The sequence below is a fragment of the Corvus cornix genome, chromosome 2 (genome assembly GCF_000738735.6).
Source record: "Corvus cornix cornix isolate S_Up_H32 chromosome 2, ASM73873v5, whole genome shotgun sequence".
In the NCBI taxonomy this organism is placed as follows: domain Eukaryota; kingdom Metazoa; phylum Chordata; class Aves; order Passeriformes; family Corvidae; genus Corvus; species Corvus cornix.
In genome coordinates this window covers 109819454-109963632 of record NC_046333.1, presented here as the reverse complement: position 1 = coordinate 109963632, position 144179 = coordinate 109819454, and the positions used below count along the sequence as shown (strand labels likewise).

Sequence of the window (144179 nt, the reverse complement as noted above, 5' to 3'; positions counted from 1 at the left end):
TCCTGACTGAGGAGAAAAAAGTCAATGTCTTCATTTCAAAATGCTGCTTTTACAAGTTAATAGTACAAAACCAACTGTTTGACAGACTACTGTTGTTTGACATTGGAAACCACTGATTATAATAGAGTGTCTGTGGCTATGAAATGAATTGAAGTTTGCCAAGTTTCTTTAGGAGCAAAGACAAAAATCTCCAAGCCCATATTCTCATTCTAAATCCAAAACACAGCTACTAAAAAAAAAATGAACTCTATCCCAGATGAAAGCACTGAAAGCTGAAAGGACAGTCACTAGGCAACTAAAAAGGGTCAGAGGGGGGAAAAAATCCAAATAAATACTTAATCCAAATTAAATTTATTCTGTCCTGATACTGGAGCTAAGACAAAGTGATAGGGTTAATGAGAACTCTGAGCAGTTGTTGCACCTGTGGTCAAGAGAAGAGAAGGAAGAGGGTGGAAAATGGTATCTGAAAAGTTATGTAGGTTTGCTGTTTGAAATTGCCTGTTCTCAGTTCATTATGGATGATGGAACGGAAGAAGGAAAGATATAACCATCATTCCTCAGCTCAGGTGGGAAAAGGAGATAAGCATAAAAGCCTTAGCCTCCTTCTCCCTCAGGTTCCTGTAGAAGTTATCAGGAAAGACCAGCAGGGGCAGACATCTGGTGGCTGTTTCGGGCAAACCCAAGGAATATGCTGGTAGAGCTTTTCAGAAGCTAATCCACTTGTATACATCTGACTTGTGTCCTGTAATAGAAAGCTTTTCTAAAGGTTTTTTTGTTTTGTTTTGTTTTGTTTTGCTTTTTTCTTTTCTGAGATTAAACCTCTATTATCCTTTATGCAGCTTTAAAGAAAATTAGGCTGGAGGTCAGAAGGCTTTGACAAATAATCATAGACCTCTCTGAAATTGCTGCTTATGACAACTGGCTTCTGCAAAAGCAAAATGAAACTGGCAAAACACACCTAAAAATTACAGAAGGAGTATCTGTATTGTGTCCCAGACAGAAATCTGAGGCAGGAAGATTTGGGGCAGAACTTCAAAATGGGAAGGGGCAGCTTAAGAACAGGGGAGGTAGTGACTTTTAGGAATCCTGGTATTCTCTCTTTGCATTCCATCGAAGTATTGCTTCACTTTAATCATCAGTGCAAATCAATCCAAATTCCCTGACTACTAATTTTTCAGGTCAAAAATGACAATAAGGTTATACTGCTTCCTAAGAAACCCAGTTTCTTTAAAAGTGTTGCTTTTTGGGAGGGAGAGAATGTTTCAGTACATATTGTTACTTCACCTCATATTCCATGAATTCAGAGACTGGTGATATCTTGGAGGCTTGTTGTCAAAGTCAGAACAGTTTCCAGATGGGTACTAGCTTTGAAAACAAGATTTAAATTTTCTAGGAGATGTGCTTGTATTGGGAATTGTATAATATGCCATAATTTTGCTTGTAACTTCAACAGTCTATGTGGCTTCTTGCTTTGCTGAACTGGAATAAATCAAAGGCATATCTCAGTGGAGGGAAAATAAAAAATGGCAAGAAGGTTTTGGTTTGTATTCTCCTCTGTTTCGTTATCATACTTTGATGGGAATAAAATGTGAACTTTAAGGAAAATAATTACTTTTTTTTTTGGTTACAAAAATCACTATAGGAATGGTTTTAAGTAGAGGTGCTTTTTTTTTTATTGGAGTTTTTTCTTTTTAATTTTTTGGAACATGATAAAATATGACTATTTAAAAGCAAGAATTTCAACTCAGTGCTGGTGAGTCATGGTTTAGAGGACACTCTGAAATGATGCTGTGTGGTTGGTAGTGTTGCTGACATGCCACCCTCCACCCTCTGCCTCAGCACCATGTACTGCTCTTTTGGGGCCAGTTTCTATTTTCAGAGACATTTTGGGTTCAGCTTCTGATGAATGTGTGACAAACCCATCTGTGTTTCTTGCCAGATGTTGGTGTCAATGTGTGTGTACTACTCTTATTTCTTTCTTGTATTTGACCCAGTGGCCTCCAATGGCCCCAGGGAAGGATAGAAGAGGTTGGCTCCAGTAGCCCCATGATGCTTGTGGAGTCCTGGGTCCCTGCAGACACCGTGGAGCAGCCCTGGTTCCTCTGCACTGGCCTCGATGTGACATGAGCCCCAGAGCCCAGTGTGGCAACAGGGAGAGCCTAAGTCTGAATCAAGTTTGATTTAGAGCTGCCTTGGTCAAGCAGATAGGGTGCCCCTTCACCACTCTGTATGCAGAAGTAGATTTTGAGGGATGGGCTTTTAACTGGTGAGAACACACCAGATTTTATGGCGGAGATAAAGGGTTTGGGTTGGGTTTTGGGTTTGGGGTTTTTTAGTCTCGGTGCTGTGGACTTCAGGGTGAAGATTTCTCCCAGCTGACAGGAACAGCTACAGCTCTGTGTGTGTCACATCGTGTGTCACAGCTAGGGGACCCGGCGGCGGGGTTCGGCGTGCCGGGATGCTCCGGTGCCGCGCTGGGGCTGCCCGGCTCCCCAGCCCGCAGAGGCGGCCGGGGGGAACCTCGCGTCGGGCGGCGGCGCTCGCAGGGTTCGGGCGCTTGCGAGGAGCTGCAGGGCGCAGGGACCGGCTTCCCCGTGAGGCTCCATCCCTTCCTCATTCCGCCCGTGAACGCCTCGCAAACCTGCACATGGATGACAGCTGCACAGCCCAAGCAGCGCATCCTTTCCCCGGCGCTTTGGAGGGATGGGACGTTCAATACGGACGGCGCCAGAGCCAGAAGGACTCTGGATGTCGGAGCACTCCTTGGGAGTGTACAAGTAAGGGGCGGAAAGGAGAGGAGCCCTGAGCTGGCCTGGAGTGCTCATACTCACCCCTCCTTGTCCTCTGTCACCTGCCTGGGGCAGCTCTGACAGGTGCTCCTGCTGCAGAGGTGTCCTGGGACATTTGCTGATGCATCATGAGAGGTGTTCTGTCTGTGATGTAGTTATGGAAGTTACGGAGCTTTTGAACAGATGTTCATCTTACTGATCTTCTCCATTCGTGACTTGTTTGTTCCGTGTTGCCTCATTGCCATGGCTGGAATGTCAGTTCTGGGATTCGGGGAATTACAGGAAAACTGTAGATTCACTAGTAGGCTAGTATCCATTGAGCTAAAAGCTTGAATGCTTCCTAAACATTAGGCAAATAATGGAAGTTTGGAATTTACCCTCATAAAAACTCATGATCAAAAAAAAAAATTAAATTATTCTCAGGGTGGCCACACTGCATGAGTTTAGTGCTCCTGAGATTAGTAGAAGGGTCAATATAATTTATTATTCTTAGAGTGGTTTTGCATAGAGGTATTTTTAATGTATCGTTGCCTGTGACAGCTCAGAAAATTATTTCTCTGAGTCTTTGAATATTTGTTAGAGAAGATGAGATGTGATTAGTGAAGGTACAGGAGATGGATTTGTTCTTAATTTTTTTAGCACCTCATAAACTGGTTGTACTTTGACCTGAAACAAAAAATAGTTCTTAGCTATTAAACATCTCAGCTGTGAGTTTCCAACTTGCTTTTTGTCAATGGTAAATATAAATTCAATTCAGACAAGTTCATATGAAGAGAAATTTAAACACCAGGAAGTGTGGTTTTATTCCCACGTGATAATAGAAAACTGGACTTGACATTTCTCTGCCTTTCATTTTTTCACTAATAGTCAGTCTTGTGGTGAAAGGGTAACATCACTTTTTAGAGCAATGTGTACTAACCTTTTCCTACACAGGGAGGCAAGATCTGTTGTGTGAGAGCAGGAAATGTCAGCAGTGGTGTCCAACTGCTCACACATTTGGGCAGGTTTTCTCAGAGCTCCAAACCAAGTTATAGACGGGGGTCAACTCAAAATGTCCAACCACCACCAGAGGGTTTCAAAGCCTTTCACTGCCACATGTAGGCTGTTCATGGCCTCAGACAGGTTCAGGATGCTGCAAGGATGTTCTGTGAGCAGTATTTTCCCCTTAGGTTAGGGAATTGCAAATTATTAATTATAGGAGAGAAACCAGCCTGCAAGGCAGAGCATGAAAGCAAACCACTATATAAATTTAGCTGAAGTGGTTAAGATGTCTGTTGAGGAGACAAAACTCAAAGTTAAGGTATTCCACTCTTTTCCTCACCATCGTCCTCTTCCCTCAAAGCTGAGAAAGTAATTCTTCAGGGAATAGATACCACAGAGAATTTTGAGTTAAAAAGGACCCACAAGGATCATCAAAGTGCAACTCCTGTCCCTGCACAGGACAGCCCCAAGAATCACACCATGTGCCTGAGAGCATCGTGTGGAAATACCTGGGAGGAGATATAATCCAGGTGACATTAATTTTGCTGCAAATGTATTACATGGATTAATGTAGGTCTGTGTCAGGTTCCTTTAGTGACCCATAATGTTTCTGCACCTGCATATTTATGGCACCACACCTGGAATCACTGAAGTTTCAAAAGCCTCTCAGAACTCCAAAAACTCTCACTTATGAGAAAAACCTTGAAGCAGCTTCCCAAGCATCCTGCAAGGCCTCAGGGCTTACAGAAATATCATATGAGACATAAGAAATGTTCCTTTGAGTCACAGAGAATTAGACTCCATACAGAAAGAATTCTTCAGGCAGTGAATGACTAAGCCTGATGCCATGAAGATGATCTGGGGGCTCTGTTGCAGCCGTCCTGGTGGAAGGTCATGGAAGGAGAGTTCTTTATAATTTTTTCCTGTGACGTGATGTAAGTTCTATAATGTCAAGACACTACAGCCAATAAAAATGTTTACAAAGGAATATGAGAAAAAAGGCTGAAGAGATGTGTCATCTTCAAATCTGACTTTAAAATACAAAAGGGTGCCAATTGGAAAAAAAATGCAAAATATATTTGGTGGGCAAGAAGATAGAGTAAGGGCCAGCTAAGCGAAACAGTTGAGGACAATGACAAATGCAAAAATGATGCAGTTGGGTGAAAGGATTGTACCTGTCCTTTTAAGAAGTTGGACAAAGTAAATGAGACGAGAGAAATCCCTGAATACTTAAGTAAAGAGCTTGAGGGAGAAAACGGAATGTCTTATGTATTTGATGCAGAGCAAAGTCGTTTAAAGGGCTGATGGATTTTGTGTGAGAGCAGTTGTTACTCAGCTAGAGGCGGGGAGTTCCACAATATATTGGTATTATCTGTGGCTGTAGTCTCTGTATCCCCTAAACTAAGTAGCAGGATGAGAAAAGGCACAGTGAATATCAAAGGCATATAAAAGAATTTCTACAAGAAGAAGGAATTTGCTGGTAACTGCACTCCACTATTTTATGTCTACCATTACTTTCTGTGGGCAAAATGCCAGCAAAATGAAGCGTCTAGAGAGAACCATAATTTATGATCTGCTGTTTTGAGTTTGTGGACCACTGAGCTGGGCCTGCTTCATAATTAATTTGTTCCTTCTGCAGGTGTTTTCAAGTGATGCCTCTCATGATTGCACAGAGACTGTACCAGATCCCTGGTGAGAGAGGTGGGGTTTTCTTGTGGCGCGTCCCATCTCCAACACTTCAGGAACTTCCCCTGAGGCAGAACAGCAGTGTTCAGAGGTAGCTAGGCTACTACCTCTGTAGTGTGTGCACTGCTAGTAAAAGGGGTAATTTGGATGTTAGCATACCTCCTTTTATTTCCAATTTGTCTAAAGAACAGAAAACTGCGAAGTTGAGTTTTGCCTCACTGGTACTGTTGCCACAGAGTAACTCTTGATGGCTATGGAAGGAAAAACCAGCCCAACAGGGCCAGTGAGTTAATTTTCATTTAGACAGGGATTTAAACCAAACCAAACCAAGCCCAAACCCCAAACCCTTGCTGTTCAGAGAAAAAGGACTTGTTTGATGGGGCCATAGGCACTTGTTCTGTCTGTTCCCTGAGCTCTCTGGAGTGTTTATCTGTCAGCAGAGTAACTGCTGGGAGGGATGGCAATGGGATCAGGCCATGAGGTACTAACATTTATAACCCACTGTGTTTTTAATGATCTCTGTTAAACACAGGGGAAAAAACTTCTGATGCTAGAGTGGAAAATCTAAAAAACTACCCATTTCCAAAGCCACCAGTGACTGCAGAGGGATTCCAGTTTCTATAAACAGAATAAAAAAGTGAGCAGAACTTCTTCCAAATTTGTGCCTGGTTAAGGAGCCACAGATACCTGCCTATGGGTTGTGGAGGTCATGGTAACAACTGTAGACTGAAGGAAATCTGGAGTGCAGAAAAGCTATGGGTTGGGAGCCTAAAGAAAATGCTACCTAAAAGGAAAGCATGAAAAATATTGAAAAAGGAGTTTAGCTCAGAGGAGGAAGAAGAGGGATGGGACTATAACAGCATTTTATCTATTATTCAAGGCTGTTGCAAAGAGGAAGGGGATAATTTATTTTGTGTAGCCATCCTGGATAGATCAGGAAGACATTAGGACAAACTTTATAACAGTAACATATTTCTGAGCCTAGTAGAACACCAACACTGCCATAAGGGGACCATATAGGCTCCTTCATGTGACACTCTTAAAAATGCTCCATAAAAGTATCTATCAGGAAGAGCAAACTAGAGCTGGCCATGTTTTGTCACTCTGCAGGTGAGATCCACATTGAACAACCAGAAATTAGGACTGTTTCTACAAAACCAAGCAATGCCAAACCTTAAGGTTTCGTGTGTAATGGAATGGGGCAGGTGGTGACCTTCCAACTAAAAGAAGTGTTCACTGCATTGCCCACAGGTTTTAGTTGAGAGTGCAGAAAGATCTTAGTTGCCTGAGCACATGCTGGTCTTTTCTGTTTATCTGTTTTCTGTAAAGTGAAAGCTCTTTACCTTTGTTTCTGATCAGTGCCAACACTTCATGGAGTGCTCTTAGGGCTCAACGCCCTTCTGGCTCTTTTGAAAAGCTTTCTTACACAGAAGTGAGGGAAGAGCAGAACAGATGCTTAAAAATGGCTGTCAGGTGAAGATATCCTCTTTGGGAGATACAAGCACATGATATTTATATGTGTGTATGTCTATATAAATAGGAACACACGGTAAAGCTGTATTCTCTATTGTGAAAGAGTAGCTTTATTTTAGCTTCACTTTAGAACACCTTAAAAAGAAATGAAGAAGGAAGTGGGAAACCAGTGTGAGTTTCTTCCAGTCCTTGGGAACTGACCCTGATCACCATGACATTTCAAAAATAGAGTGTGACCTGTCTCTAACATCTGCCAGGTCACTTGGCACTCACAGTTGTGTCAGAGCAGAGGCCACAGGCTTGTGTGTGTTCAGTTTGTGTAAATGTTCCTTAACCTGGTCCTCCTCCATGGAGGGCAAGTTTTCCTGTATTCAGACTTTTCCTGCAGGACAGAGCCTCAGAAGAGGAGTCAGTTGCAGGCTGATGATTCGCTGCATGCGAGCTGGAAGCTAATTTGAGTTGATGAGCTTTGGCTCTTTATGTCAGTTCTTTGAAAGAAACATGGGATGTGCTGGATCACCTCTCCTGTGGGATGGCGATAAACAGAGACAGCCCAGCTGCCCTGGCAACTGGGCTGGGGGGCACATGGTCTGCCTCTAATCAGACACAGAAGAACAGCAAGTGAGACCTGAGAATCTGCAACATTCAACATTATCTGAAAGGACTGAGCTGTGGAAAGCAAACTTTGGGTTTTTTCCTCTCTCTTATATCTCAACTGCCAAGTTATTGATCTGGGGATATGTTCAAAGACACAAGGTCTCAGGTGCAGCACAGCACTGGAGCACAGCTTCCCCTGCAGAGAAGCCAAGGGGCTGTGAATGTGTGAGATCCTGAGACGGGGTATAAGAGACTGGGGGAGCAGGCACTGGTCTGAGAGAATTTCATGCCAAGAGCTTTTGTCTTTTTGCTTGAGACGCTTCTTCTCCAGCTGAGAGGTATGTCTGGCTTGCGTAAGAACTGCTGTCAGAGCTGACCAAAGCTTTTTAACTAAACAAGGAACACTTCTTTTAAACAGATTTTTTTTCCATTAAAAGATGATGTTCTGGCCAGCTATTATGCAGTTATACTAAGGGTTTCTGTGTCAGAATGAATTGAAGCTTAAAAGAGGGTATTACGTGACTGGACTTGTAAATCTTCTGGGTTACATGCAGGGGCTATTACAACATTGGGAAGCATTTGGTCAGACTTTAATTTCTATCTTCCCAAACCAAAAAGTTTTGCTGTTTACAGAGGAATGTAGGAATGAATGGGGGGGATCATCAACACAGGTCATGATATTGTAGGTGTGACGTCTCTTGGAAATGGGTAACAACTGAAACAAGTCTGGCAGTATTTGTGTTTCAGAGGATTGCTCATAGCTGAACGATGCTGGCATTTTCTATGTCATGTAATGTTGAAGACTGAGGTTTTTGCCTTTTGCCTATCAGATTTAAATATGGGAATGTTGTAAATAAGTATTAGGGCTGTCAGGAACAGTTGTTGTCGGTAGCGATCAGGATTCATGCATGGCACATATGCTTTCTGGCATCCTTCAAACCCCAATATCAAATTCTCACTGATAGCCAAGATATTTCATGACTGAAATATGCTATTTTTCTTCAAAAATCCAGCCTTCTCTCAGAGATAGAACCTTTATACAACTGGGATTTTCTAAGCAGCTACAGGTTGTGATCCTGACTGTCATAGGAAGAAAAATCATTTTGTGCTGTTTTCCCTTGGCCAAATGGGAGATAGAGGCTCTGAACTTCATGGTGTCAGTGTCCCATGGCAGTGGGACCAAGATTTTTTGCCTACATATTCAGCCTGGAAGATGCTTCTGAGATTTGAAGATTGCTTCTGAGCAAGAGGATTCCCTGGTAAAACAGATGCTTGATGTTGATCCTGTAGGCCTTTTACTTTCTTATTTCTTGGCACAAGGTTCTAGGAAAGAACAGTGCTGTGGAGGGGAATAGGCATTATGCTGTCCTGTCTCCTGGACCAAGTGGGGGGACTGAAGGGTTTTTCCTTCTCGTTCTCTTCCATTTGAACTACTCGGGTCTGAAGAAATCTGCTTTTTATCATCTGCCTAGCTGGAGGAAGCCACAGACCAGGCAATTGTAAGTTACAGTGTGTTTTCTCTTGCTTCCAAAGAGGAGCGATACAGCTCCTTGGTTGGCAGTATAGGTGAGCTGGAAGATCATGCCCAGTCCTCCAGGAGAAGGCAATTTTAGCTCTCTTTCAGAGAAACAATTTCAGAGTTATGGTCTCCTATCCTTCAGGAATGAGGACTCCATTTCACTTGAAGACCTCCCTCTGTACATTGCTGGGTATCCTCTTTTCCTGGTTAATGGTTGTTTACTCCCCTTTTCTGTTTGGGCTCTTTCCTCCAAGGAGTTATCCCAAACACTTGCAAGAATTTGGAGCCGTAAAAAATTCCTGGAAAATATTTTAGTTTTTGTCCTTTGTTGTGTGGCAAAACCCAACAACTGTGCAAATTTCTTGAGCAGAACTGTAGTATTAAAATAATTTTAGCATCCCTTTGGCGTGAGTCAAAAAATCATGTCTAGTCTCACCACGTAGCTCTGCAAGTCTTGGTATTTATTTGCTTTCTGTTGATGCGCTGAAGAAATGTATTTTTGATGAGTCATATTCCCAGAAAAACTTTCCCCTTTCCTTCAAGCTTGACCAGTAGGTCAGTTTAGAACAGTAATATTTCCTGAAGGTTGTTCATAAACATTGGCTTTAAACTCTTCCTTTGACCCAGACTCAGGGTCCCAGTCTGAGAAACATGCAGCTTTTTCTAGCTGCTAGAAAAATTCTCTCACAATTTCTAATGTAAGATAATTCAAAGTGTTTTGAGATATGGAAATCTTACCTCTTCCAACTTAGAAAAACAACAGCTACAAGTCTTCCCTGTTCCACTTTAATTTTTCAAGGAAGAAGTTGAAACAATAGTGAGGAGATATCTCCCATTCATTATCCATTGTCAGTTTATCACTGGCAACTGGGATGATTATGGAAATAAGCAACATTTCTGGAGAAATAATTTGGATCTGTTCAGAGCTAATTCTAATCTGAAAGGACTAAAATCCTTCTATATGTCTGTCAAAAGTTCATCTGTATCAGAGAGCGGGGAGCGAGGAGCAGTGTCAGTCTGTAAAGCACCAGGCAGCACGAGTGGCTGATCTTTGTGGTGTCAGTGTCAAATCACATGCTTACAGAAAGGGCCTTTTTGGTTCAGAGTTGGCAAACATGGCTTGTTCTGGAGCCCATCATTCCAGTATCACATTTGCTCCTTGTTAGTGTTTTTCCCCTTCAGTCATCACCCCCTCCTTGTTCATTTTCTAGCTGGTCTGGTGTACTTGATCACATCGCTTTGGCAGTCTAGGACGTAAATTTGAAGGGAATTGAATTCTTCCTCACAAGAGGGGGACTGACAGTATGACACCAGAGAAGAGATTCCCTCATCTGTTGCAGACCGTAATTTCTAAGGAGTGCTTTTTCACCTTCTGTGAGGATGTACATGGTTGTGTGCATATCGCAGTGAGGTGAAGCTGGGCGTTGTAAGCTCTGAAGCACAAGAGATACGACATTTTCATGAGGAAAGCAGCAGTTGTGTTATTAACTGGTGGCTTGAAGGAAATTTTCAGGCCAGGTACCTTCTTTCATTTGGCAATTAACATCCAATGCCAGCTGTATTTGTACAGAAATCCTAGTTGAGAGTGTTCCATTAGTAGTAGACTGACAGGTTTCTTAAAGTGCCATCTGTGATTCTTAGAGGGTGCTGTGACAGCACCAAAATAACTTCAGAAGAGCCTGCAGCACAGAGAGAGAATGAGAAATTCCTGGTGTATTTATCCTACTCACAACAAAAAAGGGAATTGAAGCAATAGATTCCTGCAGGGATAACAAGGCATCTTATTTCCACCTCTTTCTTATCCTTACCTCCCTTTGCTCAGAACTAACTTCTTCTCACTGAACTTCCTGGCTTCAAGGAGGTTCCTGTGGCAGCACCTGATCCTGACACTGAACTTTATTGCTAAATTCTTGTTGAGGGGGAAAACTGCCTTCTCTTGGCTTTTCCTACAGGCCACAAACTCTATTCTTACTTTGATGTAGGGTTCCATTAAATCTACAGTGTGAAAGAAAATTGAATTTCGAGTCACTCATTTTCAGGTTTTGTTTTGGCAAGGATTCTCAAAACCAAATAAGGGGTCTTAAATAGGACTTTTTAAAAAAAAGTCAAAATGAGGAAAATAGCTGCTTCCCAAAGGCATTGTAGCAAACAATGGAAAAGTAGAAAGTAGATGGAAAGTAGAAAATCTGTCTGTCCTTTTCCACCTTACAAATGAGATGGAAAATAGAGTACTTGAGAACCTTCAGAGATTTATATAAAATATAGAGTCCCATTACTGTTTCAGTTATTGAAACAAGTAGAATAAAAGTACAAATACTCTGCCAATTACACTGGATAAATTGGAAGCCTTGGTAAGAATATTCAGCTAACTAAAGAAACCAGAACTACATGATGAAAATGTTTTCTCATTTGCTGGAAGTCTACTTTCCCCTCTCCTCCTGGCCAAAACTACAGTATGAATCCAGTGAATAGGACCAGCAGTGATAACCAGCCAAAACAGGGGAATTTTGGCTGTTCTGAGGAGTATCTGCCATGCTCAGCTCTGCACCTTTGGGCCTGCCTTAGTCTCTGTTCTTTCATTTTTCTTTTATTTTCAGAATTCCTGAGAGAATTGCTACTGAAAACAAAGTAATGTGACATGTGATACAGAAATAGGGGAAATAAACCTGAAGAATGCCTTTTTGAGGAGATATTAGAAGTTAAGGGGATTGCTGTAATGAGGTGTTCTCAAGGTACTCAAATCCCCTTCCAGTCCTTCACTTCCCTTGCTGTCAGCACTGCTGGCAGAGTGAGCGTGGTACTCTCTTGGAATGTCTGAAAGCACCAGCTTGAAATTTAATTCAGCACATTTTTTAGAACCTTTCCACATTTCATACCTTTTTAAAAGCAGATACAGAATTCTTATGTGACAACAATTTTTACATTAAATTTCCTTTGTTTGATTTTAAACCTTTTTTATGTAATCCACTCAGAGATGTTGACTTCTAATGTGCAAAATTAATCACTGTACTCAGCCCTAAAGCTATCGCAAATATCTACAAAAGGGGAAGTTCTTGGAAACTGCTTAGGTGGCAGGTTTCTGAAGATTTAGCAGCTTGGGAATTCAAGATTAAAATGGCTTTACTGGTCCTGAGAAAGTGAAATTTTAGATAAAAATTTACTGTAAAAGAATCAGAAGAAATATTTGGAGTGTTCAGAAAAATGAGGATTTCCAAACACTGCAAGTAAGAACAATTGGAAATGACTGCTCATGGGATTCTCAAAATGTTGTTTAATTGAGGTTTTCTGAGTTTATTTTTATCAACAAGGATGTGGTTTTATTTACTTGATCTTTAAAATTCCTATATCTGGTTTTATTTTCTTATTTTGATATCACACAGAAGGCTGACACTGTAATTCTTACACTGTTTTTGCACAAGCTCTGGTGCTAGAAATATGACAGAGAGAAGCTGAGTAGAGTAGCCTCCAGGGACTAGAGTTTCCATAACAGAAAGAATTAAATAAGCTACAACAACCTCGAAGTGATTTTCATTTAGAGCGGCAAGTGAAAACTGTGGTACAACACACACACTGTCAGAGGCACAAACACCCATCACCTCAGCATGTCTGGGTGAGAGCTTTTTAGCTATTCAGAAAAGAGAGGGCCACACTTATCACAGACAAATTAAGAATAGGGTTGGATGCTTTTTGGATGTGGGACACTGCATATATGGGGAATACCAGTGCTGTTTTGTCATGTCTGGAGGACTCTTTTAAAGCATGGAATGTGTGGCTTGAGTGCTCCTCTGTGAGTCCATCCAGCACTGGGAAAACTCTTCTTTTCTCAGCATGGGATTTCATTCTCCAAAATTCATTCCAAAGACAACAAGGATAAAACCCAAGAAAGTCTATCTCTGACAAGTGAGCAGACTACTTTGGAAAACCAGGAGCACAAGTGGTTTTCCAGTTACCCATGACGAGCTGAAGAACTGCATATTCTAGGGTAGAATGTCTTTTCTTTAACAAATAGGAAATTTTATTCTGCTAGGAGAGAGAGAACACTGGAAACAGAGTACTAACATCTGAAGTGAGCTCAGCCTTTCCTCATGAATAGCTTGCCTTGGGACAGAAGCAGATGAATGTCCTGTCACTGTCTTTGTTACTGTCTCTAGAGGGCAGTCCCATGCCGCAGCACTGGCCACCAGGAAAGCGCTGGAGCTGAGGCTTTTGATGTGAAGCATTGCTGCTGCATTTGCTTCATGAAAGGAGCAAACATTGGTAAAATTAAAATGTAATGAATGTTATTAGTCTTATGCACGAGGCTTAAATTCTCCCTGAGTGAACACCTGGTGAATGAACATGCAGCTTCTTTGGTTTCATTGGAGGTGTCCTGGATTACAGAAGCTGAGGAGAGAAGATTTTGTGTAGAAACAAGTGATGGGCTACAGTGACAATAAGCAGCTTATAGGAACCTGTAGGGAAGATGGCAAGCTGAGTTTAGATACTCTCTCTTATTACACTGAAAGAAAGAAATGCAGCTACAAGGTCACTATTTAATGTTGGTACACAGCAGTGAGTTAAAATGCAGTGGATTTAAGTGCTGTGTGAACTGGGCTGTTTGCTGAGATGACTTAAATTCTCCAGGTGCCTTTTTTTCACATACCCCATGTTTCCCTCAAGTCAAACATGTAAAGCTGTCCTGCCACTTCATTGGGAGCTGCTGTCAGTGGAGCAAGAGCCAGCTGCAGTACACAGTGATCAAGCAGGAAACAAGAGATTCCCCTTTGCAAAAAAAACTCAATGGAAGTAAAGAGAAAGTGAGAAATTATCAACAATGGAAATGTATTATCTCAAACAAGGGCCTGAGAATATATCTGGAGGATTTTGCTGAGCTTTCATCATCATATTTTTGTGGTAATTTCCATTTGCCAAGAACAGCTTCAGATAATCTCTCTAATACTGGTTAAGACAATACATCTGTGAGAGGAGAAAAAAACCAAACAAATAAAAGGATTGGCCTTTTCTAGACTTTTTCCTTTTTTTCTGATTGTGGTAGAAGAAAGTTTCACCTGAGGTCTTTGCCCTTAAATTGTGTGATGTGACAAACCTTGTATGTGGGAGATTTTACTTATCTGGGTATGGCACTAGCAGATATATTGACATTTTTTCACATGTCTGTGTCCTCACTTTGCTCCTGCTCTCACATGCATGGGCAGTGAGGTCTCAGGGGGGTGTCACAGGTCTGGCCCCAGAGCAGGAAAGCAAGTGGTAACACTGGCATTTTTCGGAGTTGTGCCATTGTGTATTTCAGACCAACATGAAGACAGCTGACAGAAGCTCTTTCTCATTATTGTAACTCTATTCATAACAGATTTTTCTAGGAAAAGCTGAGCAATATCCCTCTTGTCTTGACTTCATAGTAGCACCTGTATTTATGTTCAAAGCTGACACTCAGGATACCTGAAATACAGACTCTCTTAAATTTAATAATCCCCTTCCTGAAATTTGAGAGAGTTCAATCTGTTGTAGTTTAAGGGGACATTAAGTAATGTCCAAGCTTTATATTCTTAGCTAAAGTCAGAATATTACTTGAGCACTTAAAATGGGACTTAAACTTTTAGAAGTCTGACTAAGCCCAGAAATATGACTATGGAAGCTCTTGCTTGGAGGCTGCCTGTGCTTTGAGGCTCCATGAAAATGCCTCTGGAAGCATAAAGGTTTCCCAAGTTCTTACAGTTTTCTTTAATCTGTCTTGCCCTGCACATTAAGTGGCTGTCACTTTCCTAAAACTTATTAACATAACTACACCGTAGCTCAATTTAAGCCCACTTTAATCTGTTTATTAGCAATTTAATATTTCTACTAAAAATTAACAATGAAACACAGTTAACATTATGATTAATCTACTTCCCATGTTAAAAGGTCTGTCTGCAGTGGTTTTTTCTGTGCTGTTTTAGAATGACAATTGCAAGACCTTTAAAAAAATGTAATGGGAGCTGTGTAGTGCTATTGGTGCTTGTGAATTTGCAAGGTTGGATAACTGATATTGCTTTTATTATTATATAGTTCCATAAAAATCAATTAAAATACATACAGAGGGCATGATTGTTCTCATGTGACCTCTTCACTGATGCATGGGTTTGACAGCTTCTGGAGAAAACATGCTCTGAGCATAATAGAGAAGACAGATAAATATTATGAATGTGAGCAGACATGTAGAAAATTGCCTCTTTTCCAGGAGTTCCTTGGGATTAAGCTGTTTCAGAAACAGAGCTTAGTTCTCCCTAGACATTTCAAGATATCTCATCAAATATTTGTCCAAGTACCATCTCTGAATTGTCTGCAGTACATTCAATACAAATCATGAGGGCTTTGGTCTGGGGGATTGTGTTCAGTTTTTGCTCTGATTCAGACTTTGAGTATGACCTTGGACAAAACTTCTGGTATTCAACTTGTATTTCTTTGTGCCTGTAATCTGAGATACCTCAGAAGTACATGACTTAAAACACCGAAGAATCATTTGGCTGAAAAGGAAAAGAATAATTCACATCTCTCTTCTAATATTGTTTATTGGACAAACTGATTTTGTTAATTTTTGGAATGCAATGATTTCCAGAGAAAAAATGCTGACCTGCACCATGGAGGTTAACTGGTCTTAAATTGTTTTTTTACAATGCATGGACATAGTGATTGTGACTTTTTAATCCTCATTACATATTTTTCTTAAATTAGTAGAAATTTTACCACAAACATTAATTGAGGGTGTCACACTGCTCTGAAACTGGAAGCATTATATATGTCCTGGTACAGGCAGTCTTGAAAGCTGTGGCTAATTACAGGTGGGAAGATCTATGAGCATAAAAGGAAATATAATGTAAATCAAATTGGATAAAGGTTCCTCTTCACAGAAGACCCTCAACTTAGGATACAAGACGCTAAATCACAGTAATTCATTACAATGTGTAAATCTACTCTTGATGTAAAAGAAGAATTACACCTGTTTAATGCCTTTTAAAAATGCTGTCCCCTTTAAACAGATGCTTTATTTGTAAAGCAAAGCAGTGCTGTGATTTGCTGCAGGCATTTCAAAGCCGTTTCGGGATTAGTGGTCAGTGTGCTGTTTCTAAGGGCATGTGAAGGGCAAGAATCTGCATGAAGACACAAATAGTCTTAATGCCAAACTTGCACTATTGACTTTATAATATTTATTGGTTCAGGGTGGAGTCAATAAGGTTTTTGGCATGGGTACGAGAGGACTGATAAAGAACATGTTGAATGTGTGTTACAGTCAAGGCTTGCTAGGGAAGAACACATTTCATCTGGGCAGAATATGAAATTGAGATTCCCTTATTTTAACACAGATGATCACACTTATGATTGACTTCTATTTTTGAGTAGCAGAAACATTTATAACAGAGAATCTTGAAAGAAGTGCTTCCAGATCCCTATTTCAGCATTGTTTAGATGAAAAAAACCTCTTCCATTATGCTTCAGACCTTTCAGGAAGGCTGCCTTCATTTTTATGTGTTCTTATTTGACTAGTTCATTTATGATGATCACTGCTGCATATATAAAACCCTAGGCTTTCCAGGTGTGCAGGTCCTACAAAGTTGCCAGGCATCTTGGGCAGAAGTACACTTTCATATTTTTTAAATCTGGAAAAGGTTTACAGAGGTAAAGGAGGACAGATCAAGAGTGTGAGACAGCGTCTAGTCATCCCAAGTTCATCAGACTTCTGTTAACAGCCTGATGGATACCATTTTAATCCCTTTCATCCTAGTGCAGGAATAATAGTATCAGTTTTTCTCATCTGTTGCTTTTCAGACTTTTCCATAATTGAATATTATGCAAGACACAATTGCAATATGACTTAGCTTTACAGGCCAGCAAACTACCAGTCTGTGGAATGTTTAGCTGCCTAGTTTCATGATTTCTCTGCACAGTGAAACTCTTCAAGATGGGAAATTATGGCAAATATTTCCCTTACTGATGAGAACTTGAGCAATGTCGAACTACCAAGCCCAGACTACCAGTTGTAGTCACAATCAAATTTGGGAACCATTCTTGCTTTGCCTGGTGCTTAGCCTGTTGGCTTCTCCCTCTTGCATATTTCAGTCCCCAGGCCTTGGTATGGTGCTTATGGTGAGGTTATTCTCAGCAAACTTTGCACAGAGTTTCTGGCAGAGCCTGCAGTTTTCTGGTAGAGGCTTCTTGCCGGGTTTTGAAGAAAGAGCTAGATGAGCTTGCCGGAGATTGGTCCATTGGATTTGTGAGCCTTGCAGACTTCAAGGACACAGAGCTTGAGTTTGGGGTCCATTCTACCCAATTCCAAGAGAAATTCAGTAAGCAGAAGGAACAGATGACTTATATGAGCCGGTCTTCAAGTTGTGAGCCACTGTAGGGGACAGGCATTGTTTTGGTAAGAGGGTGGTGGATGAGCTGAATGATTTGAGATGATACAGAGCTGGATCAGGGGACAAGAGCCTCCATCATGCCCCATGCCAGCTGAAATAGTTGGCAGAGAGGAGGAGAATCCTCTGCCTGGCACAGACTTTACTGAAGTGATTGCACTTCTCAGGAACTCTGGAGAAGTAGTGTTTCTCTAGAGCACTCTGTTTATTGGACCTTGCTCTGGGGTCTAGAAGGACACCAAATAAAAGAAATGGTGGCCTATTAGCATTGCTTTCTATGTTTTGATGAAAAAGGGGCTTCAAAAAGGAAACTGAAACCCCCAGTATTAAAGTATCAAGCTATGGAATAGTGCTATGTTTATGCTCTCCTGCTGTCATCGGTGATCTGTATCAGTGAGAAGGCTTCGTTCCTGGCTTTCATAATTGCACTGGGTGCTCCTTGATTTCTGAAAGTACAAAGACCAGAAAAAACAGCTTCAGACACACTCCATAGGTGCAGACCCCCATGAGGAAATTTGGCCCTAAAACTACCACTAGAATTCCTCTCCTGAGGGAACTTAGATCTTCCTCACTCATGCACTTTAGGTGGCCCTAGGGAAGGACAAGTGGAGTTGAAGTATTTAATCCCCTGGGATGCATATAATGATCCCATCCACATGACAACCAAGGCAGTCAGTGATGCAGGGCGGGTGGATTGCACTGAAGATACGTAGTTGATACAAACATTTTCAATGAAAGGCTTATGCTGCACTAGGGCATTGTTTTTGCGTAGGTCTACAGGCAGTCTTTTTGGGTTCCTGACCACATGAGAAGGAACACGCCCATTTATGTGCACTTTTTGTAAGATATGCATTATCATACATATATCACTGCAAAAACAATAGGCAGCTACCAAAATATTTGGGGCAGTAGCAATTAGATAGCATTAAAAATATTTTGCCATATTTTAGCAAGACAGTTCAAGAGGAATTGTCTTCACTTTGTACAAATCAGCACCACTAAACTGAGCAGATACAGTGAGCTCTAAATATGTACACAAGAATATATGAACAAAATAATGCCACGTTGTTTAAAAAAAATGCTGCCAAAGGTCTGTTCCAAGGTTTTAAGGGAAGAGAAATGACTGGAAAGTGGCTCATTGAATTGCTTTGGAGTAGACACCAATATGATTCAAGGAGGTTTTTTTCTGAACCATAGCATTGTGATGGTATTTTACCGTTTTCACTCTTCTCACTATATTGTGCTTTCTTGAACGAAGGGAGGAGTAAAATCCATGACATGAACTCTCAAAGCTTAGCCTGTGATTTTCTAATTTATTTTACTTCTTCCTCTATTTTTCAAAGCATTGATTCATTGGCTTGTTGTTCTGCAGAAGAAAACAAAGTAGAGTTTGTAATAGTCCCTTGAGGCATAAAAAATCAGTGGAATTAATTTGCTGCTTATAAACATTCATTTGGACTAAGTCTTTACAGAATTTGAAAATAGATGCACTTAGCCTGTCAGAAACAATTTGTAGGCAAAACTTTCTATTCTCAGCAGAAAAGTCTCACCCTTAGCAATTCCTTTAGAAATGGAAGGAAAGACAAAAATATAGTTTTATTGGCTTTGTCATACCCTTATCTAATTACTTTTTGAGAGCATATTTCTTCCTTGTAGCCTCCAGGAACTCGGAATCCTTTAAGGCTCTGCTGCAATAAGCATATCACATAAATAAATTGAGAATAGTTAAGCATCCCCTGCAAATATCCTTTCTGTTTTACAGACAAGAATTAATTTGGCTGCCGAGATAAGCAAAAGGTTCTACAGAAGAGACAATATATGATTTACAGGAAGGACAGCATGCAGTCCTCTTGATTTAGATTAAACAATTGCAGGAAGGCATGATTCTTATAACTCATTTATGCTCCAGGCTTCTTATTCAACAACTCTTAGCAATATATTTCTTAAGAAGCAGAAAATTTACTTATAACTTTCTATTGCAAACTTTCTTTATTACTATAGTGAATTACCCCTTACTGATTTTTTTTTTTTAGCAAACGCCTCTGTGTGCTGACAAGGTTCTCTGTTGTATGTAGGGATACTCTGAGCCAAGACATGAAAGATGCTGAATACATCTAAGTTCTACTTCCCTGCCTGTTCCTGGTGTTGGCCTTAGGTGTGTGAGATGGACTGTCTCTGATAGCATGCAGTTTTACCTCATCTGTGCCTACAGACTACAATCATTCTGCACTTCCCCAAAAAACCATAGGAGCACAGGGTTTTACAAGTCCATGACCTAATTTAAAAGTATCTTTCTTGATCTTGACCAAAACCTCTCCTTTCTTTGTCTTCTGTACATTGCCCATTCTTCTGATATTCCTGATAATCCTGCCAATCTTAAGCAATAATGTTAGAGTCTCCATAAAGGTATTTAACAATCAGTTGAAAGTGAAGGTTTTTAAAAGGGTCCATGATTTAGATGATTCACGTATCTTCTCTAATATACTGAATACACTGATACACCAAACAGTTATCCAAGTCCTAAGAGAGTTCGTTATTTTAAGGGCGGAAAGTAGTGAAAATATGTTACACAGCCCTCACAATATAGTCTCAAAATTTTTGCTTATTTCTGGACAACATAACTCTTCTGCAGATGAAATTTTTGAACACAGAAGTCGGCTGTTACATTGAAGCTGCTGCATTTGCAGACCTAATGTTCTTCAGGCTGACTGACGATCTGCAGCTCGTACTAATTTAGTGGAATTTGCAGCTAATTGACATACTTGTAGCTGTCAAGACTGAAATGGTAAGCAGGTGCTAAAACAGTGACATATGTGCTGAGATGTAGGTACCAAGGACAGAGTGATCTCAAGCATCTACATGGTTTCCATTAAGACTTCCAGAAATTAAATGCTACATGACAGATACATAGATAATTCAGTATTTATAGATTTTATAATTAAAAAGCAAGTCTGCTATGTACTTATTGTACTTATAGCTAAACATGACATCTAATAGAAGCTTGCAGTTATAGCACCATGCTGGGCTGTGACAAGGTAAGAAAGTGACGTCTAGTATTTCAACATTCATAACTGAATCTCCATTTGCTATTTGAAATGCTGGCGATATAAACCAGTCTTGAATCCTTGGGGCAGCCTAGCATCACAGGTATAAGATACAGATCTGTTGCCTTGCATTTTAAAGTAAATGAAATGTATTTTGTTGAGGAAATAAATGTCACTGGAATGCAAAGAAGCTTGGACTCTTAGTTGCTTTAGGGGTACAGACACAGAAAACTGGGAATGCAAATATCTAGGAAACTAATGGCAGCAGATAAAAGACTACAAATCTGAGGACCTGTAGCTGGAAATGCTGCTAATTTCTGCTCCAGCCCCTTTTCTAATATGGCTGGAGTGCTGGGAGTGTTCTGGGGGATAATTTTTATTTGTCAACTGCTCCTGGCTAAGTAGCACATTCAGGAGAAAGATTTATGTCTGTGTAATTTAAGCAGGAAAATGAGTGGTAACGCCACAGTTTTTCTAGCAAGAGAACTGCTGGTGCCAGGCAGCCTATTTATCTGTTGCCACCTCTATCATGACAGTGCCCTGTCCTGTCTTCAGGCCTGCAGTGCTCTTCTGGTGTGGGCTGGTACTAAAAGAATGGTGATGAAAGATTAATTGACTTTTCACATGCTGATGCTTTTATACTACACTTAACAGAATCTTAGTGTGCTCTCGTGATCATCCGCCTTAATTCCTCTGCTCAGTCTCTGAGATGCCAAATCTGTTTGCTTTACTTGGACAATAAAAAGAAAAAATATTGCACAATATTTTGCCCAATCAGACTTCTGGCTTCTGATTAAATCTGGAGTGGTGGGCTGCAATTACTGTTTTGAAAGCTCCTATGATTTGCTTGTGGTGCAGGAGGCCAACCACATCCAGGGCTGCATCAGAAGCAGTGTGGCCAACAGGTCAAGGGAGGTAATTCTCCCCCTCTACTCCACTCTCATGAGGCCGTACCTTGAGTACTGCATCCAACAGTTCTGGATTTCATGTTTTCCAATGCAAACAGTCCATCCTGCCAAGATAACTCCTTAGGACACCAAAATGCATGAGGCTAGGGGTGACACTCACTGATGTCACTTCTGCAGTAAGCATGCTTTGCAGGTGTTCATAATGGCCAGAACAAACTGGACCCAATCTGTGGGGTCTGTTCTGAGAAAAAAGAGGGCATGGATGACTAGTTCATAGGAGGACTACCTAGAAGGCTTTAAAAATCCTTTCAGCCAAAATGAGTGGCTAAAACCTGCCTGCAACATAACTTTGAAATAACGTTTTGCACCAGTTATTAAATATATAGACAAATAGATTTTTTGTAATGCATGTGCTTTCTTTCTTCATGTAATTTCTCTTAATTATAGTGCGTAATGCTTTACAATGGGTAGTTTAATGCAAATTACTTTGTTGAATGTATTAAGGGAGAGATGAGAGCTGAAAATGAGGAGAATGGCTGGTGCATCTTGTGCTAATTCCTGTATAGCAGAAGTGAGAATCTGGAAATATGTTTGTAGGTGCTGGTAGTTCTCCTTAGGACAGGAGATTTTACTTGGAAACAGATTGGAAGTGAAGAATACTTTACCTGGTGGGTCATGGAAAAACATGGGTAGTTTCAGAATTAGAATTGTTGAATGCATCAAGCATGGTTGATGTGATGTGCTTCTAGTTCTAATTTTTATAAGCTTGATGGACAGATTGAAAAATCTGGACTGGACAAGCAAAAATAAACATATGCATGATGAGAGAAGTGTGAGAAAAAGGCATTTTTTTCATTTTTTTTTAACATGTTGAAAGAGAAGCCCAGAAGATAAGGAGCTACTGTGTATGTCACAAACATCTATAGCTCGATAATCATGGAGCCAACTAAAGTTTGTTGGTAAGAACACACTGTGAAAAAAACAGGATGTGGCTGGAGAAGAGGGCCACATGGAGGTCAGGCAGCACTTTTCTGGGATGAATGGCCTTGTTCTGTCTCCTGGAGATAAGCACAACACAGTACAGCACAAGTGCAGGAATGAGGTTGAGAAGTGGGCATGGGATGTCAATCAAAGGCCAATCCAGTAGGAGAGGTTCAAGACTGCCAAAAATCCCCCAAAGCCCTCTGAGCCATTTCCAGAAAGGTCTACAAGAATGGATTGTGCATGACACCTAAGTGGCATAAGAAAGTAAGAAACCTAGCTCCAGGGTGGGAGAAACCTGTCTATAAAAAAGTAACCCCACGACGTCTGGGCATGCATGCACCCCTGGACACCCCATCAGCTGGATCGGTGCTGGAGCCAGGACTGGTCATTCATTCATTCATTCATTCTCTCTCAAATAAAATTTGTCAGTTTTTGCAGACCCTCTGACTTCTGCTGTTCCTTTTCAATGATGGGCATCTATGAATCTTGGGTGTTCTTTTCCTCTTAAGGATGGGATGACACAATACTCCAGAGGATGTTGCATGTACAATTACAGGATATATATGGATAATTTGAGAATACATGTACACAATGGCATATATGCTTTTGTGTGGGGAAACGAGTAATCTTCTGCTGAAAACATGTGAAGTTCCACAAATGAGACATTTAAAAGTTAGAAATAAAAGTAATATAACGATATTCCTAATATTTTCTTTAGTAAACAATGTAATAATCATTCCATGATTTTCAATTAGTTTTCAAAATGTATAGTTTGAGAAAATCTGTCTTTCACTATCAGTCAGTATCTTTTCCAAGCATTGTGTGTTCTTACTAAAGAAACTTACTGTAATCCTAAGAGGGAAGCTGTGAAAGATTTTAACATGCACATAGTTTTCACTTCTTTCATGGAAACAGGTAACATGACTTTGTTTCTGGTAGGCTTGACAGCAGGGTACTGCTGCCTCTTTGTGCCTGGGTGACTGGCTGAGTGTCACTGCATCAGCATGTTCTTACCAGTAGTTCAGTCCTGTAAAGCATCATTTACTTAAATGTGACAACAAGTTGAATTCACCCTATCTTACTCAATACACATGCCAATAAATGTCTGTTTTGAAGCAGCTGAGTCAGCTTGTGCCCAACAGCCAGGGTTTGTTCCAGTCTGCATGAGAGAACTGACATAAACCAGCTGATGATCCAACTATAAAGATGACTTAATGCTGCAAGTGTAGAACATGTGTTTTCTTTTTCTATTTACCTGTAATGTAAAAATATCCTCTGTAGCGTGTGTTTTTTGTTGTGAAGTTTTCTTATAAACCACAAGGTTTTCCCCAAATTCCAGCTCAATCATAATTCCCCAAGAGAGATTTTCGCCTGTAAATTTCTGAGCAGGGTCATCTACCATTATATTTGGTATGTGAACTGTATCTTGATCTTGGTTTACAAACACAAAGAATTTTTTTTCACTTGTAATTGTGTTTGCTTCTCCATGAGATATTTTTAATAAGGTTTTTGTATAGCAGATTTGCCTATATGCAAAGGAAAAGTTTAAAAGTTTTTTGAAAACTCCTCTCAGCCAAATAATATTGTTCACAAGCTATGATAGAGTCCTGCCTAGGCTAAGAGGCAAGGCAAGGGTGACTCACTTCTTGCCTCACCTTGAGAAATTGTTATATGGCTATATGCCTACATTTATATGACTTTCTAGATTTTATGCAATGATTTTTTCTTGGAAAACTCTGTAAGTCATGTCAAACTTCCCAGACCAAACAGGTACGGGGTGCATAGGGTCTGCTATGTGTACTGCGATAGAATTTCTTATATCCCTGTATGACAAACAGCATAGCAGGGATTCTGCTGATCAGTGAGATCTATGAGTGGAAATACAAATCATTAAAATAAAAACCTGGCTGGCTTGCAAGATATGGGAAGAAGGTATTGCTTTTTATTCATACTGCAGAACCACCGCAGAATGCTGGATGGCCCCTTTGTTAAGAAATGATGTTAGAAATTTCCACAGTTATGTCTAATTATGAAAAGATAACTCACAGATCTGAAGATGTTTTTCTCTCTATGATAAAGGCATTACAGAGAGTCCAGTACAGTTCACCTAAAACATCTTATTACTAACACTAAGGGATTTTGGGTTCTAAACTGTTGTAGTGCTAGGTTTAGCTTAGCAAGCTGCAGCTTTCCCTGAGAGCTCAGCGGGGCTGCTTAGGGCAGTGTGATCATTGTCACCCTCCCGTAGTCCTTTTTGGATGGCTCTGTGGTTTTGCTCTGGTGGCTGTCAGCTTTACAACACAGTGATGGTGAAGGAGGTGAGAAGGGTCTCTCCATAATGGCTTCAGAGGGCCTTTAATGGTTACATCCTGTCCTGGCGATCCCCAGAGGCAGAGGGACCTCATCATCCGGGCGCAGGGGGGTTTTGTCAGGGGCTCAGGGGCGGTACATGGGTGGAGTTGGGGTACAGGAACCAATAGGGAGAGCCTGAGGGAACGGCCAGGACTAAGGGGAACGTGGGGGAGGAGCAGATGGGATCAGAAAAGCAGTGGGTAAACAGATTGCCACACTAAACCTTTGTTTGTACCTGCTACAAACTGTACTGTGTTAGTGTCTTTTCTAATAGTTGCCATAAAAACTAAATTCTTTAATACCTTTATATGAGTCCTACACATATTTTTCTAAGTCAGATCCTCACATTGTCCCTTTACCAGCCACCCAATCTTACGCCAGATTTCCTTGTGTTCTGTAAAGTCTCAGTTTACTGTTTCTGAAGTCGTAGCACCTGTGTATTATAGGTTGAGCCTAAAATTAGGCAATATGTCTCTTCTTTGCTGCAATGAGAGGCTAAGCCTAGGGCAAAATTATGAGAAGACTTGGATGTAGTCCAGCATGCCTGTTGTCCTCCCCATATCTCACTGTGTAGTGATGCACAGGGAAGTGCTGCCTCAGGTGGTATCACCTCCACAGAAGAAAATCAAAGACTAGAACTGACACCTGTCCATCAGGTGTAGCATAAATTTTGCACCACTTTTTTAAGTGGACAGATAGTGATAGGACAATGCTTGTAAACAGAAAGAGGAAAGATTTAGATTAGGTGTTAGGAAGAAACTATTTACTCAGAATGTAGTAAGGCACTACAAGTGTGGAAGTGGTGGATGTCCTGTCCCTGGAAGAACTCAAGACCAGGTTGGATGGGGATCTAGGTAATCTGACCTAGTGGATGCCATGGTGGGAAGTTGAAACTAGATGATCTTTTGGGTCCATTCCACCCCCAGCCATTCTCTGATTCAATGGTTCTCTGATAATTGAACCAATCACACGCTGATGATGCAATGAAATGGGGTAGTTGACCTATCTCACAGTGATAGGTCACATTCACTCACTCATAAGTCACATTCACTTATGAACAGTTCTCCTTGTTGTACATAGTTGATATGTGACTTTCATGAGTTGAAATGAAATAAAAAGACAAATGTACAAAAGACAAAAAGACAAAAGATCAGCTGTTCTCAACAATGGCTTCTGGGGTAAAATGAACTCAGCATTGGAAACAACCTACCTGAGACAGAAGTAGTTTTTTTCCTGATATATTCACAGAATTCTAGTTGGTTATTGGGGCTCAAATTACAGAATTTTTGAATAGTTCAAATTATGCAAGATTAATCCCCTCCTTGCTCTAGAAACTGCATTGATGCCGTTCAAGAAGTTGACTGACAGCTCCTTGAAAATATGTGGGCCAAGTGTCTTTTCATGGGAAGAATATAAAGGCTGTGTCAATCCCAAGGACTAATTGCAAACATGAATAAGCCATCTGCGAAATGCAACAATTTATTCCAATGTCCATTTCTTCTTAATGTGCTTGTAAGGGGCCACAGTCTGGTTTAAATTTCACTCTTGAACACTGGCCACAGACACTGGAGGATTACAAAAGCCATGCATATGCATATCCAGAGATGGAGCCAGATCTTTGGCTGTCACAAAGAAATTGAACACTATGTAAATGAAGACAAATATTAAGTTCACTCCATCTTTTGGATTTGACTCCTCATAATTTCTTAACTAGTCTCATTCTGTAAAAATCCCCCATTTCTCAATTCCACGTCAAATGAGTTTAACTTTGGATTTCATGTGAGATCTAACAAGTTAGAGCTCTGAATTGTTATCACCTGTAAATAGGAAATTTCTCCTCTGACACAATTATTATAGTGGATGGTTTCCTAGACACATCCACAAATTCATAAACAGATTCTAGCCTCATAAAAAATCAGTTAAAAGCCACAAACAATTCTCTTAGAACTTGCGGCATATATTACTTGGCAATCAACATACATTTCTTCTTGCAAAATAAAATTTGTGAGACTATTAAACTAAGGGAGAAAATAATATCATTTGGAGGAGCTCTCTATGCCTTACAAGAGTGCAATGCAAGTTTCTCTGTTGCTAGTGGCCAGGGCCTCTTTCATCTCGCTGAACACAGCAATGACATCTCCCTTAATTAAAGGCCACGATTTTTGCAACTTTGAATCTATAGCCAGAGCCTCACTAAGAAAAGTGGTGGATTTGCAGTTACCTGAGATAGTACCTCAGCTCAGGCAGGTGGCACAATTAGCAACCGAAAAGTTCCTTCCTTGGGTTTTTTCTCCTGGCCTGGAACTGACTACTACTCTAAATGGAATGGATTCTCTACTGTCTCCCTTAGTTGAATATCATGCTTCTGTCAAGAATAAACTTGTGAAGCTTCTTCAAGAGCATGACTATTCTTGCTTCTGTCTTTAAAATATAGGTGCACTTCATAAACAGTGTTTATAATTGTGTTTTAATGTTTGTTGTAATAACTGTGTTTAAAAACACTTATAAACAATGCTTGAAATTATGCCCAGCAGGTTAGTCTTCCTAAACGTACTGATTCTTGCAATTTACTTTAGATTTTGCAAGGTTTATGCTTATTGCATATCTGATATTTATTCTTGCATTTTACATATCTCAGTGATAATTTATAACAAAAAAAAGAAGTTGTTTGTTTGGTTTGGGTTTTTTTTCTTCTTTTTATAAAGGCCTATTGAAACTTTCTTCATAGAGTTTATTAGGACAAAAATTTGTGCATTATGAATGTGCTTAAATTCATTAATTTGATTCCTCCTCAGAACTAATCCAATTTGCAGCTGTCTGATGAATGTGTGTGGCTACATTCGATCACCAACAGGAAAATTATGGAAGACAGTCTGTACCCAGGAAAAGCAGTATTAGTCACAAATAACCCTTTGTCCGTGGTGATGTTTGGTAGCTGAGAGTGCCTGGGAGGGTGGCAGGGGGTGCCATGTGGCTGCCCCACCATCCAGAGGCCAACAGCATGTACCACATCTGGGGCCAGGGTGTGGGGTGAGGCTGGAAGGCTTAAAACTGCACTATCTGCTGCACAACTCCTCCTCCACAGGGCACCTCAGAGACCCTGAGAGCAGAGTTAGCCATAACCCTCACCAGTGAGCTGAGGAATACCCCGGTAAAGTCGTTTGGTAAGACCCATGGAGATCACTGGACCTCTGGAGATGCAGAGGAGATGCCTCTCTGCTGAGGAACTGCTACTCTGCCCACATGGCAGCCTTGAGGAGAAGCAGGCAGCTGCCCAAGCCAGCAAAGCCGAAGAGCTAGCTGGTGATCTGGACTTCTCCCTGTCCATGGTCTCAGTGCAAGCGATGTATTTTGTTACAGGTGTAAAATATCTGGGCCCGATCCCATCCTTCTTGCTCTGTGGTGATTGCATCATTATTGCCAATTACACTTTGCAGTTACTCATGGATTTTCATCTTATTGTTTTATGAACTGCAACTAATTAATCCTCTCATTCCTCTCAGCTTAACAGACACTATTGAGAATCATCTGCATTTTTGTTTCAGTTGAAGAACCACAGCAGAGTTTTCAGGAGGCTTGTCAGTGTAATTAGAGGAGTCAAGGTGGTGGAAATTGGTCTCCCATCACTTGGAATCTGAGCACAGCTCTGGCTATGCATCTGTTATTTGGAGGAGTCACACCGTAAAATTAATAGCTGTGAGATGAAATGAGGATGAGTCTTGTTGTCTTTTGTTTGATGTGTCTCAGTTTCTGAAGACGGTCAGGGCCAACCTATTCCATTGACAGAGAGACACTGGCAGATACTGTCTGGCAGTCAGTTGTTGAGATTTAGTTCAGAGAGACTGGCAGAAGTCGTCCTGAGTGCTGAAACATTTTCCTTTTCAATTATCTTATTTCTCTGCTTCCTATCAGGCTTCATGCTGAGACAAAGCTGTTGCTGAATGCTAAATACCTGCTGCTAGAGGAAAACGGTATTTTTTTCTGCAAGTAATTTTTCCAGTTCTACATGCATGAACACAGACAGCTATGGACTGTGGTCACAGTCAGTGTACTCTCTGATGTACAGAGGTGTACAACAGAAATGACGATGCTATTTAAAAATACTGCATAAATCCACAGCTTAAAAATACTTTGCTTTACATTCACTGTCCAATACATGGTTCCCCCATTGCAAATAACCACATTTGTCTTCAAAACATCTTTCTGTGTCAGGCCAACCCTAAACAGTCTCAATACCTGGGGACAAGGTTCCTGAAGTGTGTCCTGGCTGCACCTCCAAAGAGAGGCAGGGGCAAAGAGCTGAAGGAGCAGAGTGCTGCCTGCTCAGCAGATCAAATAAATGGCACTCCCAAATTTGACCACGCCAAGGAAACCAACCTGTTAAACAAACCTTAAGGCAGAGTGATTTCCCAGAAGGTACACTTTTAGGGCCTTCTTATTTTTCACTCTGGTCCCTGCCCAGTTGAGCTGAAAGGGAGCTGGTTTTGTTTTGCTTCTCTTAACTGTCAGCTTCTTACTTAGACCATGTCTAGAGAAGGTCAGCAAAGCTGATGAAGGGTCTGGAGCAGAAGTCTTATGAGGATAAGCTGAGGGAGCTGGGGTTGTTTAGCCTGGGAAAAAGAAAGCTTAGGGGAGACCTTATCACTCTCTCTATAATTACCTGAAAGGAGGCTGTAGTGAGGTGGGGGTCGATCTATTCGCTCAGATAACAAGTTACAGGATGAGAGAAAATGGCCTCAAGTTGCACAGGAGAGGTTTAGATTGGGTATTAGGAAAAATTTCTTCTCTGAAAGGGTGATCAAGCACTGGAACAGGCTGCCCGAAGGAGTGGTGGAGTCACCATCCCTGGAGGCATTGAAAAGACGTGCAGATGTAGCACTTGGGGACATGGTTCAGTGGTGGACTTGGCAGTGCTGAGTTAACAGTTGGACTCAGTGATCTCAAAGCTCTTTTCTAACCTGATTCCATGATTGTCTCCACGGTCTTGCTTTTGCAACACATGTTGCGCTGGCGGATTGGTCCAAATGCATTCACTGGTGCCAGCTTTCTGGTGTCAGTATTCATTGGATTCAGCTGAAAAAGTTAAAACCAGAACTGAAATAAAGGAAAGATGTTCTTACTGTACAGACTGTACTGTCTGACACAGGATAGACTCATTATGGCGTATGTTATGAAACTGCTGTTTCCTTTTGTTGTAACATTGTGTATCTTTTAAATGTTTCCATAGTGAACAAAATTACCACCTCATTTTAAAAAGATGTGTAGGCTACGACCTATGAGTATGACAGCTGTCTGGAAAGGTGATGCAAAATGCAGACCTGCTGAGTGATCTGAACTGCACCGACCCAAAAAACTTCAAGACTAAAAAAAAGAAAACCATTTTCGTTGTGGACTCACAATTTACCTAGTCTTAAAAGGAAGAAAAACATGCTTTCCCCCAGGGTATCCTTTTGGAAATACAACTCACTTTTCAGGGTTAGATATGTGAAGACAATGTCTTTTTTTCAGCATGGATAGAGGATTTAAAACCTCCATTCTGTTAGGTGGGCTGTCGTGTAAAAAGAAGGAATACATGACAGCTGCAAGGAGATCCACGGGAATTCTGTCTTGGCAAGGACAGCAGACTCTGCCCTAGCTGAGAGCAAAACCCCTCTGCCCTCATGATCTGCTGCAAAAGCTAGATTCAACCCTTCTCTTTGTTACATGACCATTGTAAGAAGAAATACTAACAGTGTGGAAAAGGAAAAAGAAATCAGTAATCAAATCCTTAAGTATTTTCTTAAAATACAATTTCATAAAAAGCTGTGTATATATCGTTGTCAAAAGAAGAAAACTTAATTTTTAAAATTTTAAGGTTTTTCAGAAGTCAGAAAATTTTTCCTGTGATGTTTTTTGCAGTTTTACAAAGGAATGTTGCATAAATAAACTCTGGAGATGTTTTCTTCTGTGTTCAGTGAGCACAACCCATGAGCCTGATGCCAGAGAGGAACTACGATAATTCTGTACACAGTATGGCTTGACCGATGCAGGGATGAAAACTCTCCAGTTATTTCTGCAGCGTGGGAGTGTATTTACACAAGGTGGGCTCTTATTCTAAGTGGGGCAGCTGAAACCCAGCTGCTCTGAAAAGCCATTTTTTGCATACATCACTCTTGGGGAAATCTGGCAGGCTCCCTCTGCTGCAGTGTGCCCTGGGCCTTATTAAAAAGAAAAGAACAGGTAAGAGGGGAAGCAAAGATTGTTAAAGGATTCAATTTTTTTTCTTTGCTTCAATCTTCACAAAAATTTAAGACAATATGATAATTTAAATTAAGTAGTTACAGAAGGGAGAGAAGTTCACAAGAGGCTAAAGAGCAGACTCAAGTATATTTAGCTAATGGAGGTGTGCTACAATTCCTTGGCAAAGCAATATTAAAAAGCACTTTATAAGGGAATTTAAAGAAGCAGCCAAGGTAGTTTGTGAAACACTAGCTCTTACCTGGAGACTTAATGAAGGACAGGGAAGGTCTTAGAAGACTGGAAAAGAATCAGCGTTATGCATTTTTAAAAGGCAGAAGGTCCATAACTTTTTGTTTTCTTTTTTTCCCTGAACTTTGATAACTGCAAAGGTTCTGCTCAAGTTACTAATTTTGATTTGCAAGATGATAAAATGGGTTTGTTAAGAACAGAGCATAATAAAATAGTCTAATTTCCTGACAAGTTGTCTGGCCTGGTGCATTAGGAAAATGTGAACCATGACCTAAGTAGAGTTTTTGGCAGTGTCTCCCAGGATATTCTCAAAAGAGGCATTCTTAAAAGCAGGCAACACATATAAAAAGATGGCCACCAAAACTTACCATCCCTGTATGAAAGAATACAGCTTTCAGAGAGAAATGGTGAATTTTTAGTCAGTCTGGAAAAGTATTTCAGATGTGGAAAGACCTGTCAGAATATTTTGACCTTTTGAGTATATTGAGGTTGTATAAGCATTACAGGCGTCGGGGTGTTGGGAAAACTATTGGCCCTGCACTGAGTTTGTGATTACACTGAACAAAAAGTAAATTGGTATCATGCCATCTGCAGAAGATGTTCTTCCCCAGTCAAATTGCCTCAATATCTTTATAAAATATGTGCATTACAGTTTTAAAATATCACAGTTGAATCTAGAGGCCACTGATGAGTTTCTGTGGTAAAACTTGTACTTCCCCCCCATCCTGCCCATGAAAGAAACACAAATTCTTTCATATCCTCTAAAACTTAATGTACCAAAGGGCCAGTGGCCATGAATATAATCTCCAGTCCAGAACATTTGCATAACAATCAGTCTGAATGGAGTTTTGACCTAATTGCTTTTGGCTAATTATGCTTTTTCTTTATGGTCAATGACCCCTTATAGCATGGTTTTAATGTAGTGCTCTTCAAATGAAGAGCTACTTTCTTACGGGTTTTCTGCTGGTTTTTTTTTTAAATCCAATCATTTTACTTTTAAATATATTTTTGACTTCATTGAAACAAGTCTTTCTACCTCTTCAGCTTTCTGTTGGGTAGTTTGAAACAGCTCATAGCTTGATACTTTACACTAAAATGTAAGAGGATGTGGCAAGTTAGCCCTGGTTGGATGCCAGGTGCCCACCAAAGCCATTCTATCACTCGCCTCCTCAGCTGGATAGGGGAGAGAAAACATAATGAAAGGCTCATGGGTAGAGATAAGGACAGGGAGAGATAATGCAGCAGTTACTGCCACAGGACACGGGCTCATCTTGGGAAAACTGACTGAATTTATTATCAATCAAATCAGACTACGATAATGAGAAATAAAACCAAATCTTAAAACATCTTCCCACCATCCCTCCCTCCTCCCCAGGCTTAACTTTACTCTTGATTTTTCTACCTTTCCTCCAATGGCACAGAGGGACATGGAACAGGGGCTGCAGTCAGTTCATCACATGTCTCTACTCCCTCCTCCTCAGGGGGAGGACTCCTCACACTCTTCTGCTACAGCTTCTTGTCGGTTTTCCAGAACGCATTCCCAAAAACTGTAATTCTCAGTGAAATAAAATTGCTCATTTTTCCTGGAGTTGGGGACTAGAAAATTATGATGGCTTCACCTCCAAGGCAGTTCACTGGTTGGTTTACCTGGAAATAAAAGATCAGAAAGCTTCCAGCCTCAGCAGTTCATTACCCTGCCAAGTACATTGGCAGCAAAGAAGGTGAAGTATGAAAGGTGTCTGGAAAGCACTTTTTTGCTGGTAACCTGCCTGACTTTTAACCTTGAAGTTAATCAAAGTTGACAGTATTCCATAAGGTACCTTGACTTAAGAAATATACAGCTGTAGAATATCTAATTGGAATTTTTCATAACAGTGGTAACTGCCAAGAAACATAGAAAATCTTCGCCATTTGGTTTGTTGCACGATGCCTTTATCTGAGACTTCTGATGTACAAGCTGAAGTGAATAATCAGTTCATATTAAAGCCCCACTGCATTTTTCCAGGAGTGAGAAATTGTAGGAGTCAGACTCTACTGGAAGCATAGTAAGCAGACGCAGTACACAGATGCTTCTCAAAGTTCCAAAAATGAGGTGTAAAAGTGAGACTTTCATGGGAAAGAGAGTTATCAAACTAAATATAGGTGCATTTTTTTCCTTTAGCATGTCCCATGTGAATTTTAGAGAATTTGTAAAAGATGGGTGGCTAGGTGCTGCTTCTATACCAGAATTTTTAATGTGAGAAGAGCAGCATGACCTACCATAGTACCACAGTGCCTGGTGTAAGGAAATAGGAGAGAATAAATTCTGTGGGGCAAGGCAGACTTTCTTTTATAAGTACTGACCACAGATTAACAAAGCCAAAACGTCTGAGTGCTGAAGAGAAAAGGTGTTGTCCAGGTTAAATTAAGGCTGTTTATTTTATGAGAAAAGAAATTGTACTAAGCTGTCCTGAAACTCTCCTACAGTGAGGTCGAGTGACTTAGCAGAAACACATTTGAGGAGAAAAGGCAGCTCTTTTCCTGAATCTTTCTTAACTAATCAGAGTGCTTGCAAGTGAGCTGGAAGATTCCAGCAAGAGCTGGAAGCTTGCCTATAAAGCATTTTATTCGACTGTGGAATGCTGAAAAAGACAAGAAAAGTGCAACAGACTCTCTTTCCCCTCCCTTTAACCTCACAATTTTTATGAGGCTGAGGGGTCAGAGCAAGGCCAGTTTGGCACAGTAAAATTTTCCAGACTCCATTTTTTCTGGTTTAGATAATAGATTAAAAAGGATGGCGGTGTTCTGTGTGAGAGCTTATTTTTCTCCCGTTTTTTCTTTTGTCTTTTTTTTTTCATCAGATTCCCCTAAGAGATTAAAAAACCCCCCATTAAACCACTTGTCAAGATCTATTCTGCATAACAGACTCTGCATGTTAGCTCAGGTATAAAATAAAACCTTGAGAATACATGTGGAGTATTTGTCAAGCTTGCACAAACTCACTTTTGCTTTAATGAATGGCACTTTCCAGTTTTGACACGTGGTTATTCTGTTATGTGACTAAACTGTGCATGACCAGAGGCACACAATGATTTCAGTCTTTACCATTTCCTGACAAACTTTCTTCCCTTTTTAAATTAGATTTAAGGTAGCAACTTCCCAGACTGTCTTTCCCATGATTCTTTGATGACTGGGCTGCTAGTTTTTGCCCCAGAATAAATATATTCCCGATTTGAAATAACAGACCCCTTTCCTTAATATCAGCATGTGCCTGGGAGTAAGGGACATACTCTGATTTTACTGCTGTAGCATTTATCATGCTGTGTATCATATAGAGGGGCACTGAGCTCTCAGAGTTAGACCAAAACACTGCTCTCCCTTCACTACTTGTCAGTGTTGTCTGTCATTTACACCAAAGACAAACAAGGTCTTTTTTTAATTCTCTTTAAAACTTGAAATTACTCAAAAATATTCAAAATAATTTTTAGGACAGAGCCCGCTGGGGAATTGCCTGGGAGACATCAGCCTCTAATCACGTACAAGGCCTCACAGAGGCTCTGGAATATGATTCTGTAGTAATATAAAAGAAGCTATTCATAGTTGCAAAATGAAGCAATTACGACTGATTTCCCCAGTGTCTTGTAGCCTGTAAACACAGTAACACATTTTGAGCTGATGAACAAATTCATAAAGATTTAAGTCTGAGAGTTGCTTCTGGAGGCAGGGACATCAACTATTACAACACCAGTCTCTCTGAGGGTCTTGGAGGCTTCTCTAGGCTGCAGGAAATGAGCAGGGAGAGGAAGGGTTGCTGCCATGTAAGTGAGGTGTTGGTGTCTGAAACAGGGTAGGGGTGTCCTTTCACAAAACAGGAATCCAGCATCCCAGTTTCTGGATATTCAATGCATCACAAAGAGTGGGGCAATAAGGTATTTTCCTTGTAGTACTAGTAGCAGAACCTGTAGTACACGTTCTGATGCAATGAATGCTGAGGTTTCACTGAGATGTTACTGCTCCTACCTGGAGGAAATTCTGGTAAAGGTGTGGAGAAGGTGCACTGAAATCTGTTCCAGGAGGAAAGAGGTCAGTGATTATGGTGGATACTCTCTCTGTCTCAGCAGAAGAAATACATAATGTCCTTTTGTCTTAAATGTCTGTCTGCATTTCTTAGTAATTACTAAAAATTTGGCCCCATCTGCCTACTTTGCCTGAGGAATATTTAGTCAACTATAGTTGTTTAATCTCCCAAGTGTTTCTTTCCTTCTAGTTTTACATTCAAATGATGCTACTCTTGCAGACAACATTGTCAGGAAGAGAGGAGCACCATTTAAGAGTGGCACTCCTGACTGCTGTTTTGGGGCAGTGAACATGAGAAAATTGCATCTCTGCAGGCCTGGTTCATCTGCCTGAAGCTTGAGGTGTGAGCAGTCAACAGTGAACTCCAGCTGACTACTGCATGCACTGTTCTGCTGAGGATAGAAAGAGGATGGAAACCTGCATGCCGACTTTACAAAGTGATGTTTTCTCAAAGAAATCTGAGCATTGGAACCCTGAGCCCAGCCCAGGTGCAATACTGTAGTACTAATACAATAAATAGGAAAATAATATAGAAACCCTAGGGCTGGGAAAGATAAGATTTTTTGCCTGTGTACAAAGATATATTTCTGAGAAAGAAAATGCATATGGGTGTTCAGATACCTGAAAGCACAATGGAAATGCTTTTCTGTCTCTTGGATTTGTGTTCACTCTTGCCTCAAAGCATTTCCACTTGAAATATCAAGTCAGAAGATTTTAATTTCAGCATTTTTAACGGGAAATTAATTTACTGATTCAGAACACCTGGGAGGAGAAGGGAAAAGATGAGTGAGAGAAGGTACACAGGATGGAGGTGTTGTTTGGTCCAGACCATCGTGTGAAGTACCTTTCATGTGATGCTGATTTTGGTGCTGTGTGGTTGAAGAGCGGATGAAGTGTTTTAGATCTGTGTGCAACCATTTTTGTGTGACACAGCTGCTTCATGGTTTTGTCACTGTATTATACTAGGAAGCCAATTCTTAAGATGTGTTGGTGTTAATAATCATGCCTGCCAGAATTAACACACTGTGACTAAGCCTCCCACCAAACTCCTAGAGCAAGCACCCATGCATGTAATGACTTCCTACGCTGTCACTCATCCTGGAATACAGTCTATCCCACCATCAATCAAGTGGAAGCTGGCAGAGATGATAGGCTGAGATGCTCTCTTTAAACTTGCAGAGACAAAACTGCAGTCTTTGTTTCAGATAAAGGTGACCCAATAGCACTTTGCTGCCAACCAAAAGTATTAATCTGTGCAAAAGCACCCTTCAGGCAAGTCAAGTTAATCCTGTCAGAATGCCTCAGTGTTGCTATGGTCGTTACACAGAGCTCCTCATGGCCTATACTTGACCAGTGGAAAATCTTGTAAGATTTTCCTTTGAGAGATGCTGTGCTATCTTAGGCAGAGAACTTCCTGGCACATTCATCAAATATATACATAGTGTCTGATTCAGAAAGAGGGCAGGTGAAGAAAATGTGCTGCCTTACTTTATTTTACTACATGAAATTCAGATCAGAAAAAATCAGAAAAAAAAATTTTTCCACACCAGTGCATGCTCTCTTCCACAGTTTCATGGAAATTGTTAGCTACAAAAGGCAACAGTCTAGTATTCCACCTTGAATACTACAAAAGTTTTAGAAAACTAGCAAGTCTCAAGTGCCAGAAACTCTATCAAGAATACCAGAGCACAGTAGGAGAGTATTTCCACTGAGCTAAGTAATTGGAAATAAAATGTGTGTTTAGAATCATACCTAACACCTCTGATAATACCAAGAAAATTGTCCACTAGAGATATGATTAGAGACATGAGAGAAAAATCAAGAGCCACAATTTTTTGCTACCAAAGTTTTAAAATTAGATGGAATTTAATTACTCTGTCATGAAATAAAAGGTGATGAATTACGTATTCTGCTTAATTGTTGTGTTAAAACCAATTACAAGTCAGGAGAGATGCTTTCAGCTTTGTCCTGCAGCAGTGATAACCTTTCTCATAAGCAATAACAAAACCTAGCTAGTCTCCTTGGTAATCATAACCTGTTTAGCAATGTTGTCAAGGTACTCTTGGCACACCTGTTTCAGTATTTTATAATGTGTTGGCCTTTTTCTTCAAGGAATTTGAAATCTTATTTTTTGTTCTCAGTTACAGCAATGTCTTTTAGAATATACAGTACTCACAAGGTGTTTGACAGGGGATGAACCTTTTGTTCTGTACTTGCTTGGTCTTCACCTAAGATGTGGGAGATCCAACTGCTACAGGAATAGAGATCTGTAATAATAATGGATTCTTTGTTCTCTCTGGCATTATGAAGATTCATGGTAGATCCTTTTAAACTGAAGCTGTGTTACTGGAGTTGAGTGTCTGGGCTCAGTTCCAGCAGCTTAGACTCTAACTCCCCGCTAATGCTGCTCAGCAGATAAAGCTGGTTATTACTGTGCTCTGTTCTAGTGAGTGCCACCAGATTAAATACTCGGGAGAAACTCAGCAGCATCCTTGCAGCTTTGCCGACCTGAGAGGCTGCAGGCTGGTGTAAACCTGCTCTGTCTGCAGACTGCACCACGAGGGTGTCAGCCAGCTCTAAGCTGTAATGCCAGTTCTTGTGACACCCTGGTGTTGAGCCTAAGCTGCCAACTCCCAGGCAAGGTCTATAATCTCAAGATGTGCTGTGTTATCACCATGGGGTTTTTCATCCTAGAAAAAAGAAGGTTAAGGAGGGCAACCGCCACTGATCTAAGGAGGGATTATAGTGAAGACAGGCTCTTCTTGGAGTATACAATGAAAGGACAAGGATCAATGAGCACACATTGCAGCGAGGAACAAGGGTAACTCCTAGTGGATGTAAGGAAGAAAATTACTCACTGTGAAAGAGGCTCAGCACTGCAAGAGGTTGAGCAGAAGGTCCCTGGAATCTCTGCCCTTGGAAACATTCAAAGCTGGACTGGATGAGGTGTGAGCAACCTGATATAACTTAGAAACTGGTCCTTTTTGAAAGAGGAGGTTGAGCTCTAGGACCTCAGATGTCCCTTCCAATCTCAAGCGTTCAGTGGGAAGGGGGCACATCCTACACATCTCTTCCTCTGTCTCCCTCTGACACACTGATTCTTATGTAAAAATACATTTTCCATCATAGCAGGATTTAATTTAGAGGTTATTTTGTAATGGTAACTTCTTGTGGGTTGTTACAGTATGAATGCAAAACACCACCCTAATCCTCAGGAAAACAAATGTGTGAGGAAAAATGTTCTTGACCCTCCTGTCATGCCACAGAATATTCAATGAACCACAAAATAGTCTGTCTTTGGTTGCCACCTGTAACCTGAGCTGACAGAAGCATGTCCAGTGCTCTGGTTCCTCAACCTCAAACTAATGTTGTAGCACAGACAGTTTATTGCAGAGCTCAGCCCACTCTTCCAGTGTCCCAATGTACACATCCTTGCCTCCTGCTCTGGCTTGGGAGCAGAGGGAGTATCCACACACAGGAAGAAGACTGTCATTCCTGCATTTATATTATGGACTTCTCAATTCCCTCTTCACACTCAAGATGCACATTGACACCAAGTTGGAGCAGGAAGACACTTCTAACTTCACTTCAGCCATCACCTCAACTCTTGTCTGCTGGTGCATCCCCACTCCCTGCCTCCCCTTTTCAGTCTGCACTGTAAACTGAGAATTAGCTAGAGAAAAACTAGAGAAATTAATTGAAGCAAAAAGCACTGGGACTGCAGGGAGACACTCTACTCCCTTGCCTAAGGATAAGTTCTTTAATGTAACTCAGATGCAACTCCTGACCCAAGCACCGTGTTCAGGAGAAGACACTTTGGAAAAAAACATGGCAAGGCATATCTACATCTATATCTATATTTATATCTATATCATCTATATCTACATCTACATCTATATCTACATACACACGTATAAATATATATATACACAGTTATTTCTGCTTTTCCAGTCTGTTTCTGTTTCTCCATCTCTAAGGCACTTCCTAAGACAGAGGATTAGAACATAGATTTATATCAGACTTTCACAGCTCTTAATGGACTCTTCTTCCATGCATTTGTCCAGTCCCTCTGGGACACTGCATCAGCAGAAGCAACATGTTGTAGTAGGGAATCCTATAGGAAAAAATAATTTCCTTTGGTTTGTTTTAAACCCATTACCCAATAAAATGAGCTTCTGTGATGAACTCATATTTCAAAGAATTAACTTGGTTGCAAAAACAGGTTCTGTGTCTCCTGTGCAGGGAGAGGTTTTGGTTTTCCTAAATGAGTTGCTGGACTTATTTAAGAAGGACAACCCTAAGTTTCTTATAAAAATGACAAAACCACTAAACATTTTCAGGACTCTTTCATATTAGCAATTCCATGGCAGAGTTTTACGCAATGCATTTTCTTAACCTGCTGAGATTTTCACTGTTTCTTGTTACTCCCAGTGGTTTCTGGGATGAATAGAACAATTATGCCAGTCTCAAAACACTTAGACAAATGAAAAATATTTGAATTCAGCAGTACTTGACTGAATAACTGATAGTCTTAACTGAATTTCCATTGACAGAAGGTGGTATGAACTCTTTACTCTTTCCATTCTTTCAACAAATGAGGCACTAAAATGGAGATTATTTTTGTTCTTTTCATTTTGACCCTGTGTAGCTCAAGAATGACCACCTTCTAGGAAAAGTGCCAAAGAAATAGTTTCTTTTTTTTTTTTTCCACTTTCATGTCACAGTAGGAAAAAATGAATGGGGAAAAGATCCTTGTACATATCCTCTTACCCATGAAGTGCAGTTCTTGGTTCTCCAGAGCTGAATGCCTACTCTAACAGACTGAAATTACTACCATAACTCTTTAAAAATTCCACGGAGCTTTTCAGGACATGGGATCATGAAACAAATACTCATTTTCTTGTCTCTGTCTCCTTGTGGGACTGCAATTCCTTCATGAATGAAGAACCAATGTGGGGACAACTTATGGCTGGCTATTAGGAGAACAACGCTTGTACAAACTGTTTTCCTCCTGACTTTCAAGCTTAATAAGAATGCTCATGTTATAACTCATCTCAGTGAAGTAATTATGTGTAATTGCATAATTACCCATTACAGCTTTTTGACTTACTGTGACTTAAGTTAATTAAACTAATGTGATGCACAACCACAAGGTAATTTAAAGCAAGGAAACCCTAGAAGGATCCCCCTTGAGGGTGTCTACACAAGCAGTAATACTGTGGCTGAACAAAAAGGGAAACATGGATCCTGTATCTTTTCTTGTACCTAGAGCTTCTACACAGTTTACTTTTAACTGATGATGAGACACAGAATTAAATAATAAACTCTGTCATAATCCTAAACAAAACAAAATACAAGGCTCGGAAATGAAAATAATCCCTTGCTCAAGAACACCTGCCACACTATGTAGTAGGAAATAAAATTTCTTGCAGGCAAATAATCATACATTTGTTTATTATAAATATTTCTCAGTGGTGGCCAAAACTAAACTTGGATTTAGGTCAGTGCCTGCTGGTATATTTTATTTTCCCCTAGTTTAAAATTCAGTATTTGAGTCTTGTGCTCAGTCAACTATTCTGATATGCAAATGACTTTAATGGATTGACTTTTTCCTCCTACAGTGAACTCCTAAATAATACGAAAAGGAATAAGATTCAGAATATGAACATCAATAAAGAAAACTGAAGGATTAACATAATGAATAACAAACAGATTTCTGTCTTTAAATCTATAGTTTTGGAGACATTCATAATCCTACAATTATTTTACTGAAAAAAATATGTTACGTAGTTTTGACTCAGAAAAGCACTATTTATGTACTTACCATCTTCATTTGAAATTGGGTCTATGGATTTCTTCAAAGAAAAATATCAAAATCCACTCTTGCTGCAACAGATGAACAAAGCCTTCATTCTGTTTCCCTCCCCCAGCCTTCTGTTGTTAAACTTTATTGCTATAAATAGAGGGTCTGGTTACTGTGATGCATTTTACTTGTAATGGGGATAAGCAGAGAAGTTCATGTCTGCTCTGTGCTCTGAAAATCTGAAAGAATTTCCTGTAATAAATAGTGTTGGAAGCCTAAATACTTCTCTATGAAGGAGAAAGTTTTCTAAGTTCCTGCAGACTTCTGCCCTCTGGAGCTGAGTCTGGTGTAGGTTGTCAGTTCATACATTGAGGAAACAGCCTGCCTGGGTAGAGGATTCTCCTTCTGAGAAAACTGTGCAAGGAAACAGAAGCATTTGACTTCCTCAGGGGAGAAACTCCATGACCTCTAGCAATGTCTCCCACTCTTTACAAGCAGCAGCTCAAACAGTTCACTGAGAAAGTAAGAAAAGACAGAGATGTCCTTGAGACTGAAGTTGCTTATGCAAACTGAGGGTTGCTTGGAGAAGATGCCAGCCACAAGATGGAGGAGTCATCTACTCTTTTATGATTATTATGTATTATTTCATATTAATTTATGCTTTTTAATATCTTAAGACATCATTTTTTGGCATTAACTAATAACCACAGGAGGGTCTATTAATCTAATAAAGTATTACAGTGTGTAATACTGCATGCAGTGCTTTTCTCCCAAGGTTTTACCCATTCTCCAAATTTTCTTTCACTCTCCTGAGGGCTAATTTGAGGCATTCTGCTACACTTGTGTGCCTCAGATGATATGGGGGTTTTAATGCTTCTTTTGGTGACACAAACCAACTGTTTTAATAGACTGCTTCAATCTGCTGTTTGACACTGAGAAGTTGTAAGGTGCATGTCAATGTCTTTTGTCAGTTCCCTGGCTAATGCTCTATAAATGAGATTTTTTATTAGCTAGGTGCTGATAGTGAAACTTGTGGGTTTTTTCAGCGTGTTTGAAAAATTAAGAAATAGTTCTGAAAGCATCACAATTTAAGGCTGCTAAGATAGCAAAAAGAGGCAGCACTCCTGACCTCTGAAAAAGACACCATCAGCAAATGAGAATAGCAAAATCATTCCACTTTGTGCAGCAAAAGAAACTGGTGGAACAAGAATCAAAGTGTTTCAATGAATTTGGATGAGGCAAATTTTTTTTATGATGAAGCATTTAGATATTACGTGTTCTCTGTAAGAGTTGTCCTTTGTAGATTATGAACAGAGAGATGATAATTAATATATATATTTGTTACTTTGAGTTTCCACCAATGTCACGCTTTGATAAGTTAACCAGAAATTTAATTTTTACTTGCCAGTAAAAATAGAGGCTCCTGTTGCACTGAGCAGAGAAGGTTGTTCTAGTTTAGTGCACGAGAATACAAAAAAATCATCTAGAGATCAGTATTTTTCGTCTCAGATCTAGGCTTTCCATTGTCAAAACAACTGAATTGTGTAGATGTCTCAGTAAAATTCTAAAATTTATAAAATGCTATTTTATAAACTGCTATACATGCCTGGATTCAAATATCTTGAAGTGGATTTCAGACAACATCATAAAGGTTTTTTTAAAAAAAAATTATAGCTGGAGCTCAGTGAGATGTTTATCAATGGCACCTTGTACTTGAAAAGCAGTATTTCTGCAGAAATAAAAAAAAAATCTAAACCAAAACTGCAGGTATGATGCATCAAATACTGCAATTTATCTTTTCTCTTTTTTTTTTTTAACAACAGTGCTGACTTTTTCAACTCAGGAAAGCTAGGTGTGAGGCCTTTAAATAGAAGGCTAGTTAAGTGATACACTGAGAAAATGTGATTATCAGCTTTAAAGAAATGGACACAATTTTGACTATGTTACAATTTTTTGGTTTTTAATTTGGTCTTTATAAATTAGCCAGTTTTTGTTAGACCCCTCATATTGAACAGATAGCTGGGATACTGTTAATATGCTTTTAAAATCAAATATATGAGTCTCCAGATACAGATCCTAAACTGTTTTTTGGCTTCTTTGCACTGAATGATTGCTGCCATACAAACTGAGTTCACAGTTTATGGTATGTGTGGGCCACTAGAGATATTTGAATGCCTTCTATCCTAGCTTTTAAAATGAAGAATTCATATCAATCCTTCATGGTCTGCTGGGGCAGGGCTCAGGGACTAGTTATGTGACTGCTGGAAGGTCTAACCACAGCCAAAGTACCTTGCAGTTACTGACTGCAGAGATCCACTCTGGTCTGCACTGCACTGTGTTTTCTCACAGCTGAAGGCTGGATCTGTGAATCAACTGAAAGACTATCTTAAAAAGCTTCCCAAGAGCAAGATTTTGGCTGCTTCCATGCTGGGAACTTGTCTCTAACTAGAGGTTGAAAAGCCTGCTTCTATTGTGCAGATGAGCTCTTCATCGTGATACTGAGCAGACAGCTCAGAGAGTGCACAAAGGGAATCATGGTCTTTTTCTTCTCATCTGTGATAGAACAGAGGAAAGAACTACTTTAAACCCAGAAACTGCTTGAGGATAAAAAGAAGAGCTGCACACAAAGGATGAGAGGGTTTCTCTGGTCAAAGCATTTCTTTTTCTGCGAAGCTTCTCACAGTTTGGAAGTAAAACACCATACAGGGTGCCAACCTGCTTTGGTACTGGTGTACAGTCATGCACATTATTGTTTGAATAGGTGACCATCATAAGTGTGGAATAAAAGTTTCCATCAACTTCGAGAAATTAGCTCTTCTGAAACAGCCCAGTGCTTCACACCATGTTACCATCACGGATTCACCTCAGCTTGGCCACACAGAACGCAATTGCTGCTCCCTTTGCCAGCCTCCAGTCCAACCACTAATTCAGGGCATTTTACCTGTGTACACTTCCTGTGTTAGGAAAAGACAAGCAAATGTCAAAAGATAGAACACATTGAAGAGCTGTCCCAATGGCATATGTCCCAATTATCACCCTCTTGCTGAGTGGTTGTTGTAAGCAAATTAATGCAGCCCAGAGAACAATTAATGTTCTCCTGAGAAAATACTGACACCCTAAACCACTGTATCACACCCAAACCTGAAATCAGAGCAACAAAATATGAGATTTTTTTGCAAAGCTCTCACACTAGGTTTTGCATCAGGGAGTTCCAGAGCTGGCACACCTACTTTTTATAGCTCCTCTTTTAACATTTTCTTGATAAAGCAGCCCTTTTCTTGGAGACATGAGAGACTTAGCTGGCTGTTACAGTACTCCAGTGCTGCTCAAGAACATAAATAGAAGCTGGATCACCTCTATTTGAAACCCATAAAGGTAACAAACAGTCAAATATGTTGAAATTGAACTTGCCAACATCTTAAGCCAAGACCAAATGTGTTAACATCATTAGCAATATTTTCTTGCATAAATGCTATTGGCAGAGCATCTGCAAATCTAATGCAAACTTCTCCATAAAGTATTCAGGGCTGGATTTTTAAAACTTGAGCTTGCTAGAAATTTTTGTGGGTTGTAAGGATAGCAATGGCAAAGCACTACAAAAATGATATCAAGCCCTGCCACTAACACTGGTTTTAATAGCAATCATGCAGTTCAACCCTTGATATGATAACAAAATATTTTGCACAGTTGTCTCATGATTTTGATTATGCAGTGCATTTTCCAGACCGCTGGGCAAAGGCCAGTATATTTTAAGTTATAGTTGCTCCTTTACATGCAGTTAAGTTTTAGCAATGCACACTGAAATTAATTACCATTAAAGCATCAATTTATTCACATTAAAGCCCTTATTAGCAATGCATTCCCATATAAACAAGGAATCTCCTTCTTGTCATTAAATTTCACGTTACTGGTATCCTTTGACATTTTTCCTCAAACGATGTGGAACACATAGTCTTAATGGGACTATAATTAGCCATTGAATTTAGTTGTACATACTGAGAATGAATATTTTCTACCAGTCTGGAACCCTCTATAGTTTGACCAACACAGAAATCTTTTTTGCTTGAGAAAACACAAACTACCAGCTTTTTAAAGGCACCTTATATATCTTTCTGTAAGGGACAGATTTACATCTCAAAGCACTTCATTATTCATGTGATGTTTAAGCATGAGAATCATTCTATTAAAGTCATTACCTAAATTAGCACTTGCTCAAGTGTTTGCCTGAATGTCATTTTAATTAGGAGAACATTACACGCAGGAGATAGGTGACAGACGTGGTTTGCCTTCCCACTGGCCTCTCATTTCTTCCTCATCTCTGCACTTAAGGACAGGGCTTTGAGTTGGCCCACGGATTTTTAAAAAATCTGGCATTGCCTGTGTGTACAAAGTGCCAACACGTATGAAATGACGTTACTCTCCTGGCTGGCATCAGCTCTATTAGATAGGGAAATGATGTGAATGAACCTACTTTTTCTTTTTCACATGTGGAACTCCTGAAATTTACAAATTTCTTGAAAACTAAATATTGGTAGGGGTTCCAGAGTAAATTCCTTTTAGAATTATCAGCTTTAAGTTTTACATGTACCTGAATATTCAGAATAATATTCTGGTCTCCTTAGAAATCGTAGGAGACAGGCTACTGGCTTCAAAAGGGCTGTACTACTCACAGTCCTGCTCAAATAGAACTACTTCTGTGCTTCAATATTTAATATATTGAAAACAGGTTTCAGTAATAGCATATTAAAATAAAAATTAGTCTTAGTCCTCTCTGTATAAGAAATTAATTTAAAGAATAAGAAAAGTGTGAGTTCCCACTTTTTTATACATAATTTTATATCAGTGGGAATATTAAAAAGAGCTTTTCTCATATTTGCAGATGCTCTGTGAGCGCATGCTCCTTGTGAGAATCTATAGCAGGTATGGATATTTGTGGATACATTTTTCTCTGAGGTCCTACTCAAGTTTTAATGTATTACCAAAAATACTTTTCCCCTTAAATTTGCCTTCAAGCTCCAGATGTCATGTGTGCCTATTGGCAAGCATTTCTTTTGTTATGCCCACCAACTGTAACAGGCTTATTTGTGGATTAGCTGTGTCTCAGCTGTAAAATTAATTCAGGAGCACAGCCTGCTGTTCCAAACGAAACTGTAACAGAAGGAAATGTTGTTTCCATGAGTTTATCTTTTAAAGATTTGTATAATTGGTTAATGCTGTTTTGTCTTTTTGTTTTTTGGAGACAATTAATCAATAATTTATCATGTGTAACTTTTATTTTCTATTTTCAGTACGTTGCAATATACAAACAGCAAAGTCAGATGATCGTGTCCTCTAGTATGCAAGGAACCAGAGAGCCCTAATTAACTGATCTTATTGTATAGCAGATTTAGCAATTAATTTTGAGTCACAGACCCATGAACCAAAGACTTCAGTTTTCAGCTTTCTGGATTTTTAAAAATTTAAATCAGTTTTTGCAGAATAAATGTATATTTTCACTTTTTTGCCACTCCCAGTAAAGCAGAAGGCAGATGGCTCAGTGCCTAAAGCCCTGCTTTTGCACTCGGGTGCTGCAGGCTCGGTTCTTTGGCCAGTCTTTCTGCCTGAATGTGTGAAGACCCCACAAGATGTGGGGAGACAATTGAGACTTCCTTTAGGGACGTTTTCTTAATGCACCAGATATAATTTTTTGGACACACCGAGCCTGTCCTCAGTTTTGTCAGGTATTGCTCTTAGCTGGAAAAAAATAACTCCCTGCCAAAAGCCGTGAGGAGCCTTTTGGCTGTAACTGGCTGTGTAGGCACCCAGAGCCAATTTTAGTGCAAAACCCAAGAGATGTGCTTAAAGCACTTTGGGCTTATGTAGTTGAACAATTTGGTGCTCTGTGGACACCACCAAGCTGAGGCAATGTGCTGCAGCTGCAGTGTTGGTGGCCTGACCTGTCTGGAAGGAGATGCTGGAAGTCAGCCTGTGTGCATGCAGGGCTTTGCCTTCAGTCTGCTCAGCTGCACAACACTACCTGGTGACAGAGAGCAAATGCTTTCCTCCAGCTGGAGCAGTGGAAAGCTAAGCTTTAAATGCAAACAGGACTGACTGTTGCCTGAGCCAATTTAGTGCTGAATTGTAGCAGCTCGAGGCTTTAAATGGCTAAAGATTTCCACTGGGTAAATTACTTTCCACCTTTTCCTTCTGCCAGTGCTCAAGCCAGTTTCTTATGCAAGTTTCTAGGTCAGTAGAAGACAAGTGCTTTGCAAAGGAAAGTAGGTGCACTGTGAAGGTTCTTGCTATCTCTTTGTTATGACAGAGATCATTTTTACATACACAAAAAGCAAAATGTATGATACTTGCCTTTAGAGGCTGTCCAGGTGATAATTTAGTGGAAGTTAGCAACTTCATGGTAAAGCCAAAGCATGAGTTAAACTTCCTCCCTGTCCATCTTGCAACTTCCTCTTAGATGGCATTTTTTTCAATATCCTCGTGTTCAACCAGGGTATATTTAACACTGTGAGTTAATAAAATGAAGACATACTCTTATTCTAGTTCAGATTCCTGATACTCAAGTGAACCCCAGTCCCCTGGGCTGCAACAACTGTATAATAATCATTGACAACAGGGCTCAAGGTGATTTAACAACAGCACAGGGTACTCCAAAGTGGATTATTAGAACCAGACATCTTTTCAGGTGCTCATTAAGTATAAGTAACAATAATTTTGCCAATTATACATGTAGCTCAAGAGAACTGGGTCCAACTTGCACAGGAGGAAGATGAAAAGTCCTAAAGCTTTCACACAAATGCATTCACATAAAATTTATGTAAAATAAACCAGTGAAAACTGATTTATACTCTACAGTCTCCCTCAAGCCCTGACCCAAGTCTTTAAACCACCTTTCACAAAAACAAAAGCTTCCCTTTATCTGACTGGCATTGACAAAATGGGAAGCTCTTGCCTACAATAAAGGCCAATTTCAGTTCTCAATATGAGGACTCTGGTGACACAGCTGTGTCTGCCAGGAGTAGAGAGAAATGCTACTTCTGTCTACAGCCCAGAATGGGTGGTGTTGGACTAAACCCCAGACTTCAGTCAGCTGGCCAGTAAAATAATGCCTTTGCACATTGCACAGTGCAAGGTGTAGCTGCTTGTAGATCTTCAAGAGGTAGAAGAGCTAAATGGGTGAAAAATCTTCATTTTTCAGTAAATATTGCATCGTCCCAACACAACTGTGAGGGTACAGCTAAACCACAGGCATCTCTGTAACAGGGGTGTAAAACAGCTCTAACCAGAGAAATCTGAACATGTTGAAGGATCTCATGTGTATGTCAGAATTTCATTTATGGCCTTAGTTTTGACTATATGTAGGTGGAAAGAAAAATACATTATGTAGGCTTCTACAGTTATTAAATCAAGCCCTGAATTACACTAACAGAGTTCCTCTTCCACAAAAGGATGAAGCTTTTTTTCCAACAATCTCTCATGTTTTTTTCTTGAAATAATTGTAGTCTCCATAGTGATGAGTTTTGTAAGTTCAGCATGCAATATTTCTGACATACATTCTATAAATTGCTGAGATTGAAGTGTCCAGAACCTAATGATTTTGCTGCCAACATTAAATTGACAAAGGGAGACAAATAAAAATGTAAAACTATGCAACTATTCTGCAATCTTTCATTGTAAAAATATGCAATCCATCTCTTTTATTCCTGTTTAGCTTCTGATAACTGCTGCTAGGAGGATAATTTAACCCCAGGATTTTTTTCAGTAGGATTATGAAAGGTATGTAGAAGAGAAGCTATGACTTTAAAAAGTGATTTAAGACAGGTTGGATGACTTCAAACTGCATTAGGAAGAGCCATTTGGGTTAGGACAAAAGCTGTGTGTTTCCTTACTGAAAGGCTGGGAGACAAAAGCATTTCACTGTATCTGAAGGACTCATTTTACTTCTTTGCAGGTCTTGCATTCAGACTTTCTGTTCTGCCCTCTTTGCAAACAGCACAAGAAATACTTCTATGTAATGGAACCTCACTTGTGTAACACTTCCACTTACAACCCTTAAATATTTCAGTGGATCAACTGCAACAATTTCATGCAGAACTGGGCATGGGCTATTCCTGGCCAGTCTGTTTTCTAGCATATGCAACAAAAATTGTAATGTGGCTTTTAAGATCAACCCCAGCTCCCCGTTTGACCTGCTCAAAGAACTCTTCCAGAAGGTATGGAGGCACCTCCTTCCAGAAGGGCTGAGTCCCACACCAAGAAGGAAAAGTTAAGAATGAATCTTCTAGAGGTGAAGCAGGATTATTATACATTACTGTCATGCTGTTTTAGAAACTACAGCACTTACCCCACATCTGCCAGAGGAAATCCACAGAAGAGGAGATAAAAGGAAACATCATACTCCATTTTTCAATCACTAGAATCAACTTCTAACACTGTGCAGGTAGTCTGGGAGAACTCTGTGTCCAACAACATCTTAAATAGAAATTATTGAAATTAAGGATTAGGTGTGTGCATGAATTGCATTGCACCTCTCTGGTTTGAGACAAATCTACCAGTGATATCTACTAGTTAGGTGCTCTCAAAGGTATATTTGTACTAATTTCTGTTATAAGTATAATGATTAAACTGCAGGTTTTTAGTTTCCACATAAAGTATGATTAGACTAGGAGTTTGCCTTTCTTTACTGCAAAAGTATTTGCCCCTTCCCTCTCCTTTATCTTGTATCAACAATACCCTCTCACAATATAATTCTCATGGGAAAGGATTGGTTGCACAAATTGGGAACTGGATAGAAATGCAAAGCTTTTAGTTTGCTGACAGGTTTTCCACTAAAGAAAATGGTAAGTAACTTTCAGTGTAAACATTGTTCTGCAGCAAACTAATTTAATGGACCTTCTAGGTAGCTGTAAATCATCAGATGTCACACTGTAGGTTTGCAATATGCTATAAAACATGTCTGCATATATATACGATCTACCTAAATTGTCAATTAAAAAATTGCACTGATTCAAAGGTTCCATATAAACTAAATAAAACTTAATAATAAACTAAATAAAACTTAATGAAGCAGAAGCTTCTTTACCTTTATTATATATTATTTATTATATATATTAAAAATTAATTGCTTTGGTCTTCAATAGGCAAAAAATTATGTTCACTTGCGGCTCAATATGCAATATAATAACTTACAAATTAGTTGTATAGGCATAATTTTTCATGAGACTCTACCCATATCTTAACATTTTTGACACTCTTTTTTGCCACAGTAGTCCATGAATTATCAGAAGGAAGATTTAATCTGTCATAAGATTGACCAGGAACAAAATATGAAGAGAGAAACAAGCTCTCAATGTGTGACTTTCTCACTGTGTTTAATTCAGTTCACCTTTGGTGCATGTAGCAAGCTGGATTTTTCTAAATTAAATTGAATTCTACAAATATTTTTTTATATTAAAGTTTTCTCTAAAAGTATTTTCTTTTTAACTCCACGTTTTCTGGGGTGGATGTTCCCTTCTTTATCCATATCAGATGGAGCCTTTACTACCCTCAGCTGTTCTTTGCTTTCCTGTGCAACTCCCTACCTCTTTACTGAAAGGCTTCTAAGAGCCCAGCCTAGGTTACCTCAATCAAAACCAGCTGGGTTTATAGACACTTCTTTCATTGATTAGTTGATTTAAAGTAACTGACTTTGGTCATCATGAGTTGAGAATTCACACACTTTCTTTTACTGGATGGGGGAGTAAGGGGTAATCTCCAGTAAACGGCACTGAACAACCAAAGGCGGAAATTTCTTTAGCAAAAACGTCAGCTCCTGATCTGTAAATCAGAGTATCCAGACACATGCAGGATCTTACAGTAATGTTTCAACATTGAATCAGCATTCAGAATTGATCTAGCTGGAAAATAGCCATCTTATACCAATGGGACTTCAAAGGGAAGTGAAGGAGGATTGATAGGAAGAGAAAGAACATAAGAAAATAAAGGCAAAAGATTAGAACAACAGGCTGACCTTGTCCCTGTCTTCATTCTCTTCAGTCTTGGATCTGGGTACACACTGAGCTCCTTCAGTAAGGTTCATGTTTTAGCCATCACACCCACATGAAAATACCAACCATCAGAGGGGTCGAAAGACGAAAGGAAGCAGTGGAGGACAGTGAGTTAAAACTCCGGAATGCCTTGCTATTATCCCCCTGGCAGTGGCCAGTCTTCCTCTACTGCAGAATGGTGGCACAAAGGATCTTTAAGTCCTCAGACAGGCATATTTTGAAAAGAGATTGATTATAGCTTTCACCAAAAAATATTGTGTAAGAACATTGTTTCCTTGACTACTCATTCAAGCAGCAAAGTGGTCACCAAAGCTGCATAATATTGCTCTTACCTGGGTCAGCTGATATAATGAAATGAAAATGAATAATACATTTTCAGTATGAATTTTAGACAACATTCAAACATACTAGAATTAATGAAATCTTTGACATTTTTTGAACTCAGCAGTGGCTGATTATTTAATGAGTCTCAGATGACAAATTCAGTGTAATGCAAGAGTTGCTGATAATATTAATCATTTAGCTTCAACAATTTCTTAAATTTTTTTTGTGGTCAGAACATTGAAACAATTAATTAGTTGCAGCTGCAATGAGTAGGAATTGCAATAAAGTAAGCATTCACCTTTAAATGGAAATTCAAGACACAGGTAGCATTTGTGGTAGAACACTGCCTAATTGCAAAGAAATTATTTGGTGTGTTAGAATGACATCTAGTGACTAGTTCAGGTTCTAATGCTGAGTTATAAAAATAGAAACAAAAAATTAATTTAATCTTCTGATTCTTTCTTTACTGCCCCCTAATGAAAGACATAAATATAATGAACAGTAAATCTATCCAGAGACAGTAAAACTTGAAAGAAAATCAAGTTAAATTAGGGTTAAAGGCAAACAGTGCATTAGTGTAAGGGGGAAAAGCAATAAAAAGACTTCATGCTTCTTGGATTCTGGGAATTCAAAATTATGATTTCATCCCACTCTTCAATATGAATTTATTCTTCAGGAAATAATAATTTCCTTTTTGTATGGAGCAAACCCAGTGAAAAATCAGTTAAAAGCCCTTTAAAATAGGTTCCTGATCAGAAATGTAAATTCACCTGCATTGTAAAAACAGTTGGACAGAAGCCCAAAATATCCCTTTGGAATGGATAATCAGCAGCCCTCTTCCATTGAACATAGTCCAGCTACTGACTCACAGAGCATGGCGCAACAGGGAAAGAGTTCAAAAGGTATCTTATGCTCATTTAATATTCACATATTTGATCAATCCTAACAAGATGCAAACATCTTTTTTTCCATGTCTAGTGCTACAACTACAACCTCTTCAGAATGGAAATTTGAGAGACAAATGAAATGGTAGTGAGATAAAAAGTAATTTCTACTTTTTTTTTTTCTGCAAGTGGAGACTAAAAGTAATTTTTAACCTTATTGTTGGTTTATATTATTTTCATTAAGTATATGATTTCATATATACCTGAAAAAGATTGAACCGTGCTTTTCTCCCTGAAACCTGTGAGTATGTTCATGGGATTAAGATTGTTTTCTAATCGCTTTTCTTCCTCTGAATACACATCAGACCAGTGTTCCTAAATAAGGAGAATGCTTCCTTTATAGGATAGGACAGCTGTCAGAGTTTTCCTCTGACAGTAAACTTCATTTTGAAAGGAAAGTTGACTCTCTAATTGCAGTGCTCAAAATAAACCATGAGAATACAATGGACAACCCAACCACTACACATGTATCTGTCTCAGTCTGAAACAATAGTGGTGAGGTACAAATATCAGTCACACTATTCTAAAGGTTACTGTTAAATATTTTAGTGCTCATGACACTAGAAAGGAAAGAATATGCGAGAGAGGTGGTGTTTTCTGATTCATAGAGTACTTGTACTCTGATTCATAGTGAAAATGTCTCGGGGATAAGTTTATAACGCATAGGAAAATATTCTGAAGTTATAGAACACATTGAGGACTGGTTTTGTGTTCCCCAGATAGTTTCTCATAATTTCAGCTAATGTTATACTAACTTTCCAGCTTGGAAGCATTCAACCATACCGCTTCACCTGACGTTGCTGAATCAACTAAACTAAAGTTTAGTACTTTGCCCTGAAATTGGTAAACTCTACAGCATCTAGATTTTACCTGGGATCTTTCTTAGTGGGTGAAATCTGTGTTCTGCTCTGGATCTCCCCAGCCTTTTGATAATGCATCATTGGTCTTGTCCTGTGATAAATTTCAACCTCTGTTTATTTGTTTAACATGTGGAGATATTAGCAGTTGCTGCAGTGGCTTTGGTACTGGCATTCCTGCAGCTTTGCCTCTGATGTGGGTCAGTGATCAAGACTATCCTTACTGTTCCCAGCACTTTCTAGTTAGGTTTACCTGGGAACACCTTGAGGAACCCAACCATATAAAAACCTTGGGGAAACATTCAGTTTTTGAACCCCATTTTGTGTCAAGATCCTACCTACTTGGCACTGGAAAGGTTTGGATTATTTAGGGCAGTCTCAGGAAAACTTGGCTGGACATCTAGTGACCTTCATAGTGCAAAATTAGTTACTTAGGGACTTTACATATTCTAGGGGTAGGCAGTGGGTAAATTGAGATTCTAAATTCTCATCATGTTTACATGCTGCTAGGGCTGCTGAAGCAATATAATATTAAGTTCATTTGGCAGATCCAACCTCTATTATTTCTATACCTCAAATTCCCATCTATAGAGGAGAGAGAGTTGTAAAATGTAGGGCTACCAAGGATAAATATATTGAATAACAGGATACAATTATATACTGGCTGGAGAGCCAATATGTGCTTCAGAGAGAGGGCATTCTGTACAGTCAGTGCACACAAAACTTTTCTTCACCCTTATTAATTTCCTAATTGACAGCATTGAACACTGCAGTATATGAGAGACAAAGAATTTACAAATGAATAGGCAGGAACAGAGAAAATGAGATGTGAACTGGAAGCCTGAAAAGAATATACTGTTATTGTCTGTATTTTAATGTTTGTTTTTATGCACTTTATGTGAGCATTTCTTACAAGGGAACCAGTCAGAGAAAAGGTCAGAAAATGTCAGTGTCAGATAGTAAGGGTCTGATCTGACAGGCTTTCAGAGGAAAAATAGTGTTCTGTGTTAAAGGCGTGGGCAGAAAACCCCTTAAAATTTCAGTGAAAACATCCTGGGTAAGTTTCTGTTCTGCAAACCTAAAGCTGAACTTAATGCAAAATGCTTCCCATGGGATATTAAAACCTGGTGATAAGAACACTGACAAAATCAAGAGCTTTTGTAAAGCTTTTTAAAATACTTACTACACACTGCTTACCAAACATTTTGTTCTACAAAAGACCAACATGTCTACACAAATTCTAAAATGCATTTTCAGCTGGGTATTTGCATGCACTGGTTGGCTTCTGCAGGGGTTTTATTTGGATAATAAACACGAAGAAATTACTAGAGTAAGGTTATGAAAACACAGAGGCAAAAGAACACCACAACATTTTGCTCATTTACCCACCTAATTGCATGACAGGCTGGTCCTTCAGCTCACTGCAGTGCCCAGCATTGTGCTGATAACCAACCCAACAATATATCACACTCCGTTTTGCAGTAAGAAATGTTTTAAATAAAAATTGCACTTAGATATATGTGCAATTGGTATAATGTCTTTTGAGGAATTAATCTCTGGCTAGTCACCATGTATGGAAGCTGCACTGGAAAAAGTGGCCTGTGTTGTTACTGTGTCTGGAAGAATTCCATGAAGTTTTCTGGTTCCTCAGCTAATCCTTTTCTGCAGTGTAAGCAGGAGCATAGGAAGAAGCCCGACTTTTACCCAATTTCAATCTCATGAGAATGGCATCAAAATGAGATGAGGAAACACCTGTGACACAGAACACACGTGGGAATGAGCCAAGGCCCCTTCGAGTGCAAACCTTTCCTACAATACATCGGCTGCGTGTACTCCCGCCCTTAACCTGTCTCTCCCGAGAGGCAGGATTGCTCAGGGAGATCACCCATCTGCTGCACCCTGCGAGGTGAGAGCAGCAGGAGAGCTGCAGCCCTGTGCAGTGTTGCAGCAACACGGGATGAGGTGCAGGCGTGGGCAGGGCAGAATCTAGGAATACAGACAGCACCAAAGCTTTCTTTAATCTTGTGAAGCCTGACAAGACTTCAGCAGCCAGAGAGAACTGATTCTTTATTTCAGCCATGATCCCTTCTTTAGAAAGAATGCTGAAGTTAATCACAGAATTATAGGATTATTTAGGTTGGAAAAGACCTCTAGGATGATTGAGTCCAACAATTAATCCAGCACTGCCAAGTGCACCACTAAACCATGTCTCCAAGTGCCACGTCCACATGTCTTCTAAATACCTACTCCAACACTTCCCTGGGCAGCCTGTTCCAATGCTTGACCACACTTTCAGTGAAGAAATACCTAGTTCTAAACCTTCCTTGGTGCAACTTGAGGCCATTCCCTCTCACTCTATTGCTTGCTACTTGGGACAAGAGGCTGAGCCCCTCTCACTACAGACTCCTTTCAGGTACTTACAGAGAGTGATAATACACGTTATAAAAAAGGATTCTGACAGTAGTTACTAGAAAACATGCAAATGGGACTTATAATAGAAGATAATCTGTTTTTATCTGCTTTGATTTTATGTTTGTTTGTTTTCCTCAGACAGATACAAATTACTGAGTTACTGAAATCTGAAGAGAGTAGAATATATCCAGAAAGTTCATGTTAATAAATCCTGAGTTGACAGTCTAGTGCTGGCATACTGTGTGGGTCTCTGCTCTCTGCAGTGCCTTGCTGAAATCAGCTAGACTGTGTGTGGGTGTATAAAGCTAAAATTAGGGGGTTTTGACTGCCGCAAAAAGCAAAGTGAGTGAGTGGGTTTGTCCAAATTGCCTGCAGATAATTCATTCTGAGAATTTACTTCCTTTAACCAAAGTCACTTACCAAAGGGGTAAGTGTAATATTTTACTGGAAATTTTTCTTACAGTTCATGTAAAGCACTGTTTCATTGTATATTTTGGTCTTCTTGCATTGCTAGCTTTTTTAAATAAGCTGAAAGGAAATTAATGACCTGAACCATTTTTATTCTCTGACCATAGAAAACACTTATTGCAAGAATATTGCAGTAAAGTAAAATATTGCTAATATCCTGGACTTATATCTATTAAAAAGATTTTCATATTGTTCATATTTTATAGGAGAACAAGATCAGTTCCATACCACCACAGCACTGCAAAGCTATTCTGCTTTACAGGCAGGCAAGCTACCTAACTGCAGCTGTCTTAAATCATGACTTTACATTTTCTTAACTCAGGTGGGAGCCGTTTGAAAACTTTCACAAAAAGTGAAATAATGTAATAAGCATCACATGCTAGGCTGTACTTCATGTTCAGCATCTCAAAGAGTTGGAGGCAAGAAATATGTGACTTTTTAGTTCCCATGTCAAGTAAAAATACTGTAATTGAATCTTCTTAGAAAACATCTGTCTTCATTAATTTCAGCCAGGAGACACAGGTTTGTCAATTACCTACAGGTATACTCTAATCAGAACCACACTGAGTTGCTTCCTGAGATTCTCCTTGTTTTCAGTTCTTGATCCATGCCCAAAAGTGGTTTTAGACAGATTTTCTGTGACTGTAATTCAGGGTTTCTCAGTGTGTTTATACCTGTAGGTACAACAAATACATTAGAAGAAGTATAATTTCTGTCCTCTTTTTTTCTCCTTTAATTTGTCTAGGTATGTTGTGGCATTTCTTAACTGATATACAGATGTAGTAGAACCTGTCACTCTCCATGAAGTGTGTTCATCCCCTCATATCTGATTTTTAAGTCAGATTGGTTTTATTGAAAAATAGTGGAGTCCAAAGTGACAGGGAACTGAATGTGTTTTATTTCCATACACTGACTAGGAGCAATCCTTGTGCAAGGTTGCATCATTTAGATATAATCAAGATCTGTAAGCCAGCTACTTAAAGAGAATCACTGGAGCTGGCAGCTTTCCTTAAATCTGATAATGGAATTAGCTCTTGTACTGCCTTTGACGGGTGATGGATACTAAACGAGCAAACTTCAGCTGGGAAATACTGATTCTCTTGTGGACTATGGATGTAAGGGAGGTAAGGCTAGATTCCCTTGCTTTGGTAAGTGGAGTGAACTGTTCTAAGTGTCATACTCCCACTTCCCATGGCAAAGAGAAATGTACTTTTAGTAAAGCAAGCAACACCTTGCACTACTGCTGGTATCTCATATCTACCCTGCTATGTCAGATGAAATTGGAAGATGTTTCCCTGCAGACCGTGAGCAGGAGCACATCTCAGCTCACTCTCTGCTCTAATGGAGAGGGAATGAAGGGAGGATGTATTCTTCTTTCCTTTGGAATTGGAAGTACTTCCATAGAAATTAATGGAGCCTCCCAGCACAAGATGAATGTGAAAGAACCTGGCTTAGATGTTATAGATTAAGTATAAGTGAAATTCAGAGAGAGAGGTTTGTGCCATAAGAAGTCATATAAAAATAAAATGTATTCTACTTGACTGGCTGAGAACAAAAGTGAATCAAAGTATTAATGAATACTGCAGACCAAGAAATAACTTCTGCTTCAGTGCCTCTTTCTTTCCTCTTCTTCTGCTATTTTCACACTGGTTGAGGTTATTGAGAAAGCTAACTCATGATATGCAAGTGATTAGGAGAGTCCTTTCAGACACAAATTATAATATCTGTAACCTGGAAGGAAAGAACGTACTAAACACTTATTTAAAATAAGCTCCAAATTATGAGTCTAATTTGTTAAAAAGAAACCACAACATTCTAATTAAAAACGGAGGTCTTTTTGCTTTGGAAAATTTCATGGGTAATTTCAGGTGATGCTGAAAGTCTGACCGTTGTTGTGGTGTTTGCCAGACATTGTACTCCACTAATAACCAGCACTCAGCCTGATGGGAATAGGGAAACATAAAAGACTGTGGATCAGTGCTTCTAAAAATAGCCCTGGCTACCCCTTTCCTCCTCAAAAGAAATATAAAACCTTGAAAAAGATGAGGCTGAGAACAAGGTGAAGTAGCTGAGTGGAGAAAAGCAGCTTTTGCAAAAACGCCCCACTTTTCTAGAAAGTGGTCTTTTCTGCCTGCCTCACTTGCATGCAGTAAAATAAGTGTTCTGTGCTGATTTAATTGCTGGAGTAGTGTTGAGATGGTAAGAGAAGTCATATAAACCTAGAAAGATGCAGAAAAACACAGAAAATCAGATATCTTGTTTAGCTGGAATTGATTTTTATAGAATTTTTTTTCTGAAGTGAACTGCTGCTAAGAGAAAACACTGAGGAACAGCTCATGTTCCAGTTGGGTATCTGTAGTTGAAGTTCATTTTTTGTCTCATACACTAATATTGAGGGTTGATTACTATGGGATATACTGCTCCTGAGTGAATGTTCAAGCTCAGGAGATACTGAAGTTTTAAGTCCCCTAAAAACAGATGGGCATATATAATTATGTCTAAGAGTTTGCAATGTGTGACTGTTGTAAAACACATCTTATAAAATTTGTCGGTTAAAAAACTTTATTTTCTGTTTTATTTCAAGGCTACAGTTGATTAGTCTTTGATGTGAATTAATTTTCTTCTTTCTAATATGTGAGGGTGTGCTTGTCCATGTACCAATCAACTTGTGCAATAATTCCACCTCATTCTATGTGTGGCCTAATTGCTCACTGGCTGCCGACTGAAGAGAGGAGGAAGCTTGTGCAAGCAGGGTGACAGAACCTGGTTCCCTTCCCAAAGTCAGCTGAAATGGACCTTGCTTCAGAGGTTAAATATGTCCACTTCACTTGGAGGGAGTTATTATTACTTCTCCACAGCTCTTCTGGCTGATTTGCACTTGGAAAATACAAAAGAGTAGGAATATATCTTTTTATGGAACCTAATTTTGTATCTGTTTCAGTAATTTGAAAATACCCTCAAGCAAGCATGTTAAAAAACCCTAATTTTCCTAATGCCCCAGCTGTGTAACCAGTGCATCGTTTTTGCTATGTGCAATACCTTTGCAAAAGTGTTTTGAATTAGTGGCTGACAAGTTCCTTTATAAGTAATGTTCAATCTTCTAAGCAGGCAGACTAATTTTTTTGTTCTGCCTGAATTTGCAGAAAGGGTAACCAAATTAAGTACACATGACTTGGAAATGATATTGCTGGTCTTCTCAGGGTTTCCATGGATGATTAGAGAAGAGTTATCTGATCCCTTTCATAGCTGGAAAATGCTAGAAATGCTAGTGTTATATTTTCATTGCAGGGTTAATCTGAATAACTGGTTAAACTGAGTGAAAAAGAGGTTTATGACTTCAGTGATCTTCTGAACTATTCACAGATTCACCCTCCCCTTTGCCTGGGGCGATACTGGGGACCCTGAACCTGAAGGAGTTTATGGATATTTGGAGGACTGTTGGCTCTGCACAAGTTCTACACCTTCAAAACAAGGAACACTCTAAACTTTGAACCTGGGAAACCCAGGGAGTCTAAACCAGAAGCCTTTCAGTGCCCAGTAGCCAAGTTTTGGACAACATGCAAGCAACATGCCAGATTAACTTCCTAGACAAGAAAGGTATTAGTACATTTGACACCATGCCTTAAAATCACAGAGGGATTTTCTCAATTACTAGAATTGTTCTATGCCACTGGAACACTAATTGCACATTCCACTCTCATATAATAACCAGTGTTTTTGCTGTTCATTACCTTGGCCATCAAAGTTTCTGTGCCATTTTGAAATCTCCTCTATTATACCTGTTGTGTTACACATTTCAGGAGTGCTGGGGCTCAGGTTAAGCACTGCACCCTCACTACCTTTCAACAGCTTCATCTAACAACAGAAATCTGAAAAAAAATGTTGCATCTAATGGAACCAGTGCTTTTCTCCATGTCTAGTCCCAATGCCACAGGTGAATTTTTTTCACAGGAAATCACCTGCTAATGAACAAGTTCAGAGCTTTTTGTCACACTTTCCACATTTGGCCATACACCTTACATACTTTTAAATTAAAAGTTTACCTGTGTCCTCTTTGAAGCTGAGATAAATTCATCCTTGCCAAACTCAAGCACACAGCAACTTTTCCAGAAATAAATGGTCTCACCTGTCAGAAAAATGTAACAATTACCTGAAAAGTAGGGAATTCATTTGTAGTACTACTGATTTTATATTTAAAGAGTTCACACACAACATGGAACATGTTTGTTTTGGAACAATCAAATCCAGAAACCAAATTATTTGTATTTTGGGAATTTCCTCCAGTCTGTTGTTTTGGGAAAAAAGGAGCAAACCCCATTTATTTATAAATGGGATTGTACAAAAGCATTGAGAACAATATACTTTGTCAGTAGATAGAAGTTTTTTAAGGCATCAAAAGGAAGAATAAACTTATATGTGGGCTATTTTTTGAATATTTCATATACTTCTGATCTGCTCTGCCTTTTCTCTTTGTAAAACAGAAATAACATTGCTTTGGTTTTCAGCTGTTTATGGAGGTGTTTTCTTCATGAAATGATTTTGCTGAACAATTTTTGGGAGATTTTCCTCCCTCTGAATGGTGCAGAAAAGGGTTTTTTTTTGAAAATATCAAAAGATAGACAAGAGAAAGTACAGTACGGTATTTTATCATTCTTTTCTGAAGGGAAAAGAGAAGACTGGGATATTTGGGACTTAATTAACTTCCTTTTGACACTGGAGGGCATCAATAAGGTCCTTCATATTACACAAAAAATTCTTCAAGGCAAATTCTCTTTCCTGCATTGCATATGAAAATGACTATTGCAATGAGAATTCAATTTCCTTTTGATAATAACACAATAAATAGGATAACCCTGAGAAATTGGTCTTTTACTTCCTTAACACTATGAAGTACAAAAAACCAGACTTGTAGATTTGGGGCTAGCTTAGGGAATTTAATCACTTGCTTACTTCTCAGAGTATGCATTATCTTCTGTTACTTACTTGATTTTTGCTAAAAACAAATATACATGTCGGTGGATGTATAAGCACATTTTAATGCAATGACAGCCAAGTGCCAAATAAGGTAAGAGTTCTAAAAGTTGCATAAGGATCCATGGAGTCAAAATTAGCAACATGATTCTAATAAATACTTATAAGGTATAATTTTTCAGTCAGCCTACAAGGAAACCTGCATTATTCTTTTGCAATTAAATTCAAATGACATCCTTTCCTACCATTTAATAATTTACAATATTTCAAAGGACTCGAACCTTCCAAGCCATGTATTTGAGATTTTAAAAGAAGAAATCTGGCCTATATCTTATTAAATAAAATAAGAAAAAATACGATCCTACAATTTTAAGTGATGATGTATCCATTATCTCTTAATAATTTTGCTTGGGGGTATTTTTTTTTTTATGGATTATAATAAGGACAGACTACAAAAGGATATTTAACATACAGTTAAAGTAGATGGCCCAAACTTTCAGGTCAGTTTTCTGTTATTGGAATTAATAGTCAATTTTTAGGTTGGTTTATTACTAAGAATGCCACCTTTCTAGTTAATTTTAAAGACTGGGATTTCTGTTCTAGCAAGTGTAATTAAAATGAGTTACCTAGGTTACAATGGGTCATTGATACGTGGAATCAAAATGACATTTTGTGTTGAGTCTTTAACAACTGGAGCTCGCTGCAAGAGCCATAGAGTGCTTTAAGTGTGTCTTTTATGCTTTAGTCCTTAAAATATGAGTTTGTGCTTAAACCATGTAGTTTGTTAAAGAGTGTGTTGAAGTTGTGAATAGAGACCTGTGACAATGAACTCAATGTTCTTTCACAGGATCTCTGTGACATGAAATTGAAATGCAACAAAATACATATGGCAAATAAAACACCCTTTTAGAAATGGTTCTGCAGTATGGGAATAGGTGGGAAATGCCATCTGAAAGCAAACAATGGAGATGTTAGGATCAGAAGAATATGCTGTGAAAGAAAATCCTCATTCTGTTGATAGGACTGACTCTACAATGAACTTCAGTCAATGTGCAGCCATTGCCAACTATTACACACAAAATTTATTTTGACCAATTTTAGTCTCCTTTCATCCTTACCTTGCTCTTTCAGAAGGGTCTGATGTTCTCCGGCCATTTATTAGGAAAGTAAAAATTTCAGATGTAAAAATCCTAAACTCTGAAGATATTGTTAAATTCCTAATGTTTTAATAAGCTGTCTGGCTTTGCAGTGTGTAGAAAGATGGAGAGAGAAAAAACCTCAAAACATTTCTTGAAGACTACTTACTCATTCTAAATTAGATATTTAAAATATTTAAAGATTCTAAAGGGAGAAATATGAAACTTCATTTCCCTGTTCATGGAAGAGGCAAATAACATAGGTATGATTTGCATTTATGCAAGCTGAATGAAAATAATCTTTCATTTCAATACTTCTCTCTCTCTGTCTGTCTTTCCTGTTGACCTACATGGCATAAGGTAATGGAGACACACTGCTGGTTTCACATTGATTATTCACTACTAAATAATTTCTAGCTTTTATCATCCTGGAGAAATGAGGTACTTCTCTCTCCTTCTACTCTATTTTCAGCTCTCCAGTAAAAAAAGGGATTTATATGCTATACTTTTGCTGGTTGTGTACTATTTACACAATATTTCAATTTAAGAACACAGTCTCTTTCCATAGATTGAAAGCTGGATATCATATTTGTCTTGATACTTTGCAGAAAAATGCTCTTTTTATCTCTGCTGGAAAATATAGCAGTATATTAACAAGGTGCTATTTTAGAATCCACCCTCCTTTTGCTGCACAATACCTTTTTTTTTCTTCTTTCTTCCTAATATGTGTAGTCTCTATCTCAGGTTTTGTTCTTTCTCACTGGGAAGCATTCTGTAATAAAGATTATTAATTTTGTTCCTTCCCTCTTTTTATTTTTAAAGGTCATTCCCTTCTATTCAGACTTTATGACATTTTATCATTTTACAAGCAGAGGCAACAGCAAATATTGACCCTTGCTAAAGAGTGAATTTCTGTTTGTCTTCTATAATCTGCTAAATAGGCTGATTGATCTTTGTGTTACTGGAACTCTGACACTGCACAGCAGCCAAGACATTCTCGACAGTGGTTTCTGGTTTCCTGTCAGCAAAGCTAATGCCATATGTCTAGGAAACGTCCCAAAAAGCAATGTTTGCAGAATATAATTCAACACTTATCATATAATTTAGGTAATGACAGCTAAACAGCATCTAATAAAACATTTATAAATATAAGGTAATGCCATGCCCACCTCCATGTGTGTTATAGCAATGCCATGATATCCATTTTGCAGGCCAGAATCTGGTGGCCTGCAAAAGGACCCAGTGAAGGCTAAATTACCCATTCAAGGATTAACTAATTTCCCTGTATTTAGTGTCTGAGGAACAGATTTAAAGCTTCGTTGAATCATGAAGATGTGACAGTTGTAATTCAAACTTTGATGTGCAGTTTCGCAGCACTTCAAGTTTGCTTGTTGGGAACAAAATTCCAGATTTCATTGTTTTTTAACAGAAAAAAAATCACAGTTGAATTCTGGCTGGGATCTATTGTAATAAAATAAAAAGGAAAATCTTGGTTTATTTTTTACTTTTTGGTGGGATGGTGGTGAAATCATTAAAGAGAAGCCCTTAAGCCCTTCTTAGTTCTGCAAATTTTTATGAATAAGAATTGAAGAATAACTTTTAGAAGTGGTAGGCTCTCGGAGTTCACTGCCACAGATAAGATTGCATTTCTGGCAGGAAAAGTTGATTGGGTAGTAGTATTTAAAAAGAAAAACATAATAATCTGAGATCAATATGTTTGTTTCTTCTGCTCTCATGTGTGCCTTTTTAATGACTGGAATATAATTTTGTCAGAGAATAAAAAACTGAATCTGAGAGACTGAGATGGTTATAGACATTTCAACCATTATCTGAGACCTCAAGTCTGTCCACTATAAGGGAAATGGACTAAATGAACACTCACTATCACCTAACTGCTCTTGCAGCAACAAAAATTGTTTCCAGGAAAAAGAAAATTCAGAAAGGAAAAACACATGCAGGAAAAAATCTGCTCTCTTTCTACTTCCCACCACTGAAATGTTGGAAGACATCTGTCCTTTCCTTGCCTGGACAGGCCATCTGGAGCAGAATAGATGAGACTTAAATCACCAGCCAGGCTGACATACTCACTTTGTACCTGTGTAAGGAAATCTGAATGCATTACAAGTGAAACTTGAGAGCTGATAACTCCAAAAATGATTAAAAACCCCTCCCTTATCATCACTTTATTTCAGTGACAAACTTTTCATTTCCCCATTAGTGTAACACAAGCCTGTTTTTAAAGAGGGAGAGATAGCAGTATACAGAAGTATTTATAGCAATAGATATCTGAATAAAGGTTTGGAAGCATGGTCATGACTAATGAACAAGCAGGATAGGGAGAGCAAGGGTAAAGGTGAGGAAGGTCTTTTCTTGTCTGTGGTTGTGATGCTGGTAGAGCAACCACCTTACAGCGTACTACTCTAACCAGAGATCCTAAGCACAAACAAAAACACACTATCAAAAGAGTCAGAAGATCCTCCTGAATCAAAAAGCAGGCATTGAAAACTATTTTTTTTTAAATTCAATTTTTAATTTTAATAATTTAACTATTTAATGCCACTGTATCACTGGCATTTCTGTATCAGTATGGGAAGTTTCTCTGTTATTTTAAGGAGGTTTGGAAAACTAACCACAGTTTTGTCTGAAAAGTCGTTGTACTTGTTCAGGCTCAGGCAAAAGATGATTGCATCTGCAGCAGCTTAGCAGAACAGATACCTATATGCTGTAGATACCTGCATCCTATTGCTGTGTGTGGCCTTTACAAAGGTGATTTAGCAGACCTGCAAATCTATAGGAAAGAAGAGACAGAGTGTCCAGAAACTGTGTTAACAGGAGAGGCAGGTCAAAACATCTTTTTTTTCATAAGAGACAAAAGAAGAGAATTGGAAGTGGAGAGGGACATAGTCTTTTGTGACAGGGTTTTGGAGGTTTTTTACTGCTGCTCCCCATTCCTTAGAAAAAACAGATGCCACTTTTCTTTCTCTGCATCACTCTGACATGCAGACTGGGGTATACCAATAGACTTGAAAGAAAGAGCAGACTTTCAACACAGAGGTGACCCAACCACGAATTTGAGCTCTGGCACCCCAAATGATTTCTGAACAATAAAATGCACTGAGATTGCTGGGATTTTTTTTTCAGCTGCACAGAACATTGAGCAAGAGCAGGCAGTGACAATCCTATGCCTTGATTTAGACTTCTTATGCAACCATACTGAGCATTTTCCATTTGCTGGGTCTAAGAATGCCCTTAGAATGTACTCAGTCAGGGTAAGTCCTCCTAATGTCCAGCCAGTCGCAAAATCATGTGGATTGCAAGTCTGAGCCTTAGCCACAGCTTCCCTTTTAAAGCTATTCTTTCACAAGCAACCTCATCTTTTGAATTGATTACTTACACATTGTTTTGTTGTGTCTGCTGAACATAATTGTTCAATCTGAACTGTAATCTTTAACCTCTATTTATATCCAGTACAACTATAATAATTATAACCCTGGGTAATACGGGTTATTAGTTGCTAATCCTTTAAAATAAAAGTATTTAAAAATGAGCATAGGACTGATCTAATCACAGAAGTCACAACATGGCTGATGGAATCCAAGAGCATAAATAATGCTGGGTAAAAATTCTGTGAATTACTTAGTGCTGCCTCAAAATGTAGGACTTCATCCTTACTTTTCGGCTTCTGGGTGCAGGTTGTCTGATAACTTCCACTGAAATTTGAGCTCTCCATATTCCAGATCCATGTGGCACAACAGATTCATGATGTAGCTCCTCTTTGTGGAAAGATCTTCTCTACTATGCCCAAGCCAGTAAATATTTCATAAATTTTTTTTCAGAGCTAAAATATTATTTTACTGTATTCCATTAACCGAGTGTTTATTTGCTTGATTATCTTGCCATGGTTGCTTATTCTACAAAGTGTTGAAATGCCCCAAGTAGTCTGGATTCACCTAGCTCACTGCACTGTCCCAGACAGAGAAGCTATGTCAAGAAAGAGGGGGGATGCATTTCCTTCTGCATGACTCAATTTCTGTGGTCAGCGGGTTGGGGATTACTAGAACCACAAATTCAGACCAAACCGTTGAGTCCATCAGTAATTATTAAATGTATCTCCTCTGGCTCTGACTAATTTTTCTCAACATTTAATTTTTCAGTGCATGAAAATGTACTTCTTTTTGTATGCATTAAAACTGCAGTCTGATCGTTTGTTTGGAGGATTCCCAGTTTCTGCATTTGGAGGGAAAAAAAAGGAGAGATAATCACACACTAATTGCCTTCTCCTAGCTGTTAGTTTCCAAAATGAAGAATTCTGACACATTTAGTTTCCTTTGTACAAAAGCCACCCACAGATCTGCCTATCTTTATTTCACTTCTTCTTGTATTTTAAAAATTATATATTTTGGAGGTGCAATTATCAGAACTGCAACCATGAATTTATTCATTTTAAAAGCGGAGTCTTTTTATAAAACACATAAAAAATATATTTCTGACTTAATTCCTGATCTATCAGTGAAACTTGTGTGCATGCAAACAACATAAATTCACTGCAGGACTGCAACAGAATATTTTCTGGATATTTTAATCTCCCTCTTTCTGCAAATTCCCCATGTCCCTAGGATAATGAGAACAGCCCTGGAAATTGGATAGTTTAGTGTTGACTCTTAAAGCATTTGGGTCATTTAAACTCTTTCTAGACTTAGCTGAACGTAAGGAGCTCTAAAATCATCAGCTAAGAATTTTGAACTAAGCCAAACCAAATGCAAGAATAACTAAAATGATCATATGATTTTCAGGAAATTAAAGCAAGAAAGTATTTTCTGTTGAACCACAAACAATATAAATTAATAATTTTGTGTTTTGTTACAGGACTATATATTTTCAAATCCTTTATTTGTTCACCTTGTTTTTTATGAACTTCTGTATTTACTAAAAGGATAATATAGGAAAAAGAAAGATGAAACAAAGAAAACAGAGAGGACTAGAAATTTAAGTTACAGGCCATGTAGATGTTGGGTAATTGTGTCAGTATTGGTTGGTCACTTTGTGCACAGTTTCTCCAATATGAAGTTTGTCATGTGAATTTTTCTTTGCTTTCCACAGAAGTTGAGTTGCAATATTTTTTCCCTTTGTTACCTTTATTGTTGTTTTATTTCAGTGACAAACTTTGGAAACTTTGTTTAGGTAAACAGCTGGGATCTACGGGGAGGGTACCCAGTGGTATAAAAGGGCAGCTGTAGAAATCCTCATGACAAACAGAGAAAGAAAATGCTAACTCCAAAGTAAATAAAATAGCCAATTTATCCCCAGTACAATAGAAAAAAGACAGAACAGGAGGATGTTAGCCTTTCAGTGCAGTACACAGTAACTTGATAGGTAATCTTGCCCTCCTAGGCTGTCAAGTCCTATTCCCTACCATCACTAAAACTCAGATTTCTCTTCTAATACGTGTTAGAAAATAGATGCTAAGTAAGCTAGAGAGAACACTTACTTTCATGTAGAAGGTATTACGAACAAAAAAACCTCTCCCTAACACAAAACTTATTTTCCAGATTGCCTGCATCTGACTTTATGTGCCTTTGGTTATGTGTCACTAATCCTCAATTTAAATATAATTTCACACTCATTCATCGATCTGTTGATTCTCTCCAAAAGCATTCTGAAGCAGAACCTATTTCCCTTGCATTTTTTTCATTGTCTCTTCATTTCAGTTTTCATTAAATACTTGCCATGTATTCTGTCAAAAAATCTTGGGGGAAAAAATTAGACCCTTGGCAGAAAATGTTCAGATCCAAGATGCTGTTGGTGCTTCAGTGGTTTTATTTTTGTTAGTTTGCTTGTTTTAATATTTATTCCTAAATAAATTTAAACATTTAAGACCTTAGTGGTTTTGTTATATTGAGAACACAAAAAATGATTTCATAACCACAGCTCATAAGAATTCAATATTTATTACTGGTTTTGCCACAAGCACATGGAAAAATTAATCTTAACAAGTTTTCACTTGTGAAAAACTCTCTGAGCAACAATACACAATTAGGGCACCTAATTAGATTTTGGCAGACTGATTTCCACAGCAGTTTAAAGTTGTTCTTATTAAGTATATGGAGCTCCATGAACTTAATTTTTGTCATTTTGCTTCAGATCAAGATAAATTATCAGCATTGAGAAGTAAATTAAAAGACTCACATTTTTGCAAGATGCAGACATATGAGCATGTTTCTATATCCCTACAATTGAATCAGCAGATGCTGAATGGAGGACAGACATAAATTCCTGATGTAGGGATTCTTTTCATTTTTTCCTTTATACAGACCATAGGAGTTGGGTTCCCTTCTGTGACTGGGACCTATAGGTACTGATACCAACTATAAGTAATGTGAATAGATGGCTATCCTAAGGCTGCCCTAGAATTTTGTAGGATACTTGTTCTTTGCTGTCTTTGGGATAGGAAGTGAACTAGCAGGAAAAATCAACCTCTTGAGCTTCAAAGGCCCTCAGATAGTGCTACAAACAGTCTCAGATTGCTGTAGGTTATGCCAAAGGCTATTTTTGCCTTTTTCAGCCTTAATTTTTGTAACTGATGCTGTGGCCTGGAGACTGGAAAGGTCTTGTGGCACAATGCACCAGATCACCACTAATCTACAAACACACTTAGAAACACACTGCAAGAGAAGCTACCCACTGAAGGAAGGAGTTTTAGCTAATCCTAAGAGAGGTAGCCTAAAACTATGATTCAAAATCTACTTTAAATCTAACACTTAATAAGATTTTAAAAAATGCAACAAAACCAACAAAACAAAACAAAAACTAAACAGAAAAATCCGACAACCCTTCAAGTTTTGAATTCTTTATATGTTGTCTGGAAAATTCACTGGAGTTTGTAAATATTTCTAGAATTTCAGTCTGGGTGTTTTTGGTATCTGGCGTAATATGTATAACACTCTTTCATGCCAGAGCATCTTACTACCCCAAGGAGTAACTGCGACACTCTTATAATATTTGATGGTTTTTTTGCCAAACGTATATTTACTGTCAGTTCTTGAAATTCTGAGGGACTGGCAAGTGTTTGGTCAGGACAGAATCTTTAGAATTTCACTTGTTCTAAGAAATCAGCTGCATCAGCAATATTTGGGAAGGTGCTCATGCCCATGATTGAGAAAACAGATAATATTAAAGGCCACTACTTCTCTTTCAAAATATAGGTAAATTCAATTATGAATGGTCTTGCTCTTTTTCTCTCAAGGACCAAGAGATGTGGAGAATTTGGAGGATTTTTGGTTTCTCTTTTTTTGGGTTTTGTTTGGTTGGTTTTTGTTTTTTTCCTACACAGAGAAATTTTTCCTAGGTTTGGAAAAAGCTCATCTTAGGAAAACCACTTTACATAGAATTTTTTTTTAAACTGAACAAATTAATGGTTACTTAAAGGATAGCCAAATAAATGTAAATTTTGTAGTGAGAAGTATAAGCAACAACAGTTATGGCAGCATCACTATCTCAACACAACTGTCACTACATGACCCTTTGCATAAATGGGGTTGTATTAATGAAAATACACTTAATTTTTAGCACTCCCTTTTTTCACAGCATAAGCAGAAAAGTAGCAAGATGATTCTTTAGGAAAACTTTAGATTATTATTTAGGTTTGCAATACACTGAAGAGTTTTTCTGAGGACAGAAACATTGCTTCAGCTCTTAAGGAGGTTCAAATTATTTAAACACTATCTTACAAGCTAAACAAAGCTGGTACTGAGAACTGAACAAAACAGTGGAATTCCAACAACTGTAACCTTTGCCAAAGTTATCTGTGACTTATGCAACTTAAATGAGGCTGTGACAGAAAGCTTAATCAGAAAACATCTGTCTTCTAAGATGTAAGATTCTTCTTTCTCTGAAGTCTGTTTAACAAACTCTGATTGCTTTTTCCTAATTGCAGCAGAACTAGTGGGACCAGATTGTTTCTATTTATATATGCAAAGGAATTGCATCTCTGAGGATAAGATTTTAGCCACAAAAGACAAAGCAAAGCAAAAGTCCTCAAGCCTTCCAGAAACTCTTCTATCAATTTATTCCACCACTGAAGTGATTACCAGCCAAACTGCATGATTTAGTTTTGTGCTCTGGATTTTAAGGCTTGAATGACATTTTTAGAAGTGAGGTTAGGGAAGGAGTCCAAGAGTGTAAGCTTATCCTGCAATTGTCTCTTAGTATTTCTTAGTCACTCTCCTTTTCCAAAAACATTCTAAGGAAGAGATATTAATCCAAATGCAGGAAATAGAGGTTTCAGAGTAGTTCTGATGTAAGTTATTCAGGCCATTTAAATTCTGATTTCTGTAATAATAGTATTTGATATTAGTTAATGATGATTATGTCTCCCTCTGCATTTATTTTTCACCTGCACAAGTTACAGTGAAATAACCACCATGGTTCCCAAAACTACTTTTGTATCAATCCTTCTTCACACTGCACTTACACAGCAATAAAAATAATTTTTACTGGCACATTATCCTTGCTACGTAGATTTCAAACAACTGTGCATGTACCATTTTAAAGGAATATGAACATGATCTAATGCAAGATACTGTCTTTTCCACATAAGATGCTTATGATAGTATGGCATAGCAAATAGTTCTATTCATGACACAAAAAAAATTACAAATTGCCTAATCTCAAGATTATAATCATAGAACCATAGAATCATAGGTAGTTCTGAGGTCAGAGGCACTCACAGGGATCATCAAAGTCCAGCTTCTGGCCCTGCACATGACAGCCCCAAGAATCACACCATGTGCCTGAGAGTGAAATAGGTTTCAGGCCTGAAGTTGTCGTACAAAAAACCCCCCAAACTTTCTCAAAATACTGCCATCTGACATTATATTTAATAATGAGATTATAATGGATGTAATGAGGTTAGGTCATATGACCCAAAACTTAAGTATGTTGTTATATTTCTCATTATTTATTGGTGTTTTATGTGTTTGTGCTACACACTGAGGAACACTAACTTTCCCTGATCACCCTGACAAAATTTGATTTAATCTTTAATCATATTAATCTTAATCTTTAAAAATCTTACACAGACCATGCATTTTCTTGGAATTGTCAGGCGTGTTCTCATGCTTCCTATCCTGAGCTTTTTAACTCCAGGCATTTTAACTCCTTGTTGACCTTACAAGAAGGGTTACTTAAAAGTTATTGTGCAGGATCCTGGAATGCTGCTGCCCTGTATAATAAAGTGTGACTAATAAAAATCATGCTGCTAAATCCAAATAAAAGAGAAACCAAAGGTATTTACAAAAAATACCAACAAAGTAATTGCTACACGTAGGATTAATAATGAAACCCTGTTACGCTCATTTATCAATTTTTATTACTACCATTAAGGAAAACAGAACAGGCAAGGAGGAAAGCTGAAGCAGTAATGGCAAAAGATTTAAGCAAAACCACAGGGAATATTTCATGTAGTTCTCTGTAGTGAGGAGAAAGCTGATCACAAAATTTTGCCTGTGGCTCCAAGGGGGTTGCTTGGATCTAAGGGAGGTTTGTGCCTTGACTGCAGTTCACTGGGTTTGTTTGGGGACAGGTGGTGTGAGTAGGAAAGAGCTCTTGTCAAAAAAAGTCAAAGAATCATTCTGCTTTCCTGGGCTGTCATTTACAGCCTAAATAAGGCAGTTGGGCTGGCTTAGCTAAAAGTGAAGAAAAAGTGACAGTCAGCAACCAGAGAGCAAATAGACATGGCTTGACAGTACTAGAATATAAAGATAGGGTGTAAGTAAGACAGAACGATGTTGGTACTAATGGTTAAACTTGCAGTAAAAAAGAAGACAGTACAAAAGTTTCAAGATTGAAAAGGTACTTTAGTATTTTATTGCTGATAAAAAGTGTTTTAATCAGATAAATGACAAACATTGTGACAAAATCTAGCTGCCTTTCTGCCAAAGCTACACAGACCATGGAGGCAGCCAGGTGAAATTTGGCAATGTGTATAGGAATATTGACTGAAGGAGAGACAAACTTGAGATAGATCATTACGGAAGATAAAAACCAGCTAGCTAAAAAAGAGTTTACTACAGCTGATTCAAAGACTGGGTATGAGCAATAAGAATTAACATGAACGTGTGGCAGTAGATTACCTGGGGAACACAATGTGAGATTTTAATTTAGTATTGCAGACTGCCAAACTGGATATTACATAGGCAGCACATTCATGTGTGTATTCTTTTAACAACCAGCTCTAAGAAATGATCTAAGCAACATACCACTCTCTACCTCCTTGGATAGTGGAACCTCTGACACAGCTTCAACGATGCTTGTATCAGGTTCAGTTCTTACACTTGGTGATGACAGTAGTTCAAGATACTTTTGCTCCCTCAAGGTGTTCTGGCATTCCTTCCTGCCTGTTGTCTTACAGCACCCTATGTCCACAATTATAAAGCCACAATGTTTGAGGTGTTACTCTTGCGAATGGATTCCAGAAGGGACCAGATGAAAAATCATTAAACCTCTCTCTCCTCCCCTATCCAAAAAAAATTGCTGTTACTTTTCTCCAGCAGATCAGTGTCTTGGTTATGTTAACAGAACATCGTCATGCACAATTGTGCCCGTGCAGGATGGGAAATGTGTTAATTTCACACATGCACTTTCTATGGCAGCACTTGTTGGACTTCATGAAACATATGAATTTTGGAATGACTGACAGATGTGTTTTTTATAGTAGCTTAGGTGGTTTTGCAGCTGTTGCTCTGATGAGATCTTGTTTGATTTTGTGTTTGCTGATCCATCGAAGGCTCACTTTTGGATGCTTAGATTGAAAAAAAGAATGAATGAAGAAGGAATTCTCATCTTCTTCCAGAATAACCTATAATTGTTTAAGAACTTTCTGAAGAAATTCCATTGCAGGAGGAAACACAGCAGAGCAATGCATATCCAATGGAATTTCTTCTCACAATAATAATGAAGTGCAACATTGTTGCTCATTCAAAGAAGTGATCTACATATTGTGCAGTCATCTTTTTACTGAAGAAAGTAATATTTAAAGAAGAGGCTTCAAGTGTTATCATCAGATCAGATATCTGCATGAAGTCATCTACCACAACTGTGAGTTATGCTGCTGCTCTTGCAGTGTCCTACTGCTGGAGATTCAATTAAACATGACACATCTATCTTCCAAAATTCCCCTTTTTTATGCTTCCACAAACATTTCTATATATACAAGTTAATGTATTATTCCATACGTTGTCTCATGCTCATCACGGTAGTCACTTAAACTCTTAGAAAAGTGCACCTAACAGTCCAAGTGATTAAACCAAATTTAATGTTGATGGAGACATGGCATCTGCCTTTACTTATGCAGAGACAGGCCTGGGTAGGGCACCACTTTATGTTCCTCCACACAAAACTTAAGGCCAGTCTTAAGATTTCTTGTACCATGGATCTCACTCCTGTGTCTGACAAGATTCTGTGAGTTGTCATCGTATTGATCTTCCAATATCCTTCCCTATGTTTACAGCATAGAAACAGTTATAAAACTGTATCAAAAACTCTAATAAAAGTGGAATGTGGGAGAATCAGGTGCCAATTAATACTCAGTTATTCCAGTTAGCAGAGTAAATCAATAGCTTTAATACATAAAAATAAAGTTGCAATAACGCTGCATCACATATAAAATAAATTTTACTTTAATGTGATATAGCAACAAGACATAGAGATACAGTAGATTTTTCCTTAATAAACCCAAGTTCATGTCCTATATTACTGCCAGCTAAAGCTTTAACTTTAAATCATATATGTAAATAACAGTTCACTGTTGTATTTCTGTAACTAGTTTTGCACTCTGCTCAATAAAATAAATGACATATATCAAGTTACATAGCTGTTACTGTCAATTCAGAAACAATTTTGTGACAAAATATATCACACAGACTATCCCTCTATCTGATGCTGTAGTGGCTTAACCCCACCCAACCACCAAGCCAAGGATGCTCTCTCATCCTCCCCCCAGCAGGATCGGGGGGAGAATTGGAAGAGTAGAAGCCAGAAAATTCCTGGGCTGAGATAGACAGTTTAGTAGGGAAAGCAAACACCATGCACACAAGCAAAGCAAAAAAAGGGAATTTATTCACTGCTTCTCATGGGCAGGCAGGTGTTCAGTCATCTCCAGGGCAGCAGGGCTCCATCATGTAAAGGTTACTTGGGAAGACAAACACCATCACCCCAAATGCCCCTCACTTTCTCCTTCTTCCCTTAACTTTGTATACTGGGTATGACATCATGTGGTCTGACATATCCCTTTGGTCAACTGGGGTCACCTGTCCCAGCTGTCTCCTCCCAAGCTCCCATGTCCCCTCACCGTGGTAGCAGTATGAAAAGTAGAAAAGGCCTTGGTTCTGTGTAAACCCTGCTCAGCAATAACAAACACATCTCTATATTATCAACCCCGTGTTTAGCACAAATCCAAAACACAGCCCTGTACCAGCTACTGTGAAGAAAATTAACTCCACCCCGGCCAAAACCAGCACAGATACCCATTGCAATAATATCCATCAAAATATACCTGACAAGTCTCTGTTTCAGAGCTGAAGGAATAGAATTTCTCTCTCTTCTATGAAAACCCTTACTCAGAAATCCTTGTCTATGCTCTGCATCAAAGTGATCATCAGAGAAGCTCATGATGTGGCTATAGATTGTTATCGCGTGTACTGTTTTTCACTGCACAAAGAAATTTTCAGCATCCAGCAAGATTTTGACTAAGTAAGCATTTGATTTTGTTATTACTATCAGTTATTTGCATCACTACTTCACTGATTAACCAACCATTTTGCATTTCTAGCCCTGACGTTTACATGTCAACTGACTCGAGCTTTTTACATTTGTGGTACAAAAATACTGATATGTTAGCCTGCAGGGTGTTTGGAAGCAGTTTGCCTGTGACTGAAGGAAGTGATATGGTTACCTCGTCAGTTTAAAGGATAAACTCTACTTGACCATGAGCTGTGCTGGGTGAACAAAATAATTTGTCTCTGTTATTACTGAAACAAGACGAAGAGCATGTAGTGACAGGACAAGGGGGAATGGCCTCAAACTGAAAGAGCGCAGGTTTAGATCAGATATTAGAAAAAAGTCATTTGAGTGTGGTGGGGCACTGGAAGAGGTTGTGCACTGAAGTTGTGAATGCTCCACCCCTGGAAGTGTTCAAGGCCAGGCTGGATGGGGCTCTGAGCAACCTGGTCTGGTGAAAGGTGTCTCTGCCCATGCCAGGGCGGTTGAAACAAGATGGTCTTTAAGGTCCCTTCCAACCAAAACCATTCTATGGTTCTTTCATGATTACTGAAACAAGATGAAGCTATCAGTAATATCTATTGCATAAAAACCATAGTGCAAGTATAGCAACTGAGACAAAATTGTATTGTGGGGAGTGGGGCAATTCTGTGTCTCCATTCTTTTTGCCCTGTGTCTGACTGAACTCCACACACATCAACAACACAGACCTGGAATCTTGTGCAAATGGATCCCGCTGCCACATCAAGTGTGCCCAGGCATGATCTGGCCTGCTGCCAACTCCTCGGCACACATTGCTGTGACAGCATTCTCCAGTGGAACAGAGCGATTACTGGCTTAACCCTATCACCCAGCAACTTCTGGCAGCCAAGTTCATTGCCAAAGCAAGAAAAAGCAGTGAATTGATGTGGAGCTAAGGTTGCCAGCTTTTAAAAAGTATCTTTTTAAAGCAACGGCCTTGGGAGTGAACTGGTAATGGAGTGTGTAGACCACCATATCTGAATTCAGCAAATCCTAAAGCACAAGTGTAGCCAAACCTTCAGGCAATGCCTCCTATTCTGTTCTATGGAGAACTGTTGGGTAACAGAAAGACGGAATCACATAACTGTTAGTGTTTGAAGGGACCTTCTTCCAAGGCAGGGTCGCCTAGAGCAGGTTACACAGGAATACATCCAGGTGGGTTTTGAACAAGTCTCTGGAGAGGGAGACTCCATGACCTCCCTGGGCACCTGTTCCAGTGTTGGGCCACCCTCAGTGTAAAGAGGTTCCTCCTATTTACATGTTGAGATGAAACTTGTGTTTTAGTTTATGGCCATTACTCCTTGTCCTGCCGCTGGGCACCACTGGGAAGAGCCTGGTACCATTCTATTGAGAGCCACCTTTGAGATGTTTGTATCCCTAATGAGTTCTTCTCAGACTTCTCATCTCTAGACTAAGCAGGCCCCGCTCCCGCAGCCTCTCCTCATACCATGCTGCCAGCCCTGACTCCCGTTTCCAATTGCTCTGCATTAAAACAGCTGGAAGCACAACCGTGGCACAGGGGCAGCGCCGGCTGAGGAGGGGAGGGGAACGACAGGCACCGGCGCTGGAAAGCGGGCACCGGCGGGGCAGGAAACCGGCCCCGCCGCGCCGTGTTCTGAACAAGGCCGAGGTGACTGGGCACGGAAAAGGTACCCACGCCCGCCGGCCGGGCACAGCGGGAGCACCTGGCAAGTGGAGCGGAGCGGGACGCGGAGCCCGGGCGAGCGGCCTCAGCCGCTCCCTGCCCCCTTCCCGCAGCCCGCTGATACCAACGCTCGCGCGCGCCCCAGCCAATCGGCGGCGGCGGGCTCGCTTCTCCCTCGCCTCCCATTGGTCCGCGGCGGCGCGGGGGCGGGGCAGCCACGCGCGCGCCCGCCCGCCCGCCCGTCCGCTGCAGTCCCGCAGTGCCGCCGCCGCCGCGCCGGGGCTCGCGCGCGCCACAACCGCCGCAGCGGCCGCGGGGCTCGGCGGGGCGGCTCCTCCCGGTGCGGGGCGGCTCCTGCCGGTGCGGGGCGGCTCCTCCCGGTGCGGGGCGGCTCCTGCCGGTGCGGAGCGACGTGGGAGCGGCGGGGCCGGGCCGGGCCGGGCTGGGCGCAACGCGGAGGTGACTCTGCTCGCCCGCAGCGGGGATGCTGCTCCTGCTGCGGCCGCCGCCGCCGCTAGTAAGGGGACAGCAGGCAGGAGAGCGGGTGGCCGGGGCGCCCGGCGGCATGTGAGCAGCGGCGGGAGCGCTCCCCGAGCCCCGCGGCAGCGCTAAGGGGGCCCCTCCCTCCGGCGGCGGTTCTGCCCGCGCGGAGGCGGGCGGGCATCCCCTCTCCAGCCGCCCGCGAGGAGAGCAGGACCGGCCACAAAGCGCCGCCGCCCGCCCTCCTCCGCACGCCGCGGCGCTGCCCCTGCCAGCCCCGCTCCCGGGGAGGGAGGGAGGGAGGGAGGGGGCCCCGATCGCCCCCTCGTCACCTTCTCGCCGCCCGATCCATGGGAGGAGCGGGCCGCCTCCCCCTAGGAAGTGCCGCCGCGGCTCGCCGGGACTGAGCGGAGCGGCCGGCGGCCGGCGCGGCGGGAGGATGCCACTGCTGCGGAAGGCGCTGCGCGTCTCCAACCGCTCCATGCTCGCCTTCATCTTCTTCTTCTCCTTTTCCTCATCCTGCCTCTACTTCATCTATGTGGCCCCCGGGATCGGTGAGTCCGGAGCCGCCCCCTCGGGGAGTGGGGGTGAAGGCGGTGGTGGGGGGCGCGCCCGCCTCCCCCGGGCTGTCACCTCGGCGGGGAGGGCACGGGCAGCGCCGGGCGAGGGGTGGCTCGGCTGTCGGAACGCGATCCCACCCGCTCAGGAAGGGTCGGGGCGGCCGGCGGGGGCGGCGGTAACGTGCGCGGATGCCGCATCTTTGTTCTGCTGCTTTCAAACGCTCTAGAAGGTTCATCTGCCATCGCGAGGTAGGTGGATGCTGCCCTTGCTTCTCAGGCTGGCAAAGAGAGGCACTAAAGCGGCTCAGCGTTTCGTCGTGTCACAATGGTAGGAACCGGGAAAGAACTGCAAAACTGCTGGAGTCACTTGAATGTATTAATCTTTCAAATTGTTAGTAGCTGCATTAATAATAAAGCCCGTGTGAACAAAAATTAGGAACCAGTTTGAATATTTGTTTTTTACTTCCGTTAGTGGGATCTCTCTCTCTTCACAGGTTTTACAGTTTGGTAACTTCCACTTCTGAAGGAACCACTGCAGAGGGAGACAAACCAACCGTTGATTTAGAAGAAGCTTCATAAAAAAACTGTGCAAGTTTGTGTCTAAAACAGGCCAAAAAAATGTGCTGGTTTCCTTAGTTCACTCTTCTGCTGTTACTGGGAGACCATCAGGCTTTTTCTCAATAGATCATCCTTTTGGAACTGGTTAGCATTACCCCATAGCTAAAGCCAGTGGTATCCTGTATGGTGCTCTGTGGGATTTCACTGTGTCGGGTGTCTTTTGGTTAGGGAATGTTTTCCTTTTTTTCCAGGGAACGTTGCCATGTTTTTCTGCACAACTCCTGTCTTACCAGGTGCTACCTAAATACTTGCAAAATCGTCTCTCTCTTTGTCCTTAGTGCTTAAAACTCTTCTCTGCAGTCATTACTACAAAAAGTCCACACTGATGTGACCACTGAATCTTCAGGAATTGTCTCCTGTTGATTGTGTCTTTATGCTGTTTGGCTCCCTCTTGTTCACCAAGAGGTGAACTTGTTTAACTTGTAAATACTTTCAAGGTGCAATTGCTGCTTCTATACTTAAATAGTTCTATATAGTTCACTTACTGTTTTATAGGTCTCCCTTTACTTATGTACTTCCTACATTATTGACAAGTCTGCCAATTACTCTTCTAGTTCAAATAAATACAAAAAAATATTAGGAAATATATAATGCATTGGAGTTCTGAACTTTCTTGTCTGTCAGTGTTTCCCTGCTGAAAGGGATGTGATGTAGTCTTCCAAGTGAGAATGATGCTGATGCCCATTTAGACATCTTAGGTCTTTGAGATGCTTGTGCAGGATACATACATAAAGTAGACTTTAATTGCAAGTAATTGGTATATGATTTAAATAGCAGAGTACAGTTTCTACATCTTTGTAAGTGAAACTTATAACATCTTACGTAATGTATGCAGCTGCAGTTTTACTTTGTTATTTAAATGCTTCTTCCCAGTGGGTATCTTCTTAGGAAGTACACTGTCTCACTAAACAAGGTTTATGCAGTATCTTGTTCAGAATCAGAGCCTTTAGTGATGAAACTTTTAATTTCTGACTTCATCTTTCTGCTCAGCTATTGGGAATTACGTGTGTGTTCACTTTCCTTTGTACCAGGAATGAAATTAAATCAACAGTAGGTACCCCAAAACTGTTCTTGGGGTAGGTTAGTTAGGTCTGATCAACCTTGAGGGTTGATCATACTCAACCTAGTCTCTCAAGAATCATACTCAAACTAGTCTCTCTTGCTATCTCAGACACAAATATTGTAGTTGGCCCTTTCAAGATGTGGCTTAACAATGCAAAAATCTTGGGTAGTTACATGAGTTTATGAGATTACAGCTCTTTCCAGCTACTGGTCAATGCTGTGCTGCCCTAACTGTATCCAGTTATGTTGTGAACTCATCCAGCTTAAGCCAAAACCCTGCAATATTGAACTTATTCCTTGTCTGTGGCACTTCTTAGGTCCAGCTTGAAACGCTACTGTGCTGTGCTGGTCTGAAGGATCCTGGGGAAGAGAATATAGGAAATGGTAAAGGGAAGGGCAGTAGGAAAGTTTTATGTCTCAGCCTATCAGCCTGCAGATGTGATGCCGATTTCCCAGGAATTTGCTCCTTAAAATGTTACTGTGTGGAATGGAAAGAAAGAAGGTCAGATATTATCTCAAAACCAACAAGCTTCCTGGCAGTATTCATGGTGAAAATATAAGTTGTAAGAACAGAAGATTTTCAAAGCACTCAGGAGCACCCAAGTTTACAGGCAGATGATTCATCTAATAATTCTATGCTGTTTGGTCATGGCACTTGCATATTGTGATAGAATATTTCACTGTACTTGCTCCTTTTTACTGAGTGTAATGAAATTGATGTATCTAAGTCAAGGCTGATTGTGTGTGTGGAGAGGAGGAGGGCTTAAGATTGCCTGTTGAAGCTCAGCCACCTTACCTGTTAGCAGCCTTTCATGCAATCATTGGGATCTGTCATAATTTATGTATGCAGATATGTTTTACTGAAGATATTTTAGTTCACCAGAACATTTTCTTGCTCAACAAGCTACAAGGCACAGTGTCAGAGAGGAAGAAATTTCTAATTGTGTTGTAGGGAACTGGAGCTGCTCCCTGGCTGGCTTCTCTTTGTGGTGGTCAGAGGAACTGAAAAGAGAGGGAGAAGTTGGACTCCCAAATGTTTTATGGAGCAGCAGTGTACTGGAAGGTGGAAGAGGAAAAATTGAGTGAGTTATGCAGCAGAATGGTTTCTTGAGATGTCAAAGTTGATTGAAATTTTGAATTCTTATGGGCTACTGGAGTGGGATTCCCCCTTACCAAGCAATTCCTGGGTTATCAAAGGGAAAAGATGTCTGCACAAATAAGCTGTTAGCACTGGAAGTATTCTCAGAGGTCTCTATCACACCTCTGTCCCTCACACTATTTAGAAAATAGAGTTACTGCATTTTTTTTTTGACAAAATGGCAAATTTTGTAACAAATGCAGTTTAGGTCAACTTGAAATATTGACATTTTGATTAGAGGAAAGAAATCTTAATTACTTATTTTAAGGTATTGAATTATTTCTGTCTAATAATTAAATGTTTTCATTTGCACCGTAATTACAGATATTGCAATAATATCACTACTTTTTTTGTTGTTTTGTTTGTCTTTGTTTGTTTTTTGAAGAGACCTCTCAGAATGTTAGTTCTTTGGGAAATGGAAGCTTTTATTATTCCATGTATTTCAGAATATGAGGGGAGGAAAAACGCATTTCATGTTTTCGGACATGGTTCTGTGTTTTGAGACTAAGACATATAATATTGCAAATAATATAAAAATATAGGATTTAAGTGGTTGAGAAGAATTCATGCACTATGTTGGGATTGTTCATGGGCCTGCTTTTCCCTTTTCTGTTAAGCACAGGTGATTGGATGTGGTAGAGGTGGTTGCAACCCTACCTCAGCACCCTGCTGGTCTTTTGATAGTCAGAGGAGCTGAAAAAGAAGAGCAGATTGATTTCTAACTATTAAATAGAGAAGACAACTATTTTTCTAATTTTAGTTTTTCCTGTTTAATTGAATGGATGTTTTGGAGGAAAGCCTTGAGGGATAGGGTGGCAAGTTAAAATAGTCAAAAAAATTTCAAATGTTTAAAATTAAAAAATTTCATTTAAATGTTTAATGATACTTCTGTGTGATAGTCTCAAGTGTTCAGTGAAAGCAGATAAGAGGTGCTGCTTCTCCAGAATGACCACTTTTGTGACAGTACTTCATTTGGTGCTCCTCTGGTAAAAGCAGAAACTGAAATTTCTGATCTTGAATTAATAGCCTGTGATTCTGAAATTTCATTGAAAGTTGTAAATATTCATGTATTAGATAAACGCTGAAGAAGCTAGCTGAGAGCAGGAATATTTGGCACCAATATGGGGGTTTTTTTCAGTGTTGTAGATAACAGTAGTAATAAAAGGGACTCAAGTAATCTATGTCTGGTCCTGACAGCTATCCAGAACCCATATGAAGGTTCAAGTTTACACGTGGAAAGCATCCAAAGATTAGGAGAATGAGACAAATTAACAAGGCAGTGATGACTAAGGGAGAGCATTTGCTGGTCTAATTTCACTGCCAAAGCAACCTGAGTATTACAGGAGACATTTTTTTCTTTTTTCCTTCCTTTTCCCATTTGCTCTCAGCATTATAACTGAAATTACATTGGATGACCTAACAGGTCTCAGAAAATGACCTCTTATTCATCCCTGGGTTATTCCTTTCTGTCTTATTCCAGCAGAGAACCTTTGCCAGACTGGGTGGAAGAGTACCTTAGTGTTCTCCATATTGTAGTCAATTGTGGTCTAGTTTTTCAGCCAGAGGGTTCTTGAGTACTGGAACAAGCTCTCCAGGGAAGAGGTCACAGCATCAAGCTTGACAGAGTTCAAGAAGTGTTTGGGCAACATTCTCAGGCACATGGTGACATTCTTGGGGGGGGTCCTGTGCAGGGTCAGTATGGTCGATGGTCCTGATGGGTCCTTCCCAGCTCAGCATATTTTGTGGTTCTAGCTTGTCTACCTTGGACAAGATGACCCATGCAGTTCAAATAAGAACTGGCTATGAAACAGTGCAGTGATCAAAGAAGATGCAGTCTGCTTTGACATCAGTAACTAAGAATCCTGAATGGTGAAATGAGATTGAGGAGAAAAAAACAGCTAATATTTTCTCTCTTATGGTCTCTTGCTTCTTTTATTAAAACCTTGCTCCTTCTTTGTCAGTCCTAACCAAAAGGCACCTGTGCAGCCTACATAGAACTTGGAAACATCTCTATTGGTTTTAGCTCACAATTCTTATAAATCCATTTCCTGTTCTGTTACTAGGAAGTAGTTTTCCTAATAGGAAAGAATGACTTTTTGAACTTGTGCGGAAATGGAGGAGAGTGCTGAAAATGCTGTCAGCAAGATAACCATTTGCCAGTGCTTCCAGATGCTGAGCCCATAAATATGGGCACAGCCTTTGTGCTGATATTCCTTGTTCCTGGCGTCTGTGGCAGTTGTGGTATTTCTAAAGACTTGTTGTTTGATTATAGAATAATTTAGATTGGCAGGGGCACCTGGAAGTCACCTGATCCAGCCGTCTGCTGAAAGCAGATCTTACTGGATCGAATTGCTCAGAGTCCTGTCCAGTTGAGTTTTGAATAAATCCGGGGATGAAGATTTTGCTGTCTCTCTGGGAAACCTGTTCCAGTGTCAGACAACTGTGAGAAAATTGTAATATGTAATCATAGTATCCCACCTTTTGTTCATTGCCTTGCGTCTTTTCACTGTGTACTTTCAAGTGTTCAGTTTAGTCTTCTCTATACAACAGTACTATATTGCTGAAGACAGCAAAGAAATGCATCCTCCTCTTAGCCATTTCTATTTAAGACTGAACAAACCCATTTCTTTTAGTTTCTGCTTGTACATAATATGCTTGATTTTGGAAGGTTTCCTCTGGGCTTGCTCTGGTATGTTAATGTTTGTGTCTTGGTGGGATCCCCAAACTGGACATGGTACCCTAAATACGGTTTCACCCCAAATACGGTTTCACAAGCTGCTGAAGAGACAGCAGTTGCTCCTATCGTTTTGCTGGTTATACTGTTGCCAATACAGGGCAGGATACTGTTGACTGTGTTTTTGCCACAATGATAGGTGGCTGGTAAATGCCTTGTCTGGGGGTTTTGTATAGAGCCTGTGTGTAGGTCTACTGCAGCTCAAGGGCTGCAGTGAAAGAGGACTAAGACAATTTGCTTGTTTCTCGTGCTGTGTGGCAGTATCTGATAAAAGTCTGATGAGTTTTGCAGGATGTGGTATGTTCATGCTTGAATTTCCCCCCCCCCCCTTCCCCCTTTACTGCCTTCTTTTATTCCTTTCTAGGGAATTATTCTCATGGGACTCTTACAAGTTTCTTGAGTAAATGAGACTTGTCTGTCCCATTGTTTCATAATTTCTGCAGGGAAATGTCTGTATTACAGAACTGATTGTTGTTTGGGAGCTATTTTCAGCTATATTCCATTATTAAAGTTCACCTGTTATTAAAGGCTTCATTTGGAGGCAGGAGTATTTTCATTAGCTGCAGAGGTCTTCTTCTTGCTTGCATTGCAGTTTTTCATGTCAGTTCCACGAATTATCATCAAATCCTTTACCTGTGAAATTGTAGCCAACTTTCTGATTAATAGGGACCTTCCTTTTTCTCTTGTGCAAAGGGGAAAATGGGGTTTAAACACTCTCTGCTTGATCTCTGATTTCCAGTGATCAAACGTTCCTCAGCATTCTGAAATGCTTGAGCTCATTGAACCCACTTAACTCGGGCAGTATCATGGGTAAGTTTCCTGTCTTGTTCTGGAAGGTGCAAAGACTTTTCCATTATGTTGGCCCAGCACAGTCATTCCTAGCACCTGATGAGGAATAAATTACTGTAGTCCTGTCATTCATGACTGTCTCTCACTTTTACCAACAAATTAACTTTGAATAAACATTTTTTTGTTTGTTTATTTATTTATTTCTATATATATTTATTTTTTGTTTATTTATTTATTTATATATTTATTTCTGAGTCAGTTTTGCATTTTTTTCTGATCGTTTTCCTAAAGCCCTTGGGTGTTAGTACTTAATAGTCAGGGAACTTGCCTGCATAAGATTTCAATCAGTATTCATTTTGTGATGTTCTTAGTCAGAAAACAGAAAAAACCCCAGGTACTTATGGTGTACAGCTAGCTTCACAAGGACAAAGTAATTATGAGACCTCATGTGAAGTGAGTTTTCACTTAAGCCAGCCAGTTATTTGAATGCATTCTTCTCGTGGGTTGAGAAGGAGAGATTGTGTACCCTGGAGACATTTGTCTGAACTGTGATGCTTTACTGACGTGGCCAAAGCTTTAACCATTTCCACATCCGTCTGTGGTGAAAGATAGCTTATCTACTGGCTTTTCATTAATAAGACTATTTCTACAAGTGACTATCTTTGCTTGCTTTTCTATGGCTCTTAGTCCTAGGTAATCTTTTGTATTCAAATTATGCAATGATATTATGGGGAACAGCATGAAATGGTTATGCTTTGTGTGGGATCCAGTGCTAGATCCCCGTGAACACAGTGCAGAGATTGGTTTCAGGACTTTAAAATACAAAAGATGATTTTTTGCAAGGTATTGCCAATGGTCAGTTCACTTTCTTAGATTTGCAGTTGTCCTTCTTTACCTTCGGTTCATTGTGCATTTATTGAATTATTCCACGGCTTACTGTCTAATCAACTAATAGCCTGAGAGGATAAAATAGTATCAAATATGTTGAAAATTATATTGAACATTGTATCCTTTATCATGCTTAAAACTACTGCTAGGGAAAGAAAATTTGATTCAATTTTTTTTTCACTGTAAATGGAGATCCCCTCATTTACTGTCTCCAAATAAACAGTGAACTGACATTTATCCAATTCCTCAGACTTGCAGTCAGAGGACTCATCCATTTGGCATATCCATTGTTGCAGTGAGTATACAGAGGCTGTTTGAAGTATTAAAACAATTTTGAAGCTTCTCTGTTGCAGCTGATTCAGATTTGTCCATCTGCACCATCTGAATGATCACTGTTAGCCTCCAGAAACACTGGTAGCTTTTGTTTTTATCAATAGATTGAGGTGATGTGTCTTTCTAAAATGTTTTTCTTGCAGGGAGGTGTACATATACAGACTCAAATGCAGTCTCACTATCCCTGTGAAATAAATTTGGATTTATTATTATTTTACAAATAGTGCAAAACTGCCATTGAATATACAAAAACAAATCAAGAAAGAATATATTTCAAGGCACAGTTTTTTTCTTTATTTCATGCTTGTTGTATCTGTTTTAAAGACAACTTCTGATTAATAACAAATGTATAAAAATAAATACAATACTAAGGAAGTTGAACACTTACAATAGTATTTATTGATGTTTGTTGTAAATTTCCATTTTTGAATAGGAACCAGTTTACAGCAGTCTTACATTACTTGGCATATTGTCCTTCACTGCTGAATTGTTTAATGAATCAGTTTCACAGACTAAAGTCACTATCCTGTAGTTGTGGAAATATTCTAGCTCCTAATTGTAACTATGATGTTTCAGAAGCAATCTTCATCTGACCTCTATTTACTGTATATTTAGATTAATAATAGAATTTAATATTTAACACTTCTGTGTTAATTTGCCATGCATGAACTCTACAAATAATGTATTTCTAACTCTAGTATTGCTGAGAACAATATCACATAACCTTGAGATAAGAAGAGATCCCTGTGGGACTTGTTCTAGAAATGCCCCCATGAGATGATTCCCCATTTACAATTACTAGTGGAGAACTTGCTGTTAACCTGTTTGAATCCATACCAATTCTTATGCAATATGTTGAATGTGCTCTTCAGAAGTCCTGTGAAGACAAGTGTTGACTAGCAGATGAGTAACTTCAGGGGCAATCGTCATTTGTCAAGACCTATTCTCTGTGAAGCTTGGTTTACTGCATTTGACTCTTGCAGAATCCGTGGATTCCCTACAAAGTATTTCCTATCTGAGTTTTTCAGCAATTTTTTTCCCCAGAAAGATCAGTGTATAATGTTGCTACAACTGCTCTGATGATAGATCTTCTTTTTTTTTTTAAGGTCCGGGCGTGTTAACTTTTTGCTAATTGCTTTGAAAATATTCTTGACATAATGCTTTTTCTATGTTTGGGATTTTTTTTTTTTTTTTTGGTTTTTTTTGGTTTTTTTGGTTTTTCCTTGGCAGAATAAAAGCTGCATTTTAAAATCAGATCTGTGACCTCCAAGTTTGTTCATCTTTTGTTTGGCATTTAAAAAAATCATTTTTGGTAAGAATTAGTACTTTTCTTTGTTTTTAAAGTAATCACATTTCTAACTTCCTAGTCTTGTTCAGAATGTCAGTCATTGACCCAGTTTCAACTTCACTTCTTCTGTTGTGTATTATACTACATTGATTGCTTCTAAGTGCGTGGCATAGTTTTTTGGCTTTGCTTTGGTGTACGAGTACAGCATGATAACTTAGTAAGTTTCTATATAAAAATGAGTCTTGTGCTTTTCCTGTGAATTTGTGGGATGATAAACTAATGCAGTATTGTGAGAAGTGCTTTGATTTTTATTGTACTGCTTGGAAGGAGCTTGATTCCCTAATGGAGAGGGATCTGTGAATGAGACCATTTTCTTTAAAAAAGGTGCAAATAGTCTTCAAGTGAATATTTAAATAACAGAAAGCTACCTGATATAAAATATGGAACCATTTTTACAGATATTTTTATACTTTTAGAATTAACACATTGCCCCCCCAGGAGTCTAACACATAAAACTGTTAATAACTAGTGAGCTATAAAAACTCGAGACAAAAAATGATCCATCTGATATTTTTAGTGTGTCCTCTGAAATACAGGATGATCCCTTTAATGCCCTAATGTGCTTTATCAGAATGAGTTTTAAATAATGCCCTAAACCCAGGACTTTTGATGACTGACATGTGGCTGTGTGTTCGTGATTGCTGATGCAGATTTGGATCAATTCATAGGAAAACTTCATCTGAATTAGTTATGAGCTCTGAGCTCACACTTGCAGTTGCTTGAGATGGAACACTGAGTATGGTATTGATTCCAAGGTGCCCTATATGGATGTGTTGTTTTATATTCCTCCCTGCACTTTCCATCTGATTACCTTGTAAACTGCATGACAGCCTGGATTCTATGTTCCTTGAGTCAGAAGTTCTCTTCCTTACTTATTATGAACCATGTACAGTGAAATAAGAAGCATATGAATAAAATTGCTTCTAGGTGGTTACATGGTTAGATGTTTTCTTTGGTTACACCTGAAATTTTGCCTTCCCGGTTTGTGCTTTGCCTTGCACTGTGACAGTGATGGTTAGTACAAATGCAGAAAGACAAAAGTAGAAGAAAATCACAGAATAGTTGAGGTTGGAAGGAGTCTCTGGAGGTTATCTGGTCCAACCTCCAAGAAGTGCTCAAGAAGTGCCACCTGGAGCCAGTTGCCCAGGACTGTGTCCAGAAGGCTTTAGAGTATTTCTGAGGATATTCTCTACAACCACTGTGAGCAACCTGTGCCAGTGCTCCATCCCCCTCATAGTATAGAACTGTTTCCTGGTGTTCAGGTGGAACATCCTGTGTTTCAGTGTGTGCCCACTGCCTCTGGTTCTGTCCCTGGGCACCGCTGAAAAGTGCCTGGCTCTTTTTTTTGCACCTTCCCTTCAAATACATTGTATACATATATACCCACTCTTTTTACACATTAATGTGGCCCCCTGAACTTTCTCTTAAGGCTGAACAATCCCAGCTCTCTCAGCCTTTCCTCACAGGAGCAATGCTTCAGTCCCTTTGTTTTCTTCACGGCCTGTTGTTGGATGCGCTCCAGGATGTCCATGTTCTCTATTCCACTGTGGAGCTCAGAACTGGACACTATTCCAGGTGTGGCTTCATCACTGCTGAGTGAAGGCTTTGAAGGATCACCTTGACCTGCTGGCAACATTCTTCCTAATGCATCCCATGATGCTGTTGGCCTTCTTTGCAGCACATTGCTGGCTCATGTTCCACTTGATGTCCACCAGGACCTCCAAAGACTCTTCTGTCAAAAAGCTTTCCCATTGGATTCACTAAGCATATTTTGGTGCACAAGGTTGTTCCTCCCCAGATGCAGAAATTTGCACTGCTCCTTGTGAACTTCATGAAGTTCCTGTCAGCACATTTCTCCAGCCTGCTGAGGTACCTCTGGATGGCAGCATGGCCCTTTGGCATATCAGCTACCATTTTTGTGTCATAAATAAACTTTGTGAGGTTATGTTCTGCCTGTCAACCAGATAACTAATGAAGGTGTTAAAAGAGACTGAACCCACTATTGACCCCTGGTGTACATCACTGGTCACTGACCTCACCCTTTGGGCTTGGTCAGTCAGCTTTTGATCCAGTTCACCGTTTGCTCAGCTAGCCTGTACATCAACAGTTTGTCCATGACGATCTTATGGGATACAGGGTGAAAGGTCTTATTGAAGTCCTGGTAGACAATGCCCCCTGCTCTTTCCTTATCTATCTTTCATCATAGAAGGTTATCCAGTTGGTTGACTGTTCCTGATGATTTTCTTGTCATTCATGTACCTGAAGAATGGTTTCCAGGTTTAGCTGCTCCATCACCTTCCCAGGGATCAAGCTGAGGCTGATCAGCCTGTACTTCCCTGGGTCCTCCTTCTTGAAGATAGGAGTGACATTTGCTTTCCTCTAGTCCTCAGGCACTTCTGCCACTCATCATGATTGATCAAAGATGGTCAAGAGTGGCTGTGCAATGACATCTGCCAGCTCCCTTAGCACTTGGTAAATCCTGTAAGGGCCCATGGACTTAACCCATGTCCTGTTTGCTGAAGTCTTCCACTGAGGGCAAGGGTACAATTTCCTTGTTCCAGACTGGTCTCAGGGACTTGGACTTCCTGAAGACTGGCCTTGTTAATAAAGTCTGAGAGACAGGTGACACTGAATATGGCAGACTTACCCATGCGTCTTTCTTGTTGAGCAGTGGGTTCACATTCTCCTGAGTTTTCTTCTTGTCACCTGTGTACTTACAGAAATGCTTCTTGTTGTCTTTGACATCCCTGGCCAGACTTAGTTCCATTTCGGCTTTAGCTTTCCTAGCTGTCTCCCTGGATGCTCAGATATCGTTTCCATATTCCTCCTGCATTACCTGGGCTTGTTTCCTCCCACTGTATTATGTTTGTGTTTGATTATTTTTTTTTCCAGGAGGTCCTTGTTCATCCATGGCCTCCTGGCGTTTTATCTCTTTTCATATTCATTGAGATGGATCTCTCATAAGCTTGAAGGAGATTATTCCTGAATATTACCCAGCTTTCTTGACCCTATCATCATTTAAGGGCCGCATCCCGTAAGACTCCACCACACAGATGTTTGAAGACACCAAAGTCTTCTCTTGAAGTCCAGAGTTGTGAGCTTTCTTTTGCTTCTTCCTGCCCCTAGGATCCTGAACTCTACCATCTCATGATCTCTGCAGCCAAGGCTGCCTTTGGTCTTCCTATCCCCAGTGAACCTCTTCTCCTTGGTAAGTATGAGGTTCTGCCGGTCACTTCCTCTCACTGGCTCTAACACTTGTGTCAGGAAGTTGCCATCAGTGCACTCCTTCTGGAGTTTTATCTGGCTGCCTTCTGCTATCAGTCATCCCCCACCCCCTAGAAGGAAAACTGTATTTCTCTGTTGCACTTCTGGCCTGTGTGGATTGAATACTTTATTGCTGTTGCTGCTGGTTGATGTGACATGTGAACTGTGCTCTTTTTCACAGGTCTTTGACAGTAGATGAGATTTATTTTTAGAACTAAATTAATATCTTTGATTTTTGCCTGATGTTTTAGCTTCTGATGTAATTAATTGGCTGCTCGAGCACCTGCTGCTACCTAAGCAGCTGCTGAATGATAGTGGAATAAACTGAGCAGATCTGTATTCCTTGTAACTGGTTGTGCCAGACACCCAGGGACACAGACTGCCCACAAAGGGAGAATGTTTTATTTTGCTTATGTCTTTCAGTAGAGTTGGATAGTGAGTTGACAAGCAGCTCAGCCAGAAAGAGGAGGAAGTCTAAAAGAATTACTTGATAAAAACATGGCAAGGTTAGATCTTCCTGGTAGCAAGAGCAGCTCTTGAATCCTTAAGAGTATTCAAGGTGGCAGCAGACTTTACCTGGTTGGGTTTTTTTTTCAATTACATCTTTTCATGATGTCTATTTTTGAGACAAATGCCTTTTCTAACTTTCTCACAAAGGTCTTGTGTGTTTGTTCAAATTTTTCTCCTCTATGTCAGAAAGAGTAAGCTTTACTTCACTAAAGGGAAGATATATGTGCTTTTGCAGAAAATCTTGTTTTTCCAACGTTTATGTCTACATTATCTGGACTTCAGTAACATTTCCCATAAAAATTAACATTTACATGGCTCTCTTGACTTTGTTGTGGACTTGTTTGAAAATCTAACTCTCAGTTCTTTACCACATCAGGTTCCTAAAACTTTTGCCCTTCATATTGTTTCCTCCATCTCACTTCAGGGCTGTGAGCAAGCAACGGTGAGGACTTAGCTGTTAGCCATATCAACCTACCACATTTGGTTTATGTGAACTAAGGTTATACTTCTGTAAACCTGCTGAAAGCTCTATAAACCTGCAGAGTTAAAAATTCAAGTGACTTGGGCTTTTGGTATCACATTAAAAAGGAGAATAAAGCACACAGTCTTCTAGAGGTTATCTCTGAAATCAGTATTTACTAACGTATTTATATTAAAAACCCCACTTTATTTTAGTATTGGAATAGGAAGGTATTGAAGAGAAGAGCTGTACCTAGGGGAGAAAAAAACTTTTATGGGGAAAAAGAAAGGTTGATACCAACTTAAAATATGTTAACGTTTGAAGAAAGAAATTTTTTGTTAATTAGGAATATTTTGTCCTATTTGGAAAGCAAAGATACACGTTTTACTTTCAGGAAAGCCTTGCATTTTGAAATTGTTTGTTTGAAGGTAAAGAATTGTTCTTGGAGGAACAGATCTAATTGCCTTTATGTTGATTCCTAAAGGAGGAGGTTTCTTTAGTAGGTAACTTCATATATGAGTTCACAAATTGCGCAGATTCCTTGAAATGCTTAGTAGAGACACCCTAAAAATCCCAGTATTTGAATGGAAAACTACAAATGTAATTAAATAATAGGAACCACATCATTACTTTATGTGAATTGGGTTAAAATGTTGAGAACTTTTTGTGTAGTTTTTCTGTAGGGAAATCTGAATGTTATCTGTTGTCTTAAATCCTGATAAGAATCTTTCTTGTGGGATTTCCTACCTCTGTCATCAGGCCAAAGTTGTAGTTTTTTGTTTTGTTTTGCTTCTCTTTAGTGGCCAGAAGGTGTTGAGACAATTTCAGGATCCTAGCAGCTGAGTAACTTTTATACTCATGTAAGCTCTTGTTAACCAACACAGCTAGTCATGCTGTCCAAGGGTTTGAGAATTACATGCCATGCATGGCACCTGGCATGTCCAGAGCCTCTCTTTTGGCTGTTAATATTCCTTGTTTTAATAAGGAGCACTTTGAAAGCCAGGAGAACCCCTCCATTAATTCTTTTAAAAAATAAAGACATTGTTTTAGGGCTTTGAAATAGTATTCTTTGAAATATTATGCTGGTGTTTTTATCTCTGTAGGTGTCGGTAGTACTGTTTGTTAATGTGGTGGAATGAATTACTGTATTTTCCTCTGGAAATGCCCCCAGTCCATTACACACAGTTCTCTGTAGCTCTAGACTCTCTGTGTTGAGCTGGAAGAAATTACGAGTTGATCTGGAGTTACTTGTGTCATGCCACTGGTGGTGGGTCATCTGATGGAGTCCCTGAGATAATTTTCTAACTTTTCTTTAATATCTTTATTTATTTTTCACTCCTGATATGTTTAGTTATTTCCTACAAAGGTGCAGAGCTTTTTTTTTTTTTGTTAGGGTGGTTATTAGTTACGGGGAGCCAAATATCCCCCAGACAACTGGGTGCTTAATGTTGGTGAAGTGGCAGATGATCCCTTTGACCCTCTGCTGCCTTCTGTAAAGGAAATTTATCCTTCCCTTTCCAATATTCTTTTAGGTCTTTGAGTTCTGGGTAGGCATTTGCTCACTCAGATACAAATGCAGCTTCATTTCTACCTTACTAACTTCTGCTTAATGCAAAGAAATATCTTGAGATCACATTTGGGGCTTGGGGTGCAAGATTGAAACAGAAATATTTCATGCTGTTGTTGTTAGTGAGCCACTTAATTACTCAGAATGTTGATTTACTCACCCTTGATGCCTATAATAAATATTTCATGTATAATTATAAAACATTAATACTTTGAGATTGGCAGTGATTTGTAGCAGTTGTATAACAAAGCAGCTGTTTGGAGTGAATGAATAGCAGTGCATTTTGACTGAAAGTTGTGTTAAAAAGTGAGTAAAAAAAGGGACCATTATATGGGACTAAATGATTTTTTTTACTTTTTTTTGTCCTATATTTCAATGATGAGATGTATTTACATAAGAAAATCTTTTTATTGGTAAATTAAATTTTCTTGTCACCCTCAGCTGCTTTTTGTAAATTAAAGAGAAATGAAAGTGTCATATAAAATTTCTATTGACATTCTGTAGTTTTTGGGTTTGTATAGAGCCATGGTTATGAATCCATTTTAGTCTTTTCTATTGTTGCTGTTAGGTTTCATTGTGTGGACCTTCATCTCAAAGAACTATTGTTCACTGACCATGGATTCAGACAGAGTAAAAAATGTTGAACACATTGTAGATGTATATTAGAATAACTTGGAAATACATTATTTTAATACAAATTCAAAATTGATTTTTGTTTTACCAGCAAACACATATCTCTTTATGGTGCAAGCTCGTGGTATAATGTTGAGAGAAAATGTAAAAACGATAGGACACATGATAAGATTGTACACTAACAAAAATACTACACTGAATGGCACAGGTAAGAATATTTCTCACTTAATTTTTAAAAGGCCTTTTTAAAAAAAAAAAAAAAAAGCCAATCATTAATGACATAGCTTGATTATGAAAATGTCGACCCAAATCCTACTTCTCTGTAATTGGAGTGAAGGTCAAATAGTTGATACTATTTATCAGTTCACTTTAATAGGAAATATATGTGGCAGCTGTAACAAAGATACTTCTATTTAATTATTATTCCTCTAGTGCAATAAAATGCTTTTTAAATCATGCTGCTAGGAATTTGTTAACTAAAAATTAATGCTCTCACCTGCATGATGATATGTTACAATTATAGTGGATAATATAGGTTTTTACAAAAATCAATTCTTCTTTTTAAGATTATCCTGAAGGAAACAATTCTAGTGACTGTGTTGCTCAAACAACAATGTATCTTCCAGAGAACTTCACCTACTCTCCTTACCAGCCTTGTCCAGAGAAGCTGCCTTACATGAGTAAGTTTTAAACTGACCTTAATGTTTATCTAGTAAGTTAAATTGTATTTTAAACAAGACACAGTTATTTTAATATAAAATATAATTATAAGGAGTAATGAAATAACATACATCTGATAATGGACAGAAGTTTGCCTGTAACTAATGTGTTACTGAAGTTTTGGTCTCTTTACTAATCACCTTTACTAATTTGAAATCAAGTAATTAAACTACTGATTTGTAGGAGAGAAAATTTCACATAGTTTCTGAAGTTACTTGTGATGCATTCCAGAATTCTAACCTCTTGTCTTTTAGACACCTGACTTAATCTGTGGGCTGTCATTCAGCATGAGCAAGTAATTAAACATTCAATAGAGCAGTTCAGATCCATATCATACCAAAAATTGTTGCTGACAGCTAAACTGAATTCTGATCAATTTTTCTTCGAAGAAAAATAGTGGATTGCATTAGAATAATCTAGATTCCATTATAACCTTTCTAAAAATCTCAACTGAGAAGTTTATTTGTTGAAGAAAACAGAAACAGTGCATGTTATCTGTGTTTCTTTTCAATAATGCCAGTTTCTAAGCTTTGTTTCTTAGATTTTAAATATGCAGACATGGAGCCAAAAATATAGATCAGTTGCTGTTGCTTGTGAAACTAAACCATATAGAAAACTGTCTTAAGCCAGGTAGTAATTAGCCCCATGGTGTGATAATATCCTTATTTCAGCCTCTTTCTCTCCAGACATAGGGTTTCACTTTCAAAATCATATTTTTTATATAATATTGAACATATAAACAAATAAAACCAAATTATTCCAATAGTAAATATTTTAGCTACTTTTGGAAACAAAAATTTCAACGAATATCAAATCTGGATAATCAGAGAAACAAGAGTGATGATTTTGCTGACTGAAAAATGCATATAAATTAGTATTTTTAATGGCATTTTCAAGGGATCTGGCTGATGGAATTCTGTCAGATTAGCTGAAAACTAAGTAATTCTACCAGTAATCTCTCTATAGATCTCCTTGATGCTGCTTTCCTTTTACCATTTTGTTTTTGTTGTTGTTTTTTTTTGTTAGTAATTGCTTTGTGCTTCTTCTGTCCTATTTAATTTAATAGAGAAATAATTTTAATAGAAAATTATTCACTGGATAAGTTGCTTTTCAACAAAGGGGTATGTGTTTCACTTTTTGGTTTTCATGTATACCGTTTTAATCATCATCTCTTTCTAATTATAGTCTAAATAAAGCATCTCTGAAGATCATTTAATTTAATGAAATGTTGTAGGAAGTGTGAGATAGCCAGGGAAGAAAGTGTTGAATCGTGTATACTTTGACATGCTTAATTAGTCTAAGGTTATTATAGAAGTCATCTTTTCTTCTTTACATCAACTTGCCAAATTTATGTCATGAAAGGGGTATGGTAAAATCATATTTGGTCCCAAGTACATACGCTCTTAAAATAGGAGCAGCTATTGCCTTTTTTGTGTAACTCAGTCTTACAGGTTATAACCCACTGGTTGAGCAATGCTGTTCTAATTCATAAGCAAATCTCCTCTTTGAGATAGAAGCAGTACAAGAATCTGTCTGTCTCTTCCTTTGTAGATAAATTGATAATCCCAGCCTTTCTAGACTGCATAGTTTCTAAAGCTCTTGTCACTCTTGATCTTTTTGCACCGTAGACTGTCTTAGATTTGATTTCTTTGTAAATCATCATAACTGGCTTAAATCCTGGTTACAAAACAATTTAGTTTTGTAAAACTTCTCTTTTTTTTTCCTCATAGCAGCAGTTAATACATTCCAGGATGAGATTTTCTATTTTTGTACAAGTGCATTGCATTGGCTCATATTAATGTGCAATCCATTACAAACTGTAAAACTGTCTCTCTACATACTGCAGCAAAGCCAGGTATTGCTTGTTTTGCTGTGCATGCTTCATTTTTTCCTTCAGTAACAAGCCATTCTTTTTTTTTTTAATTAATTTTACTTTATTGGTTTCTGTATCTGATTTGTTGAAACAATTTTTTTTTCTGATTTTCTTCTTCAAAATGCTTTTTGCTTTCTCAGCTCTCTTATTTTGCAGGTTGTATAAATGTGTTTTATTGCAGCCTGCTAGAGACTAATGGAAGTAGTGACTAGTAAGCCCAGTTATTTACAGAGACACCTTCTCCTGCTCCCCACCAGTGACAGGGAAAAAATGCTGATTTCTATTCGCTCATCTGTGTACTTTTGATAGTACCAATACTTCAGGTTTTACTAAAGCTGCTTTTTAAACACTCTGGTTGGAATTTCATTATGTCCCATAAAGTTAGAAACACCTGCTTTATCTAAATACTGTTTTACCATTTGATGTTTTTTTTCTAATTTAAACTCTGTAAGGATCTGTTCACATCTGAACTTTTCTCAGAAGACTGAGGTATCTGAGTCACATCATGTGTTATTTGCTCCCCTTTCTGGTGTAGTAATTGGCCTTTATTTATCTTTATTTTCCTTTTAGATTCTGTAATTGAAGTGAAAGGCTCTTGTTGCTTTTCTGTCTCTTGGTAGTTGAAATTGATTTTTTAAATTTCTTTTTTTTAATTTATTTTGTACATGTTTATATGCTGGTCCTTTGATTGACCTTGAATTTATATTTCTTAAGATTTCTTTCTTGGGTTATTGAAGAGTTTCAGACACAGCCATTATGATAATCTAAACTTATTTTTTAAATAATTATTTTTATTTTAAAATATTATTTAATTTTTTTTTAAACCTCTGTAGGATTAGCTTGTTCTAGTGTCTATCTATACAGGATTTTTAGCAACTGCCAGGTTTCCTTTTTTCCTAAAATAATTAAATAAATGTGGGTTTCTTTAAATCTTCTCTTGAAATAGTGTACTGTTCTTTATAATTTTTCACCTATGATTTTACATTAAAAAAATAGTTACCTTCTTCATTTGCAAGTAGTACTATATTTAATCATATCCAAAACTAAAGTAGCTCTTGCAGTATCTTCTACCTTCTTCTGAAAACAATAGTTATTCCTAGTATGTTCCAAAAATGTCAATATTTAGAGAAGATTTAGATAACTAGTCAGCGACACAAAGCAACGTATTGGGCACAAATAGGATCTTTTGGGTATGGACACAGGGGAGAAAATCGAAGTGATTTTTTGACTGACTTTAAAATACCAACCCTCACCAAAATACTTAACTTTCTAGACAAAAATAAGAATAATATTTTATAGTGTTTGTCAGAAATTTCTTGCAAGATTTTTATTTGATGATTTAGAGTGTAGTAGTTGCTGAAGAATGACTTGAGCTTCTGGTTAATGACTGCTACATTAGTCTTCTCCCCAGATTTTCTTGATTCTTTTTATTGCTTTTGTGGGTATTTACTATGAATCATTATTTCCAGTTTTGAACTTTTTCACATGCATAAACTAATGACTGACATCTTCCAGCTATCAACTAAATGTTAATATTTTCTCATAGTAAGTACTAACCTGATTTTTTTCGAACCATATTGTGGTCCTTATTCAATTACTTACTGAATTCCACTCTAATGCCTTTTGCAAAAGCTTTTCCCATTGGGGTCATTAGTTCTACCAGTGGTAATTCTCAAATCCAGCCCATTGCTATGAATTGGTTTGAAGCAGATAGTGGTGGATTAGTGGATGAAGACTCTACATGAAACGTGCGTATCATCTAAAATTTAAATTGAGGAAGTTTGTTGAGTGTAGCGATGATGCATTTTCTTTTAATGTGAAAGTGGAGGAGGAAGGCACACAGAATTTGAGTAAAGGTTCAGTAGTGCAGATGAGGTAGGATTGTTAACAGTGGTAGTTGAAATGAAAGGCAATCCAAATTTTCTGTAATAGATGCAGAATTCAAATTACTTTGCTTGTTCTGTGTCCTCTGAAATGAGTATTTTTTTAATAGGTTTTATGGAAGGATTGTTTGTTTTTGGAAATACTGAAATTCATTCTGTAAAAAATTAAAGATTAAGAGGATAGTATAAATTGGTACTTTTTAGTCTGTAGGTAGTAGTGTAACTACAAATTTCTGATGCCATTTGTCCGTGATATCCCTTGTAGTGTTAGATCAGTTGTCTTAATTGAAATTAATAAATAAGGGTTTTTTTCCTCTCTTTAGGAGGCCTTATTGACGTCAATATGAGTGAAATTAGTTTTGATGAAATTCAGCAACTGTTTTCAAAAGATTTAGACATTAAACCAGGAGGACACTGGAAACCAAATGACTGTAAGCCACGGTGGAAGGTGAGATGCTGATTTTCTGTTTTGGTTTATTTTTTCGTGTTGATATGTAAGAATAGTTTGCCATTGCAGGCACTCAGTCTTTTGGTGCTATATATGCAGTATGTCATAGTATTTGTAGTATGCCATCTGTGCTCAAGAAGAAACTTCAGCTAGGAGAAAAATTTGAAATGGATCATCAAGAACTTTCAAAGGTTCATTAGCTGTTGTTACTAAAGATTTCATCATATGCATGCAAATCTATCCTATGTGTCTGTTGCTTGAAGTACAACTAGAAGCAGGTGAACATAAAATGAAAATCTTGTTTATGTGTTACTCACATTTTTTTTCTTAATTACTTGAGCAAATTTCCAACACGCTTTCCTAGGGGGAACCAACATGTAAAACACTGAGCCAATATAAATGTAAAAGTTGAAAAGCCACAGGAAACTTGATTTTTATTGAAATCTTAACATTTTAAGATGCTGATGTAATAGCTTAATTTTTTTTTTCCTGAAGGTGGCTATCCTTATTCCTTTTCGGAATCGTCACGAGCATCTTCCAATTTTTTTCCGTCATCTGATACCTATGTTGCAGAAGCAGCGGCTGGAATTCGCCTTCTATGTTGTTGAACAGGTAACAGCATCTACTTGAAAAGTGACTTCTCAAGATTCCTTACTAAAAGGGATTTGATATTCTTACCAAGATTTGGATGAATCCAGAATTTCAAAATTGTTACTCTACTCTTCTTCTCCTTTAAATGGAAAAGGAAAGTTCACCTCCTTTCCCCAGTTTAAGCAGTGGCCAGATACATGATGCTTTTTTTCAAATATGGGCTGATATTTTGTAGGTAATAACATGGCCTCTTAGAATCTATTGTCATTGTAAGTTTTCAAGGCAAAAAAGTAGGTCAGCAGCAGTGTTCCTCAGGGCTCAATTCCAGGGCCTTACGTTCAGTGGATGCAGGAGCCGAGTGCACCGTCAGCAGCTTTCTGATGATGTCAACCACACGTGTCAGTTGGACTTTTGAGTGATGCCTTTCAGAGGGATCTAGATAAATTGGAGCATTGGACAGTGATTAATGGGAAGAAATTTAATAAGTCAAAATTGCACTCTGCACCTAGGATGGAGTAAAGCCAGGCACAAGTGTAAACTGGGAGAGGAGTGACTGGAGAGCAGCCCTGCACAAAGGGGTCTGGGGGTGCTGTTTGGAAGCCGGAACCAGGCTCAGTCCTGGCTCACAGGAGTCAGCAATGTGTGCCCTGCCAGCCAGGAGGGCCAACCCCATCGTGAGGTGCATCCAACCCAGCATGACCAGCCAGTTAAAAGAGGCATCACTGTCTTTTTTTTTTTTTTTTGTGTGTGTGTTAGAGTATGTTTTTCTCATAGTATTGAAATTTTTGTCTCTCCTTGGTTTTTACAATGTCTCCTTTGTTTTCTGTGTGAAGACAGGTACACAACCTTTTAATCGTGCAATGCTCTTTAATGTTGGCTTCAAAGAGGCAATGAAGGATGCTGTCTGGGACTGCATAATATTCCATGATGTGGATCACCTACCTGAGAATGACAGAAATTACTATGGATGTGGAGAAATGCCACGCCATTTTGCAGCAAAGCTGGACAAATACATGTACATGTAAGTAAAGAGTTTTATTCACATTTTTTCTTAAGTACCCAGGAATATTTTAAAAGTGTATGAATTTTGTGACACTAAATACAGTAGGTGAAAACAGCAAACCGACCTCCTGTTATGCTATTTACAGAAATGACTATTTAGTTACTAAAATAAAGATTTAAATTTAGTGTCTGCATTTGATATGTTACTAATTAGAAGATATTATTTATAATTTTCAATGTTGAGCTTGTTGCAGTGAGGTTGATCTTGAAAAAAAAATGGTTTGTGTGTCAAGGGGGAAAATCCTATCTAACTGACTAGAAATGTTTTCTGGCTACATAAACCCTTGTACTCGCTGTTACAAAAGAAAAGCAGATAATCTGCAGCAAAATATCACAGGAAAAATGTCTGTATTTTCTCATAAATGTACACTTTTATTTCTGTTTCATACTGCTTTTTAAACTGAAGATTTTCTTACTGCTGGACCATTTTGTATATTGTCTTTCAGTCTCTACATTTGGTGAATGTAGTGGGACCTGCAGTTTTCTTGCCTCCTTTTCTTCTGCCAGTTTACATTAATGATGTGCCACTTGCTTTTTAACACTCTGCTATCTCGTGATGTTCTTGGAATCATTTCACGTGAAGCTGTAGCTTATTGCTTGCTATGTGTAGGCATTTGCTATCCTGAACTTGTGAAGTTAATCAGGTTGACAACCTAGTCAACCAACAGATTAAAAGCAATGCCTTGAAACCATGGCTCTCCCTGGACATCAAGTTGTCAACCAATCAGCAGTTAAATGTTTAAAGATTTCATGTGTATTTAAAAATACAAAAGTTAGCACTCATGAATATAGATAAGAGATTTCATCTATCTTTATATGTACTTGTAAAACACTCTATGTATTTATATATACATTTATAAAATGTCTGAATAGGTAAGTATTTACAAAATTGATGAATGTAGAAATGAAACCAGATTTATAAAATACAAAAATAAATAAACCTCTAAACAGTCCTGTTAACTGTCATATTCCAGTTGGTTTTGGTTGGTGGTCTTGTTTTGGGTTGACAGTGGTTTTTCATTGGTTATTTTGGAGGTATGTATGTGGGGTTTTTCAGAGAGGGAGAGAGGGGGGTTAGAACACTTGCTACTTCAGTTAAATGTTGAAAGGCAAATATAGTTGCAACCTTCCCCAAATGCTTTTCAGATTTGGTTGAATCCTGTTTTTTCACAGAGATCAGAAATTGCATGGTTTTATATTTGTTTTTCTTTCCCCTTGCATTCTGGAGTTATTTGTCCTTCAGTGTGGCAATTGTGTCCTAAGCAATGGTAAATCTTTCAGTAGATAGTCTTAACTCCTTGAAGGTTCCAGATTTGGAAGTGTCTCCTGAGACACTTCTGTTTTATGGAATTGTGTGCTGCTTCTGAAAGAAAGCTGCTTTACTGTAGCAGCTTCTGGGTTAAGGATGCCAGTTAATATTGATGGAAGTAAATATAGATATTTATTTTTTCTAGGTTGACAGAGTGTTTTGAGGACTGGAAATGACATTGGCTGGGGCATAGTATTTTGTATGGATATTGTGGCTGTTCATGTTGGCCAATTGCTTACTGCTTAATAATATATGTTAGCAATTACTGTTGCTTACTGAAAGAAAAGTATGTAGATCCTTTTGATTCAGAAGTTTATCTTTTAAAAACTGGAAAGTGTTTTTTTAAATCAGTGTGCCATTCACTGTTTAATTGGTGCTCTTAAGCTGTTTCTCTCAAGTTTTAAGAGTTCTGTAGAATATAGTAAAGAATTAAAATTATTTAATTGATGCGTTACTGATTTGTAATTTTTCAGTTGATTAAAGAGGTTTTTTCAGTTGAATAGTGTCAACATAAATAGTTTGAGGGCTTCACTTAACACTTCAGCTATGGGTCTAAATCAGCCATCTGAAATAGACTGGTAGACTGTTGTTTGTTATGGGTGATACTCTTTGGAGCTACAGTTTAAGAGCACCTTTTATGCGAATCAGACACTACTGCAAACCTTTTGTTCAGCTTGCTGTATGTCACTTCATGCTGGCAATCTGTGAACCAGTTTCCCTTAGTGAATACATTCAGCCTCTGTTCATGTCCTTAGTTTGGGGCTCTTGCCTTTTGGAAAGGTATTGTTCAAGAGAGGGCTACTTATCAAAGTTCAGCTAATGATATAGAATTTATCTTTTGTTTCCAGCCTTCCGTACAATGAGTTCTTTGGTGGTGTAAGTGGCCTGACAGTGGAACAATTCAAGAAGATCAATGGTTTTCCAAATGCCTTCTGGGGATGGGGTGGAGAAGATGATGATCTTTGGAACAGGTGAGTATTGAGTGCCTAGGTCTTTCTGTACCACCCACCCTTTGAGACCAGTTAGGTGTGTTTTCTTGTCACTTGTTACCTTTTCATAACTTGTTTTAAATGGACAAATTCTGCATAGTTTGCTTCAGAAATATCCGAATATACCATTTGAAGGGATAAGTATGATGTTCCTTTTTCTTGGCCTGGGGACAGCTAGCAGGTTTTTAAAAGCTAGGCCTTGTGACAAATAACAGAAAGAATAACAGGTAATCACACTAAGCATGTTGCTTCACTCTTGCTGCTAGCATTATGAAATACCATTCCACAGGCATGTAGAGTAAGCATCAGTTTCATATCTTAGGAGCAGTGTTTGAGAGAGAGGTTAATCTGTGAATACATTGGTAGTCCCACACTGGACAATGGACAGCACTGCTCATGGCATTACCTACTGCTCCCAGTGAATGAGTCTAAACTGTTCTAACTGAGCTATTGAAAGGCTCTGAATGAGTTTCTATATAAAGAGATATCTTTTAAAGGAAGAATTTTATACTTTTTTCTTGCTATTTTCACGTTTTTATGCTGGAACAAGCAGGAAATATTAAATATGAAATTATTATTATTTTGCACTTTGCCAGCTTTTTCAGTTGTTGGGTTTGGAGTGTTGCGGGTTTTTTTAGGAAGAGAATGTCAATGAACATAAAGACTTAGTTTTAAAATATTTGATGTGTATTTTTCACTTTTGCTTTAACTCGTATGGTGAGCTGTAAGAAGGTGTTTTTATAAATGTTTATGTATTTTATGGCAGGGTTCACTATGCTGGATACAATGTAACAAGACCAGAAGGCGATTTAGGGAAGTACAAATCCATTCCTCATCATCACAGAGGTGAAGTCCAGTTTTTGGGACGGTAAGAAAAACAGAGGAATGTTCAAATACTACAGCTAAAGATGTAAAATTTTTTTCTTGCATCCACACGTATGAATAAGCAGTCAGTTCTTATCGATGTTATTTCCTCTTTGGTGCTAAAATACCTATTTTTTTAAACACATTATATTTGCTGTTCAGATGTTTTTTATTTAACCATGAGAGAGACTGAGTTTGTGTGTCAGAAGACACTATCATCAGAATCTTTGATCCAGAATGTTATTGTTCCATAATAGTTTTGGCATTAGTGCTGGCAGGGCTCCATTAGTTGGCTATTTTGGATATTTTGCAAAAGGAGGCAATGCAGCTAGGGCAAATGACTCCTGCATGAAAACAGACTTTAAAACTCCTCAAGGATTGGTTTCTTCCTTCATATTTTATTCTTTTCTGAGATACAAGTCTTCTCATTTCTTGCACACATTGACTTAAATGTTTTCTTTTGGGATTCTTTTCTTTTGCTACAAAGTTACAAAACACTTAAACTGGCCAGGAAGTTCTGCCTGTCCTGGGATTTGAATAGAAACCAGAATGCAGCAGATGACCTACATGTAAAACTTAGAAGGTGAAACACAAAGTAAAGGGTTTATGATATATATTTTCCTGTAACTAGAAATATTGCTCAATTCTGTTATCAATGGATGTCTTTTTCTGGGAACATCCTTTTTCTCTTTTATTCATAATTTTGAATAGACACATGCAGTAGAGATGAGTAAATCTGTTCTATGAAACTAAAATGTATATGTGGGTAATACGGGGGATGGGAACTGTTTTTTAATCACCTCAAATTTAGATGTTTGCACATGCAGGAGTCTCAAGAGTGAAACGAAAATCAATTCAGACATTTAAATGTATAATGATGAACAGTGAAGATTCTCAAATCTTCCCTAGGCTCCTTAGTTTAATTTTATAGCAAAAGAACATGAAGAAATTGAATAATCTTTAAAAATCTATTTAGTTTGGGACCATAAAAAGTTTACATATTGAATGCCTCCTTTGTTATTTAGTCTTAATGTTAACTTGTATATGCAACCATAAAATCTAACTGTAGTAAAAATCTTTAAAAGCTTGCTTTTAAAGCCTAGGTAGGTTATTTGGTAATTTCAAAGGTTTGAAAGGTAGTTTCAGAATTTAAGGTATATTTCAAAATTAAATGACTGTCACAGTATCGCGTCTAACATCAATTGAATTGTTTCTTGCAAATCTTTCTCATTTTTCTTCTTCCAACTCCTTCTGCAGATACAAACTTCTGAGGTATTCCAGAGAACGTCAGTATATTGATGGGTTGAACAATTTAGTATATACTCCTAAAGTACTTGTCAGTAGATTGTATAAAAATATAACTGTTAATCTCATACCAGAACTCGCTCCTGTTAGAGACTATTGATGGAAGTGGAATGGCAAGATATCCTACCAGAATAAACTTTTAACACTGGAAGCTACTGATAAACACTGTAAAACAAAACAAAACCAACAAACAGCAGCTTAGAATTAGAGTTTTTTCACCAATTGATGATGCATATTTGGGATGAGAAGTAAAGTGATTGTATGTACCATGCATTTTGTTCTGAAAGAAAAGCCAGCAGCTACCACTCAGATGTTTACAGCATGAGACTACTGTTCAAGCCTTCATTCTTCACACTCTCTATCTTAACTACTCAACTAAATAAACTGCAGAAAACAGACTTGTAGCTTCTCCGGAAATAAGGGCAGAGGCCTCTTCCAGGAATTTTTTATACTGAACTGCCCCTCCTCGTATTTAAATGAATGCTTTTGTTTCTTTTTAAAATGTGTTTTGTAAATATGTGATGTAAATTAATGTGTGTACATTGCTTTTCAGTTGTTCAATATTTTATGCTTCAGTATGTATTTGAGTGTGTTCTCGTTTGAATTCTATAGGAATGTTTTTATTAGCATGAAAGAACAAGTGTAAAATGTAAGTATGCTTATAAAAAGGTTATACCTTATGTGAAATGAAGGAAATATTAATTGTTGGCCAGCTATGACTGTAAACTGTTATACTAGTTTTGAGCTCTAGGCCTCCTGCATATCTATATAGAAAAATCACTTTCTTATATGAACCTGCTAGAAAGAAAGCTTTTAATTTTATTTATTGCCAGCAAAATTGTATGATACCCTGCCTGCCATCTGAATCGTATTTATATGCATATTGCATGTGTATTACAGAAAATCTTGCAGTTGTTGCATATTATGATCTACAGGAACTCTTAACTGTTTCCAAGTGTGCCACTAGTGTCAATGTCAGGGATTTTCATGCCTAAAACGCGATGTGTCTGGGTGCGTACAGTATTTTGGTATTGTCCTTTTTTTTTTTTTTTAAATTCTAGTGAACAGCACTTTTATTCCTCCAAAATCAGAAGAGCCAAAAATGTGTCTTCATTGGAAGAATATTAAAGTTAGATTTTTAAGAGAATAATAAAGCATAGTTCTAATAGTTCTAATTCTTGCCGTGTGGGATTTTCAGCAGCACGGCGTTGGTCACACTGTTCTGCTGATGAGGATGGTGATGACATAAGCGGAACAGAAAGCAGGCCAATCCCAAGTGCTTTTTGAAATTCCACTCCTAATATATTATTCAATATAGCTATTTAAGGGCCTATTCTGGTAGAGTGCTGAGTGCTTCTATGATGCACTGAGGATCCTCAAGTCGATGACTGTCAATGAGATTGAGGTTGCACAGTCCTGCTAAGGATTGGTCCTGTCTGTTTCTCTATTTTTGTGGTGTTAAACGTATAAGTAACTAGCCTCTTTCCTTATCTTCTTATTTTCTCTTTACTTGTAATGTTATGCTACCTGAAAGTATCCCACTGCTAAGCATTATTATCTTTCTTAATATTTTTTTACATTCCTTGTTAATACAAAGGAAAAGGACCAGGTCATTTATTTTCTATGTTAATGCAAAGATATTGACCAAGATATACTAAACTGTTTTGTTTGTCACAGTTACTCAACTCTTTAGGAACCAAAGACTGACTTCTGCTCCCATAATGAATGGAAAGCAGTATCTATAATAAGGATCGTTTACCCATAGAGTGTTCTGTAAGAGTGTTGACAAAGAATCCTATCTTTAAGTCATTACTGTATGTTGGTTTCCTGAATTGCTGCCACAGATGGTGTGGTGCTTTGTATATTTTAAGTTTGTTTGCCATAAACACGTTTTATTTCTTTGGCATCCCAGCAGCAAATTTTGCTCTTAGCCATCATTCAGTAATGTTATGAGCATAGCTGTAGGCATCCCAAATATTTAGTAGAAATATTATTATTTAAGTATTTGAGAACAATTATAAGGGATGTTTTTTACCATACTGGAATTACCTTAAAATCTACCAGTTAAACTAATATGCTTTAGGAATGATGTAATACAGTGGAAATAACTAAAAGCATAAAGTGAAGAAAACATCCTTCAAAAGCATGCTTAAGTGGTTTGATCACCTCCTGATAGATTTTTCTGTAACTGAGTGTATAGAACATTCAGAAGCATATGAAAAAGGGGAGATAATACACTCTATGTAAAATTAATTATCTTCAAAATAAAGATAGTCATTTCATAGCAGACTAATATGGTTCTTTAAGAACAGCAGAATAATTTTTTAAGTCCCTCATGTAATTTTGAAGTGATTTCTGGTTTTCAATACAAGTTCACCTACAATTTCACGCCTAAGATTATGAAACATCCTTTGGTACCATAGGTCTGTACTGTTTTCTGAAGCATGCTTTTGTGCCCATTTCTTAGGCATTCTGTGAAATTCATGTGCAATTAAAAAAGAAATCGAATGCATATATATGTATATATACTTACATATATACATACTATATTACACATATGCTGTGGCTGAACTAATATAACTTTACAGCTTTAAGTGATTGATCATGTATGGTCCTAGAAAAATGTGATTAAACCAGTATGTGAATGGATTGTGACATATAGCTGAGTTCTTTAAAAGTTTACGTTTTGGTGCCCCAAAATGATGGATGTTAAATTATGAATTGTTGACCAACACTCTTCTCTAAATACCTTTTATCACTTTGTTGGGAAGTTTTAGAAGTTGCCATCTTAAATTACATCAAAATAGTGTTTGTATACTACCTGCTTGAACTCAGTACTCTTCTGTAGTGAATTTTAACATAGACAGTGCCTTCAAACAAAATAAATATGATGCAGAACTAAGAGTTGTGCACATTCCTTTTGATAATCTCATGGTTCTTGTAAAATGTAGAGAGAAACCGATCCCATTGGCTTTTGCATTGCTGACAAAGCCAAATAAAGGACATCTTCAAGGAGTGAACATGGAGGGAGAAGAAGGAGGAGAAGAAGAAGTGCTTTACAAGATACTGAAGGTCTTGCAAATTAGCAAGTAAAACATTACAGAAATATTAAGAGTAGAATCTGTTTAATATGCTAAGATACTCTGAAGCCCATTTTCTATATTTCAAATTTAAGTAGGAGAATATAAAATATAAAGTCCATTTTGCAAATAGGCAGTGTACTGAAAAGCAAGTGCAAAATGTCCTTTTTATTGGATCCTGGCACTCTATTTTTCTATTGTTATGTTTACTGATGACTGTGTTATAGTGGATTACTAATGAGCCAGCTGTTTAAAAAAATTAAAAGGATCCATTGCATATCAGCAAGTGGAAGTGTACTTAAGATTATTTTATTTGTAGAGGTATGTAAGATAGGCTTAATGAAAAATGCACTGAAACAAATGCTGGGAATTTCCTGTGTACTATCATAGTTTTGGGGTTTTTTGTTGTTCATGAAAATGTTTGTACTTTTTTATCATTGTCTTTTATGAAATATAATGTTCTAAAGATTGTGTTGGTTTGTTTATTCTGAGATTTTGTGGAAAAGATACCATCTTTGTGTTTTGTTTCTAGACAAAATGCTCGTTTTTCTAGTGCTCGGTACCCCAAAGTAACAGCAAAAGGAAGCGACACACCTATCCAAATACATCAGGTTGGGCTGTGATGGGATCAAGCCTTAGGGCTAGCAGGGTGTTTTCCTTTTCTTTGTATTTATAGGCTTTCAGCTTTTGGTTTTATTAGGCTAAGTGACTCAACCTTTTTTGCATACTTTTCCAAGACAGGGTTGCTGTCGTGTTGCATCTCCTAATGGTTCTTCCCTATATAAGGATTACTAGAATGGGAATAGAAGGATTCATCCATATTTCTCCTGGTATTAAACAGGACACTGATTTTCTCAGGATTCATCAGTTATCCTTATTTTTATTTGCATTTTTTAGCTATTATGGAAGTGTCTGATGGTTTGAGGTATGCAAGAAATTCTGGGGAGTACTTTAACTGGGGACAAATTTATTTGCAGAATTTTCTGTAAATACCTGAATAAGCTTCTTCAGGTATGTTTGAGTGACATACTTTTCTGAAACAAAGGCTTCTGGTCTGTCTTTGAAAGTGTCGCCAGTTCTGATATATTGGAAAACAGGAAAGGAGGCATTTTAAGTGTGTGTAGCCTTCTTAGCATATTTAAATGCTGTTCTACCATACTGTCACCTTTACCTTCTTTCACTTCTATGTCTCCAAAATCAGAATTGAGAGATGAGTTTATCTGATAATTGTGTGGGGCCCTGAGTTAGTAATCCCATGTGACTTCATCTGTTGTGGGCTTCATTAATAAAACACTGGAGATGGTAGTGGTGGATTATATTTTCTGTGTGCTTGCTTTTCATGAGACACCTTTCACAGACACGTTTTGTTCAATTCCTTTGCAAGAAGAAATTTAGTTTTTCAACTTCATGGAAGACTGGTTTATTCTCAGAGTCCCCGTAGTGGAATTTCAATAAGTTTTTTCCTAAGGTTAATGTGTTTTTTTCAACCCCCAAACTTACTCAGAAGGGCAATATGACAATACAGAAATGCAGAATACTTTTATTAGGAAGAGTATTTGAAAACAAAGTCAATACATGTTCTTTCTGAAGTTAACAAAGTGAATAAAAAACTTAGTGATTTACTGTTGCAGTAAGAAGCGACGCAGAGTCCTCAGGCAGGTGCAAAAGGGAGCTCGTTTATTCCAAAAAACCAGGCCTTTCTAAGCAATTAGGCTTTTATCAGTAACATTCCACTAAAGCACAACAACCATAGCTCAACCAACGACCATAAGCCACGATGTAAACATGTGAGGGTTATATAAGTTGTTTTCTATGGTTATGTAACTTGTTTTCCTCCTCTATTTCAGCTAAGTCACTACCCAGAATCCTTTTCTAGTTAGCCAAAGTAGCAGAAGTGGGCCATGATTTTACAAGGCCTTCCTTTTATAAGGTTTTCTTATCTGCAACAATTTACTATGAAATCTAAAGCTGTTGATACAGTCAGATACTAAGTTCTTATCATTTATGGAAATTTTAATTTACACAACCGAATTTTCACGCTTAATGTCAGCTTCTATTCCACTGGCTCACTAACTACTGCTGTAGTTGAGTAAGAGAAGGGACTAAGGACGACAGCAATGGTGTGATGCCGATTAACAACATCATTAGCTGTGAAAACCACCTGGAAAAAGGAAAAATACGAGACAAATGAGAAGTGATCTCCAGATAAAGGCTTAGCTGGAACCACTGTGATCATTTTATGCAACTTCACATGAAACTTCAGAAATATTCTCACTCTGAGCTGTGACTGCCTGTAACACACAGTTTTTCCACTGGTTAAATATCATTTGTTAAAAGTATAAATACCACATTATTCCAGACTTTATACAATTTATTTATTGTCCAAACTGGCATTTCCTTGTTGGTACTCATAAATGGCAACAAGACTTCTTTTCTTATTTCCTTATTCCTCCCTTATGAAGGTCTAGTATGAACCCTATTCATTGTCTTTATTAATAAAAAAAAAAAAGCTAGCCCATTCTTTCAAGTGTTGGAATGTTTTTGTTGCTCATCATGTTCTGTACTTCAAGCAACAGAATTAAACAGTGCTACACATCATTAGGCCAGAGTATAAAACAATGGGTTTCTTTAGTTCTACTTCAAAATCTAATAGTTAGAGAAGGACTGCATTAGTTATCTGGCCACAGCATAATAACCTTACATATGAGTGATTTAGCACAGCCCTATTAACATCTCCTTGACCAGCACATCCTGTCCTTTGATTTCTCACTCCACATAGTACATTATTTCGTGTTGTGAAATGAGAGGTGTCAACTTTTAAAATACAGGGTTTAATAGCATTCTGTGATGCACAGCTTGTGCTCCTTTCAACATTAATAAGAAAGATGCATATGAAACAACCAGTGAACTGAGCAAAATGTGTTCCTTACTGAGGCTTATTTTGAAGAAAGAAGGCTCTTTCACTGTAGATTAAATTAATGTCCAGTCAAACATCATCTTGATATACAATCAATTTACTTGCATGTTGTAAATCTTTCATCTTCCCTTTTTTATTTCAGTTCTCACAGAAGGCAAGGCTATCCAGCATTAACCTTCATTATTGTTTAGTATAAGAATGTCATATTTCAGGTGTCTCTGGAAGGCAGGGAGAAAATTTAATCCAGGTGTTTGCCACCTTTTCTCCAAGAAAATAAGAACAGCTGAGCAGATCTGTCACAGTCCAGCCAACAATTAACATAGAACTGCTACTACTGAAAGGTCATTGGAAAGCACTGATGCTCTGGAGGCGGAAGGAGACAGTCCCCAGGGAGTCCCAAATCCTTCAGCAAGCCTCACTTGGTACCTGGTCTGGAACACCTTCCTCTAACCAATTTATTTGTCCCATGCAAATTAAAGAGGCACGTTGTACCTTTTTTTTCTGTTGTTAACTGGGGCTCCAAGCATCCAGAACACAGTACTACTTTTGTTGTCTTTAAAAATCTAAATTATGAACTCTGTTTGTAGCCGTACAAATACTGGCTCCAAAAGGCAGGTAAATGCTTTTCCCAGGAGACTTCAAAGAGTACTTCACTTGTTGTCCCTCAAACACTTAGAATAAGTACAGAAACAATCATGGGCTTAAGTAGAGGGAGAAGGATGGAAAACCTCTCCATAAGTAACACATCTAGGAGCTTTGGGAGTTATGGGGGAGCTAGTAACTAGGTTCTGTCATGACTATGTTGCTACAAAGCTTTGAGACTGTGGATTTTAAGTGTTAATGTGAAAATATTTTAAAGTGAAAATAAAGTTCAACATATGCGGTTAGTAATTGAAGCCTACACATATAAAGTATCTTTATTCTTTGCAACTGAAGTAGAGGAAGAAATGAAAATGAATACTCACATCAGCATGACGGTAGAAGGGATTCAAACCCATACTCTTCCAGTAAGAGGCTGTATCAAGCTCAAGCTTGTATATCCCTGCTACAAATTGTTCTTTAGTTGTAAGCTCTGGGAGCACTCCTCTGTCATTGGTTTGTCTGTGTAATGGTAGAAGAACACACTTTTATAGTTTGGCTAAAAGCCTGAGAAAGATGCAGCTTTTAGCAACTGAACTTGAGTGATGTGTGGCTTAAGTAATATGATGAATACTTCTATTGATCTGGAATGTCTTACGTCCATCTGTAGTGTGGATGCTTCAGAGCTTATCTTGGCATTTGCTACTTCTGCAGCGACCACAGCAGATGGCTACCTGCCACCACACTAACTCTGCATGGTTTGGGGGTGAGCCAAAAACTGGCATTATTGTTCATAGACTCTTGGCAGAGTCTTGGACTTAATTAAATGAACCCACTCAGAGGGAAAACTTCACCACTGCTGTAAGCAATGTGGAAGCTCTATGATGCACTCACTGTGCAACTAAGCAGGATCAAATGTCCTGATTTTTCCGTGGTTTTCTTTCTTATTTAAATGTATGGAGTTGTTTTATCAGTGTAAATATTTTTTACAGTTGGTTATTAGAAATTTGAGATCTGCTATTTGAAATGACCATAGGTCAACTAGCAGTGTAGCCTCATGGAATTCCTTGTGGTTTATATTGGCCTGAACAAACAGGTGGTTTTGTTTGATTTGAAGATACTATCAGTGTTATCTAAAGCTCTAGTACTGGTTTGAAACCATACATCTTTGAGCACCAACCCATTTAGGGCTCCAGAAGCAATATTGAATGCTGTCTCTCAAACATGTCCCTTTTTTTGAAACATCTTTCTGTGAAATTGGTTTTATATTACTAGGGTTTTTTTATTAGGCAGGTTATCCTCAAATAACAGATCTGCCAGTGCCTGATTTTGGTATCTAAAATCCGCTGTCTTTTGTTCTATCTACCAAATTTTTTCTGAATTTTACTCAAATTGCCTGCAGAGAAAAATATTGTCACTGTCCAGTGCATTACTTAGGATTTTTTTTTTCATATAGCTTAGAAAATAAAGTATAGAACACCATTTATATCTTACAAGATGCTCTGTAGTCAGTTATCAGAAGTTTTATATCCATTCAATTTTCTCTATTTTTCTTTGTCATAGATTGATCATTGCTAGATAACTGGTCACTTCTCTAATAAGCTTTTCCAGTTAATACCAAACGCAGCTTCAGTTGAGAATATTACAGGATCTCTTGCTAGCATTCAATTATTTAAAAATTATCAAGCCTGGGGAGGTTGATTTCATATTAGCATGACTTTTGCTTACCTTATCTTGAGGTTACTTTCCTCAAAGGTTAAACGTGTTTTTAAGGCTTCAGTCTTATCCAGCTGTTTAGATGAGTATCTTTATATAGAGTTTCTAAGCTCAGAAGTAAAGATGAGTAAACTGAACACTTACTGGAAAATTTCACGCATTTCCAGTGACAGAATATGTGTGAAATTGTCTTCTCACTTGAGGGTGTGAGGCAATTTAAGTAGCACAACATGAATAGATTGTTTTCCCCACATTGTACAATAGTGTGTGGCCTTCACTGTAGCTATATTTTTCAAGGACACATATGAGAGCAGTGTTGTTTGTGCCAGCCCACTGCTCCACGACACCAAAGAGAACAGTTTCTACTGGAATTTCTAGAAATGCGTCTGAGTCTGGGATTCCACTGTCGAAGTTCATGGGCTATACCAGCTCTAGCCCTTGGGAGCCCTTCCTCACTTTTTTTTGGGTGGAATAGACTGTTAACATACATGGAAAGGTCTCAGGCGAGACTTTGCAACTATCACGAGGAGCTAAGTGTGCAAGTGGGATATTGCTTGGTGAATAAAGAATGCTCATTCTGTGTTTCACCTAAGAATTTTTCCAATTTAATTTCAGACTATACTTTAAATAAAGATTGCTTTTTATTTTTTTTAAGCGTTAACATATACTAAAATAGAGGGCAATTTAAAAAAAGTCATCTACATTTGAAATTCTACAATTACATTTTTTAGAAGACATGGCAACATTTAAATATCTGGAGATTCTTTTTGTTACTTGAGATGTGATTTCTTCTCTGTGGAGGAGGAGGTGATAAATCTTTATCCCCAAATTTTCTCCTTTTGGGTAAGTCCTTTATCTTGAAGTAAAGAAGGCTATCAAATGTGATGTGGTATATGTTCAAAACAGTTTCTTGTTATAGCTGTGGTGTTGTAAGAAATGAAAATCCATTTAGAAAGATGGAAAATGGCCAGTAAAGGTAGGATTCTCAACCAGAGTCTTGGTTTCAAAATATAAGAGTCTGTCTGATTCTTCTGGTAACAATGCAGCAGTTCATTGCTGGGTACTAAAAAGTAATAGAGACCTTTGCAATGAAATTAGAGAGAAGCGATGACTGAATTGAAGGATAGCTTAAAATACTTTCTTGTGTTCATAGGAACTGTAAAGAATTATAAAACCATTTTGGTAGTTGAAACTGTAGTACATTTAAAAGACTGTCTGCAGCAAGTTAATTCAATTGTATGCTATTTTTCCTCTGAGCAAAAAGACATCTCACATTAGAGAATGTGAAACTGGTCTTTCAACTATTCGGCCTCTTCCCATTGCCTTTCCCATCTTTCATTCATTTTTTTAGTGTGACTTACTTTGAATTTAACAGTTCCCAAGATCCATCTGCTGCTTCTTTATATAACTTAACTGGAACATTTGGAGCTGGACTTCCTCGGACTGAATCCACAACTTTTACGAAAAGAGGATGCTTGGCGTCAAGAGGGTCCTTCAATAGGATGAGAGAATTTTTAAGTTGCAAGAAGAGTAAGTGACAGTACGTCATAAAGCACCAAGGAATATTATTCTTTAGATCTACAGTACAGACCATATTTTCCATGAGAAGACTGCTGTGTACTGAAGAATCATAATCTGAAGCTTTCTGGGGGCTGGATATGGTTGGGCCAGGAAGGAAGATTTCAGGAGCTGTTGGGCATGGAGCCATATACACCAGGGAGGCACAGCAGGTGTGAGACCACTTTTCTATTTTTCCTTTTCATGGCTTAGCTACACATCTTCTCCAGCATGAAGTTGTAACTAAGTTGTGGCCTCAACAGGAAATAATTGCATCCTTAAAGGTAGTAGGACTGTTTAAAAATCTGCCAACTCCTCCTCTGTATTTTGGACCGTAAGTTTGAGCGCAGCTTTCCGGATTTGAAAGCCTCTGATACCTTGTTGCCATAGAGTTATCTCTGTTGCTACAGAGTTGCATTTCTGCTGTAAACATGATAAGCACCACATACAGACTCTCTCCTAACAGTGTGTTGAATCAGATTTGTCAACCTTGGCATCTACACAAGCACAGGAGAGAAAAACCTTCCTTCAAATACAGGATGGCTATAGTTTCATCCCAACATATTCATCACAAGTAGTGATTATGGCCTGATGTTTTACCTTTTCAAAAATAGAGTTGAATGAGGGCTTTGACCTTACCTAATTCTGCAGATGAAGAGTGAGAAAACAGAGCTTTATAGAAGGTGCTAATTGGGGATGGTCTCAAAATAGCAGTCACTAATATCCATTTAATCATTGTAAAATGAATTGTGATGTAGATGGTTAAAAACTAAGAGCCCTCCCTTTAATGCCCTCTTACAGTCTGGGATGTTCCCTGGGTCAGGAACCATGTCTGGTATCATACCAATCAGCATGTATCTGTAGTGCCTCTATGCCCAGATTCCTCCCGTTCCCTTTCTGGAAGGCAGGGGCTCCTCGCTAGTGAGGCCTTGCAGGAAGGCCACTGCTGATTTTTCCTGACTTTTACACGCTGGGAGCTCAATGAAAGTCTTATTCCTCAACAAGGTTAGTCAGGTATTATTTTCCCAAAGATCAGAGTTGAGAGGAAAAATGAGTAGTTGAGGAGAGACAAGGCTGTTGTAGGAGAATTTCAGGCTGAAGCATCTGTGTCTTTAGCTTGCTCTCCTGGGATTAATGAGCCCTTTGGAAGAAGGATCCTAACTTTGGCTCTGTTCTTTGCTTACATGGGGTTAAGCTGTAGTGGGTAGAGCAGAAAGGCAGAAGTCTAGAGAAGGCCTTTTTCCAGCATGGATTTTGCAACAGGAGATGAAATTCAATGACACATCTTGTTCATTATGTTATGAATGCTCAAGGTTTTTTGTCTAGTGAATATGATAGTTTTTCCTTTCTCATCTCACATTGTTTTTCATGAAGTTTCCGTGCCTGATGACAAGTGCTACTTCTCTACCCATAAAGTCCTCTCACTAATGACTAGAGAAGGAGAAAGAAGGACCAGAAAAGAGCAGCAGCAGAGAACTACAGTCTGTACATACTGTAAAATCAAAATAATCAAAACAAAATAGAATAGTCTATTTTTTTTTTTTTGCTTACACTAATTAAAAAATAATAAAAGGAAAAAAGACATTGAGACTACATCAGTAGAATGACTTCAATCCTGAGACACTTACCAATGGCGCAGCTTCGGAGCAAAGTGCCAGGCCAGCTAAGAAAACCAGAAATACAGAATGAAAAGCCATTTTGCCTGCCACTAGAAAGTCTGTGTCAGCAAGCAGAAATGGGTAGGAGCTATGATTTTTATATCAAGGCCTCTGAAATGAAGCTACTTATCAGAAAACCCTTATGACTTTCAACACACAGATTCATACTGTTTACTTAGTAAATAATGAGAAAATAAGTAACCCATACAAACATGAACCTTGTCTGTGAAAATAAGTCTTTTCTATCCTTCTCTGTGGAAATATTGTGAACATTGCCTAGTTCAACTACAGTGTCAATTTTCTTGGAAACAATATCTATTCTGTTTTATTTTTCTCTTTTTATTGAGGAATGGTGCTGTATTGACCTCATATAATTGAGAGAAATATAATTTTTTTGTCAACCCAGCAATTTCAGTGAGAAATTCTCTGTGGTTATGGTTTGGTTTAATTGAGTCACCCATGCTTATACATTAAGAGATTTCTCTCTGTGTTGATCTCCTCCCCACCTCTAATAAAAGGTAGGTGGATAATTTGTGGGCTATTTAGTTTTCTTATGCATTCCCTAGGAAGAAAAATACACTACTTTTGGTGTTCAGCGTGACATCAAGATACCTACACACCGACTTCTGAAGCACAGTTAAACAGTATCTTAAGTTGTATCACTTGTCCCTTAGATTCAGTACAAGCTCAGGACTTTCCCTGTACAACTGCAAGTCAATTCCTACCAGAAGCATCTAGTTAATTTTAGGGAAATGTTGTTTATTGAAATGAAACTTTGTCTTTCTGATCTTTGCTTAGACATATATCCATATACTCTTTTACTACATCTCACCAGATGGATGACTGCAAGAGTAGGTTTTTTTGTTGTTGTAGCTGTTGGTGGTATTTTTTGGTTTGGTTTTTGGTTTTGGGGGTTTTTTGGGTTTTTTTGTTTGTTTTTTGCTGAGTATATCTATATGAGCAAATTTATGTCCTATTTTGAGGGCTTAGCATAACACCCTTCAAATGAAATCTACTGGTTTTCAAGCTCCAGAAACATGAGGATCCCATGAAATCTCCATACTTTATGATGGGCGTTGTTTTGAAACTGTTTGCACTGCTTACAAGAGTTGTGCAACTATGGTAGCATCTAGAAATCCGTGGAAAAGTAACCAGATAGTGAAATGTTAAAGGCAAGCTTCTGTAACTTGTGAATTCACTTGCCATGCTGTCATCCCAGCAGGCTCTGGGTATAAACTCCAAGGTCAGCGGCAAATGAGTGCTGAAGGTTTCTGACTGGCATGATTTCAGTTTCTTTGTAATTTATTTAATCCAGTTAAAAACCAATTCCTCTGCTTCAGGGTATTTTAAATACAATAGGCCAGGGGTTTACAGAAATCACTGCTAAAGCCCTCAAAGTCATTAGTCAGTTTATCAGCAACTTTATTCGAATCACAGTCACTTTACAGCTTACTTTTTCCTATTTCTAAAAATATGAAGAGAATATTAAGATGATGGGTCTATTTTAGGACTTCTTTTTAATGATGGCTACAGATTTGACTTATTAGAGATTTAACTCAAATGCACCTGTGTAGGGGAGCGAGCTGTGTGATGTCAAATAATTACTTTAATATCAAAGATGTTAAAAAATGTGCTAATTGAAATTTCTTCAGTACTTCCTAGATTGATTGAGCAGCCAGCTTTCCTCTTGAAACATCAAAGTGTTGAGGTTTACCTGAAGTTTTAAGTAAAGGAACACAGATTTTGACTCTTTCAGCTCTGTGGACATACTTATTTCAATGGTTTCTGCATTGTTTGTTCTGCTGCTAGGTATTCACAATTTCACCGATTCACCTTGTGACCTGGTTGATAGTGGGACCATAATTTCTGTGTGTAAACTTGGAGAAGTACAGATAACTTTCTTATTTTGAGTAAATTTATTTGGTAATTTTTTTAAGGTAACACAACTATGTGAATTTCCTGGTTTGAGCCAATGTATTTTGGAGAAACTTCTTTAAGGTAGTGGAGGAAGATAAGAAAACTAAATCAAAAGTCATCCCACATGTGTTTTTCAGCTATCCTTTGCACTTCAATGCAAATCATGATACTTTAGAAAACAATCACTAATGGAGTAAAAATTGTTTTAAAGAAGTAATATTTTATTGACTTGTTGGAAGTTTGCCAGGTTACAAAATGGAAAAAAAAAACAACTAATGTAGCAAAAAGTTATGCATTAGCAGTAGGAAAACCTTCCTCCTAAAAGCCTATGATAGTTCTAGTGGAGGAAAGTGTTTGTGAAACAAACATGAAAATAAACATGTTTATTCCTTGGGATCAGTGACAACAGCAGTGGTTGAGTAGGAGAAAGGGCTGAGGAGAGCGGCGATGGTGTAGTGGCGGTGACCGGAATCATTAGCAGTGAAGACCACCTGGAAAAGAGAAAATTTGTGGTCATGACCAACAACATACAGTCAAAGCTACCTTATTAACAATTAAGAAGCACACCTCACTTCATCTGCAGAGCACTTTGTTCAATGCTTTTACCCTTCTGAAGGGTAATGCTTCCTGTTACTTTGTGATTGCCAAGTACTGAGTGCCAAGTATTTGTGGGATTTGGATCGAGGTCCACAAAGAGCCTCAGCTGCAGTGAAGCTGGATGGAGGTACCCACACCTGAGCCAGGCAAACTGCTTTGGGATGTGGAATTGGACGGGGAGGTATCTCAAATGACCAGTAAGAAAGACAGGGGTGAAATTCCACCTGGCGAATTCAAATACAACCCCTGTGTGAGGTGTCCAAACAAGATAGGCTGTTGGAGCCCAAAGCTGCTTTCTGTGCTTCAGTGCCCCCTCCTGTTTTTAACACCACTGGTGGTGGGTCAGTTTTTGCATTGAGAACTGAGTGGCTAGGCTTGCCAGAAAAAGGACAGACCCTTCCCCTAAGAAAATTCAAATCTGCTGCTCTCCAAATCAGTTGAATGGGACTTGGGACACCCGATTCCCAGGAAAGTGTCATCACCTGGGTTAAGCTCCAGCTTTCTTTAGCCTACTATTTGATCTGTTTTCTAAACCATGATGCACTTTCTACAAGTGGACTAGAGAGTTCTCTCCTATGACCAAAGTCTAAGCTGCTGGGACATGAGGACTGTAGGCTTCAGTTACCTTGTACACAGTCAGTCACCAAATTCTACCCACTTCCCAGGCTACCTTGTTGTTCTGTAGGCTATTATGTCAAGGAAAAGCTTCTTCAGCCTAGTTGGAACAGTCTCAGTCAGGCATTTTTAAGCACCTTTTGAGGTGTAGCCCTTACAACTTTCAGATATCCAAATGGTTAGGGAATATTTTTGAGGGTTCTTTTTTTACCTAAATCACCCAAACCACCTCAGACTTTTATGGACCTGGGACTCAGTCATTGGGTTTAATCTTCCACAGAGCTCCATGAACTTGTGGTTTAAAATGTTCTACAACAGTACCAGTAGCTGTTCCAGACTAACTAAATTGGGGAAACTTTAATGACAGATTAAGCCTGAAGAATTTAAACAGATTTTTGGGTGTGCTAAGCAAACACAATAGGATAGAACAGACAATAAATCAGTGTAGGGCTGAAAGCAAAGGGAGAGACAGGACATGATTATATTGCTGGCCTGATTATGAAATTTGAGTATCACTGAAATAGTCAACTATCCCACTATGATTATTTCTTTACATTTTTATACCTTCTTTTATTTTAATTGCATGTTTTGGTGCTGAACATAATTTTAAAAAAGGCACACCAGAAAGAATTGTTTTTCTCAGGTAAATACGTCATATTAGAATTCAGGGATTTTCATGTGACCAATATGGGGGAAATACCTCTGATTCAAGCATAGCTTATTTCCTATAAAATTAAGGTTTTCAAATCCCTCCATTCCTTCAGCAGCAGTACAAGCAGTCTCTTCTTCTCGGTACATTTTTTTCTTGTTTGTTTTTATGAACACTCTCTACTTTTGAATAATGTAGCTCTTTTCGAACAAGATTCCCTACTGGTATGAGTGGGTGAATGGGCACAGCTACACTTTGGAAGAGCTGTGTCAGCATTTGCAGGGAAGTTGGCTCCTTCCTTTGGCTTAGCTGGCCATTTACTGCCTTTACTCGCCCGATGTTGTGTGGCAGTGAACCACTTCACTGTGTGATGATGCTCCTTCAGTATCAAAGGGCTGTGCTTGTTCTTCCCAGCTGCTGCTGCTGCACAGGCAGTGTGTACAGGTTATTAAGGATATTTGCCACTACTTACATCAGCATATTCATGGAATGCAGAAAGCCCAAGCGCCTTCCAGTAAGAGCTGGTTTCAAACTTCACCATGTATTTTCCCTCTACAAACTGTTCTTCTGTCGTGAGCTCATGAATCTCTCCATACTCTGTGGTTTTCCTGTAATGATTAAATATCTATGTAAATATTTTATATTGTCATTTAGATGCTAAACAGAAAAGCCAGTGTGGAATATTAATTAGTAGAGGTGCCAAATTCTACATTGAGCAGTTTCCAATCATCTGGAATAGTTCCATCTCTCTATGCAGTGTTTGTTTCCATATTGCAGAGTCTGTCCTTGCTACCAACTCACCCATATACATCACAAATCAAAGCTGGCTGGTTTAAGGTCCTTCTTTTTAGTATCATGTTAACTTGTACCAAATGCTCTCTGGAACCAAAGGTTGCTGTCTTAGGAGGACTGCCATGATGACAGGCAAGATGCAAAATCTCAAAACCAAACTAAGGAGAGAAGAGAAATTTTATTGGAAAATCATTTTGTTCTCTAGTTATTAGCACTGAGGCTCTGGGGTTTACTCCTATACACTGATGTGATTTTATGTGACCCTGAGTGGTAATGTCTTGGAAAAGCAATTTAGCATCACAAGATTTTAATAATTTGATTTACAATGCCTTGGTCAAAGAGCAGGGGCCTCTTCCACTGGGTACCATATAAATGAGCAATAGGAATTCCCAGCTCAGAGATTATGTGCTCAGCTTGTAACAAAAATCTGTGGATGAAGAAACTCCAGCAGCAAGAAGGAAGTATAGCTGGCATTGCACCCTATTTGTTCAAAAAGGAAGTTGTTCAAGCTTTGTATGACAGCTGTTTAAATATTTACATACTTAGTTCCTAAATCCCATTTATCTCTTTCCCCTCCTTTTATTTAATTTCTGATTTTTTAACCTTTTTTGTTTGTTTGTTTGTTTTTGTTTGGGTCTTTTTCTTCTGAAAATGTTTATTTAATATGTATAGCGCTTCATAACCACATGACGTAGTTGAAGGAAAAATAAAGAAAGCCATGACTGGAAGAACTACTGGAACTTTCTTGTCTCATGGCAAGGAGTAACTGCCTAGGCAGAAAACAAACTGGAGGAGGAGGAGAGAAAGTGGAGAAAGCAGTGACATGTTGCTTATCTGAGATGGAATCAGCTGTGCTGTTGGGATTTTCTTTCCCGGTCTCTTTCTCCTCCTTCACCGTGTTTGTTATCTTTGGTTAATGGTGGTAAATAAAAATGACTGAAGGAGAGAGCTTTCACTTAAATTAAGAGGTAACAGGATTGAAAATCCCATGCTAATTTTCTTTTATTTGTTAAGACTGACAAAATCTTACTGGTCCAGTACAAGTGTAATCAACTGTGTCCAGGGCAGACCAAACCTGCAGAGAATCCAAGTCCTATTTGAAACATGTATCACAGTCAATTTGTCAAGTGTGTGCATCTGCTTTCTCTTAGTTTAATTAGTAATTCCTGTTTAATCTGTATTGCTTTAATAAATGGAGAAGTAATTTGTTTCTGAGTGTCCTTGAAGCTGTGAAACAGAATTATTGAGATGCTGCAGAAGAGGTTAGCAATCCATGTACTTCTGCTTATAAGCTGGGTAGTCTAGACACAAACCAATTAAAAGGAAAAATGGTGTCTGTCTCAAAATCTTTGTTCAGACAAACAAATTAGTTTTAGTTTGAGGAAAATGTGGATGCAGCTGGAATGATTCTTTCCCTAAGGGGTGCTGCCCCAGTGGCAGATGTTAACCATCCAGAACAGCTGGGAAACTGGGAAGAAGAGCTCACTTGAAAAGGCATGCACACTACCAGAAGTTAATGGCACTTTCTTTATTTTAGTTATTAAGTGGTAGCCATTCACTGCAAGTGCTCTCACAAGGAAACCTTTCAGCATTACTGCTGCACTGACAGCCAACAGGACAGTGTGTGATTCAGAGCCTGGAGGGGATCAGCACAAGGCAGAGGATGCTCAGCATTCAGCGCTGGTAGCAAAATGCTGCGATTGCTTCTGAACAGCACTTGTATTTCTGTCTGAGTGGGGGAGTAAATATAACATGTTCCTTATTCTTAATAGGATGTGGACTGCCAGCATCTGCTGTAAGATGGACAGTTAAGTTTAAAAAGTGGTGCTTTTCCAGTTAAGTTACTCCAGTGCCAGCCTAGACTGCAATCCTGATCCTCTTTTTGCCTACCTGGACCTTAGCTGTATGTGGTGGCAAGGTTAAATCTACACTGTCTATACAATGATGTTTATTAACTCTTAGGACACGTACTGCATTGAGATAAACTGTGCTCTCAGATGCAGACTGATGAGGAAATATCTCAGGAGCATGAATTCTTATTTTGGAGTTAAAAGAAAAAAAAAACGAGGGTTGGGGAACCACTTCAAATACACAGAAGCCTTTTTGATGACTTGTAACCTAGGTCACATAAAAACTATGTTTGGTGACTGCAACTCTTGAACCACATGATAAGACCTATATTTCCAAAAACTTGTGAGGAGCAGAAAGGTCAAAGCTAGTCATGGGAGAAGCTCATATAGAATCCAAATCACATGCTCTGTGCCCTAAACCCTTCCTCAGTATGTGTCTCAGCTCAAGTTATCTCTTCTTGTGTATTTTTAGCTGGAGTAATTTTGAAATAAGCCTCTTAGTAAAGTAATCTGCTACTATTCCAACTCCCCCACTGCCCCTTAAATACCATTACTCAAATTCAACAGTTGCCAGGTACATTTTCTTGATTCCATAAAGTGTGCTTGCAAAGTAAAAACAAGCAAACACAGAGGTGAAAAAATAACTACAACAGACATTTGTACAAAATGTAACTTTCCCATATGTATCTTCTAGGTACTGTAACTTCAAAATATTATGCACCTGACAGGAGTATTTACATATTGCGTTCCTGGACTGCATTCATATTTTCAGCTGTTTTAACACAGGGAAAGTCTGGCTTCTCCAAAAGAATAAAATTGTAAGCACATATGAAAATCTGGTTCAAACAAGAGTCATCAGCTAAAGTCAATGGTATCACTTGAAAGGAAAGCAGCCTTGATTAAGATGCAAGTCAAGGAAAAGGTCAAAATCTTTACCTGCAATAAAAATTGTGATTTAATGTTCCTTCACTGCCATCCCCCAGCAAAATGGCTCTCACTCGCCCAGGGTTAATCTTCTCAATTTATATTTAAGAAGAAGTGATTTGATTTTCTTGAGTGTGCTAACCTAAAGTTTCAACAGAAGTTGCCCAACAACTACAGGATTTGTCTCCTTGGGCTTGTTGAAAGCAGCATTGCAAACTAAACAAGAAAACACTGTTATGCCCCCCAAATAAAGGGGATTTAACAATGACATTACATTTATCTTAGTCCTCTGTAAATTGTATTTTGTATTAGATGTTACACAGCACTTGATGAAACATTTGAAATAATTTGGTTTCCTAATAATGAAAGAAATGCTCACTAGGGATAAGACATTATCCCTGTCTCTTGAAAAAAATGTGTCATTTTTCATGGAGTTTCTCTGTTCGTTAAAGTACATAAATCCATTTTAAGAGGCTTTTGTTCCTAGGTTAACACTCAGCATTTGGGAGCAGAGTTGTTTGTTTCTCTTTCAATCTTGCAAATTTTCTTGCTACTTTTCAGTGGGGAAAAGTGTTTTTCATTTTTCATTATATAAAAAGAAACCATTCAGATGGAGAGAAAAGTATCTCTCCTTATAGTCTTCTCCTCTAGAGTTTTCTTTCTTTCTTTTTTCTGCAGGTTTATGTAAATAATGCTATAGAAAATCCTAGTGAAAGGCAGTTAAATGTGCTGTCGACTCCTGTCCATTCTTTTGCTTCTCATTCAGTGCTTGAATATTCTGCTGCTACTGGAGGCTTCTCTTGAGTTATTTAAAAATCTGATTCAACAAGTTGTTGCAATGAAAGGTGAATGTCTGAATACCTCAGCTATTTGAATTTTAGTAAACTGTGTTCTTCTGTTACTCATCCACTTTTCACAGACCGAAGGTATTATTGTCTGACCCTCTGTGATGTCCTAAGGACACTAGGTATTTGTAGGTATCGGGCTGTCATTCTAGCAAAGACATTCAGAGCTATAGAAATGGCCACAAACAAATGCTGAGATTCTGCCTCTGTGTTGTGTTACAATGGAACTCTCTAAAACTTTCTGGTCAAGGAGTTTCTTCCAACCAGCACATTTGGTACACAGCAGAAGATGAATAATGCACTTATTATTTGTATGTGTGCAGACAAATCTTACAGAGAGGATTTTGTATGTGACTGCTTCAAATAAAGCTCTATATCCATTGCATATGAATAGAAGTTAGTCTGGATTACCTACAAAATGCTGGTAAATAGGCTTTTCCTTTTTCTTTTTTTTTTCTATAGGAAGGGAAGATAATACTGAAGCTAGGAGAAAAATTGTTAAAACTACTCCCTTACAAAGATAAGATGAGCACCTGAACATATTTTTGCAATTAGCATTTCAGTCATGGGTAAGTTCCACTTAAATGTCATGGATAAGTTCCACTTAAATCTAATGGATTTTAGGTCAGAATTCATGTGCTGTTAACACTGATAGTGTGACACGTCAGAAAACACGTTGCTGTTTTGATCAGAGCTCTGTTCCATTAACTCCTCAACTGTTTGGCCAAGGCACCTTGAAATTGGCTCCAGAAGAACACACAACTTACCCAGCAGCAAAGTCCTGCCAGCTTCCATCTTCAGCCTGTTTAAAAACTTTAACAGCTACATCAGATGCAGGACTTCCCCTGACTGCATCCAGCACTTTCACCATAAGAGGGCATTTGGAATCAACAGAGCCATGGGAGACCTTGGGGAAAGGAGGAGAAGTTGTATAGGAGCTGTCCACCAAGCCTGCAAAAACCTTCTCCCAAAGGAAAGATGGATTCTAATTGTGGAATTACCGTTCACTTTAAAATAAGTTCTTTGCGAAATGCTATTCAAAGCTAATTTACAAACATCTATTTCTTAAGCAGAGCATCTTAGAACTTTATACTGATAACTTTATTGCACACAAACAGACTTCTTGTTCAATATTTAGAGCTGCATATGGCTCTAGGAAAATGTTATAATATTATACCTTTATAATGAGATCACAAATAAGAAAATAGTAAATTCTTGTAAGTGCAGACAAAGTGTGTTAGCTAGGGAAACCAACAAAGAAATACATATGATATCCTAAGGCTGAAAGAATATCCCTCTCTTAGGCTTCATTACACTATAAGGAATCCTTAGTCATGCTTAAAAAATATTTTTTAGTGCTTCAGAGAAGCACTTGTTTGGCAAAGCTGCCTCTTTTTTGAGGATACGGGATGTGAGTCATGAACAGACACAAAGGAAGAGAAAGAAAGGTCACACCACCTGGGTCCTTGACCCTTCCATAATTCCTTAAAATAGGTAGGTAAATGGCAAGAAAATAAAAAGTTTTAAGAATTCTGAAGATGCTACTATAAAAAACCACCCAGAAATAGCATTCTGGCAAAGCCTAATTGTTACAGAATTTCATGGATGAGGAGGATGCTAGTCATCTAGAAAATCTAGATTATCATTCTTGTAATGATTGAGTTTGAATACAAAGACACTCACCAGTGGTGCAGCTTCAGAGAAAAATACCAGTCCAGCTAAGAAAACAAAGAGTGCAGACTGAAAGGCCATTCTGCTTGCTGTTAGTGAGCCTTGGTGCCAGCAGCCAGGAGCTGAGGGGATTTGGGATTTTATAGCCAATCCAACAACAAAACAGGCTGCTTATTGGGTGCCCATATGACTCCAAAACTGCTGATTCTGATTATTTGCTTAGTAAATAGCCCAATCCTAGAGTCAGTCCATGAATAGCACTGCCATTGAAGTCAATGGAAGGACTGCAGGATCGCTAGAGCAAAGAAAATATGTAACGGACACAAACATGACCCTTGCCTGGGGAGATTGCACTCATAGAAAGCCCTCCACAAAATAACACAAATGACCTTTGTTTACCCAGAAATCCAACCAGTTCTAGGAGAACTCCTTTACCTTGCCCTCAGGTTGGGCATGATAATGCCCCAATGCTTTCTTTGCACCTGCCCCATGTGTCTTCTCAATATATCCAGTGCTTTCTGAGGACCAGATCCCACATACGGATTCAGGCTCAGTATATGGGTGATGGAGTTTGTTCATTGTCTGGCTCAAGCAGTGCTGGATTCCCAATCAGTCTCCCTGCTTGTTGGAAAGGAGAAATGTCTCTGAGACACAATTTAGATGGGATCTGACACAATCTGCCACTCACCGCAAGTTCCTAATGATTGATCTTGCCCAACCTTCAGTTAGACACTGAGGTCTCCTCTTAGTCACTGGGAAAAGACCTGTAGAGATGTGTCCCCCTGGGAAGCTAAAGGTCTCAGAAAAGTGGAATGAGCCCTCTTTTGCACCGTGCACCCCAGAAGGAGCCAAGGCAGCCAGCAAAGGCTGGTAGCTTTTGTTAAGATTTGGCTAAGGTTCTAGTAGCCAAACCCCTATAATGCTGGGAACGTTACTGTTACATCTACATTTCTTCATTTCTACATTTGTAAGTACAAATGTACATTTCAGAGGTTTTTCAGGGGTGAACCCAGCCCCAGAATAAGTTGGGAGAAGACATCTGGGGGAGATGGCAAGGTATAGCTGGTTTTCTTCAGCTGCATCACATAAATTGTCCATACTGTACCTTGTGCTAGCTGAGAGACAAAGAAACTGCCCTGTTTAGCTGTTCCTTTTCCCCACATCCTAAACAACCTCGAGCCCACACTTCTCAGGAGCTGGCACTCATTTTTTACTGATTGCACAGTATTCTAACATAAAGCAGTTTTTCCCCCTTAACTTGAATAGGATATGATGAAGGTCTTAGAGAGAGATCATGGATGATATTCTCCAGAGACTTTCATACCTTCAGGCTGCTCTATGCAGTTTTTCTCTCTAGGCAAAGTTGGTTTTTGAGAAAAAAATCTATAATACAGTAACCTCCTGCACTGGGATCAAAGTGCCCTTTGTCCTTACAGCAAAGCAAGCTGATAGGGAGGTAACATTCTACACACACTTTGTCTGCACCTAAAAGTCAGTGCAAGGTGCCCAGCAGTGACAAGCCATGCTGCAATCTAGTGCTTGTGGGTTGTATTCAGATCCTGGAAAGTTAAATACTGCTCCTAGATCTGTGCACCAACACGTTACTTCATTATTTTGTTCTCATTATTTGTGAATATTTCTCTGAAGCAATGCAGCTTTGAATGTCTGGAAGAGAAATTACCTGTATTCTAGGGCAAGTAGGCTGTCTTGTGTTTTGCTGTCAGCTGTTCTTCAAGGAAATAATGCCAAGGAGTTAATTATATTGGCACTTGTCTGCATCACAAATTGCTCTCCTATGGGAAAATTACTTAAAAAATAATGATTTTCTTCTGATAGGTTTCTCTGCAAAGTAGCAGTTTCTGAAAAATCAGGTCTACAGGGATAGTAGATTTCAGCTGTCCATATTATCTATTTTGCTTCCCTCTTACAACATTGACCTTTGGTGGCTGTTTTGCAGACTGAACAATGAGCACGAAAAATTCTAACCCCAACATGATTTTTTTTCCTTGTCCTTCATTTGCTGTTTTTTTCAACTCTCAGCATCCCATACATAACCCAGGCAGTGAGTCTTTGACTGCTAACAGGGACACCAGTCTGAGTGGAAATTAGACTTTGTGTGTTTGCGAATCTCCATTCACACATTTTGCACACAACTAGATTATTTGTATACATTCTAAGATACAGGTGGACTCAGCAAGAAAGTAAAAAACCCCTATCTACTAAATCTCTGATTCTATTAAAATCCCATGTGAACCTAATTTTAAAATTACTACAGCCTAGTGAAAGCAATGCTAGGTAAACCTTCCTCCTTCCATCGTCAGCCTCAACCTAGTACCACAGTATGGTAATATTTTCCATAAAATGTATGTGAAAGCTCAGGGCTTCAGAACAGCTGGCTGAGAAGGATGATTCTTCCTTGGTAGAGAATCGAAACTTGATTGTGGGAGGGAAAAGGAGAAAGAGGATGGGTAACTGCTGAGCATCCAACAGGTGCTGACTGACTGTTGTCTGTCTGTTGTTGTTAAACCTTTTCTGTGCAATGGGATTCTGAAGCTTATAAACTAAATAACTTACTTGGAAAAAAATAAGAGAAGGTGAAATGAAAAGGGACTGAGCTCTGAGATGTAAGTGGGGCTGGGAAACTCAAGGCTTTCTGAAGGAGCAGGGAAACTGCCATGAAGAGCAGGAAAGAAGGCATTTCCCAGAGACTGCTAGCAGGATACATGCTACAAGAAAGGTGATCAACTCGGAGCCTTAGCACAGAGCAGAAGCATAAATGCCCTTTTGTAAGAAAAGAGTAAACAGAGTTACTGACAACTCAACAGAAAGAGATTTTTAGGAATCCTGGTGTGGAAGATGCTGTAGGGTTACGTAGCTAAAACAGAGATAGTATAAGGCTAAGTAGTGCAAGTACCTGGGATCTAGGGGACACATGAAACCCAGGAGAGAGGTGGTCACCCAGCATACAGGGTGATTAGGGTGCTGTAGAAGAGAATGGCCAAGAGCCCCTGGTGTGCCCAGTAATCACCTCAGCTTTATGGAAGCCAACAAGTGTGAGACCCCCAGTTATGAAAAAATTTAGATAATCTTCAAATATGTGAATGCTTTAAGGCTTATCTGAATTCCAAATCAATTGAAGTTCATCTCTGAAGAATTAGGATTAATGCCTATTTCTAATGAAAGCATGTTCCCTGCTTGGAAGCATTACAGTGCTCAGGTCAAGAGCAAACATGTCCCATTAATACTCTTGTTTATGTCAGGGATTTTTCCCACTGTGCTACAGTGTTTTTCTCTCTCTTCTGTGTAGTCTCACACACTTAGGCTTGTTTCACATAGATAAGCTCCTTATTCTCTGCTGCATTCCCTTCTATTTGACTTTTTTTAGAAAGCCAACTGCTTCAACATGACAAAATGCTCAGACAGCCTGGAATACCTGACTTTGACCGTAAAAACCTGTAAGCTTCTCCTGTGACACTGGAATGAAAGGGCCTGATAGATGGTAAGCCATTCAGTAATCTGGATAGAATACCCTAGTACTGTTCAAAGAATTAATGAATTCCTGGGCTCTGAAAAAATCCTTTCTATAACATCGAGACCTGAATGTGACACCTCTTTTTCACTTCTCCGGAGTAACATTCCATAGGGACTTACAGGAAAAGACCTGAGATTTACGTCTCAAAGGAGTTTGCCTGAATTTTCTGAACTAGAGTCAAGAACTCTATGAGTTTTACTTCAGGTGTCTGCCAGCTGAGTTGCTGTGGCAGAGCTCTGGCACACAAGGAGAGTGCTCAGTGCACTAACTGCCTGAAGCCAGACGGAAATTTTCTGTTGCTTTCACTATTTGCTAATTATGTAACATTTCCCCTCTCTGCAAAGCCAGGGATAATGCTTTTCTAATTAATAAATGTGCTCAGGGACGTTCATGTTTGAGCTTGAACTTCAGTTTGTAAAGAATGGCATTAAAAATGGTGGCATTTCAGGATTGTGTGGTGTTTGCATGTTTATCAACCTTTTTAATTTTCATTTTCACTGAGGAGTATGTCTGTATTTTGAGTTTTAATGATCATTCTCAGATTTCTTTGTTCACAGGACAAACACTGCCTATTTTAATTGGAAGTATGGAAACACTACTGATCTTATGCAGAAAAATAAGAAAAACATCCTTATTTTGTATCTTAAATCAAATCCAGTTAATTCAAATATGCGGAAGTGGATACTGCTAGCAAACAATTTTGAAGACAGATGGGCTGGGTTGGTATAAAATCACAGGGGTTTTTATCATTTCCAAGGCTGTGTCCAAGGAGCATCCTGGGATATAGCTCAAAGTGCAAAAAAAGAAAAATATGAATAGATGATTCTTGCTTTAGGGTATTTGTAATGTGTGAATTCACCTGGCACCTGCTCATCTCAGCAGGCTTTTGCTCTGAGGTGTTTAAACTCCAAGGTCACTGGGCACTGATCATTACTACTTCATAAACTGCCCCTATAGGTCTTGTGATCACTCAGAAACAAACTTCTGTTATTCAACTTTAACATGTATTCATGTCTACATACTAATCTATCAGTCTAGACAAGTGATTTAAAAAAAAACAGCCCTAATTCAGTTTATGCTCAAAGCTAACTGAATATCCTTGCGCCAGCCTTAATATTTCCTGTGTCTGAAAGATGCTGGAACTTGCCATGAGGTCAATGTTTCTAAAGGTCAATCTATTTATTAGTAAAATGATTAGGTGGTTTATATTTTATTTTTTTGTGCCATTCTTACAGTGAGACATCCATAATAAATCTACAACATGACGAAAATGTTTCTGATAGCAAAAAAAACCTTAACAGAGGTCACTATTTTCCTAGGGTCTTGTCTAGACTCTTCTGGGAGTGTATGATATTTTTAAGTGAATTTCCATCAATTATCAATTTGTTCTCAGTGGACTGCAGATGTCAAATGATTAATTAGGAGCAGACATGACAACAAAAATCTTCCTCCAGCTACAAAGACCAAAAGAGGTTCTGAAGGGTTAAATTATGTTCTTTTCTTAGGTTATAGATATTTGCTAAGCTATTGCAGCTATGTACTTTGTTCATCATCTTACAGTTTAAGATTGTAAAATGCTGAGTCTAGGGCACTTCATTCTGGTACCTGAATACAAATAGGTGTGAGGAAATGCCTGTTTTTCCACCATGCAGGGCCACCTGGGTAGGCTCTTGAAAAGCTTCTGCAAATATGCACAGGGTCAAATTAGCCTCAGTTAATGGCTAATCATCCTATAGCGTCACTTGAATTACTCAAGTCTCTGTTTAGTGGAGGTCATTGCAGATACAGGTAGATCGCCACATGGACTCACATGGACGCAGCTTCTATGTGAACTGTGGCTGGTGTGCCCATGAGTGCCTTTGCACTCTGTCATGTGTCCTGGGCCACCAGACCACATCTCCCTCCTGTCCATCTGCCCCACCTTGTAACAAAATCCCCATCTGGCCTGCAATAAAATCCCCTGGGCATGTTGTTGAGTGGGAAGTTACCAAGTGACTGTGACAGTCACACATTTATGCCTTTCTTTTTATTAATTGAACTGGTGCCTGCTTCCTGCCAAGAGCTCTGAGGAAGTGCTATACTAACCATTTTATCTCATAAACAGAGTTCCTGTATCCGCCATGGGCTTCACTGAACTTTGGCATCAGCTTCCACGCAGATTTACCAGTGTCACTAGCCTGACAAAACCAAATGAATGCCTCATGAAAATAGATTTGAGAGGAAACAGCATTGTATCTTGAAAGGGATAAAAAGAAAAAGGTATTTCAAAAGGGAAGGGACAGAACAGATCACGACCCTATGTACAATACATTAATAACATCTGTATTTCCTTTTTTCTTTTTTTTTTCTTTTTGTTCTTCCTCAAATTTTAAAGACAAGACTAAAAGTATACTACAACATTTCGGGGAGAAAAAATTAAGGGCTAGACATCTTTGTGATGTGGAACCAGCAGAAGAAAAATGTTAATAGCTATTGCAGAAAAGCCACTGGTTGTAGATTTTTTAGCTTCTCTGAGCCAAAAGCTCTTGCTAGTTCTGCTTGTAGCAGATGTGAAAACTAGGTCTGTGATCCAGGCAGGAAACACTTGGTGAAGGTGTACTAAAAAAAATAGGAGTAGCTTTGAGGTAGTGCTTCTCAGCATGTTACGCTGAGCTAGTTTTGTACAGACAAAAATAAATTGTATGCTTTGAAATGCAGTGGGGTACATGAGTCAACAGGAGATTAACTGGCTGTTATTCCTTGGTATATTGCAAAGGAAAATCTTGCTTGTGTATGTAAATACACGAACTCTCCGGTGCCTTTTCCCCATGAACTGCTGCCTGCCTTACTTAGCGGCAAATACAGATTGCTGCTTTAAATGGATGGACAAAGGCAATATGTATACTTTCCCATGATTAAACCTCTGTGGTTTTATCCCCCTTTACCTCCTGCCAGCCAAGCTGGGAGACTGAATTCCAATCACAGCAGATACATGCTCAGGTTTATAGAGTGCAAGCTTGTGAATAGTTCAGTGTAACAGTTGCTGCAGACAAAAATAGCAATTTCTTTTCTCACTATCTCTGCACTAGGTGCAGAACACCTCCTGTACCACAAAAATAAAATAAATATCAGCTGAGCCTACAACTTAGCTGTATCTATGGCTGTTGTGCCACTGTTCTAGATCTACAGTCACAGCTATTACAGAATCTGCTTTTTGCAGTTGAGGTGAGTTTTATCACCGCCCTGTGTCTGTGTATATTCATTCTGGGGGGTATTTAGCTTCTCTTTCTTGGCCTGCATAGCATATAGGCCCCCACACACCATTGCTGAGAAACTGGTCTCTGGGCTGATGCAGACTTTTTCTGCATCCAGGTGTGCTTTATCAATACTGGTAGCAAAGCAGAGGCTGTTGTGTCTTTAGGACAAACTCAAGCAGAACAACAACCATCTTATCCAACTCTATGTGTTATGCAGTGTGTAGTGTCCAGGGGGTGAAACAGTAGCTGGCTTACAGCAGCCAGTTAGGTCTCTGCTAGAGTTAAGAAAAGTGATCATTGCCCATACTCAAGTCAAGGAGGTAGGAAGTTTGACTTCCTGACTCCCAAGAGCTTGCTTTACAAACGTGGAGTCCACAGAGTGATTTTAAGAATTTTATAAAAAAATCACTCTGCAAGTGGAGCGATCCACAGTGCTGGATGAGTACGGAGCTATTGGGGAATTATTCCCACTGCTCACTCTCATGAGGTGTAGAGGTCAAATACGAACTGAGATTGCTGTACTGCCCTTCTAACAGCAGTTCCCAGACTAGATCACTCCTGCTCCTCATCACCCCTGCCTTCATGCAGAGCTGATCTGGACTGAACACGAGGCCCTAAAGAGGCCAGGAAGTGCCCTCCCTGTTCGTAGGGCAGCACTGTAGTCCCTTCGCTACTACACAATGCAGTGCACAGCATCCCATGTCTTCCTGAAAGTCCATCACAGCCCATAATATTGGAGCCACTGGAAACCAGCTTAGGGAAATATGTACTGGTAAACTAAATTCATTTAATCCCCTTCATCTCTGTGATTTTCTCCTCTAAGCGTGATTCAAAAGAATTTTAATCCCTCTCATGTAGGCCAGAGAAGGCACCGAGGCCAGCAGCTTGTCCACACCTAGCAGAACAGTTACCACACCTTACGTTCACATTCTGCCTTAACAAACTCTCAAGTATGGCCAAACAGACAAGTCCTTAGAATTGCCTGGATGCCTCAAAAGGCTTTGAAATGTCATACCAAAATCCTTACCCACTCTTGCTAACTAGCATTCTCCCTCAAGAGAGGACAAAAGACTCATGCACTCTGAATGACTTGCTTTATTCTGCTCTCCTTCTTGCAATTTAAAAGATTCCCTCAGTCCTTGTTATTGGACTTCACTACACTGTTGGCTACTGCTTTGTACTGATGATTTCCAATGAGCTTGACATCATTAGCTATTGGGCTCCTGGCAGCAAGGAAAAGGTAAATTTTAGCTTTTTCTTTAAAGATGACACTCAGCAAGTAGGTGCTTTAGTCTTTGAAAAATGGTGAAAGAAGCATAGCCTGAGGTGGGAAAAACCAGCAAATAACTCCAGCCCACGACTATTATCTGGGGAATATTTGACTATAGACAGAACTGTAGATCTTTTATTAGTATCAGCTTGATGAGTCTATTGAAGTTCCTCCACAAAGTAAAAAAAGTCACATGAAAAGAGGAACACATACTAATTTTGCTCTTTCTTTGTGCTGTTATGTGAGGAAGGCTGTAAATAGCCCAAGTGTGTAATTGCTAGTCACACTCCTTTCTGTTGAGCAATTTGTCTTTTTTTTTACACCCAGGGTTGCCATGCAGAAGTTGGGGAGATCTTGGTGCAGGAAAGCACTGAGTTATACATCGCTTATGAGACTTTTTACCCCCTCTGCCTGAAGTGCAAGCACATCTGTGTGCGGCATACATCCAGCTGGTTTGTGGATGGTGGATTTATTTCCTGCACAAGTCCGTAAGTGCTCTCGTAACTTCTACCAGCACAGGTGTAATTGCTTTGAGAAACCACCCCCTGGGCGCTTTTGAAAGGCAGAACTCCTCTGGCGTTTCTTTGCACACAGCTGCCCAAAACAGTAGAGAAGAGGTAACAGAGTGCCTGCCCATCAACTCCTTCCTGAGGGGACACTGTCCCATGGCAGGGCACCCAGCAGCCATGGAATTCTGTAGGCCCCTTGGACAGACCCCTGCCACCGTGTTTTGCTTGGCCTAGGAATGAAGAACTCCAGCAATCTGGAGCAGAGCCATGTCGTGGTACGAAGAGGCAGCAACAGCCTCTCTTAAACAGGGTGCATGGGTCTGCATAGGAAGGTCTTGCCTGCTCAGTTTCAGAGCAAAACATTACTGTAAAAACAAAACAAACAAAAAAAAAAAGCCATGTCCTTGGCTGAAGATAAACCCAGCAAAGCAAATTAAATCCTTTCAAAATGTAAATATTAATTTAAACTTTCATTTTAACAGCACCCTTGGGTCTGTTGCCATTTGGCTAGAATACCTCCCCTCTCTCTTCTGCTGCTGGGCACCACTACTGGGATGGGAGCCATCCTTTCCACAGTATGGGGAACAAATTGCTCAAGGTGGGAGGAAGCTGTCGCCGTAGGAGTCTTGTCTCTGGGGATCATGACACGTGCAAAGAAAAAGGCATCCAAGTTGGACTATGGAGAAGAATCTGCTGAATGCCAAGCAGGCCATGCAGTCTCACCTGGCACTCCAAGATGTGGCTGAGCCTGGCTGTTAAGCAGCTTTTAACATGTCTTTGAGCTGCCTCTCTGCCTCAGACTCACAGCAGCACTGCGAAAGATGATGCCTTGTCTGACTGCTCAACTCTGTAGACAAGAAGCACAGGAAAAGGAAAAATGTAGAAAAAGAAGGGAAAAAAAGGTAAGAAGGAGATGGAAAGAAGAGGCTGAGATATAAAGAGCATGATGTCAGGCACCTAAATCCACCTCTTTTGTGATGTTTATGAAAATAGCCAAAACCAAGAGAGGCCTCAGGTATACTGGCACTCTGTTGGGTGCAGAATGTCTCCCAACGATAGGACAATGAAGGTCAGTGGCTCTGGGTAGGGATCATTGCTGAAGGATAACACCCTCCTGCATCTCTCCTGAGCATCTCTGTGACATTGTGGATCCCCCTAAAGTATGATGACTGTGGCTTGACCCACCAGTTAAGAATAATTTCCAGTGCAGCAGTTTTGGCCCAATGGTCCCTTCTTCCACATTCCCCTTTCTGACGATGTATGATTTTAATGGAGTTTGTGGACATGTGTGTCTGGATTAATCTTGTGTTTCTGTGAGTAAAATTTACTAATTCTTATAAACAATGCTTTTTGCCCAACTGAGCTGTACTTCGGGCAACTTGAAATTCAGGTGTCTGTACTTATATTGTGCTGAAAGGCACAATTCCCAGTACCTGGGAAACCTGTTGTGCGTGCTCAGAGAGGGACCTTTTTCCATCTCTGCCCAGCAAAGAGAGGAATTTTAAGTCAGCCTGGCTTTCCATCCTCAGTTTGTAATTCTGTTGCTAAGTGGCAATGAAAGAAGATTATCGGATCACAGATTAACAGAAACCTCTATTCAGTGCTCTTGTGTAATTATACATTTCAGTTACTTATTTGAGAACTGAGCTTTAGCTTCTGTGCTCCTACCTCAGCCTCACCCCTCCAGAGATTTTTATCCTCCGTGTCTGATCAGGATCCTGATAAACTGGCCTTTGCTTTCCACTCTTAGCCTCTGCACCCTGGGGTGGCTCTGCCTATGAGAGCACCCCAAGAGTCTCTGCTCTCAGGGGGTCTCAGAAACTAAAGTCCTACCCTAGTCTTTTGGAATTATTTATTTTGGGAGAAAGCAGGAAGGGTATATAAAATGGTTCGAAGAGTTCAGACCCTTCAGAGGTCACCCATTTTCTTCCCCCACTGATAAATTTCCTATTTCTTTGTCTCTTTCCAAGCTAGTATGTTCCACTCTCTCAGGCAGAAGTGGTCAAGCAGCATCAGAAAGTGGAGGAAGACACAAGCCTGAGTGGCTGAGGCAATTATTAAATGTTAAGGGTGAACCTCTGGCAGAAATTGCTTAGAGTGCGGTTTGAGTGGAACACAGTGGAAAGGGCACAGAAAAATCAGGAAACAGCATATCTGGCTAGTGTTGGGAATGCAGACAGAAAGGGAAGGAGGAGTCTGGGAAGGAGATGTAGTTTGTCAGCTGGGAGGAGAAGGTTTTAGTAACAGCACATGCATTCATAGAAGCGTGAAGAGCAAAGGCCTCCTTATGCAAGAAAAATATTTTGATTATTTTAAGTAGAAAAGCTGCACCAGGGAGAACCATGCAAGGAAGAGGAGACAGAAGAAGGGCAGAACTGTGTGGGAACCCATCTCTGTGACTGAGCGGGAGGAAAGAACATGAGCTGAGCATTTAACAGGAGCATGGAAGGGGGGTGTTTGGAGGAATTGCCTGGCGAAAATGTAGCTAAAAGGAAGGAATGGCATGGAGGGATGGTGAGAAACAAGACCTGCAAAAACAACAGAAGGGAAGGCTGTGTGCAGGGAGAGAGGATACACTTTCAGGAGGTCATGGACACAGACTGTCATGCAAATAAAACACAGAAACAGAAAGCAGCAATGTATAGAAAAGCAAATCTGTTGGGAGTTCAATATACCTGCTTTACAGGGGACTGGTATTTTCAGTGTCTTATGCTTAAACCTCTAAGGGAAGCAGTGACTCAGAACAAACAAGGCTGAAATAATATTTTCTGAGTCAGTCTCTGTGATTTAAACTGTAGCTGACATTAAACATGTGCTGCCCCTGTGCCTACTCAAGACTGTGTTTGCTGGACATCCTGTCTTACAGAACTCTTTGCAAAGGAGACTGGGTTTTTTGGTTTCAAATTTTAGAAGGAATGAATACACACTGTCCTTTATTTCTGAAGAGCTTGTGTAATTCTCCTGTCAACCCACTCTGCTGTAGCTTTGCATGTAATTTCTCTTTGGAGGTAGCTGTGCTGTTTCTAAACAGGACACTGTGCTCACTAAAATCAGTTTTAGCCCAGGGGCTGCAGCAGGGTAACTACTGCCTAGAGCAGTGGGTCCACAAATGAAACTCCTCTTGCTGGGATGAATCAGCTGTTTAAACACCAGGTAAACATTCACTTTGTGGCTCCTACATCAGAACAGATTTTTCCCGTGTGTATTATGGGTCTCCTTCAGACTCAAACAAGAGAATTGGCAAACTGCCGGAGGTGTTTGCTGCCCGTGAGGTTTGGGCACAGCACCCTGGATGAGGACAGGATGCTTCTCCCTTTCTTTCCTCACCATTCAAATCAATCAGGATCTGAGACACAGTTTTTTAAAAAATTTTAGTCTAAGAGCTGAATTGACATAATCATGACAGTACCCAGGGATCACTCTAGAAGTAAGGGCCTGGGAGAGCTTGCCATGTGGAGAGGAGATGGTGGAAACCAGAGAAGTGAGCAGGCAGATGAACCAGCTTGTACTTCTGAGCAGCGTTATCCAGCTTGTGACTGCTGACCACATGAGAAGACAGCTTTTGGGGGGGGGGGGGGGTGGGTGGAAAGTTTTGTCTAATAATAGGTACAGCCCCCTCTTCTGAAGTCATTCTGGAAGGAAGAAAAATACTCTTCAAAAATAAAGAGCATCCTCTTTTCATTCCTACAGACATCCTGCTGTTTTTGTGGTTAGGCATCTGCAGTCTAAACTCCAACTTTGCCCAGAGTTATCAAAAACTAAGTTGCTTGTACCCATGAAAAATAAATTACTAGGACAATGGCAGCCTTGCTGTTTGCCAGAGTATTCAGTTATGACAGGATGACTAATTTATCCCTCACCTTGTAATTACACATGTTCCCCTATACGACTGATGTGATTTACAGAAACTTCCATTAGAACGACACTTACCTCTCATCCCAGGCTGAGCTCTGCCCACAAGGAAAAAAAAACTTCTGGACTCTCTCATGGTGTCCTTGCCAAGATGTTGAGGAAACTACCAAGAGGACCCTGATGAAGCAAACACAACAGTGCCTTCATGGCAAAAAGGGTCTAGTCTTGACCCTAGGTCAAGTTTAGCCTCCTCTTACAAATCTTCCAGAATAGTGAGGTGGAAAAAGAAAGAAGCACCAATAAAAGAAAAACTGCTTTCTGAGGAAAACCAATAAAGCATGGACAGAGAAAAGGGGTGGAAAACATATCATATTGCAAAGCACATAACAAGATTTTTCTTTTTCCGAGGTGACATCCTGTGCCGTGTTGTGCAATACTTTTTCTCAATCTCTTCTTAATTTTTGCTGATAAAATAAAATCAACATCCATAATAGGTCCCTTTCTAGAGATGTCATTGGTAGGTTGTTCCTTTTGACTTAGGATGACAGCCATACAGAAACCACCACACAGTGAACTGCCATGCTGGGATGCCTTTTTGTCTCCTCCTGTAGCTTGACTCATCACCTGTATAAGCCCAGCGCATGGGCAGAGCTATCTCAGGTTAAAACTGTGCAAAATTGAGAAGAAGAGTGATGGAAATGGGGAAGGAGAGGTTGCTCTGGCAATACTTGATGATTAGAGTGCTGATCGCTCAGGGCACTGTTAGCTCTGGTTCTACTAATTGGGTTGAGTATTGTTTCTTTTTCATTACCGCATGCGTCAAAACTTCTGAAAGAAAAATCCTGTAAGAAAGTCCTAAGTGATTCATCTTTTGAGAGCAGGAAAATGTCAGTACATTCCCAGACAATGTCTTATTTAAAAGATCAATGACCAAGCTGGAAAAATCGTTATTATTTGGAAGGGATCTGTTACCTACACGAAAGGAAGCACTAAAAAAGAGAGGCTGTACTGCAGTGCAGGACCTTGTCCTTTGTTCCCATGGGATTTACTGAGCCCAGCTGGTTACATTTTAATGCCCCTAACGACGTGTTTGTAACCGAACCAAAAACCTTTCAGATGCAACGAGGCTGGAGCGGTCTCGCCGGCAGTGGCGGGCGTGCGAGGGCTGTCCCGCAGCCGCTCCGCTGCCCGTCCCTTGCAGAGGTGTCCGCGCACCTCGTTCCGCCCGTCGCCGTGCGAGCCTCCCGCATCCCCGGCAGGCAGGGGACCCGCGGTCACCGGCTGCCACCTGGTGGCCTCAGGCACCGCTCGCCTCCTCCTCACACCCCTGGGCGTTTTCCTCCAGTTCCAGGAAAAATACTTGTTGTTTTTGTTGGTTTGGTTTTGGTTCCCAGGCAGTGGGGCAGGAGCTTTCCTGCACAGGAGGGCCAATGGTATCCTGGGGTGCATCGGGAAGAGTGTAGCGAGCAGGCTGGGGGAGGTGATCTTCCCCCTCTAGTCGGCCCTGGCGAGGCCACACCTGGAGTGCTGTGCCCAGCTCACATCTGCCTGCTCACTTCTCTGGTTTCCACCATCTCCTCTCCACATGGCAAATTCTCCCAGGCCCTTACTTCTAGAGTGATCCCTGGGTACTGTCATGATTACGTCAATTCAGCTCTTAGACTAAAATTTTTTAAAAAACTGTGTCTCAGATCCTGATTGATCTCCTCAGTACAAGACAGACAAGGAGATACTGGAGAGGGCCACAAAGATTATTTGGGGTCTGGAGCATGTCTCTTAAGAGGAGAGACTGCAGGAGCAGTCTGTTCAGTCTAGAGAAGACTGAGAGGGAATCTCATTAATGCATATAAATATCTTAAAGACAGGTGTAAAGGGGATGGTGCCAGACTCTTTTCAGTGCCCAGGCACAGGACCAGGAGTAATGGCCATAAACAAACACTCAAGATGTTTCACCTCAGCATGAGGAGGAACCTCTTTCCATTGAGCGTGGCAGAGCACTGGCAGAACCCAGGGAAGTCATGGAGTCTCCCTCTCTGGAGACATTCAAAACCCACCTGGACGCATTCTTGTGTAACCTACGCTAGGTGGCTCTGCCTTGGCCGGGGGGTTGGAGTAGATGATCTCCAGAGATCCTTTACAACCCTAAAAATTCTGTAATTCTGTAATGTGAAGGAAAGATTTAATGGCTCTGCTTCGTGAAATGTGTTACACCTTTGGTGCCTCCTGGGAAGCAGCTGGTCATCCGTTCGTAATAAAGATAAAAAACCAATTCTCTTATTTTCTTTTCACTGACACCAGGAAAAATGTCAGCCATTCCTCTGTTACTGTGATTCAGAAGCTTATCTGTGGTGGCAGACAGAGCCAGACATAAAAAAAAAAATCCCCCCACAAAAATAACTCTGTTACCAACGTAAACAAAAAAAAATATGCTGAAGGCAGATTTCCCTTCCCTTTGAAAGCCTGTATTTCTTTTCTAATGCTCTGTAGACAAACTTAATGCACTTAGATAGATCTTGTCAAACTCCAACTCCTCTAAATAAAAAGACATGCAGTCTGCTGGATGAGTGGGCGGCACTGTGGAGTATTTCAATTCCTGTTGATCCTTTAATCTGGCTGTAGAGCACAGCAGGAAAAGGTAGATGTGGGAGAGCAAAGAAGAGGGGTTATCTGAGGGACAGGGCCTTCCAAAGAAGACTCTCTCTGAAATGAACTCTGGTGGTACTAACTGCTGATTTATTTGTGCTACAAATTCCTTCCAGTGCAGCAAACATTCCTCACAGAGTATTTCTCCCTAACACACAGTAGATAATTTTGTGAACTCAGACTGACCATTATGTTCAGCACATGCTCTTCCAGAAACAATTTAAAAAATAACAGCTTCTCTCCTTCTTCCACATGAATATATTGACACATACTGTGTCACATTATCCTTTTCTGCTAATCTCAAACTTCAGCTGATGCAGTAAGAGAACCTAAAATTGTGTTTACAGCAGAACCTCATTGCTTGGAGGCTTTCTACCTCAAATTATTTTACTGCTCCTCAAACCACATCACATCAAGAATGTTTTTGTTCCATTCACGTGCTTCGAAAGTATTCTTTTTCTTTTGTCCTAGGTCAGAACACTCCCTCTTAGTGAAACACCTGAATAAAATATCTGAGAAATAAGTGAAGACACTCTGGGACAGCATCATGTTCTGCCCTTCTCTTTGGATTTTACACTGTGGATATAGAGTCCCAGCTCAGTCCCTTCCTTGCCCACCCCCAGCCTACTTTCTGACAGGACAATGTGAGCAGCAGAAAGGCCTCGACACTTTGCAAGTGCTGTTCAGCAATAACTAACACATCCCCGTGTTAGCAACACTGTTCTGGTCACAAATGAAAAGCAGTACCACAGGAGGTCTATGAAGAAAATTAATTCTATCCCAGCCCAAACCAATACAGTGGGATGTCAGTGGGACCCACTACAGGTTATCAGTGTGATTTGTAGAAAGGGGATCACAATAAAGGGGTGAGATCTTTGGTAAATGATACACTGAAATACATCTTGTGTGTTAGTGGGTGTCTTGAAAGTTTATGATTTGTTAGCAGAATGTTCATTTAAATACCTCCTTCAAAAGACTTCCTTAAGCCTTAAACAGCTAACTACACTTCTATACTGACCTGGATTCAGTTACAAGTCAATTTTTACTGCGGCTGCTTTCCCAGCTCCTGTTACTGTGTTACTGCACTTGTATCTTCTTTTAATTTAACACTGGCTTGCAGGAATTTTCTTCAGTTTGGAAGGAGAACACAATGGAAAGGGGTGAGGATTTAAAGGCAGCTAAGATTTTTTCTTATTTTAACCCTATATTTCAAAAAAAAAAATTATCCTGTGTGCCTCACAAGTATTTTGAACTAATCTTTTGAAGTAACACAAGCAGAGTGAGCCAGGAAATTACCAGAGTTTATGATGATAGTTGACTCTATTCAAGTTGTAAGGGGAATTTCATGTGAGAGAAGACCTTGTTCAGTTCCATTCTATCTTCCCTTTCTTCGATAAGAGCATCCTAACTAACACCAAGGGTGCTGTAAGGTCACTCTCTTTGGACTTGCTTCACATGGTATCAAATATTTAAATGCTCATTAATGCAAAGAACAGGGGTGTGAGAATGACCCTGTGCTCCTTGTTCAGGACATGTCCTTGAGATCAATTCCAGCTTGTTTACCTGCTGTAGTCTGGACTTCATCTGCCCCAGGTGACAGCCATTTATCCAAAACGCAGGAAGCTCAACTACTAACCAATTCCACTAGCACCACTTGGAAAAGGGTATTTGAAGCATTTTTTTACCCATCTGACACTAAGTGTAATTTGATTGCTTGCTTAAAGAGATGCCTGAAAAACGCCAAACAGAACCCTGACTGATATGGTTTGGTTTGTTTGTGTTAGGGAAAAATATTTTATTCCAGTAAGGCAAAGTATAGGGAGTTTCAAGTTACCAGGACTATGAAAAATCAAATATTTGTACGGATCTGTATTTCATCTCCCCCACCTCTTCTGCACAAAACCAAAGTAGGATGGATAATAAGGAAACTTTTCTTTAACAGATCTATTACTTTGACAGTACCTCTCCTGGGGTTCTGATTCAAGAAGGGTGTTAGAGGCTTTCTGTCTTTTCTGCTGCTGCAAAAATCAAGCTTGCTGATTACAGAAGTGTAACACAGGATGATAAATAACAAAACAGGGCACACAGGGCAAATCTGCCCATCAGTACAGCTGTGTCACTGACAGGTGTGGGATAGATCAGGTGAGAGGCATCACCTGGGAGATGCGATTTGGCTCCATTTAAAAGCTGACGCTGTAAGTACATAATTCCTTTTACTTGGAAGCTTTGCTTTTAGTCTTATTTTCAAGAAAGAAGTAATTGGTAATACTTAGGGGGTAATAGTAATAATATTAAAGAAGTAAATCTGGCTTACGTAGAAAGGCAGTGCTGGGAGCTTTTTATGAGGGGAAGAAATCTAGGGAAGCAAGGAAGGCACCAGCTTGACCAGAGTGGGTGGCAAGAGAAGGTGGTGAAGGCACCCAGCTGGGATGGAGGTTGTCCTGGGCTATGTCAGCTCTGCTGCTGGTACTCAGCCCAGGGTTTGTGCCTTCCTGCTGCACAGTGCCGTGCCACTGCCACTCAGCTACTCCCCCCAGCTCAGTGTCTGCCACCATCCCATGTCCCACAGCTGTTTGGGAGGCTGGATACAAGGCTGGATACATCAGCTAGTACCAGCACTGTCTGCTCAAACTCCTGCTCTCCCCCAGGGTTTAAACTTTAGCTACACTCCAAAGATCTTGGATAATCATTAGCCAGGGAATCAATGCTGTTTGTTGCGTAATCATTGTGAGGTGTTATCTCTGAGTTCTATTTGTTCTAGCAAGTAACAGATAACAGATCTAAGAGAAATAGTTTGATGAAACATTTGAAACGTAGGTCAGAAACCGGCTGGGAGCTGAGACGGGGAGGCCATAAACCCTCCTGCTTCCCCTGCACCCAGTAGAACAAACTTTGCCATGTGGTTTTCCCCCAGCACATCCACATGGATCTGGATGCACTCCTACCATATGGCTGAAGGTGCTTTCTGTTATATATTTCAAGGAAATGAGTTTCAGGGCAATTTTAAAACCAGTGCTGTACATGTCAGTATCTAACAGAAAATAAGTAAATAGAGGGCACATTTGCACAGTGTGAATCCATCTGGCCCTGGGCTTCCCTATCTAATACAAGGTAATGTTGGAAGTTCTCTCACCACTTGGCATGTAAAAACATTTGCTTAGAATTACATAAAAATGCCATTTTCAGCTGTGGCCCCCGCTGCCATGCCCCCTTTCATTATAGCCTCCGTGGCTCCATGAACAGGTAGCTGTAAAAACGAGGATAATTTCCCCACATACCACCCCCACACAACAGGGAACAGGTGTCCAGCTCTGCATTTGATTTTTTGGCTGCCAGGGTACTGAGCAATATGATGTGCCTGGGAGACCTGACCACCTGCAGGGCTGGCTCCTGGGGTGAGGCCACAAGGAGAAACTGGGAGCTGGTGGCTGCCACTGCTTTGTTGGTTCAAGAGTCACAATGTGCTACATTTATGCAGTTGTTTCCTGCAGTGACTCACTAGTCACAGCGGAAGGTTGGGGCACTGGGCATGGCTTATTAGGCAATCAGGGCCCTGCCCCACATTGGTTTTTTATTCAGTGATTGCTCTCTCTGCAGGGAAAGCAGAACATCATTTCTCCTCATCCGGTCACAACCCATCATTTTGCCTCATAACTTGACATCAAGCCTCTCCTGGATCACACCAAAAGTCCTTGTCACC

At 39.3% G+C, this 144179-nt stretch overlaps 3 protein-coding genes and 1 long non-coding RNA gene across 6 annotated transcripts; 1 reads left to right on the top strand and 3 right to left on the bottom strand.

Moving 5' to 3' along the window:
* Positions 1-15575: 15575 nt before the first annotated feature.
* LOC109144806 lies at positions 15576-41436 on the bottom strand. Of its 2 annotated transcripts, XR_002045798.3 has the most exons (5): positions 41072-41436; positions 32594-32838; positions 29682-29796; positions 18652-18801; positions 15576-17881 (listed from the first exon to the last, which is right to left on the bottom strand). It is a non-coding gene; the product is annotated as an uncharacterized LOC109144806 (long non-coding RNA). The 2 variants fall into 2 exon arrangements; XR_002045799.3 differs by lacking the exon at positions 32594-32838 and having other exon boundaries at positions 41072-41421.
* Positions 41437-77045: 35609 nt separating this feature from the next.
* On the top strand, positions 77046-108466 carry B4GALT6 (beta-1,4-galactosyltransferase 6). 2 transcript variants are annotated; one of them, XM_039548305.1, is made up of 10 exons: positions 77623-77676; positions 78177-78274; positions 93118-93234; positions 93593-93706; positions 97826-97950; positions 98446-98562; positions 99375-99562; positions 101761-101883; positions 102668-102769; positions 104023-108466. In XM_039548305.1, exons 3-10 carry the CDS (start codon positions 93135-93137, stop codon positions 104168-104170), a joined length of 1017 nt encoding a protein of 338 aa, XP_039404239.1. In that variant the 5' UTR covers positions 77623-77676; positions 78177-78274; positions 93118-93134; the 3' UTR covers positions 104171-108466. The 2 variants fall into 2 exon arrangements, with proteins under 2 accessions (XP_039404238.1, XP_039404239.1); XM_039548304.1 differs by lacking the exon at positions 78177-78274 and having other exon boundaries at positions 77046-77676.
* A 198-nt stretch (positions 108467-108664) lies between these two features.
* LOC104690420 (transthyretin-like) lies at positions 108665-115693 on the bottom strand. Its single transcript, XM_010401235.4, has 4 exons — positions 115548-115693; positions 113724-113854; positions 111033-111168; positions 108665-109311 (listed from the first exon to the last, which is right to left on the bottom strand). The coding sequence occupies exons 1-4, from the start codon at positions 115614-115616 to the stop codon at positions 109204-109206; spliced, it is 444 nt and encodes a 147-aa protein (XP_010399537.1). The 5' UTR covers positions 115617-115693; the 3' UTR covers positions 108665-109203.
* Positions 115694-117694: 2001 nt separating this feature from the next.
* Positions 117695-125626, bottom strand: LOC104690422 (transthyretin). The gene is made up of 4 exons (XM_010401238.2): positions 125450-125626; positions 124534-124673; positions 119828-119963; positions 117695-117985 (listed from the first exon to the last, which is right to left on the bottom strand). The coding sequence occupies exons 1-4, from the start codon at positions 125516-125518 to the stop codon at positions 117878-117880; spliced, it is 453 nt and encodes a 150-aa protein (XP_010399540.1). The 5' UTR covers positions 125519-125626; the 3' UTR covers positions 117695-117877.
* Positions 125627-144179: the final 18553 nt, after the last annotated feature.

What these genes read in the sequence shown, in the direction of transcription:
- LOC104690420 (XM_010401235.4), bottom strand. Translation starts at nt 115,616, where the DNA reads ATGGCTTTTCATTCTGTATTTCTGGTTTTCTTAGCTGGCCTGGCACTT. An exon ending in GCTCCGAAGCTGCGCCATTG is followed by an intron (nt 113,855 to 115,547) that starts GTAAGTGTCTCA and finishes ATCCTATTGAAG; the next exon opens with GACCCTCTTGACGCCAAGCA. An exon ending in TGGGAACTGTTAAATTCAAA is followed by an intron (nt 111,169 to 113,723) that starts GTAAGTCACACT and finishes ACCATTACACAG; the next exon opens with ACAAACCAATGACAGAGGAG.
- LOC104690422 (XM_010401238.2), bottom strand. Translation starts at nt 125,518, where the DNA reads ATGGCCTTTCAGTCTGCACTCTTTGTTTTCTTAGCTGGACTGGTATTT. An exon ending in TCTCTGAAGCTGCACCACTG is followed by an intron (nt 124,674 to 125,449) that starts GTGAGTGTCTTT and finishes CCTTTCCCCAAG; the next exon opens with GTCTCCCATGGCTCTGTTGA. An exon ending in TGGCAGGACTTTGCTGCTGG is followed by an intron (nt 119,964 to 124,533) that starts GTAAGTTGTGTG and finishes TAATCATTACAG; the next exon opens with GAAAACCACAGAGTATGGAG.
- B4GALT6 (XM_039548304.1), top strand. Translation starts at nt 77,562, where the DNA reads ATGCCACTGCTGCGGAAGGCGCTGCGCGTCTCCAACCGCTCCATGCTC. An exon ending in TACTACACTGAATGGCACAG is followed by an intron (nt 93,235 to 93,592) that starts GTAAGAATATTT and finishes CTTCTTTTTAAG; the next exon opens with ATTATCCTGAAGGAAACAAT. An exon ending in CCTTCTATGTTGTTGAACAG is followed by an intron (nt 98,563 to 99,374) that starts GTAACAGCATCT and finishes TTCTGTGTGAAG; the next exon opens with ACAGGTACACAACCTTTTAA.